At 35.6% G+C, this 107,047-nt stretch overlaps 11 protein-coding genes, 1 long non-coding RNA gene and 1 pseudogene across 13 annotated transcripts; 7 read left to right on the forward strand and 6 right to left on the reverse strand.

Annotated features, from left to right (window-relative positions):
* Window positions 1-13,183: 13,183 nt before the first annotated feature.
* Window positions 13,184-31,383, forward strand: LOC145634208 (akuammiline synthase 2-like). Its single transcript, XM_081685634.1, has 2 exons — window positions 13,184-14,089; window positions 30,426-31,383. Exons 1-2 carry the CDS (start codon window positions 13,204-13,206, stop codon window positions 30,956-30,958), a joined length of 1,419 nt encoding a protein of 472 aa, XP_081541760.1. The 5' UTR covers window positions 13,184-13,203; the 3' UTR covers window positions 30,959-31,383.
* LOC145634207 (uncharacterized) lies at window positions 15,844-17,352 on the forward strand. The gene is made up of 3 exons (XR_014113380.1): window positions 15,844-16,105; window positions 16,341-16,393; window positions 17,075-17,352. It is a non-coding gene; the product is annotated as an uncharacterized LOC145634207 (long non-coding RNA).
* A 3,791-nt stretch (window positions 31,384-35,174) lies between the features above and the next one.
* Window positions 35,175-36,803, forward strand: LOC145636081 (akuammiline synthase 2-like). The gene is made up of 2 exons (XM_081687532.1): window positions 35,175-35,913; window positions 36,283-36,803. The coding sequence occupies exons 1-2, from the start codon at window positions 35,175-35,177 to the stop codon at window positions 36,801-36,803; spliced, it is 1,260 nt and encodes a 419-aa protein (XP_081543658.1).
* A 2,448-nt stretch (window positions 36,804-39,251) lies between these two features.
* LOC145634209 (scopoletin glucosyltransferase-like) lies at window positions 39,252-41,055 on the forward strand. Its single transcript, XM_081685635.1, has one exon. It carries the CDS (start codon window positions 39,356-39,358, stop codon window positions 40,796-40,798), a length of 1,443 nt encoding a protein of 480 aa, XP_081541761.1. The 5' UTR covers window positions 39,252-39,355; the 3' UTR covers window positions 40,799-41,055.
* Window positions 41,056-54,462: 13,407 nt separating this feature from the next.
* On the forward strand, window positions 54,463-55,422 carry LOC145636082 (uncharacterized). The gene is made up of 2 exons (XM_081687533.1): window positions 54,463-54,976; window positions 55,103-55,422. Exons 1-2 carry the CDS (start codon window positions 54,463-54,465, stop codon window positions 55,420-55,422), a joined length of 834 nt encoding a protein of 277 aa, XP_081543659.1.
* Window positions 55,423-58,118: 2,696 nt separating this feature from the next.
* On the forward strand, window positions 58,119-59,591 carry LOC145634210 (uncharacterized). The gene is made up of 2 exons (XM_081685636.1): window positions 58,119-58,944; window positions 59,083-59,591. The coding sequence occupies exons 1-2, from the start codon at window positions 58,140-58,142 to the stop codon at window positions 59,376-59,378; spliced, it is 1,101 nt and encodes a 366-aa protein (XP_081541762.1). The 5' UTR covers window positions 58,119-58,139; the 3' UTR covers window positions 59,379-59,591.
* Window positions 59,592-61,248: 1,657 nt separating this feature from the next.
* LOC145636085 (UDP-glycosyltransferase 87A2 pseudogene) lies at window positions 61,249-63,168 on the reverse strand (annotated as a pseudogene). The gene is made up of 2 exons (XR_014114011.1): window positions 62,661-63,168; window positions 61,249-62,371 (listed from the first exon to the last, which is right to left on the reverse strand). The product of XR_014114011.1 is annotated as a UDP-glycosyltransferase 87A2 pseudogene (transcript).
* A 1,723-nt stretch (window positions 63,169-64,891) lies between these two features.
* LOC145636087 (vinorine synthase-like) lies at window positions 64,892-66,054 on the forward strand. Its single transcript, XM_081687541.1, has 2 exons — window positions 64,892-65,386; window positions 66,037-66,054. Exons 1-2 carry the CDS (start codon window positions 64,892-64,894, stop codon window positions 66,052-66,054), a joined length of 513 nt encoding a protein of 170 aa, XP_081543667.1.
* A 1,691-nt stretch (window positions 66,055-67,745) lies between these two features.
* Window positions 67,746-71,009, reverse strand: LOC145635523 (acid phosphatase 1-like). The gene is made up of 3 exons (XM_081686822.1): window positions 70,495-71,009; window positions 68,188-68,397; window positions 67,746-68,085 (listed from the first exon to the last, which is right to left on the reverse strand). The coding sequence occupies exons 1-3, from the start codon at window positions 70,890-70,892 to the stop codon at window positions 67,908-67,910; spliced, it is 786 nt and encodes a 261-aa protein (XP_081542948.1). The 5' UTR covers window positions 70,893-71,009; the 3' UTR covers window positions 67,746-67,907.
* Window positions 71,010-72,288: 1,279 nt separating this feature from the next.
* On the reverse strand, window positions 72,289-73,659 carry LOC145634211 (acid phosphatase 1-like). The gene is made up of 3 exons (XM_081685637.1): window positions 73,205-73,659; window positions 72,700-72,909; window positions 72,289-72,594 (listed from the first exon to the last, which is right to left on the reverse strand). Exons 1-3 carry the CDS (start codon window positions 73,621-73,623, stop codon window positions 72,417-72,419), a joined length of 807 nt encoding a protein of 268 aa, XP_081541763.1. The 5' UTR covers window positions 73,624-73,659; the 3' UTR covers window positions 72,289-72,416.
* Window positions 73,660-74,047: 388 nt separating this feature from the next.
* On the reverse strand, window positions 74,048-75,460 carry LOC145634212 (acid phosphatase 1-like). Its single transcript, XM_081685638.1, has 3 exons — window positions 75,032-75,460; window positions 74,557-74,760; window positions 74,048-74,453 (listed from the first exon to the last, which is right to left on the reverse strand). Exons 1-3 carry the CDS (start codon window positions 75,415-75,417, stop codon window positions 74,276-74,278), a joined length of 768 nt encoding a protein of 255 aa, XP_081541764.1. The 5' UTR covers window positions 75,418-75,460; the 3' UTR covers window positions 74,048-74,275.
* Window positions 75,461-76,623: 1,163 nt separating this feature from the next.
* Window positions 76,624-79,745, reverse strand: LOC145634213 (wall-associated receptor kinase-like 1). Its single transcript, XM_081685639.1, has 3 exons — window positions 78,857-79,745; window positions 78,554-78,667; window positions 76,624-77,923 (listed from the first exon to the last, which is right to left on the reverse strand). The coding sequence occupies exons 1-3, from the start codon at window positions 79,698-79,700 to the stop codon at window positions 76,749-76,751; spliced, it is 2,133 nt and encodes a 710-aa protein (XP_081541765.1). The 5' UTR covers window positions 79,701-79,745; the 3' UTR covers window positions 76,624-76,748.
* Window positions 79,746-88,872: 9,127 nt separating this feature from the next.
* Window positions 88,873-92,651, reverse strand: LOC145635524 (uncharacterized). Its single transcript, XM_081686823.1, has 2 exons — window positions 91,860-92,651; window positions 88,873-89,907 (listed from the first exon to the last, which is right to left on the reverse strand). The coding sequence occupies exons 1-2, from the start codon at window positions 92,486-92,488 to the stop codon at window positions 89,223-89,225; spliced, it is 1,314 nt and encodes a 437-aa protein (XP_081542949.1). The 5' UTR covers window positions 92,489-92,651; the 3' UTR covers window positions 88,873-89,222.
* Between the last annotated feature and the right edge of the window lie 14,396 nt (window positions 92,652-107,047).

Here is a 107,047-nt window from a genome sequence, read left to right on the forward strand (position 1 = left end):
AACATATTAACATACTTAAGAAATTTGAAAAAAAAAATAATAAGAGAGAGAGAGATCAAGAACATAAAGAGAAAGAAAGTTAGGGTTTTAGTTTTGTCTATGAATAGAATTGAGAATAGAAAGAGCGAAGAACTTATAGAATTGAGAAAAGAAAAGAATGAAAGTTACAGTGTAAGGGAAAAAAACAGGAGAAAAAAAGGAAAAAAATTAAAATTAAATTAAAATAAAAACTTATAGAACCTGGGACTTATTTATTGCCCAACTCTAGAGTAACCCATCCAAATGAGCTACAAGCCTAATATTATACATGTTTGTTTCAAATATTATTTATATAGTTTTCCTATTTTTTTTTTTAAAATAAAATTTCTATTTTTTTCGGAATCTAACACGGATCAGTTGAACCCCCGTTGGATCCGCCACTGCCTAATAGTTTTTAGCGCTTTTTTTTTTGCTTTATATTTTTCAGTTGTTTATTTTTCTTTGTTTCTTGGTGCTTTCCCTTCTCATCGTTCACCCCATATATATATTGAGAGAGTTGAGATGCAATGAAAAAGATATTATAATGAAAATGATGAGTACTTGAGTAGGATCTTGATCGTACGAATGAATCCAATGATTCACATTTCATCAGCACATGTGATACATTTAGAACAATTGTTATGCTCATTTAATTCAAAATTTATGCATGTACATTTAATTAAAAAATTATACACTTTTTTTTCACTTTTATTTCTCTCTTTGTTTTTCATTGACGAACTATCTCTCTCTTCTCCATTATTAGAGATGATTGAGAAAGTAATTGTGGCTATGAAATAATGGCAAGAGTTGCAACACCAATAATAAGGATTAATCGGCCCAAGTTTAAATCATAAATAGAATCGCCAAGAGAATATTCAGCCATATGCACATTTAATTTAAAAGATATGCACCTTTAATTAGTACAGAATATTTGCACATTTAACTCAATCAATATGCACATATCATACAAAATATATGCACAACATTTTTACAAAAATAAAGCATGTTCAGATTAAAATTTATGGTATCCCTGAGACCATAATGCATGATTTTAGGGATTGCAATAGAGCCAAAGAGCTTTGGGACCTTGTCAACCCTCATAACCCTGACCACCAGGCTTATCCTGTTACTTGGCTCTGTCAAAATCTAGACATGTCCTCTAACCACAGTTTTATCAACCTTCCCTGGAATTAAACCTTTGCCATGATATTATGGAGAATGTGGTTGAGAAGAAATGAATGGGTGTTCAATAAAAAATCTACCCCTGTCTCTACTCATATCAATGCTGTTAAATCCTGGGCTATTGAACTGACTTTTCTTGGCCCCAATTCCCTTCAAAACTCTCAAACCTAAACCCTTTATCAACACATTAGTCTGGGGCCTGGCTTGCATATAGTGGTTGATGCTTCCTTTAAAGAACAGGGATGTGCTTCTAGCATTGCCTATATTTGCAGGGACCAGTAGAACAACTGGGTCAAGGATATTTCCCTCCATACTGTAACTAATTCTGCCCTTATAGCTGAAACCATAGCCATCATTGCTGCTGCTACATGGGCCGTCAAAGAAGGATGGCAGAAAGTGCATATCATTTCTGATTGTCAAAGGGGTGTGTAGGGAATCAACCAACAAGGCAAGGGCTATGATGAAATGGGAAATCATTATATGTTTTTTAAGGACCTTCTAAAGTAGTTTCCAAGGGGAAAGCTATCCAAAGGGCCCAGGGATCAAGTCAAAGAAGTAGATGTGATGGCTAAGCAAGCTATGCAGCATCTAACAACCTCTTCTAGGGGCGGCTGGAGTTTGGAAATTATTTTGAATATTTGTGTGCTGATTGTCCCTCCAACTTCATCTGATGAACTATGTAATTCTGACTTTGTATATTTTGGCAACAAACTTCTTATGTGCTCTAATCAAACTGTAATTTCGGGTGTGATGACACCACTTTTGAACCCACCTTAGCTGATGGTGGTGTTAGTTGTAAAAGGGCATATGCCTATAAACGATTTGCTACTGTTGATGCTTATTTAATCTAGTTCTACTTATTCCAAAAAAAAAAAAGAGATTAAAATTTATGCGTGATTAGATTTCACTATTGCTTCAATTTCTTGTATTCTTGCTATTGTCCACAACTCACAAATTGTAGTCTTTGATTTTTTTTTTTATTTATTTTTTTGAAATCTAAGAGAAAAAAGGTTGGGAAAAGAGATGAACATGGAGGAGAGAGAGAGAGAAAGGTGGGGAAAAGAGATGATCGGGAGAAAAAGAGAGTGATGTGGATCTTTTAAATAGAGAGAAAAAAAAAATAGAGAAGAGTGATGAATATGGAGAAAAGAAAGGGAAAGGAACATGGGAAAGAGAAAGGTAATTGGGGAAAATGAGTTTTTAGATTATTTACAATTTTGTCATTAATGAAGCATGTAATGAGAGCCATTAGATTATTTTATTTGAACGCATTAGATCATCAATTTGTTTTTATGATAAAAATTTTAGTTTTAATTTTTTTCAATATTTTGTTTATCAACAATTTTTAAATTTACAGCTACTAAAATCTAATAGGTGTTTATTATGCGGCTGAGCACGTAGTGTGGCCGCTTGTAAAAAAATAAAGTAACCCTATATTAAAGACAGATGAACCTCCCTTATTGTACTTATTGAGTAACTCTTAAATACCAGCATACGTGTCGTTTTGTTCATCTGATTTTCACTTATTTCAGGTATAATAAGCTCAGATAAGTTCATTTCAGTTTTAATAAGTTTTGACAAGGTTAAACCAAGTATAAATTATATCTAAAATAAGTTTATTTAAGTTTTATAAGGTCTAATAAGTTCAGATAAGCTTAAATAAGTTCAGATAAGATAAATTCAAATCAGTTAAAATTAAGTGAAAAGAACACACCTGTAACCCCTACAAACACTTACAAAGTAACTTTTGTATTATCAACTAAGTGACCCCTTATAACCCTAACAGAGCAACCCAATTAACACTAAATGAGTAATTTTATAGTGACTTCTCAAATTTAGTATTGTTTAATCCTTTTATCTGGATAAGGAGAATAGTGTGTTTATTATAGCTTGTAAGATTAAAAGAAACACGTGATTTCAGATGAAAAAATTGGCAACTACCTCCCGCACGTAGTTCTATACCCATTATCCCATTCATACTTCTTTTACGCAGAAAATAATTAAATAAAACTAAGTATTTGCACATGCCCAAGTTTGAAGGATGGGAAGTAAAGTAGTTGGAGCACATATTCACAAATCAAAACTTCTAAAATAAGTAGTGCATGATAATAATATTCGAGACACTTATGGCTCCTTTTTCTGCTCAGGAAATTCAGAGTGCTATTTTTGGTATCGATGACAACAAATCTCCAGGACCTGATGGATTTTCTTCAGCTTTCTTTAAAGCCCACTGGTCTGACGTTGGTTCGTTTGTTGTTTCGGCGGTTCATCACTTCTTTTCTCATGGGTATATGTTAAAAGAATGGAATCGTACCTTCCTTGTTCTGCTTCCGAAAGTAGAAAATCCTGAACTAATTTCTCAGTTTCGGCCGATTGGTCTCTGCAATGTGATTTATAAGTGTGTTGCTAAGTGTCTCACAGGTCGGCTTCGCTTGATCTTGCCTAGTTTGGTGGCTGATTACCAGAACGCGTTTGTTCCAGGTCGTCTTTTATCGGATAACACGTTGATTGCTCATGAGGTAATTTCTTTTATGAACAATTCAAAGGCCAAGAAGAGGTTCTATGCAGCTCTCAAGTTGGATATGAATAAAGCTTATGATCGGGTTCGGTGGGATTTTTTACTTCGGGTTCTACAGGCTTACGGCTTCCCACCTTATTGGATTCATATAATTAGTCAATGTGTTTCGGCAGTTTCTTATCAAGTGCTAGTCAATGGCAATCCTTCCCCAGCTTTCCAGCCTCAGTGTGGGCTTCGTCAGGGGGATCCGCTTTCATCCTATTTGTTTGTCCTCTGTATGGAAGTCCTTTCTGCGATGCTTAGGAAGGCCGAAAGAGATTCTTTTATTCAGGGAGTCCGTATTTCCAGGGGTGCCCCCTCAATTTCTCATTTATTTTTCGCGGATGATTCCTTGTTGTTTTTACAGGTGTCTCCTACAGCATGTGACAATCTTATGGCTCTCCTAACTGAGTTTTGCGGGTTATCGGGGCAGGTGATTAACTTACAAAAGTCGTTCGTTAAGTTTAGCCCGAATACGCCGGAAGATTATCGGGATTATCTTTCTAGTAGCCTGAAACTTCATTGTAAGCCCTCTCTTGGTTCTTATTTGGGGTTACCGGTTGAGTTCGGTCGCAGTAAGGTGGCTGACTTTGGCTTTCTGATTGACAAAGTGGTTAAGCGACTTTCTGATTTTGCGGCCGTTGGTTTGTCTTCTGCTGCTAAATTAGTAATCATTAATTCGATTTTGGTCGCTTCTTTCAATCATATTTTATCGGTGTTTAAAGTTCCTCCTTCAATCTGTTCTCGCATTGATAACTTGTTGGCTCGATTTTGGTGGAAATCAGATTCTCAATCTCGAGGTTTAGCGATGCGTTCAAAATCTCTTCTTCATTTTCCTAAAGGGCTGGGAGGTTTAGGTATACGTCAATTGGAAAGCTTTAACTCTATGCTCCTCGCTCGGCAATGTTGGCGTATTCATCAACATCCCCGGCTTTTGGTTTCGAGGTTGCTTACTGCTAAGTATCCTTCCCTTCGTTCTTTTAAGACTCGGACGATTCCTCGGTCTTCTTGGGGTTGTTGCAGCCTTTTAACGGGCCTGTCCACTCTTGATCGGGGTATGGCTTGGAAGGTTGGTTCGGGTTCTAAGGTTCGGATACTTGAGGATGATTGGGTCCCAAGGGGGCCTGTTGTTTTTCGTGATGGTTCTGGTGTGTCGGATCCTCCGACAAATGTTTCTTCTATTATTAATCCGCGTTCTTACGCGTGGGATTCGACTTTAGTTCATCGGCTTTTTGATACTTCTACAGCACTTCGCATCATGGCTTTGGATCGCCCTCTTCAGCCAATGGACGATTTCGTTTACTGGAAGTTTTCTAAGAATGGATCTTTCACTACTAAGTCTGCTTACGCAATGTTGCTTAGTCATTCGGTGTCTTCCAGGGTCTCGGGTACAATTCCGGCCTCTTGGTGGAAGCACTTCTGGGGGTTACCTCTACTGCCAAAACTCCAGTGTTTTTGTTGGATATTACTTCACAATGCTCTGCCTCTCTCTGGGACTCTGCAGCTCCGAGGGATTCCGATTGATCCAACTTGCGTGTTTTGTTACCAAGAACGTGAAACAACAGACCACCTATTTCGTGATTGTTCATTCACTTCTCATCTTTGGGCCAGTGCTCCGATTGCTTTTTCATCTCCACTTTTGCATGAAAAGCCTTTTACTGACTGGTTTGTTGATACGATCTCTGAGCTTCGTTCCTTTCAAAATTGGGACGGTTTGGTCTCCTTTGTATCCTTTTGTTGGGCAGTTTGGATTGCATGTAACCACAAAATTTTTAGACAAGCAGTATTGTCTCCTGGCGTGATTTTCCATTTGATGCAGGACTGAATCTCTAGGAGTGTTTTAGCGCAAGGGTTCAGGTCCCTTGTTCGCTCGTTAAGGAATTCATCTCTCACTAGTTCGGTAGCTTCTGATTCATGTTATATACAGGGTGCTTTTTCCTCTACCTTTGATGTTTGCCTTCTTTTTGATGGGGCCTGGAATGCTCAGAATCTTAGTGCAGGAGCAGGTTGGATTTTTAGGGAAGTGTTTTCAGATTTCGTGTTGGGAGGTGGCTCGAGAGCCTGTCACTACTCTTCGGCCCTTCAGTCTGAGTTGCAGGCATGTTTATGGGCTCTTCGGGTTGCCGGTCGTCGGGGCTTTCGTCGTCTTCTTATCTACTCTGATTGTTCGAATCTTTTTTCTCTTCTGCGAGATGGTGGTGACGGAGATATTTCTTGTCACTGGTTGCTTTACGAGATTCGGCTTTCTGTCTTGCAATTCTCTATCTGCAAACTTCGCAAGGTTCCTCGTCAGTGGGTTGCCCCTGCTCACTGGTTGGCTGTTCAGGCTCGTCGTCGACAATTACTTAGTTGGACCTTCTAGTTTTAGTGTGTTTTTTCTTTTTTAGATCTTCTTGTAAAAAAAATAAAAATAAATAATATTCGAGACGCATTACGTGATTTAATAATAATAAAGTATTATGGATAAAATCAAGTCAAATATAGCATATTCTAAATCTCAATAAGACCCATATAAATAACCTCCACTCAATAAAATGATATTTTATATTTAAGAAAAAAGTCTAAACATGATTTTAACTTTTTAAAGGCAGTTATTTTTTAATTTTTAGCTATTGTATTTTATTGAAGACAACCTATTCATCAAACGCATGAAAGCATCTTCAGTCTTCACATTAAGGGTGGAAAAAAAAAAGGGAATAAAATTATCATAAATTACATCCAATTGAGTCGAGTTGATGCTTAGAGCACATATTCACACACTTTTCGCAGAGATTGTTGTGAATGACTGAACTTTTTTTTTTTCCATATAATATAATACACGACTATTTTTAGTAGGAAAAAAAAATATACCAATTACCAAGTTAAGTTTAACTATAAAGGCTTCCTCAAAAAAAAAAAAAAAAAAAGTTTCGATTTTTATAGTATATATAAATAATTATAAGAGGACTCAAAGAAGACAAATTAAGTAAAAGGGCTGGAAATGATACTCCTCTCATAAAAAAACGATTATTCATAGTTTACAGTGCAATCTATGGAAATAAGTCAAACGTAAATATTTCCTCTGTTTTAAAATAAATATATTGTTGTGATATTTTGCACTTACACATAAGCTACCTTTATCAATATTTATGATTTATAAATAAGAAAAAAAAAAGTCATATGATAACTTATTATAATCATCTCAATGTATAATTTCTAAAATTAATTATCAACTTTTATAGGACAGTTTTCAAGTGTCTACAATAAAATTGTGGCCATTGTAACTGAGTAAATCTCAACCCTCCAATTAACAAAATTCATCACATCCATCCATTTAGTTGAATTTAAAATACACCTATTAAAAAAAATAAAAATTAAAATTAAATAAAATAACAAAATTTCATCTTTTTTAATAATGGAAAATTTAGTTGAAGGATTAAACATTGAACTTTTACAGAGTAATGATCTATCTTAGTTGATATTATCATGGATTTATTACCTTTAACGTCAAATGATTGGTTTCTTGAAAACTAGAGACAAATCTCACAATTTTTATATCTTTATCTTCATTTCTTTTTTCCTCCCTTTTTTCTTATGGAGTATTTTCTATTATGGAGGCTGATTCAATTTTTTTTTATATATATTTGATGCAAAGTTATTGTTAATATTCTTTCAAAAAAAAAAAAAAAAAAAGTTATTGTTAATAAATTAAACCAAAAGCAAATGTTGGTTTTTAATGGAGATTGGAGAATCGTCAATGGCAAGGGGCAAAGTTTCAGTTTTCTGGTTTTAGAAACTGAAAACAGTTTTTTTTTTTTTTTTTTTTTTTTTTTTTTTTTTTTTTTTTTTCATTTCTTGGTCAAATTTGAAGTCAATTGAATAAATGGGCAAGATTGATTATTTAAAATATAGGGTCAAGATTAAAACTAATTACAATAGCCACAATTTTATTGTAGCCATTGAATAGTCTTCCACTTTTATAATTCTGTAACATTAGTCAAAGCTTTATATTGGCTAACGTACCCAATTTGATTGGGGCATTTATGTTGAAATAGAGAGGGAATACATATTTTATCTTTGAAATCAACCTTTAATTTCAACACAAAATTTGTTTCTTTTCCAGCATCCACTTAAAACTACTTTGAATTACGCATGAATTTGGTCCTTCTGATCAGGCCGTGGTCAATAGCCTCGGTTACCCCGACTCAAATATGGGTTATCTTGTGATATGCATGGTTAATCTGAAAGAGGTGTAACTCAATTTAACCCAAAAAAAAAAAAAAAAAAAAAGCAGGTTGGTTGAAGTAGAACAAAATGTCTGGGTCGGATTTAGGCATGCCTTAGAGATTGAAGGGTATAAACTAATGCATGGTTCGTGCAGGCGGATGCACGATCCACATGGTGCATCTCTTCCAAAAAAAAAAGCGAAAAGAACATTGCATAGAAATATAAAGAACATTTAGTTTAAGTGAAAAGAACATATTATACAATTGTAAAGAACATCGTATAGAAATGTAAAGAACATTCAGTTAAAGTGCAAAGAACATGTTATAAAATTGTGAAGAACATAACGTCTAGTTAAATAATGTTCTTTATCTTCATGTTCTTTGATTGTCAGAATAATGTACTTTTATTTGTGACATATGTTAATTGTTTATTTTGAATGTTCTTTGAATTTTGTCTTTAGATTATGGTGATTGAATAAAAATAATGTTCATTACATTATATTATCATTAGAGGTGATAAAAAATTCGGGTCAGACTGGGCCTTAACATAATATCTCGTGTCCAAAAAAACCCGAAAAATGTAGTGGGCTTTTCGGGTTTTTATCGGGCCGAAGTTGATCACCTCTAATTATCATGTTTTTAATTAATATTACGGATGTTCTTTAGATGTATATAAAGAACATGAAGTTGGATTTTTTTTTTACAAAATAGTCATATGTTCTTTATAAAACAAATATATGTTCATTACAATACATCTATATGTGATGTTCTTTATGAAATAGCTATATGTTCTTTACAAAACAAATGTACTGCTAAATAACAATTAGGCTGACCATATGGTTATATATATATATATATATGGTACACAATAATAGTTTGTGAAGCACTGTTACGTGCATAAGATAAATGTGTCGAAAATGTGTATGCATGTTACAATAGATGTGTGGGCGTGTGGCCATACACGCTAAGAAAGGATTGGTTAAGGAATAAGATAATTAGGAAGAAAGTACGTATTACTTCCACCGAATACAAGATGAGGGAGCTAGAGTTGCTTAAGGTGCTTTGGCCATGTATAAAGTAGACCAAGTGAGGCTTCATAGTCTTGTGAAGAGGCGGAGTACAGTGGAAGGAGAAAATAGACACGTTCTTTCTGTTTATGCTGTAATAGTATTGTTACTTTTATATATTATCTACGTACCTTGTGTTCTGCAAACTTTACTTAGCACCTCCGATTTTTTTTAGTTGTAATTTTTTAGAAAATTTTATATCCGTTAAATAATACCCTAAAGTTGCAACTAAAAAAATCGGAGATTATCCGTTAAATAATACCCTATGTCAAAGAAGAGATGAAAGGAGAGAGGAGATCGAAGAAGAGATGAGAGGAGAGAGGAGATCGAAGAGGAGGGAGAGGAGATGAGAGGAGAGAGGAGAGAGGAGGGAGATCAGATTAGAGGAAATGAAATGGAGGCGGAGAGAGAGAAGCTAAGTTAGGGTTTTATGTACAAAAGTTAGGGTATTATTATGTTCTAGAAGCAGAGATGAAAGAAGACCGGTTTTTTTTTAACCTTTTGGCACCGGTTCGGTTTGAACCGGTGCCAATACTCTACTCTTAACACTCCGCCCATTTTCACCCTTTTTTTTACCACCGGTTCCTAAGAACCGGTGCCTATATCTCGGTGCCAATTACCATTTTTCTACTAGTGGTTGATGCTTATTTAATCTAGTTCTACTTATTCCAAAAAAAAAAAGAGATTAAAATTTATGTGTGATTAGATTTCACTATTGCTTCAATTTCTTGTATTCTTGCTGTTGTCCACAACTCACAAATTGTAGTCTTTGTTTTTTTTTTTTTAAATTTTTTTTTTTTTTGAAATCTAAGAGAAAAAAGGTTGGGAAAAGAGATGAACATGGAGGAGAGAGAGAGAGAGAGAAAGGTGGGGAAAAGAGATGATCCGGAGAAAAAGAGAGTGATGTGGATATTTTAAATAGAGAGAAAAAAAATAATAGAGAAGAGTGATGAATATGGAGAAAAGAGAGGGCCGGAGAGGAACATGGGAAAGAGAAAGGTAATTGGGGAAAATGAGTTTTTAGATTATTTACAATTTTGTCATTAATGAAGCATGTAATGAGAGCCATTAGATTATTTTATTTGAACGCATTAGATCATCAATTTGTTTTTATGATAAAAATTTTAGTTTTAATTTTTTTCAATATTTTGTTTATCAACAATTTTTAAATTTACAGCTACTAAAATCTAATAGGTGTTTATTATGCGGCTGAGCACGTAGTGTGGCCGCTTGTAAAAAAATAAAGTAACCCTATATTAAAGACAGATGAACCTCCCTTATTGTACTTATTGAGTAACTCTTAAATACCAGCATACGTGTCGTTTTGTTCATCTGATTTTCACTTATTTCAGGTATAATAAGCTCAGATAAGTTCATTTCAGTTTTAATAAGTTTTGACAAGGTTAAACCAAGTATAAATTATATCTAAAATAAGTTTATTTAAGTTTTATAAGGTCTAATAAGTTCAGATAAGCTTAAATAAGTTCAGATAAGATAAATTCAAATCAGTTAAAATTAAGTGAATAGAACACACCTGTAACCCCTACAAACACTTACAAAGTAACTTTTGTATTATCAACTAAGTGACCCCTTATAACCCTAACAGAGCAACCCAATTAACACTAAATGAGTAATTTTATAGTGACTTCTCAAATTTAGTATTGTTTAATCCTTTTATCTGGATAAGGAGAATAGTGTGTTTATTATAGCTTGTAAGATTAAAAGAAACACGTGATTTCAGATGAAAAAATTGGCAACTACCTCCCGCACGTAGTTCTATACCCATTATCCCATTCATACTTCTTTTACGCAGAAAATAATTAAATAAAAATAAGTATTTGCACATGCCCAAGTTTGAAGGATGGGAAGTAAAGTAGTTGGAGCACATATTCACAAATCAAAACTTCTAAAATAAGTAGTGCATGATAATAATATTCGAGACGCATTACGTGATTTAATAATAATAAAGTATTATGGATAAAATCAAGTCAAATATAGCATATTCTAAATCTCAATAAGACCCATATAAATAACCTCCACTCAATAAAATGATATTTTATATTTAAGAAAAAAGTCTAAACATGATTTTAACTTTTTAAAGGCAGTTATTTTTTAATTTTTAGCTATTGTATTTTATTGAAGACAACCTATTCATCAAACGCATGAAAGCATCTTCAGTCTTCACATTAAGGGTGGAAAAAAAAAAGGGAATAAAATTATCATAAATTACATCCAATTGAGTCGAGTTGATGCTTAGAGCACATATTCACACACTTTTCGCAGAGATTGTTGTGAATGACTGAACTTTTTTTTTTTTTTTCCATATAATATAATACACGACTATTTTTAGTAGGAAAAAAAAAATACCAATTACCAAGTTAAGTTTAACTATAAAGGCTTCCTCAAAAAAAAAAAAAAAAAAAATTTCGATTTTTATAGTGTAAATAATTATAAGAGGACTCAAAGAAGACAAATTAAGTAAAAGGGCTGGAAATGATACTCCTCTCATAAAAAAACGATTATTCATAGTTTACAATGCAACCTATGGAAATAAGTCAAACGTAAATATTTCCTCTGTTTTAAAATAAATATATTGTTGTGATATTTTGCACTTACACATAAGCTACCTTTATCAATATTTATGATTTATAAATAAGAAAAAAAAAAGTCATATGGTAACTTATTATAATCATCTCAATGTATAATTTCTAAAATTAATTATCAACTTTTATAATTCTGTAACATTAGTCAAAGCTTTATATTGGCTAACGTACCCAATTTGATTGAGGCATTTATGTTGAAATAGAGAGGGAATACATATTTTATCTTTGAAATCAACCTTTAACTTCAACACGGAATTTGTTTTTTTTCCAGCATCCACTTAAAACTACTTTGAATTACGCATGAATTTGGTCCTTCTGATCAGGCCGTGGCCAATAGCCTCGGTTACCTCGACTCAAATATGGGTTATCTTGTGATATGCATGGTTAATCTGAAAAAGGTGTAGCTCAATTTAACCAAAAAAAAAAAAAAAAAAAAAGGTATATGGGTCGGATTTAGGCATGCCTTAGAGATTGAAGGGTATAAACTGCTAAATAACAATTAGGCTGACCATATGGTTATATATATATATGGTACACAATAATAGTTTGTGAAGCACTGTTACGTGCATAAGATAAATGTGGCGAAAATGTGTATGCATGTTACAATAGATGTGTGGCCATAGACGCTAAGAAAGGATTGGTTAAGGAATAAGATAGTTAGGAATAAAGTACGTATTACTTCCACCGAATACAAGATGAGGGAGCTAGAGTTTCTTAAGGTGCTTAGGACATGTGTAAAGTAGACCAAGTGAGGCTTCGTAGTCTTGTGAAGAGGCTTGAATGAAGAGTGGGAAAAGGTTGTCATTCGAGGGTTTGGGGAGAACCTAAGTAAACTTTGAGGAAGGTGATTGATCTGAGATTGACATGAGTTGGGATTGAGTTAAATATGGTGGGGATAAGGCGGAGTACAGTGGAAGGAGAAAATAAACACGTTCTTTCTGTTTATGCTGTAATAGTATTGTTACTTTTATATATTATCTACGTACCTTGTGTTCGGCAAACTTTACTTAATACCTCCGATTTTTTTTAGTTGTAATTTTTTTTTTCAGACATATTTTTACAACAACTTATGTTAGTTGACTCAAATTATTTTGGGCCTTAGGTTTTGTTGTTGTTGTTATATTTTTAAGAAAAGCACTAAATCTTATAGAATATATTTTTAAGAAATGCAGTATTAATTTGGATTTTTAAACTAATCATATATTAACCTAAGAAATAATTTATATTACTAATTTATTATAAATAAATGTTATTATGTAATCCAATGTTGGACAAGTTACATTGTCTACTTTTTAATTAGATTTTTTTAAAAAATATATATATTACTTAGTAGTGTGAAAGTTGTGTTTCAATAAATGTGCTAATCTAGATAATGCATTAAATTAAAAAAAAAAAAATTGTTTTTATTCCTAGCTCACTAACATATACTGAATAAGCTAAAGTGAAGCACAAAATTATAATAGTTATCCTACCGTTTAAAAATTAAGGGAAGAAAACAAATGATGAAGCCATCAGTTTCCTTAAATGGTAAGAAAACACTAAATATACAAGTGAAAACATTATCAGTAGAAATGATGAAGCCATCAATTCCTACACCCTCACATCTTAAACCTTACCACCTTTGCCTTCTTGACCAATTCTTTGGTTTAACCTATGTGCCGCAAGTTCTCTTCTACCAAAATAATAATCCTTCTAAACACGATGAAAGTCAAACAAACAACGATAAATCATTAGTTGAGAACGACGAAATCATTATGATTATCTCTCGTCTTAAAGAGTCCCTCTCCAAGACACTCTCTGTATTTTATCCTCTTGCTGGCAGGCTCACTGCGGATGAGTCCGCCATCGATTGCAGTGATGAAGGGATCGCCTTTATTCAAGCTCGAACCAACATTACTCTAGGAGAATTTCTTAAATCTCCTAATCGTGTTGATGAACTTCCTCAATTTATCCCCGGGATTAGTACTAGAATTGTATCAGCTTCGGAGGTAGTACCACTAGCTATTCAAGTAACTGTTTTTGGATGCGGCGGTTTGGCCGTCGGATCGCAATATCTTCACAAAATATTTGATGGGGCTTCTTGGGGGAATTTCCTCAACACCTGGACTGCTGTTGCTAATCAAGGGGTAGATCAAAAGATTGTTAAGCCGGATTTTGCTACCGCCATCTCTCTCTTTCCCCCGTGTAGCTGGGCTTCTAAGAGGAGTTCGAAGATCTTAACGACTCGAGCATTATTAGATGGAGGTAATCACGACGATGAGGATGATCAAACTTGTGTTGTGAAAGCTTTTGTTTTTACTCCCGAAGCCATTGCTAAGTTGCAGGCTATGGCAAAGAGTGAGCTTGTAAACAATCCAACTCGAATCGAAGCGCTTTCGGCCTTTATTTGGAAGCATGCCATGGCTGCTGCTGCTGCCGTTGCCGCCTCCTCCTGCAAATCCAACGTTAATGTGATCGGTAAGTACACTGTATTCAACTTTATTTTTTTTTTTTTTTTTGGGTCATTTTTGTCTTAATTATAAGTTATAGAGATTATATAGGTTTATTTAGTGATAAACAAAAAAGGTGTCAATAAGGAGTATCAAATATGAGTCTCATAACTCTTGATTAAATTACATAAAATAAATAACAGGTTGACAAAGATATTTTGTTGATTTATTTTCAAATTAAAAATACCACTACATTCCTTCCTTCTAAAAATATCACTAGATAAATGATTTTTGTTTATTTTGAAGATAAATAGGATAATCCCTATTTCTCATGGTGAGAAACGAAATTTGTTTCTCATGGGGGGCATTTTCGTGAATAAATCAACAACTTTTTCATTATTGTGGGCTCCACATTTAAATAAACAAAATTTGTTTCTCACCATGAGAAAGTGGGGCACCCTCATAAAGAAATATGGTACTGGTAAAAAGTAAATCAATTTTTTTTTTTTTTTTTTAATTTTGTTTCTGGAAACAGAATGCTCCTGGGAGTCTTAGGGTAGTAAGGGTAATCAAGATGTCCTAGAACTATGTCCAATGTATGTCCAAATTTCCTTCAGCTATGCCTTGCTGTCCGAGAGCTAAGCCTACAAAAGAAAGAAGGTTAACTGCCCCGGGGGTGTGACCCGGGAAAGCCCCTCCGATGCTTAAGTCAGCGAACGTACTTTCTAGTGAGAGAAAGTAGAGAGAGAAAGAGTACTTTAGAGAGAGAAAGTAGAGAGAGAGGATTAGAAAATTAGGAAAAAGTTACCATCATCAATGATTGGATAGCTATTTATAGATATACTTTCAGGTGGCAGAAGTTGTAATTGATTGGACAGATTAGGGGTAAATCCGTACTTTGCTCTGACTAATGATGGGCTGGATCATGGAGGGGTATTTTCGTAATTCCAGGTCACTGGGCTTAGGACAATGGACTAGGCCCAAACATTTAGCCCCACGCGTGATGTGGGAACGAGATCGCATGAAGTTCGGATATCACGCTGAATAGAGAGAAAGAAGGTTGCCATATATGTTGAAGTAAATCCCGAGGTGTACCTGAGGGCTAAAATGAGCCCCAAGGGTATCCGAGGGCTAAAAAGAGCCCCAAGCAACTTGCAAGGGTGAAAACCAGCCCCAAGCAATGCACATAAAGTACTTTAATTCAGATGATTGAGCAGTTTTGAGAGCTAAGCCTGATGATGGCTTAGGGGTAACTGATGAAACTTCCATTTCATAATATTTTCTTCAGGCCGAGTGTAATACCCCATATTTTAAACCCGTTTAATTATATTAATCAAATTTATTAATTTAATAATGTTCGATTTCCTTCCAAATTATTTTAAAAATATAAATATGTATTTAGATAATACAATAGCATTATTTAACTTATCAGTATATAATTTTACGGAAATAATAATTACATTTATAAAATATTTTATACGTATGAGTTAAGCCGGAAATGTAATACTCGAAAATCATATTTTTACTTTGAGTATTTCTTTGCTCCAAGTCAAAGGACCCAAGTCCATTTCTTACTCCTAAAGCATGACCAAAGTCACAAACTTCTCTTACAAACTTGAATACTTGGCCTCCAAGTTGTTGACATCATACATGATGTCAATAACATGACCTCATAAGCTTCCTTGACCCCCAAGTTGTTGACATCATACATGATGTCAATAGGGCTCTCAAACTCTATAAATAGGATCCAAAGTTCAGCCATTTTAAGCCAAAAGTCTCTTGCCCTCAAAGCTCCATCCTTCTTTCATCTCTCTTCCTCCCATTTTCGTACTTCTTCATCCCGTATATGTTCCAGGCCATTTTTCAGCCACTTCTGTTCATTTTTAGCATTTTGATATTTGAAACAAAGTTGTTCTTCTCGAAAAATCCTTGAGGTTAGGCTCAAGAATCACCCAATTCGGAGTTATATACTATGAGATATGGCCTCTGCAAGATCTGACTCCTCCTTTTCAACGTGAACCTTTCTACTTTAGGTTGTTTTGCGGTTAGTATTCTAAAACTAATATTTATTTTTCAATTTATTATTATAAGGTTTTATATTTGATTTTATTACTCCATATAATGTTTATTCAGGAGATAATTCATGGTAGTAAATCTAGGTGAATAGTTGTAAAGAGTCAATATAATTGTTCATGCACAACTAGTCTAGGGTCGTTATTTAATGGTTTAATGTTCATGGGTTTAAAAGTTTTTGATTTAGGATTATTGGTTCCTTGTAGGGGGAATTGCAAGTTTGAGATTAAGAAATTTGTGTTTGTTGCAAAAGATCAAGGTACGTACTCGTGGCTAGATCTTTAAATATGTGATTTTATATAAATGTGTTTTGTGTTTTGAATGATGAAATATGTTTGAATGTTGAACAAGGATTTATGAATGTTTATGAAATGAATATTGTGAAATGTTTTATTGTTTGATCTTTGGAAATAATTTCAATGTTCTATAAAGTTGTTTATACACATACTTGAATTCAAGTTCATTTTAAAGAATAAATGTTATTGAAATCCCATACATGGGAATTGGAAGGTTGATTTATCAAAGATATATATTGGATTTTTATGACTCCCACTATGCGGAGATAAAATTGAAGACTATGGACTATGTATGACCTAGTCTTTCCCCTTGATAGCACTATGTAAGGAGTTACTAGCTTGGGGGGTGTGCACACTTAGGTGGAAAAATGATTTGTGAAATGAGGATTGGATCTATCCATGCTTTGTCTTAGACTATTTTTGGAAAATTATTGATTTCGGAAATTAATATATTTTAATATGAGAATTTATATTCACGAGTGGTTTGAATCAATTGTGATTGATTAAAGTCGAAACTTTTGAAAGCATGTTTAATGAACTAAATTGATTTTACATGTTTAGCATTTGTATGTACTTAGCATTTTGGCTAATACGTATTTCTCTTTTGTTTTGGCTTGGCCCTACTTATCATTAATGATGAGTAGATAGGTGACGGCGATCAGAAGACGTGAATTAAATGCTGCATTGGGGACAATGGGCGGTGATCACCTAGTTAAATTTAGTAGACATAGTATCAATGTTTTAGTTACTTCAGAAATTTCTTGAACTATTATCATTATTATTATTAAATGAAAAGTATTTTCTTCCGCTGCAAATCTCTGTTAAGCCTTACGTAATCACGTGGCGGTAATACTCCCATGTTACTCCCTAAAGTTGGATTATTATTATTGTAAATATTAGAGAGTAATTTGGGGGTGTTACACCGAGCCCCATGTATTTTTCTGAGGGCATTTCTTGTTTCCAATTTTGACTGAGCTAGGGATTTCTAGAGATAATCTGATGATGATTCCTTGCTAATTAAGCTGGTAATTTAAGCTTAATCCTTCAATGGTGACTTCCTGGGCTCAAGCATTACTTAGGCCCATTTGAACCAGGGTTTTGAGGAGTTGCCATCTCCTTAGCTTGAACATATGAACTCCCACTGTACTTGCATTTGCTTTTCACTCTTTTCATTTTCCTTAGAGAATTTTCAAAGAATTCCCCCAATTTTTCTCCCAAGTTCTTGAGAGTTTGAGTGTTCGGGTCACATCACCCAATTTCACATCAACAAGTTCATCCAAGTTAATCAAGATCTTCAAGAGGTATGTGAAAATTTCCACTTTTTGATTCGAATTTGTAAATCCGAAAGCATGTTTAGGCGTTTATGTACTTGCAATTTCTGAAATTTTGATTTCACCTAAGGGTAGACTTATTTGGACTTGAAATTGAATTAACCCCGGGGTAGAATGGCTATGCCCAGCCGAGTTTAAGGATTTTTAGGATAATTTTCGAATATTTTGGGGTTTGTGTCTAGTAATTTTCGAAATTTGGCTATGGGTGAGGGCGGTTATGGATTTCGGCCAGGAGGGTAATTGAATTTCAGGATTTTTTTTTTTTAAATATTTTCGGGTATGCTGATGTGAGGAGAGATGAGAGGGCCGAGGGATGTAGAGCAGGCCGAGTGAGGTTCTCGCCTAGCCGAGGGAGTATGTCGCACAGCCGAGGGGGGTGCTGTGCGACTGAGGGGCGTGAGCGCCGAAGGAGGGCTGCGCACAGGCCGAGTTACCTGGGTAGGGTGAGTGATGCGAGGTGAGAACTGAGGGAGTAGGTGATTTCCGAGGGGGTCTCACGCCCAGCTCTCGGCTTTGATGCGGAGGATGATGCGGGTGAGGGGATAGGAGAAGGTGTGAGTGAGAGCTAAGCTCGACTTGGCTGAGGGGGTGCCAAGCCGAGGGGGTTGGTGCGCAGGCCGAGGGGGGTGAGGTGCGCAGGCCGAGGGGGTACCTGGCGCGCAATCGGCTTGTTCGGCCGAGAGATGTCGGATGGCCGAAGGCTTTACCTTGTAAATTTTGCGTTTAATGCGAGAGCCGAGAGAGAGAGCTGAGCGGGGTGATACCCTGGCCCGAAATAAGGGGAACTGATGTGCGAGAGAGGAGAGATTAGCGAAGAGAGAGAGAGGGAGACATGTCGAGGGCTCGGCTGGGCTTGCTAGGCCGAGGGGGTAGAGGGATGCCGAGGGATATGAAGACGGGTAAGATGAGTAGGCCGAGGGTTTTTAGTTGAAGGGAAAATACTGAGGAGAGTGTGCTGACCGAGAGGGTCGATTGGCGAGTGCTGAGGGGTATGCTATGCGAGGTGATGTCGAGGGACATGCTGCGCGGGCCGAGAGCTGTGAGGTCCGTCAGCTTGGTTATGCCGAGGGATGCATAACAACCCCGGGTTAGAATGAATGCCGAGGGGGTTGACAGTCTATTACCCCTGGGTGAAAAACAATTTTAGTGTTTTTTGGGTTTTACCTGGGAGCTTTGGGAATTTTTTTAGCTAAGCTTTAGAGTTTGTAAGGTGAGGTAAGCCGGAGAGAAAGGATGAGGGGTATACTCAGCTCTTTGCACTTAGTAAAGATTTTAGGAATTTTTCAACACTTGCATGTGTTTTTCACCTATACTTGATTTTTAATTTTCTAACTCTTGGATTTTTGTTGCTATTTTCAGAAGTATTTCTCTCCGGGGTGCTTGATTAGCTTCAAGATAATTCTTCTCGGCCTCTTTGAGCACTTGGTGAGTCTTCTATACTTAGTTTTTTTAGCTTCAAGTATGATGTCTCCATGCTTAGTAATTATTTGTTATTTTTTCCTTGTATGCGTGCTTGTTCCTCGGCTGCGCTTGTGATGATATTAGGCTTAGAGGTACGCCTGTTGTATTTTTGTATGTACATTGAGAATTCCTCGGGGTAGTCTTGAGTTGAGCTATGCATGTATCATGAACGACCAAGCGACTCAAGATTACCTTGACTCTCTCCCCGGCCCTTCCTCTTATGATTTGTTTAAGGAAATCTGGGCGGGGGGAGTGCTTGTAACAAATGTAGTTGGTAGTAGTGTTGATTCTTTTGTTCCTTTGGGTGTGCCTTTTCCATGTGTGCCATCCCCACCCCCCGAGCATGATTTAGGCTTTGATTATTTTTTGCCTCCTTCCCCTTGGGAAATTTCTCTTGCACGTGAACCGACTTCTAGAGGTTCTTTGAACAGATTGCTTATTGACGGAGTGGTGACAATGTCAAGTGAGGATGATACTTCTGCTTCTCTTGGGGCGCCGGTGACTTTTAAACCACCCGTTAGGAGAGTTAGCCCTTCTATGTGTTATCCCTCCACCTCTTGGCTTAGGTCTTTGTCTGAGGGTACTAGACATTTGCAGGCTAAGTATCACATTAGGGAGCCTTTTCTCATCTCCCCTCCTGGGGGTGATAGCACTGTAGATAACCCTCCCCCAGGGTGTATAGCTGTATACAGGCAATGTTTGGACAACGGGTTGAGATTTCCGCTACACCCTTTTATTGAGGAGTTGTTGATCGAGTATAACCTTAGCGTAACTCAGCTTGTCCCTAACTCCTGGTTGACGATCAACGCGTACATAGCCACTTGTAGTTTACTTGGAGCCCCTTGCACCATAACCACCTTTAGGAACACACATAGGATTCAGGAGGTCCCGGGCAATGTAGATAGCCACGGGTGGTATGCTTTTCATGATAGGGAGTTCTATCTCACCATAAACACTAAACCCACGAGTCAAAAGGGCTTTCGCCATACCTTTCTCTTCATTTACCATGCTGGGGGTTGGAGGGTTCCCCGAGACCATAGCGGAGTGCCTAGAGTTGGCTTGAACTACAATGTTCCTGCCATGGAGGTTGATGAGGCCGTGACGGCTGTTTGGTTGCAATCCTATAAGGAAAGAGGGTCCAAAGAGAAGCTTCTAACCATGTGGATTCTGAAGGATAAACATTTTCAAAAAGAGCGGTTTTTGAGTGTGGTGGGCTTGAGCCACACGTATGATAGTGGTAGGATTTATTTTTGTTTACTTATGTTTTTTCCACTTCTATGCTTTCTTCTGGGCTTTGTTGTTCGCTAACATGTTTGTGCAAATGATGATTTCAGGTGTTGCCTTCAAACAGCTGGCAAAGAGATTTCAGAAGAAGATGTCGGAAGTGAACTTTTGAGCTGCAAAGGTCAAGTCTTCCATGAGGAAGGGGGACATGAGCGTTCCTCCCCCTCCCCAGGTATGCTTCCTTCTTTGAAGTTGGTTTCATGAAAAGTTGGTTTTTTACTAACTTCACTTATGATTTGTTCTTTCAGAACCCGAAGAATTCCAATTTGAGGAGGAAAACGGCTGGGAGGGGAGAAGGATCCTCCCAAGCCACCTCCAACATGGAGATAGATGACTTGGGGTCTCAGCTTGTCTCTCCGACCGGCTCCACTCACATCGAGCTTCTGGAGGCCGAGGGCTTTGGGGACCGAGGGAAACAGCCTCGGGAAGAGGAGAGCGAGGAGGAAGGGGGGAGAACTACGAGGACATGACCCCTTACTTTCCTGACTCTCTCCTCGGCATCACAAAGAGGGGTCGGAAGAAGACCGTAAGGCAAACCATGGTCCGATTTCCTTCGGCGAAGGATATCGAGGTGGTGGAGAAGGATCCCACTAAGGCTATCTCCTCGGCCTTTGATAGCGTCTTGAAGGTATACTTTGCTAAATAATGTCAAATTTTCCTATCTTTATTTTGGTTGCATCTAACCATCATCTTCTTGTCTTTTTGAAAATGTAGGCCGGCATGACTTTGAGTGTGCTCGCCGAGAAGTATAGGAGGGGGGCCATGAAAGATGCTGAGGGTCTCCGAGCTGAACTTTCAAAGGCTAGGACCGAGATTCATGGCCTTAAGGAGGAGCTCAACTCGGCTCGAAAGACGGTGAAGTCGGCCAAGAAGGAGCTTGCTGATGCTCAAGAGGCCGGGACATCCCGCATTCAAGCCCTTGAGACTCAGCTCAAGGAGGCTAAGGAAGAGAAGGAGCTGATCGCCAAAGAGCTGAAGGGGAGGAAGGACGAGCTGGATCAGATGAAGAGCGACCTTGCTGAGGCTCAGAGGAAGGTGGAGCAAAGTCAAGAGGAGATGATTGCTGAATGGAAGAAGACTCCGGCTTGTGCTGATTTCCAATCTGAGATTGGATGTATGGCCTTTGAGGCGGGGATTGAGGATGCCCTGACTCATATGCAGGTTGCCTTTACCTCCTTCGGTCTTCAGGACTCGTATTCTAAGGTACGAGGCAAGGTCAAGGACCTCGTTCGGGAGGCCGAGGAGGAGGAGCAGAGGAAGCTGCTTGCTGAGGAGAGTATGACCGAGGAGTAGCTTCTCCAGCCCTTGGCTTTGTCTTCACTTGTTTCTTTAGGATGTCTTCTTTTTTATGAGATTTATGATGTTTTTGTTGGAACTTTTAGATTTCTACCTCGGCTTGTATATTTGCACATTCGACTTTTACTTGGGCTTTTCTTATTCGTAGTAGATTTTATGTGCTCAGCCTCCAGCTTGTTTGTCACTTAATACTTGTTTTTTGCTTGCTTACTCACCCTTAGGGGCCAAAAAGAAGCCCCTAGCCATAAATAAGGGCTAAAACGAGCCTTATGTTATTTTTGTAAGGATGTGATTTGTGTGATCATTCGGGGGCTAAACGAGCCCCAAGTTATAATTTAGCTAAGTAAATGGACTAGGAGAGCTGAGCTATCCCTGCTTGTTATAACAAAGTAAAAACGATTTTGGGGCTAACATAAGCCCCAAGTTATAAGAGTTATGCTTTTCCAACCTGTTAAATTAGGCTGGGGGCTAAACGAGCCCCAAGTTATGAGTGATCTTTCGGCCAGGACACTATCTCAAATGCTTGAGTAAAGGCTAGCATCTTGCCCCAAACATTGGAACAAACTTTAGTGTTTAGCGAACCGAAATGCCTGATGCCCGGCATGCGGTGCTATTAAATGAACGTTGGCTATGCTAATGAGCGGTATAAAAGTTTCAAAAAATAAACTAAGTAAATAACAAATGCAAAATAAATGGGGCAAACATCCCAACCGGGGGTTTTTCATTATATTAACAAAAAAAATGAAAGTCAATACAATGATGCGCTATATTGAAGTTGATCTCCTAGCATCGGCTCTTATTGCCCCTAGGGCATCATTATGATGAAGATGCGCTTAAACATAAAACCTCCGGAGGTTGTCTGCATTCCATGGCCGAGGGATGACCTTGCCATCAGGGTTTTGTAAGCGAAAGGTTCCTGGGCGGACTACCTCTGTAATCTTGTAGGTCCCTTCCCAATTAGGGCTTAGCTTGCCCAACGCTGGGGCTTGCCCGCAGCCTCACATTTTCGGAGCACCCAATCGCCTTCAGCCAGGGGCCTTGCCTTGACTTTTTTGTTGAAATAACGAGTTATCCTTTGCTTGTATGCTATAGAGCGAAGCAAAGCATCTCCCCTTATCTCTGGGAGTAAGTCCAAGGCCAGGAGCTTCAGCTGATCATTCCGGTCGGGGTCATAAAAGGTAACCCTGGGGGATGGGATCCCAACTTCCACAGGGAGTACCGCATCACTTCCATATATTAAGGCAAAAGGAGTTTGCCCCGTAGCTTCCTTGACTGTGGTACGAGTGGACCATAAGATCCCGGGCAAGTCATCCACCCAAGACCCCTTCGTACCTTCCAGCATTGTCTTCAACCCTTTTAATATTGTTTTGTTTGCCGCCTCTGCTTGGCCATTGGTCTGGGGTCGGCACACAGCTGAAAATCTTGTCTTGATTCCAAAATGCCCACAATACTCTATGGTTGGCCCACTGTTGAATTGCCGGCCATTATCTGAGATTAAGATGCGGGGTACCCCGAAGCGGGTGATGATATTTCTCCAGATGAACTTCTGGACTTGCTTATCAGTTATTGTTTCCACTGGCTCAGCCTCAACCCACTTGGTGAAGTAATCCACCGCCACTATCAGAAATTTCCTTTGCCCTGATGCTACGGGGAATGGTCCTAGGATGTCCATGCCCCAACGATCAAAGGGTAGGACTGACTGAATACTTGTGAGTGCATTGGCCGGGACATGGGGCATGTCAGCGAACCTTTGGCATTTTTCACACTTCTTGACAATTCTGGCAGCATCATCCCTCAGGGTTGGCCAATAGAATCCTGCCCTTAGCGCTTTTCCAGCTATAGTCCTTCCACCCTGATGGCTACCTGATGTATCCATTTTATATAGTATTTTACCCCCGTCCCTTGGTCATAATTAGTAGTGTTTTTGGCTCTTTAGAGCCACTTTTATTACTAATTGGTGTTTTCTAGTGTTTTCGTAGATTTGGTTGACTTTTGCAAGGATTTATGCTTTTGGAGTATTTTCCCGAGATATTTAGGAGCAATCACGAGCACTGGAGAAGCACGACCAGATTTTATAGCCCAGGGCCGGTTGGAGCCATCGAACCGGTGATTAAGGGCTCGGTAGAGGTGATACCGGGGCGTTTGGACCGAGTATTCAAGACCCAAAGAGGAAACCCAGATTGGCCCGAAGAATTGGAGCCCAATCGAAGTCCAAATATTGGCCCAAATGATCCGCCCGGCCAAAAAGGCTGGCGCCCGGAGGCGCGCCCGGCCGGGCGGGAGGAGCGCCCGGTGACGCGCCCGGCCGGGCGTGAGATAGCTATTAAAGATAAAAAGGCGCGCCCGATCGGGCGGTGCCTCGCCCGATCGGGCGCGTGTATATTCAGGAGACAATTAGAGTCGTTTTAATTTGTTTTAGTTTAGGATTTTTGTACGGAGTATAAATACTCCTCCGTAATACGATTTTAGGACGACTTCTTCTTCTCTTAATCCTTTCTCTTAGACTTTCTCTCTCTACTTAGTTTTCTCTCTCTTAATCTCTCTCTAAACCTTTGTTCTTATTTCTTTGATTAATTCCAGATTTACTTTGGTGACGATTTCTCTTCCCTTAATCTTAGTTATTTATTTTATTCCTTTGATCATGATTTATTTTATTGCTTTGCTTAGTTTATATTTAATTATGTGTGAGTAGTTTAATTTCTAGGGTTTGTGGGGATCCATAAATAATATGAAGGGGTAAATTATTGTTGTTAATTATCAATGCTAGATTAATTTCCTATTATTTGATTTAATGCTCTGTGACTAGATTAGGCCTATCTTTTATGCATGAGTTTGACAATATTGATTCAAGAATCGAGAGATGAGAATTAATGTTTAGGTCTAGTTTCAATAGGCAAGTTAATTTATAAATGGTTAAGTCAAGATTCGAGAGATGAGATTTAATACCGATAAATTAATTATGTGGTTGTAATAAGTAGCGAGAGCCCTTTACAATCTGGTTAATTGATGCATTGATGATTGACTATTATTGATTGTTGGTATTGCATGATAATTTCTTATTGGATTGTTTTAATGTTTTACAATTGCGGCTTGTAAAAGTATAGCAATATTAAATTGATGAATCGAGCAGATGTTAATTTGATATTAAAGGCTATTTTCAATAAGAACTTAGATCTAGTAAATTGCGAGAGCCTGTTAGGTCTATGTTGGTTAATAAATTGCGAGAGTCTGTTAATCATGTTATTTGTGCAATGTCAATGATTGATTACCCTATTTTGCCCCGGAATATTATTTATTGGTGAACCTATACCCTAGATCCTTTTATATATTATTTTCTCCCTTTTCCTACTCTTTTTAGTTTAGTTTCATATTCAACTTTTAATATTGGTTACTTAAATAATTTAGATTATAATATTTAATTAGGAGTAAAAAGACTTGTTTCCCTGTGGAGATCGACCCTACTTCCCTATCTACTTTAGTTAGTGAATTAGGTAATTATTTTTGATTAGGGGATACGACTTTACCCTGTCACTACCGCATGCCCCCTCATGAATTTCTCTAAGTACATAATTTCCCTCCTCCGGGGTTATGCACTTCAGCAACGGGTGAGTAAAAGATTTTTTGTAGAGGATCCCATCATGAAGTAAGAACCACTCACTCCGCTTTTTGATTACTTTGAAGTCAGGGGTGTCCTCGGGCAGCTCCCCCTTCAAGCATTGAATAATCTGGTCCATCCAAGTTTCCCCTTTATCAATGTCCATGACAGCAAGCTTTTGGATGCTTGGCTTCTCTAACACTTCCCACATAATGTTTCGGGGGGCTATCCCCTCAGCTGAGCTTGCTAATCGGGCAAGAGCATCAGCTTGCTGGTTCTCTGAGCGGGGGATGTGCCTGATCTCGAATTTGTCAAATGATCTTGTCAAGCCTTTAGCCTTTTCAAAATAGGCTTTCATATTCTCTTCCTTTACTTCAAATTCTTTCGTCATTTGCCCCACTATGAGTTGTGAGTCTGAGCATACTTGAATGGATTTTATCTTCATGAATTTGCATAAGTTCAGCCCCAAGATAAGAGCCTCATACTCAGCTTCATTATTTGATGCATGGAAGACAAACTTGACTGCATATTCAAACTTATCTCCCTCCGGGGAGATGATGACTAGACCAGCTCCACTCCCGGCCTTACTAGACGACCCATCCACATAAAGAGCCCAAGGGGCGGAGGTGTCTGTTGGAGTAGGCCTATGAGCGCATTCAGCTATGAAGTCGGCTAAGGCTTGGGCCTTGATGGCCTTCCGGGGTTCGAACTCAATTCCGAAATCAGCTAATTGATCCGACCAATCCGTCATTCGGGATGAATGATTTTTGCTCTCTAACACTTTCTTGATTGGTTGGCTGGTGAGGACTTTGATTGGGTGTGCTTGGAAGTATGGCTTCAGCTTCCTACTCGCCATCACTAAAGCATACACCACCTTCTCTATAAGAGTATATCGGGTTTCAGCCCCCCTCAGGGCATGGTTGACAAAATAGACAGGTACTTGGCCTTCATCTCTTTCAGCAACAAGGACCGCACTAAGGGCATAGTCTGATATGGCCAAGTACACAAACAACGTCTCCCCGGGGAGAGGGCTAACAAGCTTCGGAGTGTTCATCAAATGTTCCTTCAGCTGCTGGAAGGCTTTCTCAGCTTCCTCATCCCATAAGAACTTAGGCCTCTTGAGGGCCTTGAAGAAAGATAGACTTTTATCCGCTGATCGGGATAAGAATCTCCCCAATGCGGCTAGGCAGCCTGTAAGGCGTTGCACTTCCTTCACATTTCGGGGGGATTCCATGTCAAGAATAGCTTGAATCTTATCGGGGTTGGCATCAATACCCCGCTGTCAACCATGAAGCCCAGACACTTTCCACCTTGCACCCCGAAGACACACTTGCTGGGGTTAAGTTTCATTTTGTATTTTCTAAGGGTTGTGAAGGTTTCCCTTAGATCAGTTATGTGGTCCGTGCTTTCCTTGCTTTTCACTATCATGTCATCAACATAGGCCTCAACATTCCGACCTAGTTGCCCTTCAAAGATTTTGTTCATTAAACGCTGGTAGGTAGCCCCGGCGTTTTTCAGACCGAAGGGCATCACATTATAACAATACACCCCTTGGCTAGTGATAAAGGCTGTGTGGGCTTGATCCTTCTCTGACATGGGGATCTGATGATACCCCACATTGGCATCCATGAAGCTTAGGAGGGCGTGACCAGCGGTCGAATCTACCAACCTATCAATCTTAGGAAGAGGGTGATCATCCTTCGGGCATGCCTTGTTCAAATTTGTAAAATCCACACACATACGCCAAGAACCATTGGGCTTCCTAACCAGCACTACATTGGATAACCACTCGGTATATTGGCATTCTCGAATGAAACCCGCTTCGAGAAGCTTTTTAACCTCAGCGGCTGCAGCTTTGTTTCTCTCCGGCCCAGCATGCCGGAGCTTTTGCTTGACGGGCTTGTAGCCCTCTTTGATGCTCAGCTCATGAGTCATTACCTCGGGGTCTATGCCCAGCATTTCATCTGCTGTAAAAGCGAAGATGTCCTTGTATTCTCTAAGTACTTGAATGATTTCTTCCTTGAGTTGGGGTCCAAGTTCTTTCCCACCCTCACGGTTCGAGCGGGATCATCCCCTAAGGGTATGCTTTCATCTTCTTCAATAGGCATAGGCTTACCGTATTGCTTTGGATTTTCAGCCATGTAAATGCTCATGACCGGGTGTGGAGGTTCATCAATTTCCATGGCTTTCCTCTTGGCCCCCTTGTCCTCCTGATTAACGGAGCTCTCAGGTGTCTTTAAGCTATCTACATAGCATTTTCTTCCCTCAAACTGATCTCCAAATATCTTGCCCACCGATCCGTCATCGGTCTCGAATTGGAGGAGTAAGTGATAGGTTGAGATGGCAGCCTTAACCCTATTGAGAAGGGGTTGGCCAAGAATCATATTGTATGGTAGAGGGGTATCCACAACTAAGAATGTATGAACCAAGCTTCTCCCCTTGTTCTTTTCTCCCAAACGTACGGGCAGCTTGATCGTTCCCAAGGGGTATACATGATGCCCCCCAAATCCCACTAAGGGTTTCTCTAAGGGTGTCAAGTCACTTCTTCCAAAACGCATTTGTTCGATGCATTTCCACGTAATGATATCCGCTGAACTTCCACTATCCACTAAGATCTTCTTCACCTTAGCATTGGCCACCTTCATATGAATCACTAAGGGATCATCATGAGGCCTTTGAATCTTTTTTCCTTTGTCATCCCCGAATACCATGAGGGGTCCTTCGGGGCAGATGAGGGAGTGCCGATATCATAGATGGGCTCTTCGAGCAACCGCAAGTGACCCTTGCGTGCCCTGTTAGACAAACCCCCGGAGGCAAACCCTCCGGCTATGACATTGATGCTCAGGTTAGTATCAGCTGAGCTATGAGCTTCTTGCACTTCCTTGGCGGCCTTGCTTTGCTTATCCTTCGGGGGAGACTTGAGATATCTGTTAAGCTTTCCCTCTTCAGCTAGCTTGTCAAGGGCTCTCTTAAGTTCTCTGCAGTTCCGGGTGGTATGACCACACTCCTTGTGGTATTCACACCAAAGCTTCTTGTTCCTCTGCTCTATCGGCGTGTTCATGGGGTTAGGATTAGGAAGAATAGCCTTGTGCTTTATGTCCAAGTAGATCTCACGCCTGTCAGCGTTGTACTTAAGTCCTTCATCATCACTCTCAGCCCTTCTCGGCCTTCTATTCCGGTTGTCATGATAATTATCCTCTTGCTTCCTCTTCCCCTTGTTATTTGCTACGGGTGCCTTGCACACCTCACTAGCTTCAATGATCCTGTCAGCTCTCTCCATAGCTTCAGAGAAGGTGCTCACCTTGTCATGGACAAGTTCAAACTTCAGCTTGTTAGACTTGAGCCCGAAGAGAAGGGCTGTGAAAGCAACATTGTATTGGAGGTCGGGGATGAGCTGAGACTCGGTGTTAAACCTCTTGATATAGTCTTTAAGACTTTCATTCTCCCCTTGCTTCACCGTCATCAAATGAACGCTAGTCTTTGTTTGCCTACTCCCAGCGATGAAGTGCTTCTTGAATTGAGTGGCTAACATGTCAAACGTCCTTATGCTCCCGGGGGTAAGGTTGTTGAACCATGTCTGAGCTATGCCCTTGAGAGTAGTAGGGAAGAACCTACACCATGAAGCCTCACACCCGGTTTGGACTCCCATCTGTGCTTTGTAAGCGTTCAGATGGTCAGTCGGGTCTGTCTTTCCATCATAAGGGTCCAATGTAGGGATCTTGACCTTAGGAGGAATAGGGGTATTCATTATCTCCTGGCTGAAGGGGGTGATGTTCTTGACAATCCCGAGCCTCCGGGGCTTGGGGGAGGAAGGACGCTCGGGGCTTTTGCTTACTGAACGAGCGGGCTGATTAGTTCCACTTCTTGGTCTGGAGGTAGCCGAGTGAATCATGCTATCTCGGTACCTTGTTGACCCATGCCGAGAGTGAACTCTAGTTCGACCTCTCTGGGGGGGGGGGTTGTTATCTTCCTTGGAGTTCTCCCTCTTGGAGTTGATTATATCTCGGGCATCTAAAGTGCCATCCTTCAGCCTTCGGTCATTGATGATCTCTCTAGCATCTCTTGGCCTGCTTGGCTGCCTTGTCTCCCGTTGGGGGTCATGGGACTGATTGGGCTGAGAGCGGCGAGATGTCTGATGCTGAGGCCGAGAGGAGACTTTATGGATATGGGACACATGAGGAGGAGGATTAGGCTGTGGAGCGCTCCCCTGCCTTCCTTGCCCCACTCCTTGGTTGATAAGTGCCCCGAGGCTTTCCTCCAAGTTTCTGTTGATTTGGGCCGCCAGCTGGTCCAAGTCTCGGCGAGTGACCACCTGGGGACTGTTCACTTCTCTCTCAGGCTCACTATGAGTCCTAGGTAAAATTTCTTCGACTGCGTGAGGGTTCCTAGCCGAGAGAATTGGAGCTTGCCTAATGGCATCTTGATGAGAGCTGCGGGGACGCCTAGTGTTCACCATGACTTTTTGTTTGTTTCCCCACAGACGGCGCCACCTGTTTCTGGAAACAGAATGCTCCTGGGAGTCTTAGGGTAGTAAGGGTAATCAAGATGTCCTAGAACTATGTCCAATGTATGTCCAAATTTCCTTCAGTTATGCCTTGCTGTCCGAGAGCTAAGCCTACAAAAGAAAGAAGGTTAACTGCCCCGGGGGTGTGACCCGGGAAAGCCCCTCCGATGCTTAAGTCAGCGAACGTACTTTCTAGTGAGAGAAAGTAGAGAGAGAAAGAGTACTTTAGAGAGAGAAAGTAGAGAGAGAGGATTAGAGAATTAGGAAAAAGTTACCATCATCAATGATTGGATAGCTATTTATAGATGTACTTTCAGGTGGCAGAAGTTGTAATTGATTGGACAGATTAGGGGTAAATCCGTACTTTGCTCTGACTAATGATGGGCTGGATCATGGAGGGGTATTTTCGTAATTCCAGGTCACTGGGCTTAGGACAATGGACTAGGCCCAAACAAATTTCAAAAATACTTTATCCTAAAAATCAATCTACTATGACTAGGGTACTTTTTGTTGATTGCAAACAGGTCCTTCGGTGTTGATTCATTCAGTGAACATACGTCCTCGAACCAATCCACCAATACCCTCAACGACAATTGGAAATTTGATAATTCATGCATATGCATCCTACAAAGAGCTCGAGGAGAATCAGCCTATATCAGATATGGATCTGAAGGATCTGGTTGCTGAAACTCGAAAGGGGTTATCAGAAGCAAAGGATGCCGAGTTCTTAAGCAAGTTTAAAGGCGAGAACGGGGCCGAAGCTATGCGCCAGTACAAGCAGAAGGTAGCAGATATTAGCAAAGATAAAAATATAAACACATACAAGTTCACCAGCTGGAGTAAACTCGATGTGTTACCAAACTTTGGATTCATTGGGATGCCTGTTTGGATTGGATTTACTGGTGGTAAATTAAGTTCATTGTTTAAAAATCTCGTTACCATGATAGAGATTCCGGCTTGTGGTGGGATTGAAGTTTGGTTAATATTAGACGAGAAAGAGATGTCCGTCTTACGAACTAGTGCGGATTTCCTTGTATTTGCTTCTCTTACTTCTTGACCTTTTTTTTTTTTTTTTTTTTTTTTTGAACGGACTTCTTGACCTTATTTCAAAACTAAGGGTCCCAACGAATTTGCTTTTATGTATTTCGGTGTATTAAGTGCTTGTAATTTGAATAAAAAATAAAACTTTCAGTTACAACATTAATTACTTACCATATGTCTTTTTTTTTTTTTTGTTACATTAATTACTTACCATAATTCCCTTTCTTTTTGTTACATTTTACTCGAACGTGTGTATATATATTTCTCTTCTACTCCCTCTGTTTTTTTTATATGCATCACTTGGGAATGCACATAATTTTAGGAGATAAATATAATATTGTGACTGGGTGAATAAATTATTATAATAAAAATATGATGGGGACCATGAAAGAGAAAGTATGTGAGAGAGAATAGATATTTTATTATTTAAGTGGGGACATAGAAGAGAGAGAAATGATAAAATAATTTGAGTGGGGTTTAAAGCAAGAGAGAGAAATAATAAAATATAGTATAACTTTACCAAATATAGAAGTGATGCATATAAAAAAACACCCATAAAAGAAAAGTGATGCATATAAAAAAAACGAAGGGAGTAATTAACCATGATATTTCTCTTAAAAATGTTTCATCATGTGATTTTGTGGTTTAGTTGTTGTCGAAATATTCCTTCAAATTCTGATAAATTGCCTATTTTTTTTTTTTGGATAAAAAACTGTTTAATAAAAGATAAAATGTTGTAAAAGACTACCGTTAGCTAGAACTATTGTTGACATAATTTTTCGACATTGACCCACAACAAAACACCCTGAAAACGACGCTTCATCTCCAAAACCAACACCTCCGCCTTGAAACTACCACCAGCCGAAACACCATCTAACCCCAAAGAGGCTGGTTTAGAGGGGTGTTTTGGGCTTGGTCAACGCCAGAAAATTAGTCAACGGTAGATTTTCGGCCCAAGATAGTCTTTTACAACATTTTACCATTTATTAGATAGTTTCTTACAACATTATTTTATTAGCTAGTTCCTCACAAATTTTAGGTTTATTAGATAGATTATGACAAAAAAAAGCCTTTTGAAAATTACTGACTATTAGACAAGATTCTGGCATAAAATTCTTAATTACCCTGTTACAAACATTATTATTTTTCATTGTGGACTATACTTTATGCATCTAAATCTTGTTTACTTTGTATTGTCACGACTTAAAGCGCATTAATCAAGATTAATTGAAGTTGCTTAACTAAAGCAATTTTTTTTAGGAAAAATTGACATTTACTACTAGCCAAAGCACCATGTATCAGATTTACTACCCATTTAAAAAAAAAAAATTTATATTACTACCACCCAAAATCACATAATTAAAATTTCACTACCACTTAACGGAATCCGTTAAGTTTATTAAAAAAAAAAATTATTTTAAAAAAAAAATTAACCCAACCACCCCTTCTACCCCCCCCCCCCGGTCGGCGACCGACGGCCGGCGCCGGTGCGAACCCACTCCCCACCCCTATGCAGCCAATGAACCCCTCTTTCCCTTTCCCCGTTCTCGCTGCCCAACCCCCACCCCAAATTGAATTACTTCCATTAATTCCTGGCGTTTTCGACCTCGGTTCCTAGCACTGAAGCGTCGAAAATGGATCGGAGAGCCTTGAAGTGATTTGATAGAAGATTTTGATTGAAATTAAATCACAATTGAAGCAATTAGGGTTTTGAAAAGGGGGGAAATTTTTGTGCGGTGGTGGTGGCTTACGGTTGACGGAAATGGAGTCCAAGCATTATCGATCTTGCATCAATGGGGGCATTCATCTTGTATCAATAGCAGCGACGTGTATTCAGCTTCAATTGGTGGTGGTGCGGGGCTGCTGGTGGAGCGAAGCTTCTTGCGGTGGTGCTCGCTGTAGTGTTGCGGTGGGGGTTGAAGTGTGGGCTGAGCTTGGTGATGTTGGAGAGAGCAGGGGATCGGAGTTGTGGTGGTTTGGCGTTGTGGGTGACGGTGTGAATGGAGGGGTCGGGGTAGCAAGTACGGGAAAAGGGAGGGGGTTGGTTGCGCAGGTGGGGGAAGGGAGGGGGTGGGGTCGCGCCGGCTGGGGGAAGGGGGTGGGGTCGCGCTGGCGCCGGTAGGGGGGAGGGGTGGCAGTTGAGGGGACGGGTAGCAGTGAAGTGGAGAGGTGGCCGCAAGGTGGTTGAACGGTGGCTAAACCCAAGTAACGGAAACAGTAACGATCTTAGTCTTTGGTAGTGAAATATATATTTTAGGGATTTGTGTGGTAGCAAAATAAAATATTTTTTTAAATGGGTAGTAAATCTGATACGGGATGCTTTCGGTGGTAGTAAATTTCAATTTTTCCTTCTTTTTATACTATTTCTCAAAAAACAAAGCATTGTCAATTAGGGGTTAGAGTATAAAGCATGATTAGAGTTATACGCGTTTTTGTGGATTGATTCGTTGTGTCTTTATTGCTTTATTTGTTGGTTAGAGTATAAAGTATAAAGCATTTTTAAAAAAAAATTATTATTATTATTATTATTTTTTGGGTATATAAAAGGCTCTATCAGGCAGGAATTTCTCAATAGTCCCCCCAACCCGAGATAGCATACTAGGTACTTTAAAAGTGGAGGAAAGGGTAAAGGAATCCCTACTCTAAAGTGCCTCTAACAAGGCTATGAGGTTTGATACCACCACAAGCATGAATATTGTATGATAAGCAGAGTTTCTTAAAAATCTCGCAAAATTATACTCATGGGCTGGGGTATAATAATACACTTAGCTTCTAAGCGTGCAGGTGCATAATAAGTTGATCCGGTGCATAATATATAAATTAAGGTAAGCAAAACAAGGGCTATGTAATTTAAGAAGGTAGGAATGTATTAAACGGGTTTGGGCTACATCCGCCACTAGCGTCCACTTTATACGATTTAAGAGGTTTTACCTCAAAAATATATGGAAATGAGAAGAGTAGCCCATTAGCCTTATTAAGTGGACAATACTATCACTCACATGCAGGTTTGGTCATGAATAGTCCATAATATTGCTCATATCACAATGCAATCCAACCTATGCTCTGATAAGATGTTTAACGAGTCTGTGACACATCCGTCATGAGTGTCCATTTTATATGAAAAAGAAGGTTTCACCTCAAAATCATATGGCAATGAGGGGAGTAGCTCATTAGTGGACACAATTTATTTATTTTTTTTTTTTTTTCAATGTGGGATGCACTTTTCAACATTTTTACACTATTCTAATGTAGGACAACACTTTCTCTTACATGTGGATTTGCTCATGGGCTCAACGGAATATATTATGAACATTTTAATAAGTTTTATGAGAATCAACAATGCACAATAATAATACTCCCTCTATTTTTTTAGATGCATCATTTCCCTGATATTTTTTTTTTGATGTATCATTTTTTTATTTGATAACTTTGTACCATATTTTATCATTTCACACTTTTACTTTAAACCCAACTCAAATTATTTTATCATTTTTTCTCTCATGGTCCCTACTTAAATAGTAAATAAATCTACTCTTTCTCACATATTTTTTTCATGGTCTCCATTTTAGTTTTACTATAATGAGCTATTCATACATTTACAATAACTAGATTAATCCCCGTGCAATGCACGGTTGTTAAATAATTCTAATAATAATAAATTTTACCAAAAATAATAAATATAAATATTATAAATAGACTTAGTAATAAAAAGTATGAAATATTGTGAAAGAAATTAATTAAACATGTAATAGTTATAATGGGCAATTTGATATTTAAGAACATTTATTTTAGATTTTATTTATACAAACTAAAAGTCATAATTTAATAAAAATAATTTTTTTTTAGTAAGTGGTTTTAGAGAGAAAACTTTTTATGATATTTTGCCAAGTGTTTTCTAAGTTTCGCCTTTAGTATAATGTAATTGATTGATTGATATATTACTTTCCTAAAACTCTGTGCATTCCTAGCTATCCTAAGTGATGCATATATAAATATCGGAGGAAGTAATTTTCTTCAAGCTTATAAGGTTAGGGCAGGAGGCAAGCATTGGACATCGCAATATTAGATAGAAATGGAGTTAGAAATGGAAACAATCTCAACTGAAATCATCGAACCATCAACTCCTACACCTCCACATCTCAAAACATTCAAGCTTTCTCTTCTTGATCAATTCTACCAATTCACTTATGTACCTCATGTCCTCTTCTATAACCCATCTCCTCCGCTCGAAAATGGTACAAAAAATGACAACATATTTAAAAGATTCACTCTCTAAAACTCTCTCTTTATTCTACCCTCTTGCTGGTAGGCTTACCATGGACGAATCATCAATCGATTGCAACGACAAAGGAATATCCTTTGTCGAAACTCGAGTTCTCAATTGCTCCCTCAGTACCTTCCTAGAGGCTTCCAACCGCGTTGATTTGGTTGGTCGCTTCCTATCTGAAACTATATATGATGATCAACTAATTGACAAAAATAAAAATATCCATGAAACGAAGACGGTCACAGAACTTGTGCCACTAGCAATACAAGTGAATATTTTCAATTGTGGTGGGTTTGCTATTGGTAGCCAATGGCTTCACAAGTTCTGTGACGCGGTTTCATGGGGAAATTTCCTCAAGAATTGGGCTGCTATTGCGGCAGGGCTAAAAGAGAATGTCACACCTCCGGAATTTGCTACCGCCATCTCTCTTTTTCCTCCGTGTGACTTGATCCAACCCTCAGGATTGAAGCCTAGAACACTTAAGCCTCCAGATGACGCCCTTAAGACGGGTCGTGGTGGCTGCATTGTCCGGTCATTTTTGTTTACTCCTCAAGCCATTAATGCTTTACAAGCTCTGGCTATAAGTGAACATGTACCTAATCCTACCCGCGTTGAGGTTGTGTCTGCTTTCATTTGGAAACATGCCATGGCGGCGGTGGCTACTACCGCTAATGCTCGCTTGTGTAATTCAGCTCCATCTATCTGTAAGTAAATTTTTTTTCACAAGTATTAGCCATGCTTCGATTCCATGATCTAACGTCTCTCTTAAAAATACTTCCTTAACAAGTTAGGGTCTGTTCTCTTTACCTTAACTGCGATTGTTACTTTGTTAGCATATGATGTAGTGTATATAATTTGGGTTATTATTATTATTATTATTAAAAATAAGTATTCAATATTGTGTACATATTAGAATTGATTAGGTAGAACTAATTAAAGGTATTGAAACTTGTTAAACTTATTTAAAAAGTATTTTTAAGGTAAAGAGAACGCATCCTTATTTATTTTTCTTCTTACGAGTCCTTAATAAATTTGAAGACACTTATTATTCGTCTTAATTTTACACTAAACAGGTTCCTCAAATATCCGCCACGCAGTAAACATGCGCCCGCGGACCAATCCCCCGCTATCATCAGCATGCTTCGGAAATTTGATAATTGACGCTATTGCACACTATGAAGGCGAAAATGAAGCTAGCCAAAGAAAAGTAGAGCTCTCAGACTTGGTAGCTCGGATTCGAAACGGGCTAGCACCGTTCAAGGACTCGGAGTTTCTAAGCAAGTTTCAAGGAGAGGGAGGGGCTCAAGTTATGGGTAATTACAAGAAGAAATTAAAGGATGAAAATGATAGTATAACAACATATAAGTTCACTAGTTGGAGTAAACTTGATATGAAACCAGATTTTGGGTTCGGGTTGCCGGTTTGGGTCGGGTTTACCGGAGGTAGACTGAGCTCCTCATTTAAGAATCTCATTCCTTTAATAGAGACATTAGATCATGTAATTGAAGCATGGCTAATACTAGATGAGCAACAAGGTTCTGTTTTGCAATCTGACCCTGACTTTCTTCAATTCGCTTCACCTATTTCATCATGATGTCAAATTTATTTTATAAGCCTATAATTGGCTATTTGCTTTAATTTGAGAATCGTCGTTATTGTTACGCCTTTTCAATTTTTTTATTATTATTATTATTATTATTATTTTTAAAGGAACTACTGTACAATAAACAAGATATCGGAAATGATACTTTCTCATCTTTTGTTATAGTTTTAAACATAATCTATACAAGCACGATGACCACGATAAGTCCATAAAATAACTTTTTATCATATGCTCTTTAATTAAATCGAACTGAAACTAACCCGTAAGACACTTGAATCGATTTTAAAATGATCCAATTTCAAACCGACCCGATTTCAAATCAAACCAAAACCTAACTGTCAAACCGATTTGAGAGTACTAGCCCCACTAATTTGAACAATAGCATTCAACATAATATATTTGCAATGATTCTAAATTTTTAAAAAAGTTACACAAAATAAACTATGGTCAACAATTCTAAAGGCCCAAAGTTTCTAATACACTTACAGGGAGAAAGGGTGTATTAGAATAAGAAAAAAAGCCTAAAATTTAGAACACAAGTAGGAACATTCAAGTCTTGATTATAAATAACTAGAGTTATACAAGTGTTGACCACATAATCATTTTATTTGCTCCGAAAAAGATGAACAATACTTTATTTCCCTTATGGACATATAATTTGCGATAATCTTGATAGAACAATACTACTTGAAACCTATTTTTTTGTGATTGATATGATCTAGACGAAAAATTAGGGCTTTTTTTTAATCGAAATTAGGTTTATGCCACTGTTTACATACTCCGTATTTTGTATATTACTTAAATTTTCAAACTTAAAAAAATCTTTAAGAAAATTAAAATAAAATAAAACTAGAAAAACAAAATTTAAACAAAAAAAATATATATCAATAGAGTGAACCAAATCGATTCAAAGAAAAATAAGAAATAGATAAATTCCTTCCAAGTTAATAAATTAGCTAATTTGGGAATTAAATATTATAATTAACCGTTTTGATAAATATTTTTGTCAAATTAGTCGTTTTGGTAAAAGATCCTATTTCATGTGTGGTGGTGCTAATGGTTGAGCGGTGGTCGCACAATGGTGTTAATGGTCATGCTGTGGTAATGGTGATCTAATGGTGTAGATATAGAGAGAAAAATATAGGAGATATAGCTGAGAAAATGCAAAATTACTAACGCTATTAAAAACTAACGCTATATTAAAAACTAACGCTATATTTGGATAGAGAGAAATGGAGAAAAGGAAGCTAAGAGAAAAGAAATAAAGGAAGCATCATCCCTTGTTTAGACACCTAATACAAGGAGGGAATGGGAGGGAATAAGAATGATCCATTTCCCTCCCTTTTTAATAAAACAAATCTCTTAGCTAATTTAAGTAATTCTTTTAGTGAGTTTCGTGTTTGGTTAGAGGAGTACCCCCGGAAATTCATGGGGCGGTTTGTAATGACATTGATCGTTTGATTTAATAAATGCTAAGCTTGAAGTTGTGTCAGAAATTTGGAAGGATGGAATATGGAATGTGACCTCCTCAGCTCCTCTCACCTCCCTTTCTCTTATCTCTTTTTCCTTCCCCTTCGTTTCCCTTCACTATTCCTATCCAAACACAGTGTAAGTATTCTTTCCAACGAACTAATTTAGTGTTTTTTTTTTTTTGAACATATGGTAACAGCTCAAAATGCTAATAGAGCATTAGTAATTGAGTTGGCGAATAGTGTATAATTAATGGAAGAATCGAAGTTTTTTGTCACAGACTATTATCATATAATACTATATAACTATCCCCCATTTGAAATTAAAGTTTGAGGCTCTAATCAAAAGTGTAAAGCTAGTCAAGCAAGAATCGGATACAGCATTTATTTATGATAAATATGCATGTGTTTCGCAATATATAATTTCAAATATTCACTAATCAGTGATGTGCGAGCTAGTATATGGAATATCGAATCACTTAATTCGAACAAAAAAAATTTCAAATTGTTAGCTCCATTATTTCCAAATATTCGCTTTTTAAAAAACAAAATTAAATAAAAAAATAAAAAAAAATGTGTGAAACAAAAAATAATTTCAAATTGTTAGCTCCATTATTTCCAAATATTCGCTTTTACAAAAATAAAATAAAATAAAAAACTTGTGCGTTTGATTAGGAAAAAAAGTCCAACAAAAAAGCACCAATTTTCCTTATAAATTGTTTCCCTTGAGCAAAAAAAGATATTCTTTTACTCTTTTGTGATTGGTAAACAATATATCTATGCAAAATGATAAAGATCACAACATGGCAAAAACCAAATGTCACAATCTTATGTTATGGATTATGTGTCTAGTTTTGGAAATAAGGTGTCAATAATGAATATAATTAAGGATTCATAACATAAGTAAAACATTTGAAAAGTATGAAGCAAAAAAAATTACCATAAGTTATCACAGCAGTAAAAGATTGGAAATGAATAACACAATTTTTGTTTTTGTTTTTGTTTTCACAAATTGCTTTAGCATCACCCTATATATTAAATCTATGAATCACAAATAGAACAAAAGAACTCATCATGTCTTCAATGAGTAGTGTTGAACCACAAAATCTTCATGTAATCTTTTTCCCAATGATTGGCCATGGTCATATGATTCCAATGTTAGACATTGCAAAGCTATTTTCCAGCCATCAAGTCAAGACCACCATAGTAACCACCCCTAGCAACGCACCAACTTTTACAAAGCCACTAGAGAGCTATAGAAACGTCGGCCCGAAAATCGATATAGAGATCATCCCGTTTCCCTCCAAGGAGACTACTTGCCTTCCTGAGGGAGTAGAGAATTTCGAGCACGCAACTTCCCCGGAACTCGTGGCGAAACTGTGGAAGGCAACCTTGTTACTTCAAAAACCGCTCAGGGTAGTGTTAGAAAAATACAAACCTAATTGCTTGATTGCGGACAAGCTATTCCCATTTGCAACCGAAGTTGCAGCCGAATTTAATATACCGAGGTTAGTGTTTCACGGGACAGGCTTCTTTTCGCTATGTGCATTAGACGCTATAACGAAATTCGAGCCACATAAATCGGTTTTATTTGATGAGGAAGAGTTTGTTATCCCGCACCTTCCACATGAAATAAAATTGACAAGATTGAAATTGCCTCAACATATTCGAGAAAATGATAATAATAATGAGTTGGTGGAATTTCTTAAAAGTGCTGTTGAATCAGAGGCAAGAAGTTGTGGGGTTATAGTGAATAGCTTTTATGAGCTAGAACAAGATTATGCTGATCATTATAGGAAGGTTATGGGTAGAAGGGCATGGCATATAGGTCCGGTTTCGCTATGTAATAAAGAAAATAAAGCTAAATTTTATAGGGGAAAGGGTTCATCAATTGATGAACATGAGTGCTTAAGATGGCTTGATTCTAAGAGGGAAAGTTCGGTTGTGTACGTGTGTTTTGGCACCTTGTCCATGTTTTCGAAGTCTCAGCTTCGTGAGATAGCAATGGGACTAGAGGCCTCGGGGCAGGAATTCATATGGGTGGTGAAAGGGAGCAAGGATAATGAAAAGGAAGACGAGTGGCTGCCTAAGAAAGGACTAATTATAAGGGGTTGGGCGCCACAAGTGTTAATACTAGATCACAAGTCGATAGGAGGATTCGTGACTCATTGTGGGTGGAATTCGATTCTAGAAGGCGTGTCTTGTGGGATTCCTATGGTCACTTGGCCTATATTTTCGGAGCAATTTTACAATGAGAAATTGGTAACAGAGATTTTGAGGATTGGGGTTGGTGTAGGGGCAAAGGAATGGAGCAGGACCATGGATGACGCGATTGTAAAATCGGAAGAAATTAATGAGGCCATAACAAGAGTAATGGTTGGTGATGAAGCTTTAGAGATGAGAAGCAAGGCTAAGAAGCTAAAAGAAAAGGCAAGGTTGGCTATAGATGTTGGAGGTTCATCTTACTCTGATTTGAGTTCCTTGATACAACAACTACGTTCTTATCACTTGGCCTAATAACATTTTTTTGACTTCAAGTAACAAAATGTAATATGGCTGCATATTACGTTGCATGTTTGCCTATTTGAAATTCTTGTGTGATTGTGTGAGTGTTTGTGTGTGGGTTGAGTTTACATGCTCACATGTGCGTGCTTGCTTGTATGTTCGTCTTACAGTTTGTAATAATACTTTTATTAGTTGTTACAACGGTTGTTAGTTTGTTACTATGTATTTTTTTGTCTTAACCATACTTTGCTCACACGAGCGAAGGCAGATCCAAGAATTAGTGGAAATTACATAGTAGATCAGGGTGTACCATGCTCATGATACACTTGATGTTAAATAATGTGCTTTATATATTAAAATCCAAGTATTTTTTTTTTTCCAACATACAAGGTTTTTTTTTTTTTTTTTTTTTTTTTTTTTTTTTTTTTTTTTTTTAAAGGACATTTTGTAAAAAAATCTACTTTATAAAACACTTTTTTTTTCGAGAAACTACCTAATCAAAAAATATTGTAAGAAACTACCTTATTAAAGAGTAAATGTTGTAAGAGACTACCATTGGTCGAAAAGTCACCGTTGACTTTCATTTTTCGGCGTTGACCACATCACGTGCCAATCACGTGACTTTTAATTCACCCTTTCCCTCATTTTTTCTTAATACACACACATATATATATATACACACTGTGTATATATAAGAGCTGTCAATTCGGGTAAGCGGATTGGGTTTGGGTCGGGTCAACTCGGGTTGGGTCAATTAAGGTTAATTCCATAACCTATGCGGGTCGGGTTTGGGTGGGGTCATGCTTGAGTTGGGTCATGTCGGCTCATACTTCTTATCGGGTTTTGGTCGGGTTAATAACAAGTCGAGTTACATTCAAGTCGAGTGAACAATAGATCGGGTTTAATTCGGGTTTTCACAATTTAAAACGGGTTAGGGTAATTCTCGGGTTCGAACGAGTCAGGTTCGGGTCATTCTCGGTTCAAGTCAATAATTTGCGGATAAGAATCAGGTTGGGTCATTCTCGGGATTGAGTCGGGTTCAGTTCAAGTCAATAATTTGCGGATTATAATCAGTTCGGGTCTTTTTCTAGTTGGGTCATTCTCGGGTTCAAGTCGGGTTCGATTCAAGTCAATAATTTGGGGTTATAATCTGGTTGGGTCATTTAATTTCTAAGTCGGGTCATTCTTAGATTCAAGTCGGGTTATGTTCAAGTCAATAATTTGAAGGTTACAATCAGGTCGGGTCATTTCCAAGTCAGGTCATATTTGGGTTCAACTAACTATAAATAGATAATTATCATTTTTATCAAGTTAATTATTTCCTTTGACTATAATATATATGGAAATATACTAGAGAACTATAGTCTATAATTTAGGAAGATAATTATCTCCTTTGACCATACAACAAATATATACTATATTTAACTCTTAAATTTGAGGATGATGCTCATTTCTTTTGCCGCCCTGGACCGACTTGGTCTCTTAAGACAAAATGCTTTGATAAAAAATAATAAGGTGGTCTAAATTGCATTTAAGGTGAATTGAAATCGGGTTAGAAACAATTTGGGTTGAATTTAGGTCGGGCTAATAATAAGTCGTGTTAATTTCGAGTAGGGTTAGTAACAGATCGGGTTGAATTTTTTGGTTGTGTAAGTAATAAGTATGGTAAAATTCAAGTTGGGTTAATAACAAGTCGAGATGAATTTGGGTCAGGTCAATAACAAGTCGGGTTGATTTCGGGTCAGTTTTGTAACAAGTTGGGTTAAATTCGGGTCATGTTAGGAACGGGTTGGGTTGAATTCAGGTCGAGTTAGTAACAAGTCGGGTTAAATTCAGGTTTTGACGAATTAAAATGGGTTTAGGTCTATTTCGTTTCAAGTCGGGTTCAGTGCAAGTTAATTAAATTGACCGTTGTAAACCGATAAATCGGTGCAAGTTGTAAACCGGTAAATTGGTCGTTTCAAAGTAAATTGAATGGTTCCACACACCCAATTGGACTCCCGGAGGGTATTAGGGACCATGGTAAACATTTCGGCAATTTTTAATTCCAGACGAAAAAAAGTGAAATAATTCAAAAAAGTGAAGGCTAATATCCACTCTTTTTGAGAAATTTTAGAGGTTTCGGGGCCTGGTGTCAAAAAATCTTGAAATTCGATAAGATACATCTTGGGTTATATAATGCCGTTTGGAACCATATACGATCATTATTTGATGTCATAAATGTTCGTGGTAGGCTGGAATTATTGAAATCGGTGCAAGTTGTATACCGGTAAATTGATCGTTTAAAGGTTAATTGGATGGTTCCACCCACCCAATTGGACTCCCAAAGGGTATTAGGGGCCATTTTAAACATTTTGGCAATTTTTATTTCCGGGCGAAAAAAAAACAAAAAATTTCAAAATTGAAGTCTAATATCCACGCATTTTTGAGAAATTTTGGAGGTTTCGGGTCTTGGTGTAGAAAAGTATTAATATTTTAGGGGATATATCTTGGGGTCATATAATGTCGTTTGGAATTAACCATATATGATCATTATATGTTGTCATAAACGTTCGTAATAGGCTTGAATTAATGAAATCCGTGCAAGTTGTAAATCGGAAATTAAATTGGTCGTTTAAGGGCAAATTGGATGGTTCCACCAACCCAATTGGACTTCTGGAGGGTACTAGGGACCACGGTAAAAATTTCGGCAATTTTTATTTCCGGGAAAAAAAAGTCAAAAAATTCCAAAATTGAAGGCTAATATCCACGCTTTTTGAAAAAATTTGGAGGTTTCGGGGCCCGGTGTCGAAAAGTCTTGAAATATTAGTGGATACATCTCGGGGTCATATAATGTTGTTTGGAACCATATATGATCGATATTTTTTGTCATAAATGTTTGTGGTAGGCTTGAGTTAATGAAATCGGTGCAAGTTGTAAACCGGTAAATTGGTCGTTTAAAGGCGAATTGGATGGTTTCTCCCACCCAATGGGACTCCTGGACGGTATTAAATTAGGGACCATGGTAATCAATTCGGTAAATTTTTTTTCCTGGGCAAATAAAAAAAAAGAAGTAAATAATTTCAAAATTGAAGGCTAATATCCACGCTTTTTGAGAAATTTTGAAGGATTCGGGGCCCAGTGTCGAAAACTCTTGAAATTCTAGGGGATACATTTTGGGATCATTTAATTCCGTTTGGAACCATATATAATCATTATTTGTTTTCATAAATTTTTGTGGTAGGATTGAGTTAAAGAAATCGGTGCAAGTTATAAACTGGTAAATAGGTCGTTTAAAGGCAAATTGGATGGTTCCACCCATCCAATTAGACTCCTGAAGGGTATTAAGGACCATGTTAAACAATTCGGTAATTTTTATTTTCTGGCGAAAAAGTCGAAAATTTCCAAAATTAAAGGCTAATGTCCACGCTTTTTGAGAAATTTTGAAGTTTTCGGGGACCGATGTCGCAAAGTCTTGAGAATTTAGGTAATACATCTAGGGGTCATATAATAACGTTTGGAACCATATATGATTATTGTATGTCGTCATAGATGTTAGTGGTAGGTTTGAGTTCATGAAATTGGTGCAAGTTGTACACCGGTAAATTGGGCGTTTAAAGGCAAATTTGATGGTTCCACCCACCCAATTGGACTCCCGGAGGGTATTAGGCACCATGGTAAGAATTTCAGCCGTTTTTATTTTCGAGAGAAAAAAGTCAAAAAAAATCCAAAATTGAATGCCCGGTGTCGAAAATCCTTGAAATTTTAGGGGATACATCTCGGGGTCATATAATGTCTTTTGGAACCATTTATGATTATTATATGTTCTCATAAATGTTATTGGTGGCAGGCATGTTTTAATAAAATCGGTGCAAATTGTAAACCGGTAAATTGGTTGTTTAAAGGAAAATTGGATGGATACACCCACCCAATTGGACTCCTGGAGGGTATTAGGGATCATGGTAAAAATTTCGGCTATTTTAATTTTCGGACGAAAAAAAAGTCAAAATATCCACGTTTTTTGAGAAATTTTTGAGGTTGGGTACGATGTTGAAAAACCTTGAGATTTTAGGGAATACATATCGAGGTCATATAATGCCGTTTGGAACCATATATGATCATTATATGTTGACATAAATGTTCGTGGTAGGCTTGAGTTAATGAAATCAGTGCAAGTTGTAAACCGGTAAATTGGCCGTTTAAAGGTAAATTTGTTTTTTCCACCAACCCAATTGGACTCCCAGAAAGTATTAGGGACCATGGTAAATATTTCGGGAATTTTATTTCCAGAAAAAAGTAAAAAAAAAATTCAAAATTTAAATCTATGCATTTTGAGAAATTTGGGATGTTTCGAGGCCCGGTGTAGAAATATTTTAAGATTTAAGGGGATACATCTCTAGGTCATATAATGTCATTTGGAACCTTATATGATCATTATGTGTTGTCATAAATATTCGTAGTAGGCTAAAGTTAATTTAATCGGTGCAAGTTGTAAACCGGTAAATCAGCTGTTTAAAGGCAAATTGGATGATCCACCTAGACAGGTTTACTCTCGAAGGGTATTAGGGACCATTGTAAACATTACGGTAATTTTAAATTTCGGTCGAAAAAAAGTAAAAAATTCCAAAATTGAAGTCTAATATCCACGTTTTTTGCGAAATTTTGGAGGTTTTGGGGCCTGGTCTCGAAAATATTGAAATTCTAGGGAATACATATCGGGGTCATTTAATGTCGTTTGAAACCATATATGACCACTATATGTTGTCATAAATGTTCGTGGTAGGCTTAAATTAATGAAATCGGTGCAATTTGTAAACCGGTAAATTGGTCATTTAGAGGCAAATTGGTGGTTCCACCCACCCAATTGGACTAACGGAGGGTATTAGGGATTATGGTAAACATTTTGGAAATTTTTATTTTCGTGCAAAAAAAGTTGAAAAATTTAAAAATTAAAGGCTAATATCCACTCGTTTTGAGAAATTTTTTAGGTTTCACATCCTGGTGTCGAATAGCTTTGAGAATTTAAGGGATACATCTCAGTGTCCTATAATACTTTTTTAAACAATAAATGATCATTATATGTTGTCATACATGTTCGTGGTAGGCTTGAGTAAATGAAATCGGTGCAAGTTGTAAACCGGTAAATTCGCCATATAAAGGCAAATTGGATTGTTCCATCCATCTAATTGGACTCTCTGATTGTATTAGGAACCATGGTAAATATTTCGGAAAATTTTATTTACAGGCGAAAAAAAGTCAAAAAATCCAAAATAAAGTTTAGGTTATATTCATGCTTGTCGAGAAATTTTGGAGGTTTCTAGGCCCGGTATCGAAAATTCTTGAAAATTTAGGGGACATCTCGGGGTCATATAATGTCGTTTGGAACCATATATGATCATTATATGTTGTCATAAAAGTTCGTGATAGGCTTGAGTTAATGAAATCGGTACAAGTTGTAAACCGGTAAATTGGTCGTTTAAAGGCAAATGGGATGGTTCCACCCAGCCAATTGGAATCCATGAGGGTATTAGAGACAATGGTAAATATTTCGGCAATTTTTATTTACGGGCGAAAAATAAGTCAAAAAAATTCCAAAATTAAAGGCTAATATCCACGTATTTTGAGAAATTTTGGAGGTTTCAGGACCCGATGTCGAAAAGACTTGAGATTTTAATGAATATATCTTGGGGTCATATAATGTTGTTTGGAACCATTTATGATCATTTTTTGTTGTCATAAATGTACGTGGTAAGCTTGAGTTAATGAAATCGGTGCAAGTTGTGAACCGGTAAATTGGCCGTTTAAAGGCAAATTGGTGGTTCCACCCACCCAATTGGACTACCGGAGGGTATTAGGGATTATGGTAAACATTTTGGAAATTTTTATTTTCGAGCGAAAAAAGTTAAAAAATTAAAAATATTGAAGGCTAATATCCACGCGTTTTGAAATAAATTTTAGGTTTCAGGGCTAGTGTCGAAAAGATTTGAGATTTTAGGGGATACATCTCAGTTTCATATAATACTGTTTTAAACCATAAATGATCATAATATGTTTCCATACATGTTTGTGGTAGGCTTTAGTTAATGAAATCAGTGCAAGTTTTAAACCGGTAAATTCGCTATTTAAAGGCAAATTGGATAGTTCCACCCACCTAATTGGACTCCCGGATTTTATTAGGGACCATGGTAAACATTTCGGTAAATTTTATTTAGAGGCAAAAAAAAGTCAAAAAATTACTAAATTTAAGGTTATGTTCACGCTTTTCGAGAAATATTGGATGTTTCTAGGCCCGATATTGAAATTCCTTGAGATTTTAGGGGACATCTCATGGTCATATAATGTCGTTTGGAACAATATATGATCAATATATGTTGTCATAAAAGTTCTTGATAGGCTTGAGTTAATGAAATCGGTGCAAGTTGTAAACCGGTAAATTGGTCGTTTAATGGCAAATTGGATGGTTCCACCCAGCCAATTGGACTCCCGGAGGGTATTAGGGATCATGGTAAACATTTCGGCAATTTTTATTAACGGGCGAAAAAAGTCAAAAAATTCCAAAATTGAAGGCTAATATCCACGTATTTTGAGAAATTTTGGAGTTTTCGGGACCCGGTGTCGAAAAGACTTGAGATTTTAAGGAATATATCTCGAGTTCATATAATGTCGTTTGGAACCATTTATGATCATTATTTGTTGTCATAAATGTTTGTTGTAGGCTTGATTTAATGAAATCGGTGCAAGTTGTAAACCAGTAAATTGGTCGTTTAATGGCAAATTGGATAGTTCCACCCAACCAATTGGACTCTCGGAGGGTATTAGGGACCATGGTAAACATTTTGGTAATTTTAATTTCCGAGCGAAAAAAGGAGAAAAAAATTCCAAAATTGAAAACTTAATATCCATGCATTTTGCGAATTTTTGAAGGTTTCAGGAATCGATGTCGAAAAGTCTTGCAATTCCTGGGAATACATCTTGGTGTCATATAATGTCGTCTGGAACTATGTATGATTATTATATGTTGTCTAAAATGTTCGTGGTAGGGTTAAGTTAATAAAATCGGTGAAAGTTGTAAATTAGTACGTAAATTTGTCGATTAAAGGCAAATAAAGGGTATTAGGTACCATGGTAAATATTTCGTCAATTTTTATTTTCAGGCGCAAAAAAGTAAAAAATTTCCAAAATTGAAGGCTAATATCCAAGCTTTTTTAGAAATTTATGAGGTTTTAGTGCTTGTTGTCGAAAAGCCTTAAGATATCTGTGAATACATCTTGGGGTCATATAATGCCCTTTGAATCATATATGATCATTATATATTGTCATAAATGTTCGCGTTAGGCTTGAATTATTGAAGTCGGTGCAAGTTGTAAATCGGTAATTATTCGCCTTTTAAAGGCAAATTGATTGGTTCCACCCACCCAATTGGACTACCAAAGGGTATTAGGGACCATGGTAAAAATTTCGGCAATTTTTATTTCCGGCAAAAAAAAAAGTCAAAAAATCCAAAAATTAAAGGCTAATATCCACGTTTTTTGAGAAATTATGGAGGTTTTAGGGCCCGGTGTCGAAAAGACTTGAGATTTTAGGGGATACATCTCGGAGTCATATAATCTCGTTTGGAACCATATATGATCATTATATCTTGTCATATATGTTCATGGTAGGCTTGAATTAATGAAATCGGTGCAAGTTATAAATCAGTAACTTGGTCATTTAAAGGCAAACTAGATGGTTCTACCCAACCAATTGGACTCCCAGAGGTTATAGGGACCATGGTTAACATTTCGGAAGTTTTTATTTCCGAACAAAATAAAGTCAAAAAATTCCAAAATTGAAGGCTAATATCCACACCTTTTGAGAAATTTTGGAGGATTCGTGGACTGGTGTCGAAAAGTCTTGAAATTCTAGGGTATATATCTCGGGGTCACATAATGCCGTTTGGAACCATATATGATCATTATATGTTGTCATAAATATTCGTAGTAGGCTTGAGTTAATTAAATTGGTGCAAGTTGTAAACCGGTAAATTGGTTGTTTTAAGGCAAATAGAATGGTTTCACCCACCCAATTGGTCTCCCAGAGGGTATTAAGAACCATGGTAAACATTTTGGCAATTTTTATTTCCAGGCAAAAAAAAAAGTAAAAAATTCCAAAATTAAAGGTTAATTTCCATGCTTTTAGAGAAATCTTTAAGGTTTCGGGGCTAGTGTCGAAAAGAAATTAGATTTTAGGGGATACATCTCGGGTTCATATAATGTCGTTTGGAATCATAAATGATCATTATATGTTGTCATAAATATTTGTGGTAGGCTTGAGTTAATGAAATCGGTGCAAGTTGTAAACCGGTAAATTGGTTGTTTAAAGGCAAATTGGTTGGTTCCACCCACCCAATTGGACTCTCGGAGGGTATTATGGACCACGGTAAACATTTCGGCAATTTTTATTTCCGAGCGAAAAAAAGTAAAAAAATTTCAAAATGGATTAAGGGCAACGAAATATATCGACGCCCAAACTCTGGTATGTGCAACGAAAACGTGATTCGTCGCCCAAAACAGAAAGGGCGTCGACCCTTGTGCAACGAGCCCACGACGAGTTCATCTTCGTTGCATAAAGCTTTGGGCAACGAATTTGGGTCTTTGGGCGACGAGTTTTTCCGTTGCCCAAACTACTTTTCCTTGTAGTGTTGGGATGTTTCGAGGCCCGGTGTCGAATAACTTTGAGATTTAAGGGGATGCATCTAGGGTTCATATAATGTCGTTTGGAACCTTATATGATCATTATATGTTGTCGTAAATGTCCGTAGTAGGCTTGAGTTAATTTAATCGGTGCAAGTTGTAAATCGGTAAATTAAATTCTGTTTAAAGGCAAATAGGATGGTTCCACCCACCCAATTGGACTCCCGGAGGGTATTAGGGACCATGGTAAACATTTCGGCAACTTTTATTTCCGGGCAAAGAAAATTAAAAAAATTCCAAAATTGAAGGCTCATATCCACGATTTTTGAGAATTTTTTTGGAGGTTACGGGGCCTGGTGTCGAAAAGCCTTTAAATTTTAGGATATACTTTTCGAGGTCATATAATGCCATTTGGAACCATATATGATCATTATATATTGCCATCAATGTTTTTGGTATGCTTGATTTAATGAAAATCGGCGCAAGTTGTAACCGGTAAAATGGCCGTTTAAAGGCAAATTGGATGGTTCCACCCACCCAATTGGACCCCCGGAGGGTTTTAGAGACCAAGGTAAACATTTCGGAAATTTTTTTTCCGGGCGAAAAAAAGTCAAAATTCAAAAATTGTAGGCTATATCAACGCTTTTTGAGAATTTTTGGAGTCTTCGGGTCCCGGTGTCGAAAAGTCTTAAAATTCTAGGGAATACATCTTGGGGTCATATAATGTCGCTTGGAACCATATATGATCATTATTTGTTGTCATAAATCTTCGTGGTAGGCTTGAATAAATGAAATCGGTGTAAGTTGTAAACCGGTAAATTAGTCGTTTAAAGGCAAATTGGATGGTTCTACCCACCCAATCGGACTCCCACAGGATATTTGGGACCATGATAAACATTTTGGCAATTTTTATATCCGGGCAAAAAAAAGTCAAAAAATTCCAAAATTGAAGGCTAATATCCATGCTTTTTGAGAAATTCCGAATGTTTCGAGTCCCGGTGTCGAAAAGCATTGAGATTTTAGGGGATACATCTCAGGGTCATATAATGCCCTTTGGATCCATATATGATCATTATATGTTTTCATAAATGTTCGTGGTAAACCCACCCAATTGGACAATTTTTCAGCCCACAATAATGAAAAAGTTGTTGATTTTTACGAAAATGACCTCATGAAAAATAAATTTCGTTTGTTAATATGAGTTCGGAAAATTCTACCATACAGACAATACAAAGCTGAAATTAAAGTTTGAGGTAATAATCACAAGTATAAAGCTAGTCAAGCAAGAATTGGATGCACCATTTATAAATGGTAAATACTAAATATGCATGTGTTCAGCAACATATATATAATCACTAATAAGTGATGTAGGGAGTATATGGAGTATCGAATCACTTAATTCGAACTATAAATATTAGCTCCTTTACTTTTTTTATAAAAATTTTATTTATTTATTTATTTATTATTATTTTTTTAAATAATGTTAGCTCCATTACTTCCAAATATTCGCTTTTAGTTTATTTTATTTATCTTGTGCGTTTTTTTTTAATTTTTTAATATTTTTTTTTGGGGGGGGGGGGGGGGAATTCCTTTCAAACAAAAAAGACCATTAAGCAAAAAGTTATTCTTTAACTCTTTTGTAATTGGTAGACATTATACATTTGCAAAATGATAGAAGTCACAACATTGTTTGTGAGCGCAGCATTCCTTCTCCCATTAAAATCTCTAGTGAAGTTGGTCTTACCTTCTTCCTCAACAATTGGATGTTTTGGGAGTTTCACTTCCATCAAACAACATCGTGAAGAGTAGTATTTTGACAGTTGTATAGAAATACTACATTGAGTTTTTTTTTATTATATAAGAACAAATATCAAGGTCAAATATTAACATAATTCTCATTTGATAAACATGTATTATTTATCAATGTGATAACTTGTATTTCCTTCTATTTTTATAGTAACTTTAAGCTATTTAAGGTTTTAATTTTATTTTGTAATAAGTTTTATTGTATTTTTATGTGTATTTTCTAATGAATAAATGACATAAAAAACTAATATGGTCAATTAATCTAATACGTTATATATGAGCAGCCCCGTTCCGGAAAATTTATGGGCCCTAGGCATAATGTAAGAAGAGGGCCCCCTACGTAATCAATTTTTTTTATACGCAATAGATTTAAATAAAAACACAATGAAAATAACTTATATTATTTAAATAGTAAGTCTCGATACACAATCATGACTTTGCATAATATTTTTATAAATTTCTCCCTCCTAAAAAATCAAAACAACCGATTTCTTCTAGCATTTTTTGATGCAAAATCATGTAAAATTGTAGAATCCGAAGTGAGCATATATGTAATTGGCAGCAATCTCAAATTTCCACAACTCTAAAATACTCAATTTAACTGATTGATAACCTGTTACAATTCAAAACAGAAATTAGAAGTTTGAAACATGATAAATTTAATAAATACGGAGTAAAAAACAAACAAAGGAAAAATTGTATACCTTTGCCTAATCGGTAACCAAATAAAAGGATCAATTTGTCAATGATGCCATGAAATTCATCATAAACAACCAATAATAAGAAGAAGATGAGAGTTGAATATTTGGTGATAGATGAATTATTTTCGCTGATATTTATCTTGTATAATATTTTAGCCGTTGCCATAATATTAATTAGCCAAAATTAAAAGGCTTGAATTTCGGTAATGAAATAAATTTGAAACGGTGTATTTGGGAAGATTAAAATTCTGGAGATAATTCTCATAGAAACTGGTAGATAGAAGAAGAAGTGAAGCGTTGCATTGTAATCTCCACCTAAATTGACAACTAATTAATATACTAATTTAATATTAATTGCTAAAAAAAAGCAATAATTATCTTCTTATCTTTTTAAAACTAGTTGCCTTTTTTTTTAAACAAGTACGAAGCACATTTCAATCAGTATAGAAGCTGAATTTTTTTTATTTCTGGGGCCCCTTTTAGCGTGGGCCCTAGGCCGCCACACTCAGGGCCTACCCTCAGGGCCGACCCTGTATATGAGTGTTTTTAAGGGTAAGATGTAAGCTAAATAAATAATGACTTTTATTATATAAGGATAACTTTAAATACTTTTAGGGTAAATTAACCTATTTACAATAAAAAAAAATTTAAAAAAAAAAAAAAAAAAAAAAAAAGCCTGTTTTATTTAAGGAAAAGTTATTTTATGAGGCTTGCCTCGCCAATAGCTCTATGACACAAGCATAAATAAAGAATTAAGAGATAATAAAACTTATCACTCTGAAAACTCTCGACTTTTCTCTCTCCTCCTTCGATTATATAGCTTCCCTTCTATATATCCTTCTCTATCTCTGATCCCTTCAATAATGGATGGGGCCCACCAAAAACGTAACCCTCACTGATGTGCCGTAACCTCATCTCCATCGTTCTCCACCATCATCATCCCCACCAACATTCCCTTTGCCCTTTTTCTTGCTCCAACAAACTCAAGCATAAACTAAGCTATTACAGAAGAGATCGTATAGCCCAAATGAAAAAAGCTATTAATAGGTTATCTCAACCAAAAGTTTAATCTGATGATTGAATCCCAAGATTGGATTGTATGTATATTCAATCATGCCCCTCACATGAGAGCCTTTGGGCTTAAAATGTGGATGCAGCATAGACATCCTCACAACCAACGATAAATATTTCACTTGAAAGTGGGGGGTGGATCGGATGAGATTTGAACCCGTGACCTTTTGTGTCACATTAGCTCTTAATACCATGTTAGAAGACTATTTAAACCAAAAGTTTAAGCTGATGGTTGAGGCTCAGAAATATGTTTTATACTCTATCAATCCCCCTTACATAAGAGCCCTTTAAGCTTAAAATGTGGATACAGCATGAATCCTACACATACCCTGCGCGAAATATTCCTCTTGAAAGTGCACGATTGATGAAATATGAACCTGTGACCTTTTTGTCATTATGGCTCTGATTCTATGTTAATGGACCATTTCAACCAAAAATTTAAACTAATGGTTGAACCCCAAGATCGATTTATATACACTATCAATAGCTACAATGGATAGAAAACAAATAATAAAGAAAACAAAATGATGAAGTAGTTCTCATCTTTAACAAAGAATGGGGAACCAGTTTTCCATTTCCAAACAATGTTAATGAAATAAGTTGTCTATCTCCTTAGAGAAGAAACTCTATCTATTGTGATTTATTTACATCCTAACATACACTATCATTCAACGATGATCTAGGAGATGGAGGGATGGTTAGTCCTTCTGTCTCCTTCCCCCCCCCCCAACCCCCGAGTGATGGGGAAGGGGCCCGGGGGTAGGGGTTCCGGTTCCTCATCCTCCCATTCTTGTGATAGGGTAAAGGCCCTCCTCCATATCTTATGGTATTTAAAAAAAAAAAAAAAAAAAAAAAAACATTCAACTACTCTCTAAAAACTGACGCTAATTAATTCGGTTTGGGCTAACTCAAACCAGCAGTATAGTTGATGCCTTGCCTATCATCAGAAATAGTACAGGGCCGCCATTGGCAGTGGCACAATTCTTCTAGTGTTGGGTTACGGGGTATAGAGTTTGATTTTTTATCTTAGAATTTTTTCTTTTCTTTTTAAATTTCACTTACTTTTTCTCATTGAAATTGTATGGTGTAATAATAGAGTATAAAACATATTTCTATGTCTTAACCAATGGCTTAAGCTTGTGTCTAAATGATCCTCTAATATGGTATTAAAAGTCAACGTGACACAAAAGGTCACATATTCAAATCTCAACCACTCTATTGAGGATATATTTTGGTAGAATATATTTTTGGGGAATATTTCATATTATCTTTTATATTGTTTCCTAATTTCTAGTAACCTAATTAAGGTAATTCTAGGAATTAGCATTGTATATATGTTTTGCCCCAAATCAATGAAAGTTAAGCTGTGAGTTTACGTAATTCTACATGGTATCGGAGCAAGGTTAATTTTTTTTTTCTCCACAAATTTTTCTTTTCGTGATACACCATGGCCGGGGGTGATGAACCACCACCACCGCCACCTACAAAAATTGAGTCTAACTCACCTTATTACCTTGGACCGCAAGATCGGCCGGGGGATTACATTACATCACAACGTCTAAAATTAGACAATTTCCATGATTGGTCTCATGCCGTACGAATTGCTCTATGTTCTCGCCGGAAATTCGGGTTTCTTGATGGTAGTATCATCTCTTTTGAACCGCTGTGTACGAGGGATGATTGGGTTACAATTCATTGTATGTTGGTTTCTTGGCTAATGAATACTATCGAACCAGAGGTAAAATCAATGCTTTCTCATTATGATAATGCTAAGAAATTGTGGGATGATTTACATGAGCGTTTTGGTCTAGTTAATGGCCCTAAAATTCAACAAATTAAATCTGATATCAATCGCTGTGAGCAGCCAAAAACCATGACTGTCGCAATGTATTACAGTAAATTATCAGTTTTGTGGGATGAACTTGATCATAGACTTGAACCTTTGATTGTTTGTAAGTGTGGTAATTGTACGTGTAATGTTGGAAGACAACATGCCGATAGACGTGACGGGGATCGTCTTCAATAGTTCTTGCTCGGGCTGTACTCCGATTATTATGCCCCTTTACGCTCTGCCTTACTCTCTCAAGATCCCCTGCCCACCTTGAACAGGGCATATCAGCAAGTTTCTCAAGAAGAAAAGGTGCGAGGCTTCTCTCGCGTTAAAGAAGACCCTGCTCCTGCACTAGGCTTCGCTGTACGGGCTGGTGCAGGGAGGGGGCGTGGCAGCACTGATCGTTCGGTGCCGGTGTGTGAGAAATGCAAGAAAGTGGGTCATGAGACCGTGAAATGTTGGTCGGATAAAATTTGCAATTTTTGTAAAAAGAGGGGGCATGAGCTAGCTAGGTATGAGGAGATTTATGTCGCATCCACATTTCAAGTCAAAGGACTCTCATGTAAAGGGGTGTGATAGATTATATAAACCGATCTTGGGCTTCAACCATCATTTTAAACTTTTGGCTGACGACCAAGAATATGTTTTATGCTCTATCATGGAGTATAATACTTAATTTATTTTTATCAATACTCCCTCCATTTTTAATTACTTGCTCTAGTTCTCCTTGTGCGGAGTTTTAGGAGAAATTGAAGAAAGTAATAAAATATGGAGGTAGTGGAGTTGTTGGAAGAATTAAAATTGTAAAAAGCAAAAGTAGTTTAGATAATTAGGGAGAGAGAATATGAAATCAAAAAAATATGATATATGTTGGGTCCACTAGTTGAGATAAATGAATTAAATATTGTAAAAGCTTTTCAAATTAAAAAACGGAACAAATATTTAAAAACGACCGAAAATAAAAAGTAGAGTAAGTATATAAACACGGAAGAAGTATTTGTTAGAATAAAAAATAATATCCAAAAAATACGCGTCTTACAAATAGTGTGGAAATGCAAGCCTCACCACTTCACTGGTCACTATTCACTAATACTTGGTGTTATTGAAAAATCTGTGCATAATTTTACATTAGTTGATAAATTAAGTCCAACGTAGTATATTCTACTATTAGACCTAAATTAAATTTTTTTTTCCACTCAAATGAGCATAAGAAGATGTCCAAATATGCTAGTGTTGTTTTATTCTTTTTTTTTTTTTTAATAATTTGCTATTGTACTTTATTGAAGATATGAAAGCATCTTCACTTAAAGGGCGGGTGATGACAAAAAGGATTAAGATCTTTATCATATAAAAGCACAATGCACAAACCAGTAAACCACATAACACCTCCCCCTTTTTTTTTTTTTTTTTTTTTTAACAATGTCTCATGTTTAACCCAAAAAAAAAAAAAAAAAAATGTCTCATGCCATCTCTCTCTCTCTCTCTATATATATATTATATATCATATAACTAATATATAAAGCTAAACTTTTAGACAGCTCACCATAGGGATACTTACTACACTCAAATCACTATAGGGATACTTACTACTTTCAAATAATGTAGATTTATTGAATTCAATAACAAAAACATAAAGAAACTAAAGGAAAAGGGTATTTTAATCCTATAAAACACATTTTTTTTTCTCGAACCATAGAGAGAAAAATAATAGAGAGGAGACGACTAAATTTAACATTTTAAATTGGATTCTTGAGCACATATTCACGTGCACTTTACTTGTAGATTGTTGTGAATCATTCACTTTTCTTCCTAGCCCGATTAAAATTCAATTTCTCCTACACAAATGTTTTTATTAGTAGGAAATATGCCAAGTCGACCGCGTTATGGATTACAAGCGAATAAAAGGCTCATTTGGTATATCTTATTTTATCCAAAAATATTATAGTTTTATTTTATTTTAATCTATTTAAATTTATATATAATTTAATCTGAATTAATTAATTTATTTTTGAAATTCTTTTATTTTATTATTTAGTATGAGCTAATTTTATTTGAATTTTTCGTATTTATATTGTCTATACTTGTTTTACTTTATTTTATTTGAAATTACATTAATTTATCTAAAATTATTTTAATAAATGAGATTAAATTAGTTAAAATATGATGAAACAAAAACACTCTAAAATTATATTCGTCAAAGTAAAATAGGAGGACTGAAAGAGTCAAATACTTAACATGAAATTTAAATTAAGTTTGGGTACGGAAAATGAAATATATATTCTTCCTTCATTTTTATTTACTTAACATATAATCCATTGGTATGCAATTACAGAAAAAGATTAGAGAAAATAAACATATACTAAATAAAAATATGTTAATACCTTAAATAGGGTGTTTAAACATCGACCTAGACAGTAAAGATGGAATAGATCGAACTAACCTCAAACTAGAAAAAGGACCGAAGAGAATCGGTTTGGTCTTTAGATTGAGATATATTGATTTTAGGTCTTGAGCCCAGTTCAAAACCCCTTTAAATGGATCTTATTGGACTAGACCAATTTTTTGTTTAAATTATGAATAAAACCTATACACTCTTAATTTTGACAATTTGATTGACTTAATATGATGAGAGGTAAGTGGATAGTTTGAGTATCAAAAAATTATAAAACAAAGCTAATGGAGTTAATAGTTTATTAACAAGTAATAGATAAATAAATAAATTTATAAATAAATAACTTAATAATAATAAACTTAACTTTTTGTATCGATATTATTTAACAACTAGATATGACATTATCTATTTTCATGCACAGACATCAATTAGAGTTACAAATTCTCTATCTTTCGTTAGCAAAAGAGAAAATCTAGATTGTAGCTAGATCTATAAAACCGGAGAATTCATTTTTAAAATAAAAAAAGTTTCACATGTGATCTCATTTGAATTGTTTAATGTTTAATTTCATGTAGAGTATATACTTCTGTAAACTCATCAAACTGTACATAGCTTTATTAACACACGATATTATTAAAAAATAAAGGAACATTATATTGAAAAAGCATATGTAGATATGTGATGGAGAGTAACGATCAAATGATAAAGTAATTATGCGTATGATATCGCGAATGACGCTATATAAACGAGAGCACCCCGAACATTTTATTACCATCACAACTCATAAGTAGCATTTAATTGAGTTGTTCTTTGTCTTCAAAAAAATAACCAAATATTCATTATTAACTCAATTTGAGTGTTTAATTTGAGTATTTTTGTGTGTATTTGGAAAAAGAAAAAAATGGGATACTTAATGAATGGAAATGGTGTGAATGCTTTGGAATGGCCCAAAAGTCCAACCGAAAGCACTGATGTTTGCGATGCAAACTCCCCTCTACTAGCCACGGGTGAGCTACGAGTCCTTAACCAAATCTTCCAACCATACGGCCTTCGTCGAGCCTTCAGTGGTCGTGTGGTGACCGTGAAGTCATTCGAGGACAATGCAGTGGTGGTGGAAGCAATATTTGCAAACAAGTTGCACGAGCCGAATGTCCTAGTCATCGATGCAGGGGGGAGCCTAAGGCGGTCGATGGTTGGAAGTGTTCTAGCCCAAATGGCACATAACATGGGGTGGGCTGGGATTGTTGTAAATGGGTGTATAAGAGACATTGATGAGATCAATTCGATTGATATCGGGATTCGAGCCTTAGGGTGTGTCCCGGTGAGGTCGTCTAAGAAAGGAGGTGGTGAGAAGAATGTTACGGTCCATTTTGGTGGAACTTTGATTAGGGATGGAGATTGGTTATGTGCTGATAGTAGTGGCATTTTGGTGTCTAATTGTGAGTTATCTGTTCTTGGCCCAACTTATAGTCCTATTCTTCATAAATATGGGACTAATAATATGAATTATGAGGGTACTTTCTATTACACTCATACCATTGCTGACTACACTAGCCCAGCCGAACGACACCGGTTGTTCGCGGCTCACTTTCTCGACGATCTCAACTTCCTACCGAAGTACCTCCCTAAGTCATTTGAGAGCATTCAATACCTTGTTGGCGACTCTACTACGGTTGGGAGTGTCAAGCTCATCAAGTTTCCAAAAGGTATTGTTTTATCTTTGTTGTGATGTAGACGAAACCTGATCTAAAATCATATAAAACTATAAAAGTATCATTTGCATGACTTTATATACCATCTAAGACAAATGACATCTAAAATTTTATGGTAATTTAAATTTGCAGGGCATCCGTTCAATTATATGAAGAACAAAGTGGATGAAATCGATAGTGATAACTTCTACATCAAGTACACAACAATTGAAGGTGACATTCTTGGGGACAAATGGGATCAAATTGAGTATGAAGTGAAGATCGAACCTTCGAATACCGGAAGTCATTTTAAGTTGATAGGCTACTTCCATCCCAAGAAAGATGTCATGCCTACAGAAGAGGATGTAAAATATGGCCAAGAAGAGCTCAAGAACATACATAAGGTTGCTCAAGAATTCCTCTTCCTCTACCCTCACCTCTATGCCTGATGAGGTCAAGAGTGAGTTATTGATTGGTTACACTAATAAGTGGACTCGACTAGTATCAATACTATAATTATGTACCCTAATAAATGTATAACTGGTATGTTATAATTTTAATCAGCTGAGCATTAGCGATTTGAATACAAATCTTGCCCTAATTAACAAAGAGGGCGACTATAAAGGCATTTTATATTTCTATAAATGTGTTTTGTACTCCGTTGTTATTTGTTATACATCCTCTGGATTTTTTTTTTTTAAATCATACAGTACTATTTAAATTAGGGGGCATGTCAAAATTGCCCATATGATATAAGCAAATGAAAGAAAAGGAGAGGGGATAACAATGGTTGTAATTATTTATAGGGTCATCAAGGTATATATGGTAATTAGGCCTTGTTCACTTCACCTTAAAAAAATTATATTAAGTAAAAATAAGTTCAGTTCAGTAAAATTAATTTCAGTTCAGTAAAATTCAGTTATTTTAAAGAAGAATTATAATAAAAATCAGTAAAAATAATTCAGTTCAGCAAAAAATAATTTAAGTTTAGTAAAATTAATTTAAGTTCAGTAAAAAAAATTTAAATTCAGAAAATATAATTTTATTTTAGTAAAAATAATTTCAATTCAGCAAAAATAAGGTAAAGTGAACGGTGACTTAGTGTATGAACACAAGTAAAAGTCATAAAGTATACGGAGTACCAAATAACAAAACGGTGCAATTAATATGTAGTAGGTGGCCAAAAGACAAATGATGCAATTGAAAAAATTGAGGAAGTAGTATCCTTAATTGATTTGGTTGCCAATAATAAATAATCCCTAAATTGAGTTAATTGTGACAAATTTTTGGTCATGGCTTAACAATACCCCCTTTTGTTCCTTAATATTCAACCTAATATCTAACTGTCTTGCATAGTATTCAAGGTCCATACTGATGGAATAATATGAGTTGGTTACGTCCATACTGATGGAATAATATGATTTGAATATTATTCCATCAGTATGGACCTTGAATAGTATTCAATATCTTAACTGTCTTGCCAGCGACGAGGGTCTTGCTCAAGGTCAATTAATGCTCTCCTCTCAATTGTCCATGGACGTAATCAACTCATTATTGTTGAACCATATAAAATTTGTGTTTTTGTCATTACAAGAAAAGATGCGGTGTTAATAACGATGAGAAATCGAGTCATATAAAAGAACAATTCCGTCGCATACTCATCGAGGTTCGTCTACTTGACACCTTCCATGCGTCATGAGTAATGATCCCGTCGCAATTATGTTTGGACAAAATCCCACTGTATGGATCGGGTTCGCTATAGCTAGAGGGGCCCAGATTGTATCTCAGCTCCCCACCAATTTCTTGTAAATTGATTGACTATGTAAGTTTTTTAATAATAATAATAATAATAATAATAATTGTGATTAAAGCAAATATAACAAGACCCTACATGACAATATTTTTCCTAGCTTGAACATAAATTACAAAAGATGGCTTAATTGGAGTTTGCAATAATATCATACTTCTTCAATTCGAATTTTGAAATATTGCACCACTTGCAATTTAAGACAGTTTTCACAAATATTGTACCACATCCATTTAAAGCAACCAAATGTCAATGTTCACATCGCAAATACTCAATATAACTTTATTTAACACTTGATTCTTTAGTTTATGTTTATATATATCACATGGTTAATTTTGTACCCTTCTCTCTTTCTTTCTTTTTTTTTTTTTTTTTCTACTACCAAAAAAATTGTGCCCAACCTATATGGTGCGACAATAAAAGAGCGGGGGAAATACTTAAAAATGTTATTACATTATAATAATGATAAGGAGATAGTAATCCCCTAGCCTCAGTTAATTTCTAGTGCTCATTCAAACTCAAATGTTTTATTAACGATTTTTAAAAAACAAACAAAGCTCTTCCAATGTGCAGTAACACACTGATACACACTCTTCATGAAAATACAAACCAAAGGAATCACAACCCACTATATAATGCTTACATAAAGATATATAAGCTGATGATGGTGCAACAGAAAATAGAAACAATTAAAAGCAAAGAAAGTAATTAAAGTTAGTGCTTAATTAGTAGCATTTTTAGTAGAAATTTCTGATAGAAATTCCCCAACATAGTGTTCAGCCGTGCTATCTTTAGCAATTGCTGCCCAAACCACTTGCTTAAACTCCTTAGAGTTCTTGTGCATCTCTTTAACCTCCTCGCTTTCGAAATCCATAAACTTGATCACAAGCTCCTTAACTTTCTCTCTTTTAATCAGAACATCCTTTTCAATTTTATCCCTTAACCTCATCCCAATCTTCCAATCCTCGACCACTAACTTGCTATACATGGGTTGATCAGTAGACAAAGGGAAAGTAAGCATTGAAACCCCGGCGAAAGCACTCTCTAGAACAGAATTTAACCCAGCATGGTTAAGAAAACCTCCTATAGATTTATGATATAACACTTTCATTTGATCACACCAAGGGACTATGAGCCCATCTTTATGATCACCACATATGTCCTTCAAAAATGATGTTTCTTCTCGGCCTACGAATAGAAATGGCACTCGGCTATCACACAAGCCGAGTGCCAGTTCTTCCAGTTGTGCCATAGAAGGTGAGAGATGACTTCCTAATGAAACATATAATACTGACTTTTCAGGTTGGGAGTTTAGCCATTTTATGTAATCGGGTTCATCGTCGAGGCAAGGATGATCACTTGTTTGGTTATTTTCGGGTTTTGGGAGAATAATGGCGGGACCTATAGGGTAAATGGAGGTAGAAGGTAAGATGGTTTTCATAGCATCGATTGCTGGCCTTTCGAGCTCGTCGAGAGTTCTCAAGATGATGAATTGTGCTTTAGGCATGTAAGACATGGCATCCAGCATAAGGTCTAACATCCTTTTCTTGTACGAGTGAAGCGCTAGAGGAAGATCTGCTAAACGCGTCGATCCAATCCCCGGGATATAGTCTACTCGTTCATCTCCTCTTTCCCCTGTTCACAAAAAAAAAAAATTAGAAGGTAAGAAAAATAATCATTAGGAAGCCCTCCTTAGGAGAATTACTAATAATTTCGAAATTAGTAAAACTGAATCATATTGCACCGATGCTGTTAAACGGAAGAATATTGTGGAGAAAATGGCTTAGCTTTTGTATTGATATTACAAAATATAACCCAACTTGCCTAAAACTCCTAATAAGATATAAATACAATATTAACATAAATACACCAAACTGACTCAAATATATGCACCTAATAATTTCGAAACTAGAAGGTAGATTACCTATCAAGGAGTCGAGTGGATAATGATTGTTGCTCACAAAAAGATGATAGTGGTGAAGAGCCGGAAACAAGCATGCCAACAAAGGCCAAAATGAAGCAACTGGAATGTTCCTTCTAGTCCCAACACCAACCACCCACGGAAGAAAAGTATCCGCGATGATCACATTTGGAGGAGCTTCAAGGGCATCAACAATCCGCTCAACGTGCTCTTCCATCTTGGTGTACACAGCATGGAGGAAGCCTTCATTGTCAGCCCCTCGAATGTGTTCCGAGGGGAGGACATTTGGAATGGTGGCAAAACAAGCATTTTCCGGCTTGTCATTCGGGTTGATCAATGTAACCCACTCCTCAGTGAGTACAATGGTGAATGAAATATCTAAATTTATACTCGATGAAGAGGAAATGAGTTGGTTGCACAGGGTGAACATCGGATTTATGTGACCTCGACCGGGGTATGGCACTATCACTATGTGACAATTCTTACTAGTAATAGTTTGTAAGGAAGCCATTACACTTGTATATATGAATCTTAAGGCAAACTTTTGTTATTTTATGGATTCAAACAATGAATTTTACTTAATGAATGAATGCTTAAACACACTGCTACAAGCTCTCCATATATAGTGTGGGAACAATGATTTTAAATTCTAGAAGATTCTTCATTGTGACATTAGAACGTGTTATTCGATAAATTATTTGTTTCATAATTTTTAAATTCTATGGAATCGAATTTATATTATTTCAATTGGGTGGTTCATGCTCAAGCACCAATGATTCTCGGTTATATTATACTGTATTTCGGTTATCTTGCATGTTTTTTATTGCTAATATTATACTTCAAATTAAATAAACTTTGGTTTTTATTCATAAGCTAAAACTCTTAGTTACTGACTTACCGCTACTTCAGAGAGAGAGAGAGAGAGGATGGGTCTCGGTCGGCGGTGAAGGAGTTAGGTGCCGGCCTTACCGTCGCCGAGGAGGGATGCGTGTAGGAGGTGGCTTTGTGGCGGTGTGAGTGGTGGGCATGGTGGCTCGGTGGTGGATGTTTTTTTTTAATTTTTTATTAATAATAATAATATTAGTAAAGCAATAATAATAATATAATTAATTAATTTAATTGAAAAAAACAATAAACAATGACACGTGTCATGGTAACCTGCAAAAATAGGTTACCAACCGATCATGTCTTGATTAAAATTAACACCATTGAAGGTTGTAATATTTAGGCATAATCCAAAGGTTGTATTATTTACACTTGAAAATCGTAAAAAGTTAAGAAATCATCAAGATACAAACACTAATAACGCTGATTTACGCGTGTTTTTGTCATGAATTCCTAATTTTATACAATTTTCAAGAGTATATTTAAAGCAAAAATAGTGGAGAAAATTGGAGGAGAGAGAATATGAAAATAATGGAATATGATTTATGGTGGGTCCACTAGGTGAGAGAAATTAATTAAATATTGTAAAAGCTTTCTAAATAAGGAAATGGAGCAAGTATTTAAAAACGGTCGGAAAAAAGAAGAGAAGCAAGTATTTAAAAACGGAGGGGGTATTATTCTTTACAATTTTTTCTTTAAAAAATGAATAAATAAATAAATAAACCAATTAGTGGCTTGGCAACGTGGCATGCACCTTATTTTTCAATGAATGTATGTAGATATATAGTCATGGAGTCCAAAACTCCAAATGTGTTTAACTTATAGTATTGAAGATTGATAAACAACAATATCCTCTTGTAAAAAAAATAAAATAATAAAAAAATAAAATAAAATAAAATATCTAAACCATAAAGCATTGATTTGCGAATGTGTGCTCCAATTAATATTTACTTTCACGTTGCAACTCTAAGTGTTAGCTTGTCTTATACAGATATTTGCCAAAAAAAAGTAGAGCACTTACCTAGTTGCCTGCTCTGAGGTATGTGCCTCTTAACCTTTATTTTATTTGTGACTTTTAATTTAGTTGAATTTTAGGTTTCTAAAGGTATAGAGGTTAAATTTAATTCAATGAGTGGGTTTAAATTAGTTCAGCGAATGTGTTCTATTTATCTAAGTAATTACTTTATCTTATTTTAGTTATAAATTGAACTTGAGTAACTCTTATCAACTCGGCCTTATCAAAACTTTACTAAAGCTATAAAGTCAAACGGTGATGATTAGAGTAGCTATCAAACATACATAATAATACACCTCCCGTAATCCAATCCCCCTCTTATCAAGTTAAAAATATGAAGATGCAATCAACTCCATTGATTGGCAAGAAAACACTTGCATTACAAGTGCAAACACTATCAACCAAAATGATGAAGCCATCAACTCCAACACCCCTTGATCTAAAATCTAACAAGTTTTGTCTACTTGACCAATTGTTCGATTTGTCATATGTTCCACACTTTCTACTCTACCAAACCTCCTCAAATGAAGATAATAAAAACATAACCACTCGTCTCAAAGAGTCCCTCTCCAATACACTCTCCTTGTATTACCCTCTTGCCGGTAGGCTAGCCAATGACAAGTTCACGGTTGATTGCAACGACAGTGGGATCATCTTCGTCGAAGCTCAAGCCAACACCACACTGGAGGACTTCCTTCAAGCCCCAAATCGTGTCGATTTAGTCTCCCAGTTCCTACCCTCGATTAACGCCTTGGAGCTAGTCCCACTAGCAATACAGATTAGCACATTTGACTGCGGAGGGCAGTGGCGTATCCAGGATTTCCAAACAGTGGGTTCGGAATCGGAAAAAAAAAAAAAGGAATGTGAATACATTAATTAAATATTCAATACCTTAGTTCAAATTTCGGGTTACAAATGGATTACACTTAGAAAAATGGTAAAAAAAAAAAAAAAAATTTAAAAAAAAAAAAAAAAAAAAATTTAAAAAAAAACTACAAAAGCATTCTTCGAGTTTTCATACTTTGGAAGCGTATCAATACATCATCATCACTAACTCTAGCAAATAAGTCTCTCTCAAGAAAAGTGGCTAAACAAGCAGAGGATTTTTGTGATTTTCCCACACATTTCCAAAAAGACTCTAAACTCATTTGCAAACTGAAATCAAACAACAATCATACAATAAATCAACTGCACACTTACACAGTATAAATTAATTTAAGAATAATCATCAATTTAAGACATCAAATTAATTTTAAAATAATCATCAATTTATCAATTATAAACCCCAACAATCTAAGTATTCAATATTTCAATCAATAAATCAATTATAAACACTACAAATTTACAATCTATAACCCTTCAATAAATATGAGAAACCAAATCTAATTAAATGAATTAACATTTAAGTATTGAAAAAGTAGAATTGTAGAGTACAGTACCTTACTCTGTTACTCGCTGCCTCGTTGTGCTGTTGTGAAGATGGTGGAGGCTCCGTGAGTTGTGCCGGCGTGCCGCGGTGGCTGGTGGGCGGTGGGGTGGAGACGTGGAGCACTTGAGTTACAGGAGACGAGTAGACGACTGACGAGGATAGGCAGAGAAGACAAGTCTCGACTTTGTTTTTAAAAAAATACTAAACTTAAAAAAAAAAGTTGTGGGAGGGTTCGAACCCGTGCCACATTATAAGGGGGGAAGGAAAGACGCACATGGGTAAATCACCACTAGGCTGCACATTAACATGTTGATTATTAGTCTGAAAATATTCTATTTAACCCTTTTTTCTTTTTTTTTTTTTATTAAAAAAAAAAAAAAAAAAAAAAAAAAAAACTTTTAATTTTTTTTCAAAAATTCAGTGGGTTCAATGAACCCACTTGAACCCACCCTGTATCCGCCCATGGCGGAGGGGTAGCTTTGGGATGCCAATATCTTCACAAAATCTTTGATGGAGTTTCTTGGGGTAATTTCCTCACTAGTTGGGCTGCCCTCACAGCAGAGCAATATGAGAAGGTAATTACCCCGGATTTTTTTACTGCAGCCTCTCTGTTTCCTCCCTGTAGCTGGGCTACTCTGAGGTGTTCGAAGCCTTTAACAGCCCGGCCTCTTAGTGGAGGTGATCACGAGGAAGATGATGACAGAGGTTGTTCAGCGAAAGCGTTTGTTTTTACTCCGGAAGCAATAACTGAATTGCAGGATAAGGCTAGGAGTGAGCTTGTTCCTGTCCCAACTCGGATTGAGGCTCTTTCTGGATTCATTTGGAAGCATGCAATGACCGCGGCTGCTGCTGCCAAGTCGGAGGTTGAGGTATCTGGTGAGTAAATTTTTGGACTTACCGGTTCACATCATTAATTTTATATAATCATACTGAAAGATTTTGCTTCAGAAATTGAATATGAAAAACTGAAAATGCTGATCACTTACAGGTTCTGCTGTGCTGATCCATACAGTGAACATGCGTCCCCGTACCAATCCACCAATACCCCAACCATCCATAGGAAATCTGATCATTCATGCAACTGCATTCTTCCAATCAGCTGAATCTCCAACCGCGAGTCTCCAGGGGCTGGTTGCTGAAACTCGAAAAGGTTTATCTGAAGCAAGGACGCCAATTTTTTAAGCAAGTTCCAAGGTGAGAAAGGGGCTGAAGCCATACGTTTATACAGGAAGAAGATGGCAGATATTAGCAAAGATAAAAATATAACTAGATACATGTTCACCAGTTGGAGTAAGCTTGATGTACAACCAGACTTCGGATTTGGCATCCCAGTTTGGACCGGTTTTACTGGTGGTAAGCTGAGTCTTGAATTTAGGAATCTCTTCATTTTGATTGAGATTCCTGATTCTGGAGGAATAGAAGCTTGGTTGTTATTAGAAGAGCAAGAGATGGACGCCTTGCAATCCGATGCAGACTTCCTCGCTTTTGCTTCTCCAAGTACATGATCATACCAAGTACAATGAGTAAGAATTCTTACTAAAGTCCAATCGATCTTCTCTTGCTGTAAATATAATAAAGCTATGTATTTACTCCAGGCAATCCTTTCAATGATCGGTAATTTGGAGTAGTACATACTATTGCTAGTGCTAAGCTGTACTTGTGACAGCTTACGCTCTTATGTTGAAATGGAAGCCAATCTAGCCTCCAAAGATATCTTCGGTCAATCAATGTAACATTTTAATTTATGGGCTTATATCCATGTTCAAAACAAAGAATTCCTCCAAACTTGTACAATCAATTATCCATTTTACAGAAAATTAAGCTACTGATAAGTGGAAATAATGTTTTGAGTTTAGGATGGACAAAGCATGAATTTACATATAATGACAGAATGCAGCTATAAAGATGCAACGATGCAGAATCAAGCAATATAATACATTGGATTTGGGAGTTTAAACGATCTTTGGGCAATTGCATATCCTAGCAAGTCACTCCATTGATCTCCTGAGTTACCACGAATCCTATAACCCTCATCCACTAACTCCTTTCTCTTCTCGGACTTGTACTCAACAGCCAGTTTAGCTTTATCAGAAGGTCCCCTGTTATTTGATTACAACCAAACAACGAAATGATAATGAGCCGGATTAGTGATATTTGACAATCATAACCTGGAAGCATTGACTTTAAAATGTTAAACATACCTTAAGATCAATCTTTCCCAGTTATTGTAACCTGCATCCCGTAGATTAGCCTCAGTAGCATTTCTAAAAGGCTCACTCCTGCCTGTCAAGACAAATATTGTGAACCCAAGTCGCTGAAGCTCCTTGTACAGGCTTAAACTTGATGACAAAGCAGGTGACTTAGCCAGCAGCATATACTCATCAAAAGACTCTTCATCGAAGATCTCTGATCTAAGCACAAGAAACACAAGCATAGCTTTAGGCCAAGGAAGCAATGTAAGAAATAGCTTTAGGCCAAGGAAGCAAAGTAAGAAAAAATTAACTGCAAACTACTGGGTTTGGCAGACCATTTAATTTATTTCTCCACTTTATGCATATTCACATAAAGCTAATAAATGAATTAATTTTACTAAGAGCTGGTATGATGTGGAAGTGTGGAACTATTGACGCTCAGAATGATATATCAACTCGTAATATGATCAAAAACATTAATCAAGTAATGTATCCAAAAGAAATTCCTGTCTTCTGAGCAGTTGAAAATGAATATATACATTCCATCACTACCACCTACGGACAAATGAGGGCCAAAAGATTTGGAATGTTGGATATGAAAATCAAAAATGATGTACTCGTATTTCTTTCAAAGAGTAAGGATAACAGAAGCAGCACTGATTCAATTGTCCGAACCAGTAGCATACTAGCACAGAGATCTTAAGATGTAAGGAATCATATGAACTCTATTTCAACAAAAGGATCAGAATCACTGTGATAAAATAAGCAATGAATGGAGTCTGGATTAATTCACAGTATCTTGTCTAGAAGAGTAAGCAAGAAACAAATTTTGAAGTTCGTTAAGACCACTAGAAGAATTGCTGGTTTGAAGCAGAAAGGGGCATAATTCCGCTTTCTGTAAACCAACATAAATTTAAACAAGTAAGCTGTGTCACGAACTCATGAATAATAATAGATCACAAGTTGTCGAATTGTAGAGGAATGTGTTCCGAGAAAGAAACAGACAAGCGAGCTATAGCATTCTCAGAATACCAAGAATGGCAAGAGAAGAATATGAAGAATGATGCACAACTATCGAATCACATGAGATAAACAGCAGAAAACAGAATTATTTGATACTGCTTTGCATTCGAAATGTTTGGGAAACCAGTAACTGACAAAAACAGGAAGAGATCCTGTTTTTCATTAGAAATCAGAGTTGATAATTATGCTTGTCACAGATCTGTTTGAACAGAAACTAAATCTCTATCCTATGGACAGAGAAGCATAATATATGCAAGTCGCATATCCTGTTATTCCCAATCACTTATCTTATCAGCATTGCTCACTTCAGTGTATAATTTTTATGCACTTGAGAATCCATCACCACGTAGCAATACGACGTGGTATGAGCTTAATCAAAACTGAGAAATGAGTTTAAGTGATGGCAGCATTACAAGCTCTCAAGAGTAAATGAGTTGTTATTATGGTCTATTAACAGTTTTAAAAAACAAACTTGCACATTGCCACATAACCCTCGCTAAAATGTCACACATCTCTAGTATTAGCCAGCTTACCAGGCCACATTAATCAATATGAGTTACAGGACAAACTCAAAAGATTTCTCTAAAATTGATGCCATTTCCAATTACACAAAGCTAATACAACTCATAAGAATAACTGACACAAACATCACACCGCCTTTAATTTTGTTATACAATCACTCCTCATAATGAAACAATGGATGCACCAAGGATCACCATAGCAATAATTAAGAACACATGAGATACTTTACTTTCCTTGCCAATTAAGGATCAACAAACAAGCTAATAACTTGCACATGAAAATCAGTTGATTATCAATATTCAACCTCCCTTCCAAGTTAAGCATCAACATAAAAAATAAGAATACATTAATCATATGAACATCCAAACATGAACTCCCTCAAAAACTGAATTTGCCACCAATTCAAACACCTGATCACAACCTTCAATCACAAAACACAATATTTCTTGCTCAACTTTATATTATTACATTCCTACTAAAAAATCCAGCATTTGAATCTCCAAAACCAACATAACATAGTCTAATTTAAGGCAATTTTTCCCCAAATTACAAAAAATGTGGCATCTTTCTCACATTGAGCTATAATCCATTAATCCAACAAAATATAAATTCAATTGAGCTATAATCGAATTCATATAAAGAGATAATCAATAAATTAGCCTTTATCATCCCAAAAATTTCATAAATTAATGACAATATAACAACAAACATCATCAAATCAAATCAAATCATACCAAAATCCAATCAATCGCAAAAAGACAGAAATCTCACCCATATCCATGAAGCTCATAATAAGGCAAATTAAAGAGAAGAGTTTCATCAACATCGAAAACCCAAGCATCCTTTCCATCGCCGGAAACAGTAATAGACTTCGCGAATTCCAACTCAGCTCCGGCGACAACGTCGGAGTCCGACAAGTAACGGTCACCGGTAAAATAGTTTTTCACGAAGTCAAAACAGCGAGTAGGAATAGTGTACCAAATTCCGGCATCGTTTGTTTCGACGGAAAACCGCCAGCTTTCGCAGAAGAGTTGGTCATCTTGGCCGAATTTCCGGTTGCTGGGAAGGAAAAGGTGGTTTTCCGATGAGACAGAATGGGAACATGTGAGAGAGAGGAGAGAGAAAATGAGGAGAAGAGAGAGAGAAAGGTGGTTTCCCGGTGAGGACATTGCCGGCAAACTTGGGTTTGACAGGATGAATTAGGGGATTGATTAGGTGGTTTTGAAGTGGGATTGGGAAGAATATGGACCAATAGGTTATTGACACTTGTTCTTATAATATGGTGTATTGTTTCCTATTTTCTCAAGTTTCTATAAAATGTTTTTCAAGTGGTAAACAAATATACAATGCTATATTTATTTCAAAAAAAAAAAAATATATACAATGCTATATGTACTTGTATATTTTTTTTTTTTTTGGATGCAATGTATTTTAATTATGAGTATTGGGTAATATTATACTTCGTATGTAGTTTTAATGGCTATATCTAAGCATTAAATATACTCTTGGAAATTGTATAAAATTAGAAATTAATGACAAAAACACGCGTAAGTCAGTGTAATTAGTGTTTATATGTTTATAATTTCTTAACTTTTTACGATTTTCAAGTGTAAATTTAATACTTATATATAGCCCTAAGTGCTATGTATATCATTTTCCTTTAATTATTGTAACATTAAATTATGTTTGTTAATGCATGTATGATGTATCAACCATTAGTTATATTTTAAGTTGGTGTATAAAGAGTTAATGCAATATTTTAAACTGGATGTTTTTTTTTTTTTTTTTTTTGACGGGAAATTGGATGTGTATATTGATTGAGAACAATTTGACAAGTTTCAACAGTACTCAATCTCTCTTTACTTAAAAATTATACTTTGTAATAGATCAAACTTTATAATCTTAAAGTTATGGGGAAGTATATCTTAAAGTTTATAATTTGTTTCTACTCCTCCTCTCCTTATTTTTTTGTCCTATTCCAAATCATACATTGGGTCAAACTTTATAATCTTTGACCGTAAATCCTCATTAATCTATAAAAGATAATAGAGTCAAGTGAGATATTGTTAAATTCGTACGTCTTAGTGCCTGTTCTCTTACGTTGAAATTCAGTTCACTTCAGTTCAGCTCAATTCAGTTCAGTTCAGTTCAGTTCGATCACTTCAGTTCAACTCAATTCAGTTCAGTTCAGTTCAGCTCAGTTCCTAATTTCCTTCTCTTATAAAATATTCATTTCAGTTAAGTTCAGTTCAGCTCGGTTCAGTTCAGTTCAGCTCAATTCAGTTCAGTTCAGTTCAGTTCAGTTCAGTTCAGCTCAATTCAGTTCAGTTCAATTCAGTTCAGTTGAGTTCAGTCAATGAGAACAGGCCCTTAATGTATAATTTATTAACATCAAGTTATATAATTTTGTTGGAGACCGTAAAATATCAAATCAGGTAAAACAAATAGGGAATAGAAGAATTGAATTGAGTCTTTATGTGCATGTTCTCTTCAGCTTATTAAAAGTAATCATACTAAAAAAAATTAGATAAACCATAAGTTTGATCATAACATAACAACTAAAAATGTGTAAGACAACATTTATTAATATAGGTGACAATGTATGGTAGGTAGTAAAACTAGTGTATGTGTGCCATAACACGACTACATGGCTACATAAAACATACTAATGGAGCACTTACATAATTACATAATCATGCAACATAGTACATTGGATTAGGGTATTTAAATGATCGTTGTGCAATTGCATATCCAAGCAAATCACTCCACTGATCTCCAGAATTGCCATGGATTCTATAACCTTCATCTTCTAGTTTCTTTCTGTTTTCGGATTTGTAATCGATCGCCGTTTTGCTTTCATCTGAAGGCTGCCTACACCATTACATGATCAAATACAAACCATCAATTACAAAGTTAATCAATTGGTCATAAAATGTAAGAGCTCAGAAAAAACTAAAAGACTAAAATTATACATACCTCAAAATCAATCTTTCCCAATCACTGTATCCAACATCCATTAGATTTGCTACACTAGAATTCCTTATCCATTCTGGTCTGCCTGTCAAGAGGAAGATCTTAAACCCGAGCTTACGCAACTCCTTGTATAGCCTCAAACTTGCCTTTAAGACAGGTAGTTTAGTCCCTTTCCCTAATCCCCATCTTATGAACTCTGTCCTGTTTTTCTTCCTTCAAAGTTGAACGAACCCACTTGTTAGTATTAGTATTTAGTAGTACTTAGCACCTGTTATCTTCAGCTTATTTTCAGTTCAGTTCAATTCTTAATTTACTTCTCTCATAAAATATTCGGTTTAATTCAGTTTGATTCAGTTCAGTTCAGCCCAGTTCAGTAAATAAGGGTTACTTGACACAATCACAATTTATCACAACATTGTATGCAATGATTAAATCAGTTAAAAAAAAGGTCAATATCATTATAATTTATAACTAATTAGTTACTAACAAGAGATAAGGGAAAGCTTACCCAAATCCATGAAGTTTATAGTAAGGAAAAGTGGAGAGAAGGGTCTCATCAACGTCAAAAATCCAAGCATCCATCCCATCCCCTGCAATATCCACTGATCTAGCATACTCTAATGCATTTTTCGCTGCAAGGCCGAAATCCAACGCGTAGCGATCTCCGGTCATGTAGTCCATCACACATTTATAACAACGGACGGGTACACTTGACCAATTTCCGGCATTGTTAGTCTCCACAGAAAATCGCCAAGTTTCACAGAAGAGGGACGACTCGTGATCGTGGTTGCGATTGTGATTGTAGAGCTTTGTAGCTGTAGGGAGGGGAACGTGAATTGGTTGCGAGAGAGTTTGTGATGGTGTGACAAAGAGATGAGTGAAAAGGAGGAGTTCAAGTATGATGAGGTTGTTTGGAGGATGCATCATTATTGCCTAAAGCAAATACAGAGTATGATAGTTGTTACTTTGTTAAAAAAAAAACAAGGTTGTAATAATAAGGTCCCAATATAGATCTTTTTTCTCTTGGGAAGTGGATGGTCATATATCTTTATCCTTCAAATTTAGATAGGTTGCTAATATTGACCAATTTGTTACCAATTTGACTGATCTTTTATGCTTTGATTTTTCTACGTGGGTATATTTGCATGCTTTGAATGATTGGATGCACTAATTTAACTTGAAGTTGCAAACTTCCCTAATCAAAAGAAATCGTACAATAAGTCAAACTTTGTCAAATAAAATAAGACACGAGGTCAATGTATCAATATATATGATGAATAAATAGTATGGAGTACTTTGTTGCATGTACAGGCGCCTTTTGAATATATGAAATATTGTAAAGTTAGTGAGGTTGTGTAAAATTTAAGTAGTAGAGAGTATGTATTAAGTCCACATACCGGAAGAAAAATACTATGAAATTAAAATGCAATACAAATCGAGTAACTTTAATTTGACAACCTTACCAAGCAAACTAATGTAAGACATTATTGGTAGTCTAATTAATATATAGAAGACATGTAATTATAATATAGTAAGTGATAGCACATTTAAATGGTGCATGAACGTAATAATCAGATCATCATGCAACATAGTACATTAGATTAGGGTATTTAAATGATCGTTGTGCAATTGGATATCCCATCAAATCACTCCATTGATCTCCAACGTTACCAATGATTCTGTAACCTTCATCTAATAGTTGCTTCCTTCTTTCGGTTTTGTAATCAGTTGCTGTTTTGTTGTCATCAGAAGGCTGCCTACGTCATTACATGATCAAATACAAAACAATAACAATTAGAAAGTTAAAACTAGAGCATTGAACTTGACACAAAAGAAAATGAAAGAATGCTAAGATTATACCTTAAAATCAATCTTTCCCAATCACTGTATCCGGCCTCGGCTAAATTTGTTGTGGTGTAGTTTCTAAGCCATTCTGGCCTGCCCGTCAAGAGGAAGATTTTGAACCCGAGTTGATGGATTTCCTTGTATAGACTCAAACTTGCCTGCAAGGTAGGTAGTTTGTTTCGCAACCCCCATTTTACAAACTCTTTTTGGTCCGTTTTCCTTCAAAGTATATAACAATTAGCAAAAGGTAAGTTTTTGTTCATTTGAAAATTAATTAAATACAAATTACTTTGGATGCACATAACTATAAACATGCCCAAATAAATTTAAGTAATTTTTTAATGAAAATTTTATCAGAAAAAACCATTTATAACAACTTTTTTGTTGGAAAAAACCATATTAAACTATTATACGTGCACGTTATACAAGTGATACATAACGAGTAAATAATTATTAGCAATGATAGTAAGACCGGGAATAGATAAATTACCCAAATCCATGAGATTCATAGTAAGGCAAGAGAGAAATAAGGGTCTCATCAACATCAAAGATCCAAGCATCCTTCCCATCCCCGACTATATCCACTGATCTAGCAAACTCCAACGCGTTCGTCGCAGTAAGACCGAAGTCCGACTTGTAACGATCACCGGTCATGTAGTCCTTCACAAACTCTAAACAACGGTCGGGTACAGCCGACCAATTTCCGGCATTGTTAGCCTCTACGGAAAACCGCCAGCTTTCGCAGTAGAGCGATGATGACGACGACTCGAGATCATCACCATTTGAGAGGGACTGAGATGTTGTCATTATTGGGATGACAAGAAGAAGAGTGAATAGGAGGAGTTTAAATATGATGAGATTGAGATAGAGATACATTATTGCCTTTGAGATTAATTAGTTTTATTTTGTTGTAACTCGAGGAAAACATTTTCCATGCTTTAGTAGATGAATAAAGGTACGTCGTATTATTTTTTTCAATTTTAAATAGGTTACTAAGTTTGACCATTTGGACAATTCTTTATCCTTTGATTTTTTTATTTGTTTTTTTTATGGAATATGTAAAATTGTTTAATTGATTTGCATTCATTGAATGATCAAAATTATCATTTTACTAAATCAATTTTAATTATTCTGTCTTTTTGATCAGTTGAAGTGGCTTACGTGTGTTGTGTGTATAATCAATATTAATAAAATAAGTAGTCAAAATTAAACAGCAGAACATTGAAACTTCAAAGAAGCAGTCATGCACGTTTCTACTCTCATGGTTTAATTGAGAAACTAATCTGAATTCGATTTTATGTATTGATTTTATATTTTTGCATACATTTTGTGTGTTTAATTAATAAAGTACTACTGTAGTATATATTCTGAGGACGAGATGTACTGATGTAGCTACCGTACTAGCATGTGTATGTGACAATAATGTGGTATTGATTTTTCGGGTTTTTTTTTTTTTTAATTAGTAAGACACGAGGGGTCCCCCACCCTATCACGTGGGGAGATGAGGAAGTAATTTTTTTTTTTTTTTTTTGATCAGTAAGATAGGGGGAAATTTAGTGACATTCAAATTAAAGAAATTGTGTCCAAAATATATTTTGACTCTTGATTTCCAACAATTCAACATGCTAGGATGGAATAGAAAATTCCAAAAAAAGCTTCACATTCAACCATTAGTTCCAAAATAGCTTCATATTCACCATTAGGCTGACCTCTTCAAACTTTTGCATTGAACAAGTCTTTCAATTTACTCCTAAAATCAACTGACAGTGATTTAGGCATAAAATCAGACATTGACATATAGAGAAGACTTTGAAGTACTCTCTTAGTCACTAAATAACCGACCACTTCTTACTCCGTCTATTCCTTTTAAAATGAAATATCATGTAAAATTAAGTTAAAAATTATACTACCTCCGATTTTTTTTAATTACAACTTTGGGATATTATTTGAGAGACATAAAATATTCCAAAGTTGCAACTAAAAAAAATCGAAGATAGTAGAAGTATAAACACTTTCAAGACACCCTTAACTATGGTATGTTAGATAGGTGGTAATAAGTGATAATGATCGATAGACTTTCTAATACAGAGTTATACACAATGTCAATATATATTATGAAAAATTAGTTAGGTTTTATTGCTCTATATATGTATATACACTCACATACACAAGTATACAACATGAACACAAACACATAATCCCTTCTTTCAATGGAATCTGGAAAATAAATGTTGTTCTTCTATTGTATTATCTAAACTCATGTCAATCGAAGAATATGTTATTTGTGCTTCATCTTCTTCATTGCTTGAGATTGATTGGTTCTTTGACAATCCATGTTGCAAAGATGATCTTATAGTCTCTAGTTCAGCCGCGACTTCTTTCATAGCCGGTCTTCTCTTTCCATCCAAGTTTACACATCTTTTTGCAAGTTGAGCAACAAGCATTATTTCCTCTTCTCTTCCTTCTCTTTTGACTCGACCATCTAATATGTCATATAGTAAAGAATCTCCCATGTGTTCAACAAACCATACTACTAGACCCCTTTGTTCATCATCAACCAAAGCATTCGCCTTTTGTCCACTCAACAACTCGACTAGTACCACTCCAAAACTATAAACATCACTCTTATCGGTGAATTGGTTGGACTGAAAGTACCCTGGATCCAAATAACCAAACGTACCTACAACACGAGTTGTGACATGAGTTTGATCAACACCAACTGACTTCGATATCCCAAAATCTGATAATTTTGCTCTGTATTTGTTATCCAAGAGTATGTTGGAAGACTTGATGTCGCGATGAAATATAGGTATTAAGTACGACGAATGCAAATATGCAAGAGCATTTGCTATGTCTGTGGCTATATGTAACCGCATTTCCCAAGTGATAGGAAACTCTTCTTTCAAAGCATGTATGTTTTGCGAAAGAGTCCCATTCGACACGTATTCATAAACTAACATAGGAACCTCTGTTTCCAAGCAACATCCTATAAGCTTAACCACATTTCTGTGATTAATTTGAGATAGAATTACCAACTCGTTGATGAATACGTTCAATTGGCTTTCATCTACTTTCTTGGACTTCTTTATTGCGACGAGTTTTCCATCATTTAACATGCCCTTGTAGACGGTACCTTGCCCTCCTTCGCCTACTATTCGATTTACATTGTATTGATCAGTTGCCTTTTCGAGTTCATCTGAAGTTAGAATTCTTGTTTTCTCAACATTGTTGTCTTCCGAAGACATTTGTTGCTTCAATAATAGACCACCATTTCTTTCAAAGTTTTTAGCTTTGATTCTATTGTTTCTTCTTCGTTTATGTACATGGTACAACCAATATACGCCGACTAGTGCAAGTACTAGTACAATGCTAATGCCTAGTCCTGCACAAATGCACAATGTATATATGTACTTGTTAATTTAGTAATGCTTATATATCTAATCTTTAGTAGCTCATATCAACTATCCAAATGAAAAAATCAAAACGTAACTAAAGAGAAAAATTAAAAATAGGAATTAGATAGAATTAATACATATATTATTGTGCACCATGGGCTAACTTCAAATCTTCAATACATAGGGCATGTTCTCTTCAACTTAATTTCAGTTCATTTTAGTTCAATTCAGTTCCTAATTTCCTTCTCTCATAAACAATTCATTTCAACTCTATTCAGTTCAGTTCAATTCAGTAAATCAGAACAGACCCACAGTGTCTTAATTAGGACAAGAATCACAAGATAAGGTGATGACTAGATGACAATATGATTGCATATTCATCCTAGAGAAAATTAAACAATATACATGGAACAATCTTCATTTTCCAAGGAATTAGAAGTTTTCGCCAATCAAACAACTCCACCTTATGATTATCAGAAAATCTCCTTTTTATTACACTTCATATTTTTAAATGTCAACTAAACAACCACATTATATTTCATATATTCTTTATATTTTCATATTCAAAGTTGCATCACAAGAGATTTTATAATAAGTTGGTGGATTGAAATACTTACCAAGCCCAACTGCTAATGTTGTTGTGTTCACCTTTTTTGGCTTTTGAGGACATCCAAAGGTATGATTTCCAAGATAGATGCAATCTTGTAAGCAACCTTCACATCCTCTAACAACTACGTAGTAATATATAGGAATCCATATTAAACTCAATTGACTTCAAAATTTAAAAAGGAAATAAAAAATAAAACCAGCAAATTATAGGAAGCCTAGAAAATTCTTGAAATGAAAAAACATTTCATATATTAATACTTTAGCATTAGAATAAATTAGATATATCAACATATATATTGTTGTTATCATACCTTGGCAACCATTGGGAAGATAAGGATTTCCTTCATAAAACTCGTCTTTACAACGACAAACATATCCTCCAGCATCATCAACACTAGGAGCCTTATTAACACAGCTAGAATTTGCATAACTCGGCGAGTCCACATTCAAATCATTAACACTCCACTCCAACACAACACGAGCAGGATCACATATATTTTGAAAATGCTCAAGATTCTTACTCTTATTAGCTATCCAATCATTATCCACCAAAACCGCTCTAGTACAAGCATCATCCACTATACGGTTATTCCCCATGCTCGAAACTTGTAACGAATAATAATCCACAGACGACGAAATTGAAGTCTGGCAACATCCTACTCCGTAGCAATCAACCTCTTGCTTAGTAGAATTACTGATACACACCGCGGCACACCCGGCGATCGTCTTGTTATCTTTGTCTAGTAACACGATACCACCTCCGCAACCATTCACGAGTAACACGTTACGTTTCCTAGAGAAGAGAAACGGACTTCCTGTTAAATTATCGGAATTTCCGAACACGAGTGTTCGAGGATTTCCGTCTCCTTCGCAGATTCGATAGCAGGGAACTACTGTGACGAAGTTTCGTTCCTCTTTTAGGGGATCCAGGTTTATTTGTATACCCTGAATGTTGTCAAATCTTTTTAGGAAGAAACTATCACTGTTGTTAACACACTCGATATCAAACCAAGGGTTGTGGTAGCAGTTTGGACCTATGCCGAAGGGGTAAGGAATGGTCACGTTTCCGCAACGATCGTTACACCCTGGCTTCGCTATGCGCGGCCGGGGTGGCACCCCGGCCGCAGCGGAGATATCTAATAGCCATGCTGCCATGGTTAAAACTAGTAATAGTTGATGATGATGCCATAGCTTTTTCAATGTTTTTGCATACATATTATTGTAGTATATTTTTGTGTATGTATGATGAATTGATTATAAGATAGCAAAATTCAACCTTAAAATCAAAATCTATGAGTAGTTAACTAGTCAAATTTTATAATCAATTTTTGCAAGTTGCACAGTATAAGTGATTGTGTGGGGTAGAGAAGGAAAAAGTTCAGTGCTTTCACTAGTAATTTTGGAGAACGCTACTACTTTTTCCGCATTCATACACGGCTACACCGTACCAAACACTATCTATACTAAAATATATGGAACAAAGTTTATAAATAAACGTTATTATAATAGATTAACGGTTCATTTATCGTGTGACAATCTTATATATATTCTTGTAAAGAGTCTTATTGTATGTCTGTCATCCATAAGACCACCAAAATTCCTTGAATTACACACATAAAGTCTCAATTATGTTATCCAAAATAGCTTTAGCTCAAATCATAAAGCTTGCAACCACTATAGGTCTATAGTAGAATAGTAGTACTCGTAGGGTCTGTTCTCTTCAGTTTAATTTTAGTTCGTCATTTCGGTTTAGCTCAACTCCAATCACTTCAGTTCAGTTCAATTCCTAATTTCCTTCTCTCGTAAATAATTCTATTCAACTCGGTTTAGTTAAGTTCAGCTCCAATCAATTTAGTTCAGCTCAATTTAGTTTAGTTAATCAGAATAGGCCCGTAATCATAGTGAGTTGCACGTCAATGATGCATTAAGTATGCATGCAACCTCTAGTAATTACTGTGATTGTGAGAGATTGAATCCTTTGACCAACTCTCTTATATGAATTGGTCAACAACACACAATTTATTTATCCACTATATTTAAGTTGGTCCAATTTTAAATGGTAAAAGAATTCATTATTTGGCATTAAAAAAAATGTGAAAAATAGGAATTTATATGAAGGGATTTACATCACCCATTAAAATAGAAGTATAACAAAAGGTGATTTAGATTTATTGACGATTGCCGAAAATGATGTGTGAGCATCGAGTATGACTTACAAATTTGCTCTTACAAATTGGGCCGCAACGCCCTTACAAAAAGGTCACCATTTTTTTTTTTTATTTGGTGCTGAAGCCCACTCCGCTTTTTTTTTTTTTTTTTTGGAAAGCATATACACTCCATATTTGTGTAAGTGCAAACGTTTGATTTCACACTATTCAAATATTAACTTTGACTTGATTTTATACTATATTGTATAAAGTTTTGCTTTATAAATTATAATATAATACATTCTTTCATAGTACTAAATTTTTATAAGACAAATAAAAATATTAATGGTTAAAGTTATACATTGACACATGTGCCTAGAGCTGTCAAAAGTTGACCCGACCTGAAATACCGACTCAAATCCGATTATTAACCGATCCATCTAAACCCAAAAAAATGGTGACCCAAACTCGACCTGAAACCAACCCTAGCCCCAAGTTGACCCGAGTATGTGACACCCGAACCTGAACATGAACTGACTTGGAAATGACCGTACCCGAAAGTAACCCGTAAATTATTGACCTGAACCAAACCCGACTTAGCTTGAATCGAAATTGAGCCAAACCCGTTTTAACCCGTCAAAACCCGAATTTAACCCGACATGTTACTAACCTGACCTGAATTCAACCCGGCCCGAATTTAACCCAACCTTTACAAACCCGACCCAAAATCAACCCGACTTGTTATTGACCTAACCCAAATTCAACCCGATTTGTTATTAACCCGACCCGAATTTTACCAGACCTATTACTAACCTGACCCGAAAATTCAACCCAATCAGTTACTAACCCGACTCGAAATCAACACAACTTGTTATTGACCCGACGTAAATTCAACCCAAATTGTTCCTGATCCAATTTCAAATCACCTTAAATGCAATTTAGACCGCCTTATTATTGTTGATCAAAGCATTTTGTCTAAGGAGACCAAGTCGGTTCAGGCCAGCAAAAGAAAAGAAGCATCATCCTCAAATTTAAGAGTTAAATATAGTATATATTTGTTTTACGATAAAAGGAGATATTTATCTTCCTAAATTATAAACTATATTTCCCTAGTATATTGTCATATATATTATAGTAAAAGGAAATAATTAGCTTGATAAAAATGATGATTATCTTTTTATAGTTAGTTGAACCCGAATATGACCTGACTTGGAAATGACCCGACCTGATTATAACCTACAAATTATTGACTTGAACATAACACGACTTGACTCCGAGAATGATCCGACTTGAAAATGACCCAAACTGATTATAACCCACAAATTATTGACTTGAATCGAACCCGACTTGAACCCGAGAATGACCCGACTTGAAAATGACCTGACCTGATTATAACCAGCAAATTATTGACTTGAACCAAACCTGACTCAAACCCGAGAATGACCCGACCTGATTCTAACCCGTAAGTTATTGACTTGAACAGAACCCGACTCGAACCCAAGAATTACCCTAACCCATTTTAACCCGAATTAAACCCGACCTATTGTTCACCTAACCCGAATGTAACCCGACCTAAACCCGACCCAAACTCGATAAGAAGTATGACCCGACTCAAGCATGACCCAACCCAAACCCGACCCGCATAGGTAATGGAATTAATCCGAATTGACCCAACCCGAGTTGACCCGACCTACTCTTACCGACCTTAACCCGACCCGTTTACCCAAATTGACAGTTCTACCCGAAACCCCCAAAATTTCACAAAAAGCATGGATATTAGCCTTTAATTTTGGAATTTTTTTACTTTTTTTTCACCCGGAAATAAAAATTGCCGAAATGTCTACTATGATCCCTAATACCCTTCGGGAGTCCAATTGGCTAGGTGGAACCATCCAATTTGCCTTTAAACGACCAATTTACCGGTTTACAACTTGCACCGATTTCATTAACTCAAGCTTACCACGAACATTTATGACAACATATAATGATCTTATATGGTCCAAACGGCATTATAAGACCCTGAGATGTATTCCCTAAAATCTCAATGCATTTCGACACCGGGCCCTGAAACATTCGAAATTTCTAAAAAAAGCATGGATATTAGCCTTCAATTTTGGAATTTTTTGACTTTTTTCGCCGGGATATAAAAATTACCGAAATGTTTACCATGGTCCCAAATACCCTCCGGGAGTCCCATTGGGTGGTTGGAACCATCCTATTTGCCTTTAAACGACCAATTTACCAGTTTATAACTTGCACAAATTAAATTAACTCAAGCCTACTAAGAACATTTATGACAACATATAATGATCATATATGGTTCCAAACGACATTATAAGACCCCGAGATGTATCCCCTTAAATCTCCAAACTTTTCGACACCGGACCTCGAAACATCCCAAATTTCTCAAAAAGCGTGGATTTCAATTTTGGAATTTTTTTGACATGTTTTCGCCCGGAAATAAAACTTTCCAAAAATGTTTACCATGGTCCCTAATACCCTCTGGGATTCCAATTGGGTGGGTGGAACCAACCAATTTGCCTTTAAACGATCAATTTACCAGTTTACAACTTACACCGATTTCATTAACTCAAGCCTACCACGAAAATTTTTGACAACATATAATGATAATTTATGGTTCCAAACAGCATTATATGACCCCGTGATGTATCCCCTAAAATCTCAGTTGTTTTCGACACCGTGCCCCGAAACCTTCGAAATTACTAAAAAGCATGGATATTAGCCTTCAATTTTGGAATTTTTTGCGCACGGAAATAAAAATTCACGAAATTTTTACTATGGTCCCTAATACTCCCCGGGAGTCCAATTGGGTAGGTGGAACCATCCAATTTGCCTTTAAACGACCAATTTACCAATTTACAACTTGCACCGATTTCATTAATTCAACCCTACCACGAACATTTATGACAACATATATTGATCATATATGGTTCCAAACGGCATTATAAGACCCCGAGATGTATCCCCTAAAATCTTTAGGTTTTTCGACAACGGACCCCGAAATCTCCAAAATTTCTCCAAAAGCGTGGATATAAGCCCCAATTTTGGAAATTTTTTACTTTTTTTGCCCGGAAATAAAAATTGTCGAAATATTTACCATGGTCCCTAATATCCTCTGGGAGTCCCATTGGGTGGGTGGAACCATCCAATTTGCCTTTTAACGACAAATTTACCGATTTACAACTTGCACCGATTTCATTAACTCAAGAATACCATGAACATTTATGAAAACATATAATAATCATATATGGTTCCAATCGACATTATATGACACCAAGATGTTTTCCCTGGAATTTCAAGAACTTTCGACACCGAGACCCGAAACATTCAAAATTTCGCAAAATGCGTGGATATTAGTCTTTAATTTTGGAATTTTTTTACTTCTTTTCGTTCGGAAATAAAAAAAGCCAAAATGTTTACCAAGGTCCCTATTACCCTCCGGGAGTCCAATTGGGTGGGTGGAATCATCCAATTTGCCTTTAAACAACCAATTTACCCGTTTACAACATGCACCGATTTCATTAACTCAAGCCTACCAAGAACATTTATGACAACATATAATGATCATATACGGTTCTAAACGAAATTATATAACCCCGAGATGTATCCTATAAAATCTCAAGGATTTTCGATATCGGGCCTTGAAATCTAAAAAATTTCTCTAAAAGCGTGGATATTAGCCTTAAATTTCGGAATTTTTTGACTTTTTTTGGCCCATAAATAAAAATTGCCGAAATGTTTACCATGGTCCCTCATACAATTCGAGAGTCCAATTAGGTGGGTGGAATTTGCCTTTAAATGGCGAATTTACCGGTTTACAACTTGCATCGATTTCATTAACTCAAGCCAATCACGAAAATTTATGACAGCTTATAATGATCATTTATGGTTTAAAACTTCATTATTTGACCCAGAGATGTATCCCCTAAAATCTCAATTCTTTTCGACACCGGGCCCCGAAATTTAAAAAATTTCTCAAAACGCGTGGATATTAGCCTTCAATTTTGGAGTTTTTTAACTTTTTTTCGCCCGAAAATAAAATTTGCCGAAATGTTTACCATGGTCCCTAATACCCTCTGGTAGTCCAATTGGGTGGGTGGAACCTCCAATTTGCCTCTAAATGGCCAATTTACCGGTTTACAACTTGCACTGATTTCATTAACTCAAGCCTACCACGAACATTTATGACAACAAATAATGATCATAAATGGTTTTATACGACATTGTATGACCCTGAGATATATTCTCTAAAATCTCAAGTCTTTTCGACACCGGGTCCTGAAACCTCCAAAATTTCTCAAAAAACGTGGATATTTGCTTTTAATTTTAGATTTTTTGACTTTTTTTCGCCCATAAATAAAAATTGTCGAAATGTTTACCATGGCCCCTAATACCTTCCGGGATTCCATTTAGGTGGGTGGAACCATCCAATTTGCCTTTAAATGGTGAATTTACCGGTTTACAACTTGCACCGATTTCATTAACTCAAGCCTACCACGAATATTTATGACAACATATAATGATCATTTATGATTTAAAACAGTATTATATGACTCCAAGATGTATCCCCTAAAATCTCAAAGCTTTTCGACACCGAGCCCCGAAACCTCAAAAATTTCTCAAAAAACGTGTATATTAGCCTTCAATTTTGGAATTTTTTGACTTTTTTCGCCTGAAAATAAAAATTGCCAAAATGTTTACCATGGTTCCTAATACCCTCCGGTAGTCCAATTAGATGGGTGGAACCATCCAATTTGCATTTAAACGGCCAATTTACCGGTTTACAACTTGCACTTATTTCATTAACTCAAGCTTACCACGAACATTTATGACAACATATAATGGTCACTTATTGTTTTAAATGTCATTATATGACCCCGAGATATATCTAATAAAATATCATTTCTTTTCTACACCGGGCCTGAAACCTTCGAAATTTCTCAAAAAGCATGGATATTAGTCTTCAATTTTGAAATTTTTGACTTTTTTTTCGCCCAAAAATAAAAATTGCCGAAATTTTTACCATGGTCCTTACTACCGTCCGGGAGTCCCATTGGGTGGGTGGAACCTTCCAATTTGCCTTTAAACGACCAATTTACCGGTTTACAACTTGCACCGATTTCATTCACTCAAGCCTACCATGAATATTTATGACAACAAATAATGATCATATATGGTTCCAAACAGCATTATATGACCCCAAGATGTATTCCATAGAATTTCAAGCCTTTTTGACACCGAGCCCCGAAACCTCCAATATTTCTCAAAAAGCGTGGATATTAGCCTTCTATTTTGGAATTTTTTGACTTTTTTTCGCCTGGAAATTAAAATTGCCGAAATGTTTACCGTGATCCATAATACCATCCGGTAGTCCAATTGGGTGTGTGGAACCATTCAATTTGCTTTTTAAACGGCCAATTTACCAGTTTACAACTTGCATTAATTTACCGGTTTACAACGACCAATTTAATTAACTTGCACCGAACCTGACTTGAACCGAAATTGACCCAAACCCGTTTTAACCCTTCAAAACCCGAATTTAACCTGACTTATTACTAACATGACCTGAATTCAACCCGACTCGCTCCTAACCCGACCCGAATTTAACCCAACCTGTTAAAAACCCGACCCGAAATCAACACAACTTGTTATTGACCTGACCCAAATTCAACCCGACTTGTTATTGACTCGACTCAAATTTTACCATACCTATTACTTACCCAACCCAAAAATTCAACCCGATCTGCTACTAACCCGACTCGAAATTAACACGACTTATTATTGACCCGACCTAAATTCAACTCAAATTGTTTCTGACCCGATGTCAAACCACCTTAAATGCACTTTAGACCACCTTATTATTGTTGATCAAATCATTTTGTCTTTGGAGACCAAGTTGGTCCAGGCCAGCAAAAGAAAAAAGCATTATCCACAAATTTAAGAGTTAAATATAGTACATATTTGTTGTATGGTCAAAGGAGATAATTATCTTCCTAAATTATAGACTATAGTTCCCTAGTATATTGCCATATATATTTTAGTCAAAGGAAATAATTAGCTTGATAAAAATGATAATTATATATTTATATTTAGTTGAAACCGAATATAACCTGACTTGGAGATGACCCGACCTGATTGTAACCTGCTAATTATTGACTTGAACATAACTCAACTTGAATCCGAGAATGATCCGACTTGAAAATGACCCAACCTGATTATAATAACCCGCAAATTATTGACTTGAACCGAACCTGACTTGAACCCGAGAATGACCCAACTTGAAAATGACCCGACCTGATTATAATCTGCAAATTATTGACTTGAACCGAACCCGACTCAAACCTGAGAATGACCTGACCTGATTCTACTCCGCAAATTATTGACTTAAACCGAACCCGACTCGAACCCGAGAATTACCCTAACATGTTTTAACCCGAATTAAACCCAACCTATTGTTCACCCAACCCGAAACCTGACCTGTTATTAACCCGACCCAACCCCGATAAGAAGTATGACCCGACGTGACCCGACTCAAGCATGACCCAACCCAAACCCGACCTGCATAGGTTATGGAATTAATCTGAATTAACCCAAACCGAGTTGACCCGACCCACTCTTACCCGACCCAAACCCGACCCGTTTACCTGAATTGACAACTCTACATGTGCCTACCAAATTGATGCATTTCCAATCCAAAAAAAAAAAAGTCTGATGAATTTATAAGTAAACTAATCAAGCAATATAATTTCAATAATCAATGATGATAGAGTAAGAAAACTTAAGTAAATGTAGACTTCAATTATCAATTTAAACTTAGTTAATTAGATTGGTGTTTTGACACCGTGTCCTACAATCATAACAAATGTGACAAACTCAATTGTCACTAGTTTAAATTTCATCTATCCCTCCTTTTGCTCTATAATAAGTAAACTAATCAAGCAATATGATTGGTTTACCCTAATTCAAGACATAGCATATCTAGGGGCGGTTGCTATTTGTACTGTTGTACATTACCATAGGACATGGAAGATTATAGTTGGCCTCATTATTTAGAAGTAATCATATAACCCATTATTGTAGTCCACCTACATAATTTTCTAATTGATTTTTTTTCTTCTTAGCTATGAAAGATACACAAAGCATAAACGACACAAATGTAGTAATGTCATATAAGCACGTATTATGTACACAATTGAAGGTATAATTCATTTGTTGGAATAAAATGTATATTAGAAATAATAATTTATGATATTGCTTGAATATAAATATATATGACAATAACAGCCACGTCTAAAGATTTGTTTGGTGGAGTACCTTATATGTTACAAAGTCTTTCTTTCATGTATAAATGATCAACCAATAAAATTCCCCTTATAATAATGCAGAGGAAAGTCAAACTACATAACTAATTTCGTTTATCATGCTAGTTTCTACTTGAATAATTGCATAATTTCTGCATGAATTATTGCAATACTCTGGTTTGGGAGACAAATTAAGCCAAATTCTTGATTTATGATCTTCGATAAGGCCTATGGTGTAGAGAAAAGCACAAAAGGTACTACATTGAACAATCGTGTCACTAATCAGCACATAGGTCATCAATGGTATACATACTATGGTAGTGTTGGTTTAAAGGTTGGAGCAACAAAATCGAGCTAATATATTATTCCTACCTGAAGCTTTTCAATTCGAAATCAATAATGTAGTGCTGGTTAAAAGTTGGAAAGACATTATCAATCTAACATATTTCCACCAAACAATATCTTATTCGAGATCAATAATAATGTAGTGTTGGTTAAAGGTTGGAGAAATAACATTATTGAGAACATATTCAATTTTGGCGATTTTCTAATTGGAGATCAATAATTAACGCATTTGTATAATTGTAGAATGATCGAGTAGAGCGGAGACGTTTATATTATGGAGAAGAAAAAATATGAGAAAACACATTTTAAAAAAATGAGCCTTTATTCTTAAATTAGAGACACGGAGTATGAACCGTCTTACACTGTAATTTGTAAATATAGTTTGATTTGTATAAGAATGAATGAATACAAAAGGAAGTTTGAACCAACCATATGAATGAATAAAATAACAATCAAGCTACAAAGAATATGTATCTAAGCTACAAAGAATTATGCTTGGTCAGTCACATGAAATTAAAAGAATACAAAACTTCTTATATGAACAAAAAACTTCATTTGATCCTTGTTCTCTGTACAAGTTTTGTTGATTAGATTACATATATAATTAACCACCACCTGTGATCAATTAGAGAAAATATTTCCTCCATCAGCAACCCTCAATTCTTCCAAATCCGCCGATATTGTAGAACAAAAACACAACCAAAGAATCAAAATGAACAAATATTAATTTAAGCCTCACAACGAAAAATCATATGCTCAAACCAATAATTTACGACGTGGATCTGGTGTTTTTTAATTATATTGGTTGTCACTGCGGAGGTGATGGAGAAGGAATAGTCGATCTTGTACGAGTTATGATAATCCTACAAGATTATGTCGTGTTGATTATCGTCGTGACAAAGTTCCTTCCTTAGTTTTTGAGAGAATAGTCTACAAGCATCCATGCTAAGATCAATGGCAGCTGAAAGTGCTACAAATAGTGCAGCATCTGCCATGCATGTGACATGCTGCATGCCAACCTGGACCAATGGCTTGCTTACTTTACCCTCCCCTTCGACCGTGGACCCCATTACGAATCCTCGAACTGGTGACCTCATAACTCCCTCTCCTAAGTTGGAATCGCGCTTATCAATGCAAAACTGTCCCCCCTTCTTGATGCTCATTGTGGCCTCGGCGATGGGAATGCCAGTTCGAGTTGGTCCGTTCTCAGTGACCAACTCGAACTTGTACCCTAGCCCATCGACTGGGCCTCTCTCACGCCATACCTCAAGCCGGCCCCATGGCTTCCAGCTACTAACATGGGAGCCGTGGGGTCGGAGGATGAGCCAAGCACCAGGGTTTGACCGAGAGACTCGGTCAGATCCTGGAGATGGGACAAAAGGGGTGATGACTGATGCTGCTGCAACCGGGGATCCAGAGAGATCGTAGATCATTATCATCCACCCCTTTCGCTCCCTCACTGGCTTATCCTTCTCTCCAGACAAAGATCTCACCATCCATTTCTTATTGCTATTGTTATTGCTTATGGCAAAGTTTGCTGGAAGTGAGCTGCAAAATCATACACAAAAAAGTCCCTTGGTCAGTTACATGGTTCGTTACAATGACAATTAATAAAGCAACTTAAATCAAATGTTAACAATAACATACATGTCCAAGTTATTATTTTATTATCAACCTAATAGTCCAAATTTTACTTACGACCAAGTTAAAGATCAGATCTTAATTAACTAGTGATTAAAATCAGTTCACTGAATATTGGTTTGCATCTTAATTAGAGACAATTTGCATGCTTATAATAAGAACAAATTGTGGTTATTATACAGTAGAACAAAATCAGAACATTAGAGAATTATTGAATCAAGCACAATATCTAAGCACATGGGAAAGTAGTTGTGTTAATTGTAGCATATCACACAGAAGGCTTTAATGATCCTTTATTTTGACCAGCCTGGTTCCTAATTAATCGTAGTCTCGGCTTAATTATTTTACTAATTAAGTACTAAACACGACGTTTAGGGAATCTAATCCTCGTCAGCAATGTGGTTAGTTGCCTAAATACTTAATGCAAATCACCATTAAAGGGGTATCTGAGTAATCTTTTGATTAGTGCAACATACTGTATATATATCACAACTTGCTAGTAAATTAATTCATACTCCTAGTTGCTAATTACGTAGTTAATACGAGCATTACTGCATTAACTACGTCCAGATCATGGACACGTACGTTCTTAGTATGTAATTATGTTACATTAGCATCTAATTAATTAAGATGTAGTTCATCATCTGACAAACTTACAGGCTGAGCTAGCTGCTTTTAGTGATGTACAAGAAACAAAGTGAAACATCAACTTTAAGCATGGATTTGCAGATTTAGCACCAATTTCACATGTGATATTTACAAAGATTCTGATTGTTGAACTTGGCTTAGAAGGTTAAACTTTTAGTGCTAAATAAGAAACATAATCAAGCACTAATCTGTAATTTGTTAAATAATTATATTAGCGGCCGCTGCTTGACATGTGATGCTACAAAGATTCTAATCAAGAACTATCTATGTGAAATCTTTGGGTCGGTGGTCAGAATCTACTCTTATATTCAATATCAAATGAAAATGAGTTTTGAACCTAAACTTCAGAAAAGCAATAAAAAGAAAGATAATATAGTCGAGTTTAAATTTTCAATAGACATATAATATTATGAAGATGGTTTTTAAACCTAATTTTAGGCAAAATTCCCCTAATTGCATGACCTAACCAAGAAGTATATACACTTATTAGCTACTAGCTGGCCATTTATATATAATTTGACTTGAGAACTAATAAATTTGACAGCAAAAAAGCACTAAGCTAAGAAAAGGGACAAATAAAATGACATTGGACCAAGAATATGTAATCCACATATTTATTTTTGATCAAAAGGACTAATATGAATGTACTAAATGGTATACTCAAAAAATTTTGCCGGGAAGATAAGGTGGTACACAGCTGGATTTAGCAAATGGTACCACAATTATATGATGAGACTACCCACATCCACATGCCTATTGTTTTTCAAATCAAACATTTAACCCCACTTTAATCCAAACAACCAACCAAACTAATGTACACAAAAACAAATTATTATGGCCCACCCACCTTCCCTTTTCGACCCCACATTTTGTAACAACTCAATAATCTTATCTAATTTAAAATACACACGTTAGTGTGACGCCTTATCTTACACTAAACTACGCAGGTGTTACCCTTCTGACTCGTTAAAATGACCTCGTTTATAACTCAATAAAAAAACACAAAATTTTGTACGGAGTAACTAGAGTAATTCTACAACAATGGAGGGAATACAAAGTTATAACATGGTCCGACTCATCAAGTGAATTATTTTTGAAATAATACAATGAAGTGCATGTTAGCGATCTCTCAAAAAAAGTGCATGTTAGCAAATGTCGTAATAAGATGCTAAAGTGCATTGTATAAGAGAGAAAGAGGAATTAAGGCTTACCGAGAGCGGGAGTTTCGGTCTGCACTAAATTTGCAGCTAAAAACCGGTTGGCTGATGTTTCCTTGGATCTGAAATACAACCGGGCTACACTCCGGTTCACCACCAAATTGAAAAACAAACCGAGGGTCCGGTTCAGACCGGACTATCAAATGTAGCTTAGCATGATGATCAACTCCTTTGTTTTTCTCACCTCTTTTCTCATTTCCAAGCCTCATCCAACCGGATTGGAAGACAATGGGTTTCGCCTCGGCCCCCTTAAGGTCAACACATAGGTTAACCTTACCTAAGAGCTTACCAGTGCTCATTCCACAGGTCTGGCCCATTCGCCCCGAGTACACAGATACTCGGAGCGAAACAGGCCTACCTGACATACGCCTAAGCGCCGCAGGGTCTAGATGAAACCCTGGGGCGCTTGTGGCAGACTCCAACGAAGAACTGGGATGTCCCAGTTCTCCGTTGGAGGAAAGGGGAAGAAGGGCAGTTTGCGAAGCAAACCCCTTCAATGTGATCTTACAAAAACATGGAGTCGTACTAGGATGGACTCCAGCTCCCGATGATGATCTCGCCCCCATCGGGAGCTGGAGTGCTAACGACTCGATTATCAACCTTGCAAATGGACATGGATCCATTGTAGTATGAACAATTGTTTAGAAGTAGTATTATGTTTGAATGAAAGAAGTTTTATTTATTTATGTTTTTGTATGATATGATGAAGAAGTTGGGTATGTGGTTAAGTAGTTGATAGAGTGTAGAATGAGAAGAAATGAAACTAACGAGTGAAATAAAGAGTTGAGGGAGTACTAATAGTAACACTAAAAATATTATTTTAATAATAAAATAGAACAAATCCGAGCTGGAATCGTCCTTGCTTAGGATGCGCTTACTGTGATTTATTTGTCTGCGTATGATACCCTTTTTACGTTTTTTAATCATAAAGTCTTATCTACATGGCATTCATTTTTTTTTGCAAAAATAAAAATAAAAATATTTTCAGGGTGCTAATTAAATAAGGTGTTGATTTCACATGCCTACTTCATATCCGGGAATATCGGAGTCGAAAATTTAAATTAACGATACGATATTTTGATTCTTTGTCTATCTTTTGCGTTTTTGGTATATTTGATCAAGAAGTCTTGTGTATAACGAGCGTACATTAAGGGTCTGTTCATATTTACTGAATTGAGCTGAACTGAACCGATTGGAGCTGAACTAAACTAAATTGAGAAGAATACTTTATGAGAGAAGGAAATTAGGAGCTGAACTAAACTGAAATTAAGTAAATGTGAACAGACCCTAATTTTATTGTTAAACGATCGGTTTGAGAGTAACTTTTATTATTCCACTTAATTCATGATTATACTATAAAGACTAAGGGGGCGTTTGGTTCAAACAATGGTATGGGTTTGGAATGAGGAATAAAACCTGGGTGGTATGGGGTTGGAACTTGATACTTGATTTCATGTGTTTGGTTTTTATCTAGGAATGATAGTCTTCTTTATAATTTTAAACCTAAAGGTATCAGTGGCGGAGCCAGAAATTTTAAATCGGGGGGACGGATGAACATTACATAGTTTGACAAAAAATATCCGAAAAAAAACACCAATACTTAAATACACAGAATGTTCAATAATTAATGTGTACCGCTAAAAAAAAATCCAAAATACAGAGTACTTAATAAAAATTCAATATTATATATCAATTTTTTCTTCAAAAATAATCGCTTATGAGTTCGAAATTTTTAATAAATTCGAACATTAAATAATATAGGTTATTAAATGCAATAGTCATCATTTATAATTTTCTATGACAAACTTAATTTAGTGGGTTTTGTTCATGCAATATCATAATTAAAGATATTATTTAAATATATATACTTAGTATATATTAATTAAAAAAAATGAAAGGAATACTTCTTAAACATTAAAAAGAAAAAAAAAGTGAATGGAATACTCCACTAAATTAAAGTTCAAAAATAGTTATTTAGGGGTTCCGTTCATGCAATATCACAATTACACTTATGTAATTAAATTAGTACTCTGTATTGGTTAATAAATAAAATGGAAGGATTCTTCCTCAAAAAAAAAAAAAAAAAAAAAAAAAAAAAAAAAAAAAGAAAGAACACTACAACAAGGTTTGAACCTTGGTTTCTTGTAAAGAATTCAACTCCACTCACCACCACACCATCCACTTTGTATCTTAAATTATGCCACACAATAATATAAATAGTTGATTGTGTTTTTGGGAGGTGGGGGGACAGTTGTCCCCCCTTGTACCCCTCTGGCTCCGCCAGTGAAAGGTATTGGTATGAGCCATACCCACCTCCCCCTTGGGTTTCAAAAACTCATACCTTGGAGGTTTGAGGTATGGGTTTGAAAAATGAAATTTCAAGAAACGAACACAAAGTATGGGTTTTGGTCATTCCAAACCAATACCTTATACCTAATATGCTTGAACCAAACACCATGCTACCTTCGATTTTTTTTAGTTGCAACTTTAGAATATTTTATATCTCCCAAATAAAAATATAGGTATGAATTGCATCTTTATTAATTTTTATGTGGGAAATATATTGTTGTCGATTATTTATGAATCTTATGATAAAGTGAAGAGATTAGGGAAGGGAATGACTGAATGAGTACATAGACTTGAGAAATATGATCACTATAAATGTTTCCAAATTGTTACTTTGAAGAATTTAAACGGCATTTACCTATGCTCTCCCTTTAAATAATTCTTCAAAAAATAATGACTATAAGTAAAATGTTACACTTCGTATAAGTTCAATATAGGTAATGTTGAAAAATCAATAATTTCAAAGAGCACATATGTTTGTGACTCCATAAGATAAGTACTAATTCATATGTATTTCAAAAAATAAATAAATAAATAAAAAAAATAATAATAATAATAATAATAATAATAATAATATACACAATTTTTTATGTGACTGGTGATTCCGGAAGGTCAGCTACCATAAAAATTAGTTCGTCAGTGTTGGGTTACTCAATCAGTGTTAAATTATAGAGATTACTTTATTCTATTACAAGCAATCACACGGTGTGGAAGCCGCACACAAGACGGGCAAATTCATATTATAATTTAAATTAAGGGTCTGTTTTCTTCAGATTATTTCCAGTTCAGTTCAGTTTTTAATTTCCTGCTCTCATAACATATTCAGTTCAATTCAACTCAACTTAGTTCAGTCAATAAAAAAAAGGTAAATAAAAATATAATTAAATTTAGCAAAGCTGAAATACGATAAGGCCTAACACTCAAGATAAATGAGAAGTTATAGGTTAGCGCAAATAATAGATTATCTCCTAAAAATGGAAAGGTTGGCTAAGACGAGAAATTAGGAGCCGATTCCAATTTCCATCGTATGTGGGCGCAGCATAAAGGGACCCACTCGCCCCCACCAAACAGCTGGGGTTTGTATTATAGCCGATCAACTCATAATAACATACCGGAGTACTAATTCGTATCTTACTTTGTATCACCTAAAGATATCACCTATTTAATTATGTTTTTCGAAGCATATAATAATTGACAAAATGTTATACAAGTGCTTGTTTGATGGGTATAAAAAAAGTTAAATAATAAATAGAAGTATATAAAAAAGGTGTATTTCTTAAGAAAATTTTTTGGAGTTGCAATGTTTTATTATGTTACAAATACGGAGTAATAGGTAGAGTTAATCATTTGCGAACCTAGGCCAAATTCTTAGGAGGAAAAAGTAAGTAAACTCCCTACAACCGGCTAGTTTAAGGCTTGAGTTTGGACCTTCAAGTGTAGCTCCAATAGTTGGTTCGTGGAGGCGGATGCACGATCCACATGGTGCATCCGCTCCAAAATACAAAAAGGCGGAATGAACATTCAGATATATACTAATGAACATGGTCATATAAAAGAACATAGTAGTCATTTATAATGTACATGGACATATATATAAAAGAACATAGTGTTTATTTGTAATGTACATCAGTTTTTTATGCAACAATTTTGTATATATATTTTTTTTAAAAGAAATTTTGTATAATGAAATAGATAAATAGTACTATAATTAATTTTTTTTACCATACATTAATTACAAATCATTTCAATTTTTTTTTTACCAAAATTTCACTTTCTCTCTCCAAACAAAACTTCAAACCCATTTAAATTCTTCAAACCTCAAACAAAATTTCAAGAAATTCGAAATTTTGAGCCCAAGATTGTTCAAGATGACAAATAAAAACGAAAGGTAAGACCAAATTCGACATTTATACTTGTTTATTTGACATTCATACTTGTTTATTTTGAGTTTGAGTGTTTGTTTTTTATAAATTTGATTGAAAATTGTAATATTTGATTTTATTGAAAATTAATTGCGATTTTGATATAATTTTGTTGTTGCAATGAGAAATAAAATGAAATTCTTGAAGAAGATCAACCGATTAATATATTTTGGAAGAAGAAAGCAAGCAAATAGACAAATTTAGAAAAAGTTGTAGATCCAAATAATACAATGTACATTAAAATACAGTAAAATGTTCTTTTTTCATATACTTATATGATGCAAATAATACAATGTACATAAAACATGTAACCAACATTATAACATATATGTTCATTAGAATATAATACAATGTACATTATAATACAGTAAAATGTACATTTTCATATACATACATGATCATTTATACCAAATGTACATTTACTATATGAATAATGTTCTTTAATATTATCATGTTCTTTACTAATATTACAAATGTTCTTTAGATTTACAAAAAAACATATAAAACTGGATGTTCTTTATAAAATAGCTATATGTTCTTTACAAAACAACTATATGTTCTTTACTGAATAGCTAAATGTTCATTCCGCCTTTTTTTAAAGAACACTGGATGCACCAAGCATGGTGCATCCGCCTCCACAGAAAAAATTTCACCAAATCTCCCGCTAACACTTGATCAAGCATTTCTTAGCTTGATTGATGGATTAACTTTTAGTGTGGTTGTATAAATAATGCTCTTAGGCTAGAAAAAGTCACAAATGATAGTGGTATAGATGAGATTTGATCTAATTTTATGCGTTGAATATTACTTTCATTCTCTATCTAATAAAGCTAGTTGAAATATACTTGTGAAGGTGTGATGATGAGGCCCTTTAACTAATTATACCTTCATTTCTAAATCACTTTAATTCATAAATGAGTAAGATTTTCAATATAAGTACATGTACATAACATAAGTAGAATAAGATTGAAAAAAAAAATAACTTTTTTTAAACAAGGTTGGATTACTTATAGAGTAGGCAACAATTTTAGAGTAACATAATGATTTTTGAGATTATCAATTTATTTTCCATTTTATTAATTTTTTTTTTTAAAAAAAATCATCTAGTCTACTCAGCTTGCATGGCTGTAATTTGCCCGAAAATATGGAGTACAAGTGTGCACTTTGTTGTTGAGTAGTACGATGTCTAATTGGAAGGACTAATCACACAAATAAAGAAATATAAGTAATAATGGAGTTCTACAAAAACAAAACACATAATCTTCTAAATCAAGTTAGAAACGCTTTACAAAAGTGACACCCATAATTGATTTATTGTATTTATAAAATAGTCTTTTTTTTTTTTTTTTTTTTTTTTTTTTCCCTTTTGTAATTAATTAGTACGTAGTACCTTGGATTATTTTAAGTTTAGTTTGGTAGGTTTGGTGGCTTATATTATAATTATTATCATAATTTAAAGATTTAACTTTTGTGCCAAATTCTGTTCTCATTGCATTTCTACATATTATGCAATATAATTTGATTATCTGCATGGATTATTTATTAATAGTCAAGGCTGTCTTGGATCATACAACATGTTTGTTTTAATAGCGTCAATGTATTAGAAATATCAAATTTATATGAGAAATCAAACAACAAAGAGTTTGTTTGGTTGATTAATTTTGGTAGGTTGGAGACTTAAGATCAATTATTATTCTTGTCTAAATTCAATTTGTAAAGTTGGATGAGAATTTCTTTGCTTTGGCTGTAAGCCTGTAATATTGCATATAAGTAATGATATATATGAAATTATTGGTTTGCAAGTTTGCTATTAGAATAAACGGAGTATAATCCTTCAATAATCCTCCAAAAAAGTCATACAAATTTAAGTTCATACCACTATGTACTTTTGGCCTTTTTTTACGGTGCTGAATTACCGTCATACTAAAGGAGAGTCTAGTAATCACAAGTCTAATAGGGTTTCATGCATCTTAAAACCAAAATATAGGTAACATGTGCAATTACCTATCAATCTTTGTGAGACATCATGCATCCTCCATTCTTCTAATATAATGTGGACAGTACAATTAGTCCTAGCTCACATATGGATTAATTTTCTGCCAAAAACGAATTAATCACATCAGCACTCTAAACACATAAATAACGTCAGCACTCAACCATATATCTTTATTGGTATATTAGATGTGCGCCAAGTCATAGGAGTTCATGACAAGCAATATGATAAGATTATTCTATATAAAGCACCATATATTTATGACAACTAACATATGTATTAATATGTATATGCCATAGTGATGCTCTCAATATAACCATAATATTATGAACAATACTATTTGGAGCCACCAAAGAAGAGTATATGACAAAGCTATGATGTTAACAAGTGCAACCACTCCATAAAAGTGCGGACCGGAGTATGGGGACCTTAATTTGCTAATGGTTAATGAGTATAAGAATCAAGCGTGCACCCTATCAATGCTCTCTCTTTGTTTTAAGCCCTAAATTGAAAATTGATGTAGGAAACACATACATCAATTTTGGTTGCATTTTCACGCTACATACCACATACCTTTCGCTGGATTTGGCCTGTTCGTAGTGACAGGATGTATGTAGGTGCATGTATGAATGTTCTATCGATAGATACATACATTAAAGGGGAGAACATCGTTAAAATTCCTTAATTACTCTCTTAAAAAATAATGGATGAGTCAATTGTTCAAATTTCAATTCCAGTTGTAAATGAAAATTAATGTTGACACTCGCTCTAACATCAAATTTTATTATTTTTTTTTTAAAGAAGAAACATTAAATTTTTTTGGATAACCCTATCTTATAAATTTAACGACAAGTTAAATATCACTACTTACATAGTTACATCCCTTCAAATAACCCTACCTCGAAGGTTACTCAAATAAACAAATCGAGTTAATTACTCCCGCATTTATTAAATTAACTGTAAGATAATACATCGTGTACTATATATACGGAGAATTATACATTATCGAGCGAGTGATAGTACTCGAGGATTAAATTTCAAGCTTTATATTTTTTTATAAATAGTATATACTGATTTGAAATAGTAAAAGAAGTAGTTGGTTGGATTTGGATAGCAAGAAGTAGTTGTTTCAAACTTTCAATGTTAGTAGAGATGAAGAATATGATGGAAGCAATTTTTTTAAAAACAAATCATACAAAATTACAAATAATGTGGGGCCAAGACATGTCATCAGCGTGGATAGCTAATCTCTAATTTGATTGATACTGATAAGTTTTTCCTTGGTTAATCATGTGCGACATCCGCCATTTAACTTGTTGATATAAGGTATGATCATACATTAATGTCCCCTCGATTTGTCCATACATGCATGCAAATATGCAACGTAGGGCCTATTTTGGATTGTCTTCGGAGATTAGTGAATTTAATAGTGATAAATTGCTCTTAGCCTCTTACTCCCTTAAAAGGAGAGATGTGGACCAGATTTAAACTTGTAACTTTGTCATGTTGATTTTGATACCATGTTAAAGGACTGATTTAACCAAAATCTTAAGGTGATGATTGAACCCAAGATTGTTTATATGCTCTATTCCCTTAAAATTAAGTTTGGACCGGCTATAGCTAGATAGCATATTGGTCATTCAAATTCCCAAATGAGTTTGATTTGGTTTTTCTTTAGGGAACAAATACATTTGTTATTCACTTTAATGTCAATTTAAATTAGGTCATTGAAAATCCATTTGATAACAAGCTATTTTATTAATTGAAACTACCCATATTTATTATGCATAAGTTTGGTTCATGTTGATCAATTTCGTTTCTGGTCAAAATTGGGTAAGTTTAAATATAATTTGGAATTGTTTTTAATTAGGAATGAGATAGATTTGTTATTACCAACACTACTAATTATCAAGATGAGTAAAGTTATCTACTTTTTACCTATCTTGTAAATTTCAACAATGTTTTTAATGATATAATCCGTGTAACTATATAGTATACGCTTCAGTGTCTATATTGATTATATGGACAAAATTTAAATCCTATTGTATACCTAGTTAGTTACCAATTATGAAAACAGCGATTTTTGTTAATCATAAAATTGAATTAGCTTAATTATGCAATTGAAAAAGTTAAGATAAGAGATATAGTTAAGTCCTACAATCTTTGTAGCTGCCTAATTGCCTCCATCACCATATACATAACCAATGCCACTTGACACTCGACCACCTCAGCAAGGTTGTCGCATCATATAGCTGGATCATGGAATGTCAGCCTGGAGACTGTGACATTGGGCCTATTGGGCCCATTTGTTTTCACCAAATTTGTCCTGGGCCCGACCCGTGGGCTCCATTTATCTGGGCCCACTTTGGACCACCCACAAAAAAAAAAAAAATTAAAAATTACATGAAAATTAGCCTGGCACCGCTTTTTATGATAAAGCCAAACCAACAACTCAACAAGAGTGAATGAAGAAAACTACTGTAATTAAGCTAATCAAACCAACTTATTAACCTAAAATTATATATCATAATTGTAACTAATGATTAACCAATTTACCACGCCTTTGTTATGATTGTCCTAATTTTTTTCTTTCTAAGTTTGTCAAATCAAATTAATTTGTTAGTATAATGGGATATAGTCTCATATATACTCTTAACAAAAGAAATATAATGTTTTACATAATTATTCTCTTCCTCGTATATTATTACCTATGATGAAATATTTTGTTGATTATTAATTTATTATACATACCTTCGTGTGTACTGTACTGATCAGTGGAACTCAATTAGCTAACTTTTTTTTTTTTTTTTTTTTTTTTTTTTTTTTTTTTTTGACACAAATTAGCTAACTTAAACCTACTTGTACGTAATATATAGTACAAAGTTATGGAACTACTCAATTTAATTTATACTATAGTATTTTGTACTTTAATTTTGAAGATAATTCTGTTTTTAATGAATAAGATACTTTTTTCAAATAGATTTTCACATAATTGTAAAATTGTCAAAAGTTTTACACTACAAGAAATAGGTCATTTTGCGACGGAAACCTTGCAACGGACTACAATTCCGTCGCAAAAAGGGTTAATTTGCGAGGGAATAAATTCCGTCGCAACTTTGCGACGGAAACAAACTTTTGCGACGGAAATTCCGTCGCAAAGTTTGCGACGGAATTTATTCCCTCGCAAAAGTTTGTTTGCGACGGAAATAATCGTCGCAAAACAATATTAAAAAAAAAATATAAAAAAAAACATTTTGCGACGGATTCGGCGACGGAAATTCCGTCGCAAAAAGTTTTTAAATTTTTTTAAAAAAAACTGAAGTTTTGCTGAAGGAGAGAGAAAAAGAAAACGAAGAACAGAAAGAGGAAAGCGTAGAGAGAGATAGAGGAAAGCGTAGAGAGAGAAAGAAAATCCGGCCACTTCACCGCCGCTGTCGCCACCGGAACGACCGGAATCCGGCCACTCACACCTACTAACGCCCACCCCTTCCGTTCACTCCCACTCACGCGCACTCACGCCCACCCACGCCACCCCCTCCGTTCAAGCCCACTCACGCCCCTCCGTTCGCCGGCGGTGTGCAGCCACCACACCACCCTCCTTCCGGCAGCCGGATTTCCGCCACAACACCCTCAAATCCCGGTGAGTATTCCACTATCCCCCTTTGTTTTTGTTTTCAATTTAATTTTGATGTAAACCCTAACTTTTTCTAATTATGTTTTTTAATTTAATTTGTAACTAAATTTTATTATTTAATTACTTGTGTTTAGTGTAGTGTAGTTTAATTTATATTGCAATGTTAGAATTAGTTTAATTTTTAAGATATATTGCAATGTTAGAATTAGTTTAATGTATGTTAGTTTAGTTTAAAATACATGTTAGATTAGTTTATAATGTATGTTATTTTAGTTTAAAATATATGTTAGTTAGTTTATAATGTATGTTAGTTTAGTTTAAAATATATGTTAGATTAGTTTAAAATATATGTTAGATTAGTTTAAAATATATGTTAATTTAAAAATACATGTTAGTGTATGTATGTTTATTTGAATGTGGGTAATTGTGTTATGGTCAAAAATAAGCTCATTTGATAACAAATGTGAGAAATAGGCAAGTTAGAACCAAAAACGCCCCATTTTCGCCCATTTTTTCTAGTTTTAGGACCTAGTGAACCTATATTGCCACTTATAAACAATTTCAAGCCTCAAACTCAAGTAACTATGTTAGTTAGGTGTATTAAGGTCAAAAATAGGTTCATTAGATAACAAATGTGAGAAATAGACAAGTTAGAACCAAAAACGCCCCATTTTCACCCAATTTTCCTAGTTTTAGGACCTAGTGAACCTATATTGCCACTTATGAACTATATCAAGCCTCGAACTCAAGTAACTATGTTATTTAGGTGTATTATGGTCAAAAATAAGCTCATTTGATAACAAATGTGAGAAATAGGCAAGTTAGAACCAAAAACGCCCCAATTTCGCCCATTTTTTCTAGTTTTAGGACCTAGTGAACCTATATTGCCACTTATAAACAATTTCAAGCCTCAAACTCAAGTAACTATGTTAGTTAGGTGTATTAAGGTCAAAAATAGGTTCATTAGATAACAAATGTGAGAAATAGACAAGTTAGAACCAAAAACGCCCCATTTTCACCCAATTTTCCTAGTTTTAGGACCTAGTGAACCTATATTGCCACTTATGAACTATATCAAGCCTCGAACTCAAGTAACTATGTTATTTAGGTGTATTATGGTCAAAAATAAGCTCATTTGATAACAAATGTGAGAAATAGGCAAGTTAGAACCAAAAACGCCCCAATTTCGCCCATTTTTTCTAGTTTTAGGACCTAGTGAACCTATATTGCCACTTATAAACAATTTCAAGCCTCAAACTCAAGTAACTATGTTAGTTAGGTGTATTAAGGTCAAAAATAGGTTCATTAGATAACAAATGTGAGAAATAGACAAGTTAGAACCAAAAACGCCCCATTTTCACCCAATTTTCCTAGTTTTAGGACCTAGTGAACCTATATTGCCACTTATGAACTATATCAAGCCTCGAACTCAAGTAACTATGTTATTTAGGTGTATTATGGTCAAAAATAAGCTCATTTGATAACAAATGTGAGAAATAGGCAAGTTAGAACCAAAAACGCCCCATTTTCGCCCATTTTTTCAAGAACCCAGGGTTCCCAACTGTCTGAAAATGAAATTTTCTTTGAGGCGGCTGGTGGTCGTAATAAGAAGGGTCGTGTTAGAGGTCTTGGTGTTGGTGCTGACTTGTACTACGGCACATCTAGGGGACGAGGATCGGGTTCTTCCAGCCAATACGTACCGTCGGTCATAACTCAAATGCAGGAAAACTTCCACAAGGAGTTGAATGAGAGGGTGGAAGCAATTGAGAGCCAGATCGATAGCCGTGTGGCGGAACAGCTCGATGCTCGAGTGGAGGCTCGAGTGGCAGAACGGATGGCTGAAATCGAGAGGAAGAACAAGGAGTTCTTAGAGGAGTTAGCCAGTAGATTTACAGGATTGACCACTCCTTTCACTTGTTCTACGATTCAGCCTCAGATTCGAGACCCCAGGAACGACCCGGGTGGTGGTGGTGGTGGTGGTGCAGGCCAAGGACAGCCAGCTTGTGTTTAGTTAGGTGTCATTTTTCGATTTTTGTATATGGATGACATTGTAGTTTAAAAAATTATATCATGTACCGTACTTGGTAGTTACGGCTACGTGTTGTATATATTTGAATTATGTTAGGGCGTGGACTTTTTGACTGAAATTATTTTAAATGCACCTATTTTATTAAACAAGATTGCATGAATACAGGTTCCAGGAAAACAAAACAAAATACAAAAAAATTAAACAGGATTGCAGGAATACAGGTTCCAGGAAAAAAAAACAAAATACAAAAAAAAAAAAAATTAAAATTACAATAACTTTGCGACGGAATTTCCGTCGCAAAATGGAGTATTTTGCGACGGAAAATAATCCGTAGCAAGAGGAATCATTTTGCGACGGAATTACATTCCGTCGCAAAATTTGTGACGGACTATTCCGTCGCAAAAGAATCCATTTTGCGACGGAAATACATTCCGTCGCAAAATTTGTGACGGAATATTCCGTCGCAAAATGATTCCTCTTGCTACGGAATTTTCGTCGCAAATGTTGTTTTCAGCTACAACTACCTTTCCGTCGCAAAATCCGTCGCAATTCGTTTTGCGACGGATATTCCGTCACAAAAGGACTGTTTGCTACGAAAGTTCGAGCGACGCCATGCCTGTGACGGAAATCCGTCGCAAAGTCACTTTGCGACGGAATTTTGCCAGTTTGCGACGAATTATTTCCGTCGCAAAACGGCCCTTTTCTTGTAGTGTTATCATTTCAAATTTTCAATAATACTCTTGTATGCATTTCATAATTCTATGTAACAATAATGATCTATAAATAATCTTTTAAAGGAAAATAATATACACAACATTTAAACATGTGCATGACTTCATAAGGAAGCAAAAGTAAATGTACCAAGTAATATCAAATACTTCATACTGATTATACTTCATATTAAGACAAACATTTTTAAAAAAATTGAATGTATAATAAATATATTGTACATTCGTTGTAAAGTGTCTCAAAAATAATCCAATAAAAACATTAATTTTAAAATTATTCCAATTTAAAATTGTATTTACAAGATTAAGATTAAGGAATTCTATCTAATACAATTTGAATAATTACCATGATTGAATAAATTTTCAAAGTAATAATGCAAAAGTCTTGATGTTCCCCAAATCGAGGAAAGCATTACCACATACTTGTATATTGCTTTCTTCTTAAGTTCTTAGTCATCCAAGACTTATGGGCTAATTATTTTGTATTTGTGGGGGCATTTGACTTAAGGTGAACTATCATATATGATGTGTGGATGATATCATAGATGATGTAAAAAAGTAGATCGAGTTTAAACCATGAAAATATTTTATGGAAAAAAAAATTGAAGTCAATGGTTAAAATTGAAGTCAATGGATGATAGCATAGACTACGATTACTCCACACCAAAGTAAATTGTACGTCTTGACGTTCTGTATATTCATCATGCATGCTTTGTTCAACTCTCATGAATATATGGCCTACATTTTATTATTTTTTTATTATTATTATTATTTTTTTTTTTGGAGAAGAGTTGTATTTGTGACACTGACATGATTATATGTAACATTTTCTTAACTTGAATTTAAAGTCAAATATTAAAAAGTTTGACCACAAAAATATAAAATAAAAAGATCATTTTTGTGACAGATGGTGTATTATCTATTTATCTTTGCTAGCTTATTTAATTATTTGATCTTGTTAAACTTGAAATAAATAGAAATAAGACAAGGAAACCTTAACTATTTTATGATCAATAATTTCTTTTGTTTGCATAGATAGATAGAGAAAGAGAGAGCCAAAAAGGATAAATGATGCAAAGAACATAAAAGCAAACAGTAATTGAACATGTTCTTTGTAAAAACAACTATATGTTCTTTATAAAAACAACTATAAGTTCATTACAAAATAATTATATGTTCATTTTGCCTTTTTTTAAAATTAATAAAAGTTTTATGCACCTTCAGGAATAAAATTTCATAAATGATGTATGTAGACAGCTAGAAGGAGTACATCCTCATCATGCCGGCCTCATTGGGTATATGTTAAAATCAACTCTTCCCACTACTTGGATATCTATAGCAGCCTAAGGGTCTGTTCTCATTGACTGAACTAAACTAAACTAAACTTATTAGAGTTGAACTGAAGTGAACTGAAATTTAATCTGATCAGAACAGGCCCTTAGTAATTTTAAACTTAAGTAGGTATGAAAAGTTAGACGCATATGTTATAGAATATTCAAAAGTATTTTTTTTAAAAAAAAGTAGGTATGCATGAGGCGAAGCGATGGTGGAGGTGGGACAAGATAGATTTGGAGCGGATAAGTGGATTCAACATAAAATTCGCCCTACCCCATCATTTATGACATGTATAATTTTCATTGCCATCTTTATCCCAACACCTACCAAATCTGGACCTATCTCGGTATCTCCACCCCATTCAAGCGCAAATGGGTCGGATCTTCCATTTATTCATTGTCCCACTCCACTGTTATCCCTAAAAGATGGTAGTTTTTTTATTTTCTTAAGGAACCATTGTTACTTTGTTAGGTCCATTTGAAGCCCACAATATGAGGCTTAGAAACCTGATAAGGCCTGCAAATTCTTGGCTGCATTCTAGTGCAGCCAAGCTAGCTGCAACACCATTAAATGTGAACATATAATATGTTAAAATGAACATACGTTTTTTTTCTTCCTTATATCTTAATTCTCTTTCTTCTTCTTCCTTAGCTCTATTATTTTTCTCTCTCTTCAGTTTTCTTCTCAATTTAACATTTTCTCTCTCCTCTTTACCTCATTTCCCTTCAATCTTTAAAGTTTTCTTCTTCTTTATATAAATTTTTAAGTTACTAATTCGTGTTTTGATGGGTATATTTCTTTCTTTCTAAATCTATGAGTTTCAGATTCAATCATTTGGCTTTATCAAAGAGGAAAGAAAAAAATGGAGGAGAGAGAAAGTTGAAGGTCAAAGAAAACAATGGAGGTTAGATTTTATCAATTTGTAATTGTATTTTGTATGATTTCGTTGACCATGCATGATGATTTATTGTTTGATTGTTTGAAATTATTATGAGTTTGTGATGAATATCAATTAAATTGCTTAATTGTTAATGAATATCAATTGTATTGCTTAATTTGTAGTTATTTTCTCTCTCTCTCTCTATCTCTTTCTTTTGATTTTTTTTTTCTTTTGATTTCTAATCATGTTACAATTCAATAATTAATTTCTCTATGATGAATCAAGATTAGATTTAAGGTGTATATTCAATTTTTT

Source organism: Chenopodium album, chromosome 6 (assembly GCF_948465745.1).
Source record: "Chenopodium album chromosome 6, dcCheAlbu1.1, whole genome shotgun sequence".
NCBI classification, from domain to species: domain Eukaryota; kingdom Viridiplantae; phylum Streptophyta; class Magnoliopsida; order Caryophyllales; family Amaranthaceae; genus Chenopodium; species Chenopodium album.

Coding starts and splice junctions, on each gene's coding strand:
- LOC145634208 (XM_081685634.1), top strand. CDS start 13,204: ATGATGAAGCCATCAATTCCTACACCCTCACATCTTAAACCTTACCAC. Junction 14,090..30,425: donor ATCCAACGTTAATGTGATCG/GTAAGTACACTG, acceptor GATTGCAAACAG/GTCCTTCGGTGTTGATTCAT.
- LOC145636081 (XM_081687532.1), top strand. CDS start 35,175: ATGGTACAAAAAATGACAACATATTTAAAAGATTCACTCTCTAAAACT. Junction 35,914..36,282: donor TAATTCAGCTCCATCTATCT/GTAAGTAAATTT, acceptor TACACTAAACAG/GTTCCTCAAATATCCGCCAC.
- LOC145634209 (XM_081685635.1), top strand. CDS start 39,356: ATGTCTTCAATGAGTAGTGTTGAACCACAAAATCTTCATGTAATCTTT.
- LOC145636082 (XM_081687533.1), top strand. CDS start 54,463: ATGGCCGGGGGTGATGAACCACCACCACCGCCACCTACAAAAATTGAG. Junction 54,977..55,102: donor TTTGATTGTTTGTAAGTGTG/GTAATTGTACGT, acceptor TACTCTCTCAAG/ATCCCCTGCCCACCTTGAAC.
- LOC145634210 (XM_081685636.1), top strand. CDS start 58,140: ATGGGATACTTAATGAATGGAAATGGTGTGAATGCTTTGGAATGGCCC. Junction 58,945..59,082: donor GCTCATCAAGTTTCCAAAAG/GTATTGTTTTAT, acceptor TTAAATTTGCAG/GGCATCCGTTCAATTATATG.
- LOC145636087 (XM_081687541.1), top strand. CDS start 64,892: ATGAAGATGCAATCAACTCCATTGATTGGCAAGAAAACACTTGCATTA.
- LOC145635523 (XM_081686822.1), bottom strand. CDS start 70,892: ATGTCCTCACCGGGAAACCACCTTTCTCTCTCTCTTCTCCTCATTTTC. Junction 68,398..70,494: donor TATGAGCTTCATGGATATGG/GTGAGATTTCTG, acceptor TCTTGTGCTTAG/ATCAGAGATCTTCGATGAAG. Junction 68,086..68,187: donor TGGGAAAGATTGATCTTAAG/GTATGTTTAACA, acceptor ATCAAATAACAG/GGGACCTTCTGATAAAGCTA.
- LOC145634211 (XM_081685637.1), bottom strand. CDS start 73,623: ATGATGCATCCTCCAAACAACCTCATCATACTTGAACTCCTCCTTTTC. Junction 72,910..73,204: donor TATAAACTTCATGGATTTGG/GTAAGCTTTCCC, acceptor TCAACTTTGAAG/GAAGAAAAACAGGACAGAGT. Junction 72,595..72,699: donor TGGGAAAGATTGATTTTGAG/GTATGTATAATT, acceptor GTAATGGTGTAG/GCAGCCTTCAGATGAAAGCA.
- LOC145634212 (XM_081685638.1), bottom strand. CDS start 75,417: ATGTATCTCTATCTCAATCTCATCATATTTAAACTCCTCCTATTCACT. Junction 74,761..75,031: donor TATGAATCTCATGGATTTGG/GTAATTTATCTA, acceptor TATACTTTGAAG/GAAAACGGACCAAAAAGAGT. Junction 74,454..74,556: donor TGGGAAAGATTGATTTTAAG/GTATAATCTTAG, acceptor GTAATGACGTAG/GCAGCCTTCTGATGACAACA.
- LOC145634213 (XM_081685639.1), bottom strand. CDS start 79,700: ATGGCAGCATGGCTATTAGATATCTCCGCTGCGGCCGGGGTGCCACCC. Junction 78,668..78,856: donor TCTTCCCAATGGTTGCCAAG/GTATGATAACAA, acceptor ATTACTACGTAG/TTGTTAGAGGATGTGAAGGT. Junction 77,924..78,553: donor AACATTAGCAGTTGGGCTTG/GTAAGTATTTCA, acceptor GCATTTGTGCAG/GACTAGGCATTAGCATTGTA.
- LOC145635524 (XM_081686823.1), bottom strand. CDS start 92,488: ATGGATCCATGTCCATTTGCAAGGTTGATAATCGAGTCGTTAGCACTC. Junction 89,908..91,859: donor GACCGAAACTCCCGCTCTCG/GTAAGCCTTAAT, acceptor ATGATTTTGCAG/CTCACTTCCAGCAAACTTTG.